The sequence below is a fragment of the Prunus dulcis genome, chromosome 4, assembly GCF_902201215.1.
Source record: "Prunus dulcis chromosome 4, ALMONDv2, whole genome shotgun sequence".
NCBI lineage: Eukaryota > Viridiplantae > Streptophyta > Magnoliopsida > Rosales > Rosaceae > Prunus > Prunus dulcis.
Window position 1 is genome coordinate 5,726,769 of NC_047653.1, and position 118,473 is coordinate 5,845,241.

The following is a 118,473-nucleotide window of genomic DNA, read 5'->3' on the forward strand; positions in this document are numbered from 1 at the left end:
CTTACATGCTTTGCTTTATACTGTCCTTGACTGCAACACTTAAGGTTTTTTTTTATTTTTTTATTTTTTTATTTTATCCCTTCTTGTCTTCTATCTATGCCTTACACCAAATGGACTGAAGTTATTCCATAGCAATTAAAAAATTGAACGAACTGTGTACTATATATTTTGGTTTTGGTGCAGAACATTGAATTAAAATATGATTTTGTCTGATTTTATGATTCCAAAACAGGTGTGTGTGTTTTAGCATTGTTTTGACCCTTGTTTACTGTGCAGATAACCATGAAAACTGTAGTTTAGAACTTCACCATGTGGGTGTGTTGGAAAGTGGGGAGTATAAAAATGAAAAAGTTTGTTACTTGGATAATGTTGTAGAGGATTTTCTGTCATTGGTGGACTTAAGAAAGGTAGGGAAAGGGCTTGGTTACAATGTAGACATTTCCAACCCCAAACCAAATCTAGAAATATGGTATAGGAAGGGTGGAACCCATGGTGTAGGTGGGCTTGAACTTATCAGCTCTGATGCTAAACTGGTTGACGTGCTGGGCCAAATGCCATGTAATAGGATTGTTGTGTTGTACTATACTGAAGTGGGCAACTCTAATATAGGTTGGAGTCAATCATCTTTTGGGTGCCAAGGTTTGGATGGTGCAGACAATTATGCAGAGGTGCAACACAATGTTTAGGTGGAAGATGAAATTGAGATGCAAGACAAAAGTCAGGTGGAATATGAAACTGGGGTGCAAGATAAAAGTCATGTGGAAGATGAAACTAGGGTGGAAGATAATGTTGATGTTGAAGATAAAGATGAAGCTGAGGTTGTAGACAGTGAAGAAGATGATGGAGAATTTGTTGATAGTGATTACGAGTTCAATGAAGAAGAATTTGGGTTTAAGACAGTTGAAGTGCCTGTTCATGAAGGGGCAGAGGACACTATGAATGATAGCAATGAGGGGCCTGCTTTTGAAGCTCCTGGAGAGGTGTCATCAGATGGTGAGCACACCTCAAATTTTGATACTGAAAGTGAGGGTGATGAGGATGATATGGAAGGAGATAATGAAGGGACAAGTAAGGTGAGAAGGAAAAAAAAAACCCTCGGTTTAAGCAGTATAGAAGGAGGTGGACTTAAAGAATCCTGAGTTTCGGCTTGGGATGCAATTTGAAAACAGACAGGTTCTTAAAGAGGCACTCAGGTAATATTCTATTATTCATGGAAGGAAATTGTTCTTTGAAAAAAATGACAAGCAATATTTGGCAAAAAAAATGATTCAATTGAAGGAGGTTTTTGAAAAAAATGATTAAAATGTTCATTTGTGATTAAAATGTTCATTTTTGTGCTTTATGCTTTCACGATAAACCAAGATGTGCAAACATTTGCAATTAAGAATTTGAGCTTAGAACACACATGTTTGGGGGGGGGGGGGGGGGGGAGGGGGGGGTGGAGAAACTAAAGTTTGCTAATCCCAAATGGATTTGTGAGAGATTTTCTAGCAAAATTAAGAGAAACACAGATTGGAATCTAAAAGCTTTTCAAGGAGAAGTTTTGGAGTCCTATCATGTGAGGGTGTTCAAAACTCCAGTGTATAGGGCAAAGAGATTAGCTAAAACACAAATTGAAGGAAACTACATACAACAATATGCATGGTTGTGGGACTATGCAGAGCAGTTGAAGAATACCAACCAAGGTAGTACAGTGAAAATTAAGTGTGATCTGGTTGGGGGTGAAGCAATATTTCAAAGGATTTATGTGTGTCTGGCTGCTTGTAAAAAAATGTTTTTAGCAAGGTGCATGCCTATTATTAGTGTTGATGCTTGCCATTTGAAATGTCCTTATTCTGGGCAAATATTGACAGTTGTAGGAGTTGATGGTAATAATAATCTTTTCCCAATTGCATATGCTGTAGCTGAGATTGAAAACAAGGACTCATGGATTTGGTTTCTGTCTTTGTTGATTGAAGATTTAGGTATTACAAATGGTTTATCCTAAGCTTTCATAAGTGATAAGCAAAAGAGGCTTATACCTGCCATTGCACATATACTACCAACTGCAGAGTATAGGATGTGCGTCCGGCACTTGTACAATAATTTCAGAGCAACACATCTTGGTCTCACTCTTAAACACATGTTGTGGGCAGCTGCTAGAGCCACTACTATTACTTGGTGGGAAGCAGAAATAGAGAAGATGAAGGAAGATGACTTGGAAGCTTGGAAATGGTTGGTGCATAGACCACCTAATAATTGGACTAGATCGCATTTTCATCCAAGGTATAAGTGTGATCTTCTATTGAACAACCTTTATAAGAGCTTTAATACAGCTATAATTGATGCCAAAGATAATTCCATTTTGACATGTTTGGAAAGTATTCGAATGTATGTGATGTTTAGGATGGCTAATCCAAGGGCTACTTGAGGTAAATGGAAACACCCTGTTGGCCCAAGGATATTCAAAATAATTGAGAAGAACAAGATGGGAGCTTCTCAATGCATTCCTAGATTGGCTGGGGAGAAAATGTATCAAGTCAGTCACATGTATAATGAGGAGTTTGTTGTAGATCTTGCAGCAATGTCTTGTAGTTGAAGGAGATGGGATTTATGTGGCATACCCTGTGCACATGCTATTTCAGCTATATTCCACAAAGATGAAAACCTTGTTGAATATGTACATGAATGTTATAAGCCAGAGACATACATGAGGTCATATAAACACTAGTTCACCCCATCCTTTCTATGGATCAGTGGGTTAAGGGTGGCTTGCCTCTAATAAGACCTCCATTTCTTAAGCGTCAACCAGGAAGACCCAAGAGATTGAGGACAAAGGAGGCTGCTGAGGTTCAAGTACCAGCCCCAAAGCCACCAAACCCTTTGCCTCCAGGTTACACTGCTCTAGTAGAAAACTTAGAAGACTCTTCATTAAAATTAGATGTGGGGCATGTGGAAAAGAAGGCCACAATCGAAGAGGATGTGGAAGATAGGTTGTTTAATTATTTGGGTTTTCTTATGAATTTTAATTATTTGGGTTGTGGTCAGCTGTGGTTGTGATTTTTTATAGCTGTGCTTGTATGTTGTGCAGGCTAAGGCAGCCCCAAATGGGAATGTTGGCCAAACTGAAGTTCAAGCAGCTGATAATGGAATGCATGCCAAAATGATATTGCCCCAGCCAAAACTAATGCTGCCTCGGCCCAAACTGACACTGCCCTAGTCCAAAAAAAAAGCTGCCCTAACTCAAACTTACACTGCCCCAACCCAAAATCAAGTTAATAGGGGCAGAGGAAGAGGCTTATGAAATCCAGCTGCAAGGATATCATCTTCACAACCAATTAGTTGCCTATTATTCTTTTCAAACTCAGATTTTATATGTTTGCCTATTTAGTAATATATGTTGTTTGTGATTTTTATCTTAGGTGGTAAAAATTTATTATGAAATGATGTTTTAAATGTTCTTTTAAGCTTTATTATTAGTAGTACTAGTATAGGCCGACATGGTCACATCGAACAATTTCTTCATATATCGGATCTTTTTATTTTGTGTGTGTGTTGGTTTGGATTGGGGAATTTCGTCAAAAAAGAAAAAGAAAAAAAGATTGGGGGACTGGGCTGCGTATTCTAGTTTGCTGGCCCAATCTCAATTAAACCTAGTTTGTTGGCCCTCTTATATTCCTTTAGCTTTTGGGTTTCGTTCAGTGCTTTCGATTTAAAAAATGAAAACTAAATCTGGACTAACTTGAATTGAACAAAAGAACCCGAATTAGGTCGGTTCGGAGAACCAAGGAATTTACGCTCCAGTCGATATAAATTCCACAAACTTTAAAAGAACCATAAGAGTTACAGAAGAGGGGGCAAGAAGAGAAAGGCCTCTGTGGGTACGCAATGTCACCTGCGGATGGTGATGTCTCAGAAAGCCTCTCTGATATTGACGATGCAGAGGTACGCAGATAATTATATATATATATATATATTGCTCTTGCTTTTCTTGAGTTTGAATCGTGGTTGCCCATTTTTCTCAAGTTGATGAATAGAAGGTAGATGCTCAAATTCCTCAATGATGATTTGAATTTAATCTACATATCAATGCTCTTGGAATTTCCTTTCATGGTTATTGTGAAAAGTTTTGTTCTTGGTTCTTGACAATCAACCACATTTTCTATGTTTTAAAATAAAGGGTAAAAATTAATGAAAGACAAAAGCAGTGATCCTGAAAAGGAAAGTTACCCCCTGCCCATGATCCGTCAGCTTTCTTCAAGATCACTTCCATCATAGCCACTTGGTATATAGTGCTTGGTCTAGACTTATCTGTAAAGTATTGTCTTTTATTTGGATTTGTATATGATTGTTGCTTCAATTTTGTATTTTTGGAATTTTGACATGGAAGGCATGATGCTTATGGTTTGTAGGTTGTTGGCTACCTTAACAGCAAGCAGGCGGCACTGTTTAAAAGAATGATTTGGGAAGCAATGAACAAGGACTATGATAAGGTAATGCCTTTGAAATCCATAAATTTTATCATATGTGTGTTCACAAGGATTCGGTGCAAGGCTAGGGGCTTTCTTAGTTTCTGTTTGTTCCATGGTTTCTTTTATTTGTTGTCTATATTTTTGGCTTTTGAGTCTTTAGATTGAAGGTTATGTAGTTAATCATGATTATCAGCCCCTGCATTATTTGCCTCTTCATTCTCCTTAGCTCTGTGATTGTAAGGGAATTCTTCACTTTTAAAACTGACCTCTTTTCTCGTATTTGAGTTTATGTTTGCTGCATGTCATATGTGCTTTGTGATCTGAAGCATAGGCTTGGAAGTCTCATCTAGCTTAGAGTTCTTGCCTAGTTCTGAGCTGTTATTGGAGTCACACACTGCATAACTGTGTTGAAAGTTTTCACTTCAATCTTATTTGCATTTGACTTATCTTTTGTTCTTTCGACTATCTGTGTATGTTTTACTGCTAGCATTGAGTCTTATGTATTGATCTCTATATGCAACAATAAAATTGGCAGGAAAAGAGTAGAAAACGAGCTAGAATGGCCAAGAAAGCTACTCGTGCTAAAAAGCCAGAAAAGGCTGTCAAAGTTTCTACTGTGATGGATACTAAGAATGTAAGTTAATAAACTGGTTTATGGAATTTTTGGTGCTTAAATTTTCCTGCCATGTTGGTTGTCCTACTTATAATTTATTTAACAGATACTAATGTGACATTTTGTTCTTGCAGAGGCTGAGTTCAAAAATCAACTATGATGCTTTGGATAAATTAAATGAAGAGCTTGTAAGCATCTTATATATGTCTTGTTTTAAAATCAATTTTGCTTCTTTTTTTTTTTTTTTTTGCAAATCTCATATTATGTTCTGTCAACATCCAAGGTCTCATTAACTGATGCACAGACTACAAGCGACTAAAAGCCAATCAAATCTAATGGCACATTTAATTTCGATTGTCAAATGATGTTACTTGTTCAATATAGTTTTTGTTTTCTCAATGTCTGGTTAGTGGGCAGATGCCAAATTCCAGTTTAATGGAATAAAGGTATATACAGGTGTCACAAACCATGGCAAGATAGAACTTAATACGTAAAAGAATGATCCATTGTGCAGGTTGTTTACTTATTGGCAATTAATGGGAGACTTTAAAAAATAGGAAAATCTTTCATCTTTTTATATGGTTAATAGTTTTTTTTGCCATGCAATGTAGTTCCTACCTAGTTAGAAATCCTGGTAGGTTTTAGAGAATAGAGGTGTCTTTCTGCCAGTAATTGCCAGAACCTTTTCTAATTTTTTTTCCCCATGTGTAAAATCAGGGTTATGCACCTGCATTTCAAGAAGGCACAAAGTCTAATTGTGGCAATCCAGGTGATATGCAACTGTTAAATGAGAAGAACAATTTTGAAGGCAGTCATGATGATGATTTTGAGCATGAAAGTAATGAATACAGTGAAGAGGTTGAAGCCAGACAAGGCCATGATGATGATACATATGTTGCAAATGACCAATATAATGGATGCAACTATGATGACGAATACAATTATGATGAGGAATGCGATTTTGACGAATTATGACTCAAATAAAAAATGATTCAGTTGTATCATGTCGCGGTCAAAAGGTTAAGCAATTAAATCTTCTTGTTTTTGATAACTTTTTTGATTGGTATCAGTCTGAGGAGAGATGCAATTGAGCGTTGCTTGCATGTCAAACTATGTGAACTATAACCATGAGCACAAATTTGTAAATTGAAACATTGAATGGTTGGTTCCAAGCTGTTCACACTTTATTTAGTGTAGAGAGAAGCACCAGTTTGACAACAATATTTCCCCAACATTGACAACACCAAAAGACTTCTGATGAAAATTTGATAATTGATTTGTATCTCAAACGGTGAATTTATATAATTCAATTAAATTTATTCACTGTTGAAAAATCTTTACATAGGAACACAAACTGAATTGTCTCGGTTCCAACTTCCAAGCTATTCAGATTTTGTTAGCGAGAGCAAAGCTATTCAGATTTTGGTAGCGAGAGCAAGGTACTTGGTATGACGACCCTGAGCCATAATTTTACATGTCTTCTTCTTCCTTAACTCAACAGTGGCAACACCAACTGCCTTCCAAACTCGTAAAGCCTTGGCCTCAATCTCAACTTCCTTACTAGGGTAAGCATAGGCTGCACCATGCATGAAATTGCCTCCTGTTCAAGGAGATCAACTTTAATGCCTTTCATGATAAAGGACTCAAAGAACTTGTCTGGCAGCCCATCCATTGTCATTGCCATTTCACCTTCATTCTCCAAGAACTTCTTCACTGACTCTATACTTGTTTCCTCATTTCTCCAGTCAGAGAAACAACAGATAAAGAGTCACATTCAACATCAAGGGTCCTAATACCCTTAGCCCATGCCATTTGCAAACCTCTAAGGTGACTCCATAACTTAACCTCTGAAGGAAACATGCATTTAAATTTAAACTCATGGATTTTAAGCTACAACATACATGAATCTAACATTCAAAGAGGCAGAAAGGAATTTTGGATCTTATTAAGCCTAATGCTACCAAATTTCAAGTATGTTTCCAGGTCTAATCTCACTTATGCACAAAAGAAATGGGAGGAAAGGATGAGACTTTCTTATCCTTGAAGCTCTCTTAGATGGTCTCACATTTGGAATGACCTTCTTCCTTGTTGCTTGCTTCATAGAGTCTTCACAAGGTACCAAAGTAGATACCCTCTAGTTTATACACACAAATGTAGTGTAAGAGATGAAGAAGATAACCAAAAGGCGGTGAGGTGCTAGCCCTCTCCTCTTGGTGGCCGGTTCTAGCATGGTAGAGTGGAGATTTCTCTCCTCTCAAACCCACTCCAAAGTTGGATTCTTCAAACCCTAGATAGAAAATGGTCTAAATGTGGCTTATATAAGCCAATACAAAAGATGAAGCAAAACCCCATCCTTTGTGTTAGAACAAGTACTTCAGGAACCATTGGCAATTCAAATTTTGTGCCGTCGAGGAGCCAGCGCTTGTGTACAACAACATGATCGATTCCAGGAGGATGTTGAAGCAACCATGGCATCTTTCAGTGTCCGTTGCCTTCTTTTCCAGCCTGTGCTTCTGGTTTCAGGTGTCCATGGCTCAAAATGCCACTACCGATCCATCTGAAGGTAAACTAGCCATGCTTTCCAAAGTTGTACATATTTCTAAGCATCTTTTAAATACAAAGTACATATATGTTGTTTTTTTCTTCCTCCTTGTGATTTCTGGACAGTCTATTAACATAAGTACGTTATGTGATGTGTACACAACGATTGAATTGAGAGTGCAGTGAAAGAGTCTTATGTATTGATCTCTATATGCAACTATAAAATTGGCAGGGAAAGAATAGAAAACGAGCCAGAATGGCCAAGAAAGCTGCTCCTGCTAAAAAGCCAGAAAAGGCTGTCAAAGTTTCTACTGTGATGGATACTAAAAATGTAAGTTAATATTAAACTGGTTTATGGGATTTTGGTGCTTAAATTTTCCTGCAATGTTGATTGTCCTACTTATAATTTATTTAACAGATACTAATGTGACATTTTGTTCTTGCAGAGGCTGAGTTCAAAAATCAACTATGAAGCTTTGGATAAATTAAATGAAGAGCTTGTAAGCATCTTATTTTATGTCTTATTTTAGAATCAATTTTGCTTTATTCATGCTTTGCAAATTCCATATTATGTTCTGTCAACGCCCAAGGTCTCGTTAACTGATGCACAGACTACAAGCGACTAAAAGCCAATAAAATCTAATGGGACGTTTAATTTCGATTGTTCAATATATTTTTTGTTCTTAATGGCTGGTTAGTGGGCAGACACCAAATTCCAGTTTAATGGAATAAAGGTATATATACAGGTGTCACAAACCATGGCAAGATAGAACTTAATACGTAAAAGAATGATCAATTGTGCAGGTTGTTTACTTATTGGGCAATTAATTGGAGACTTAAAAAAAAGGAAAATCTTTCATCTTTTTACATGGTTAATAGTTTTTTTTTTTGCCATGCAATGCAGTTCCTAGTTAGAAATCCTGGTAATGTTTTAGAGAATGATGTCTTTCTGCGAGTAATTGCTAGAACCTTTTCTAATTTTTTTTTTCCCCATGTGTAAAATCAGGGTTAAGCACCTGCATTCGAAGAAGGCACAAAGTCTAAGTGTGGCAGTCATGGTGATATGCAACTGTCAAATGAGAAGAACAGTTTTGAAGGCAGCCATGATGATGATTTTGAGCATGAAAAATATTTTAATATTTTAAAAGTATAGCCGATTGGCTATACGCTTTAGATAGATTCCAGACGAACAAGAAGCTTGCACTCGCAGTCAAGCCATTTCGCTTCTCTATCAACTCAAGCTTCGATTTGTTTTCTTCGGTTTCGCCTGCCTTGTCCTCCGGGTTTGGCAACGAAAAAAGACCCAACCTGCCTAGCGACCGCCTAGCATCCTCGCGCCCGTCTAGTGACCACCTAGCCGCCTCACGCCCGCCTAGCGAACCGCCTAGCAGCATTGCGCCTTCCTAGCGACAGCCTAGCCTCCTCGAGCCCGCCTAGCAACCGCCTAGCCACCTAGCCACACGCATAGGCCGATTTTTCGAACACTGTGATTGACTGAAAGTCTGAAACAACAAAGGCCTCTTTCAGCGTCCTTTGGCTTCTTTTGTAGTCTATGCTTTCTCAGCTGCTTCTGGAGTTTGAATCGTGGTTGCAGATATTGACGATGCAGAGGTAGGCGGATAATAATATATATACTTGCTTTTCTTGAGTTTGAATCGTGGTTGCCCATTTTTCTCAAGTTGATGAATATAAGGTAGATGTCATATTCCTCAATGATGATTTGAATTTAATCTACATATCCAATGCTCTTGGAATATCCTTTCATGGTTATTGTGAAAATTTTGTTCTTGGTTCATGACAATCAACCACATTTTCTATGTTTGAAAATAAAGGGTAAAAATTAATGAAAGACAATAGCAGTGATCCTGAAACTGAAAGCTACCCCCTGCCCATGATCCATCAGCTTTCTTCAAGATCACTTCCAACATAGCCACTTGGTATATAGTGCTTGGTCTAGACTTATCTGTAAACTGCTGTTTTTTTATTTGGATTTGTATATGGTTTGTTGCTTCAATTTTTTATTTTTGGAATTTTGACATGGAAGGCATGATGCTTGTGGTTTGTAGGTTGTTGGGTACCTAAACAGCAAGAAGGCGGCCCATCCATTGTCATTGCCATTTCACCTTCTTTCTCCAAGAACTTCTTTACCGACTCCATACTTGTTTCCTCATTTCTCTAGAAGCCTTAGCCATCAGAGAAACAACAGATAAAAGAGTCACATTCAACATCAAGGGTCCTAATACCCTTAGCCCAAGCAATTTGGAAACCTCTAAGGCGACTCCATAACTCAGCCTCTGAAGGAAACATGCATTTAAATTTAAACTCACGGATTTTAAGCTACAATATACATGAATCAAACATTCAAAGAGGCGGAAGCGAATTTTAGATCTTATTAAGCCTAATGCTACCAAATTCCAAGTATCTTTCTAGGTCTAATCTCACTTATGCACAAAAGAAAAGGGAGGATGAGACTTTCTTATCCTTGAAACTCTCTTGGATGATCTCCGAGTTTTCACCTTTGGAAAGACCTTCTTCCTTGTTGCTTGCTTTATAGAGTCTTCACAAGGTACCAAAGTAGATACCCTGTAGTTCATACACATAAACGTAGTAGTGTAAGAGATGAAGAAGATGACCAAGAGGAGGTAAGGTGCTTGCCATCTCCTCTTGGTGGCTGGTCCTAGCATGGTAGAGTGGAGATTTCTCTCCTCTCAAACCCACTCCAAAGTTGGATTCTTCAAACCCTAGAAAGAAAACGGTCTATGGCTTATATAAGCCAATACAAAAGATGAAGCAAAACCCCGTCCTTGTATTTTTAGCCATAGTGTTTCTTAAGCTCATTTAACTTATGTTGTTATACAACACATGTTCTCTTGGGCTCATTTAATTCTAATTTTTTTAGATCTTGAAAATAGTATAGAGTTCAATACCAAACAAGTTTATGATCTTAAAATCTCTCTTTAAAAACTCATGTTTTTAACAAGAATCATAGTTTTAAGATCACTCTTTGAAAACTCGTGTTTTTAACAAGAATCGTAGTTTTTGAATTTACTTTTTTAAGTAGGATACCAAACAGAGCTTAAAGCTCCAAAAATATTAAGGCTTATTTTATGATATGCCCCCTGAAAGTGTATTTGAGTCACGCTATGCACTAAGTCTGTACATGGATTCGTCCTTGTTCAAGGGGCAGAGTGAGACTCAAATACATTTTCAAGGGTTGTGTAAAAAAATAAGCTAAATATTAATACAGAGAGAGAAAATGGAATGGGGAAGTCAATAAAAAATTAATCGCAATATATTATTATATAAAAAAATATAAAAAATTAGTTTGTTTAATCTTAGCCATTCATTCTACTCTAATCTAATGATTGAAAACTTAAAAGAAGAATAATTATCTGGAAGAAGGATAATTATCTAGTAAAAGAATAATTTTGTTAAAAAAATCGATTCTATGATGACGTTAGTAAGAGCACTTCCTCCTATTTGCTATGGCAAATAGCAAGGGCAAGATAAGGGTTGTTTCTATTCATGTGAATAGTGGCAGCCCTTTCAAAAGACTTGTGGTATTTCCACCCATTGCCATGGCAACCTAAAGACAACCACTATTCACATGAAATATGAGGAGATGAATTTTTATAGAGTTTTGGTGTGGAAAGTGAAGAATATGACTAAGTATTTATTTTTTAAAAATTCTGAAATTCTTAGTATATTTTTATATATTTTTTAAAAATTTCGCTGCTAACGTTATCACTGACGTCTGCAAACCTAGACAACAGCCCAAGCTATTTTTACCTTTGAGCTTGCCCCGGGTTGTGGAGTCCACCAGCTGCTAGAGCTGCATTTGCCCGCTGGAAACTACTTCTTGGGCTAGGCCCCACCTTGCCTGGGCTGGGGAATCCTCTGGAATTGTTGTAATTGTAGGGCTCATTCCACATCATCAAACTGTCGGCAATTCATCACCTTTGACAATTTGACATTTTGTCGTCCAAAGTGTTAAATAAGGCCTTGTTTCTTTATTGCCAATTCAATGACAGTCGGATTAAAATACATAAAGTCAAGGACGTGTAGACTTCGTCTCGTAGAAAAGTGGTCGAAGAAATGAATGGTCTTGTGTTATTCGGATCTCACATTGTTATCTCTCTTTCAGAAAAATTAATTTTCTAATTCAATGGAGAGCGCATCCGTCCTTCACTTTAATAAATTCGTGAACAAGAAAAAGTATTAAATTGGAAAAGTCATGAGATGAGTATCTAATATTTCAAGCTCTAAATTAAATGGCTCAACGATAATAATAATAATATTCAATGTGGATGTCACTTGTCAAAGAATTAGTCCACTGCAAGTGGGAACTTGGAAACGTGGCAACCATCTGATCACATGCCACTTGGAAAGGAAAAAAAATCTATGCAAGACTTCTGGGGTCAACGTAGTCCTGATGCTGGAGGTGTCAAACGGGACGGGCCAGCCCAGTAAGGTACAAGTTCAACTCGTTTAAATGAGGCACGGCTCGGTACGAGCACGAATATTAATGGGCAGTGCTCGGCACGACACGAAAACTTGAGCTGAATCGGGATCAAAAAATGAGGTCCAATAGACCGAGCTGGCCCATGGCCCCACATGGGCCAGACTTGGCCGGAGCACGCTTCAAGCCGGGCACGAGCCCAAGCACGAGCCTAAGCACGGCCCAAGCATGGCCTACTTAATATTTTTTTCTTTCTCAAAAGTCAAAATGAAATAATTTGACATCTAATGTCATTGTTTATATATATATATTTTTTTAATCATAAATATATATTTGAAGTCTTTTATTTCAGGGAAATTACTTGGGTTCTAAATTAATTAAACATATTAAATACAAATTAATTAAACAACATTGGACTTGATATCTAATCAGTAAATATGACATATACGTTTCTCTTATAATCAAAGCAATACATTTTTTCGCATATAAAATAATAAGTTGTTTAAAGATGAAAAGTTGAAGTGGACTTTGTGGAGTTGGACACTTTTTGCCCTCCGCCATTTAATATTGTTTGGATATTTGATTGATTAATGTTTTCAAATACTTCATCATTTCTTGCCTCTAATTATATTTTTAATGTTTATAATTTGAATTATCTAGTGGGAAAAAAAAAATCAAGTGAAAAATTCAAATTAAATGGATTGGTTCTTGGGCCCGAGTATGGCACGAGCACGAGCCTGGCCCGGCCCGTTTCAATATGGACATGGGCTTTGGGCCGGGCCGGAATCAATGATTTTATTGAATGGGCTGGCACGGCACGTCTTGATAAATTAAATGGGCTTGCCTGGCCCGACACGAAAACGTTAAAAGCATGAGTTTAAATGGGATAGACCGGCCCGGCACGGCCCGTTTGACACCTCTATGCTGGAGTTGTCAACGTTGTCTTTCTCAGTGACCCAAAAACAATTTTCAACAGATATATGTATGAATAGAAAGTGATCAATAGTTCATGTTTGAAAATCGTTTTTCTCTACTCTTTGCGTTAGAATAAGTAGTTTGGGAACCATTTACAATAACATTATCAATTTGAGGAGGATGTTGAAGCAACCATGGTCTCTTTCAGCGTCCTTTTGCAGTCTATGCTTTCTCAGCTGCTTCTGGTTTCAAGTATCCATGGCTCAAAATGCTACTACCGATGCATCTGAAGGTACAGAATATATATTTTTTGTTTTTTTGTTTCCTTTTGCAACTTAAGTACGTTATGTGATGTGTACACAACGATTGAATTGAGACTGCAGTGACGGCGTTGCTCTCAATATTCCAGCAATGGGAAATGCAAGCCCTGCCTATCCGTGGAGGAGAGCCATGCATTGGATTTGCCATCAATGGAAGCGAGTTTGAAAAGCCAGAGAATAATCCAGCCGTCAGTTGTGACTGTACTTATGACAAAAATACTACCTGCCACATTACCAAACTGTATGTTACCCTCCTCTCTCTCTCTCTCTCTCTCTCTCTCCATATTCTTTAGTCTTGTGTTGTTGACTGTAGCAAATCAATTAATTATCTAGTTTAGAAAACTAAGCAGAACATGCCTGATATATCAATTGTAATATTAAGTGCCTAACTGCTCAATCTTTTTTCTTTCCAGTCGAGTTCATGCTCTGAACAAACGAGGGATGTTTCCAAAAGAATTTGAAGCTTTAAGATATCTGGCCGTTTTGTATGAAGTTTTTCCAACCCCCTTCTCTGTTGTTTGGTTTATCGCAGTTAACATTTTCATATAAAAGACACAGGTTTCTTACCGTTCAAAATTGTCAGGAATATTTTTTATACTCAGAGATTAATCGCTGGTCATTGCATTTTGTTTCAATTCTTGTAGGAAACTTGATCATAACTATTTCACCGGTCCCCTACCAGCATTCATCGGCAATATGTCTGCGTTGGGTATTGTAAGTAGTGAAACGCCATTTGTTTTAGTATAAATTTTTCATCTGTCAAATACTTTGATGAGTCTCATTTCCCATGTACAATTTCAATAATTGACTTACTAGTTATAGTGCTAATATCTTGAATTAGTTTATACATAAAGTTATTCTGTTTTTATCCTGAATTATAAACCGGTGCTAATATCTTTAATTGATATTTCCATTCAGGTCAGTTTCCCACAATTCGTTCTCTGGGCCCATCCCCAAGGAGCTTGGAAACCTTAAGGAGCTATTTATGCTGTAAGCAATGAAACATAAGAAAACACAATTAAATTTTGTGTTTTAGACATGTTAAATATAGAACCCCCTATCATTTAAATCTATACCTCTTCAACATGACTTGTTGTAGGTCCTTTGGATCAAATAATTTCTCCGGAACACTCCCTCCAGAACTTGGTAACTTAGTCAATCTCAGGCTATTGTGAGTGCTTCATTTAACTCATCGAATTTGAATCACATGTTGCAATGTGTAATTATTTTCTCTTAAAGGAGCGGTTTATTTGTTAATTCATTATCGATGAGCAAGGAATGCGTTTATCGTATGAAATTGGTAGCAATCAAGTGTATTATTTTCACAGTTACATGGACAGCTGTGGACTCGGTGGAGAAATTCCTTCAACATTTGCTAAGCTCATCAACATGAAAGAACTGTAAGTTTTTTTGTTTATTCAGTACTTTGAGATTTCTATTCTGGGATGAGCTTACTATGAGTCAACTTTTTGAATTTTAGCTATGCATCAGACAATCCTGTCTCAGGAAAGATACCTTCTTTCATTGGGAATTGGAGAAATCTAACTTCTTTGTAAGTGTGGCAAACTTTTAACCTTCTGCAGTTTATGAAAGCACATCTGCATGGCTGAGATGGGTCTTTTATTCACAAGCATCTCAAATGTTTTTGTAGGAGATTTCAAGGGAACTCTTTTGAAGGTCCAATACCAACCAGTTTTTCTCAACTGACTTCATTGGAATCCATGTAAGGGCAAATGCTTAATACATTTTAAACTCTCTCTCTCTCTCTCTCTCTCTCTCTCTCCCTCTCCTCCTTTTACTGGGCATCATTTATGTTTGTGTATGATAATGAAGGCGAATCAGTGATATATATTATGTGAGCTCGTCTCTTGATTTCATAAGAAATTTGAAGAACTTAACTGATTTGTAAGTTAACACCTCTTTCATTCACGCACTGTGATCAAACTTCGTTTTCCTTTTCAAATTGAAAATCTTACTCCATTTACTTGTCCACTAATTTTTTTTGGTGGTGTAACAGAGTTCTACGGAATACATTAATCAATGGTAGCATCCCTACTGATTTTGGAGAATATCAACGTTTAAAGATACTGTACGTTCCAGCAGATATATAAGCTTGAATCCCAAAGATACCAATTAATTTTCTTATCATTCTAATTGTTCCTCTAACCTATCACTAATGTTGCAGGGATCTGGGTTTCAACAATTTAACAGGCCAACTCCCAAGTTCTTTGTTCAACATGAGTTCTCTTACATATTTGTAATAAGGCCTGCCTTCATTATTCCCCTTTTTTGTACTTATGCCCTTGAATTTCCTGCTCAGAAACTTAGTCGTTCATATGACCTTTTTCTTGTTTCTTTGTTTCTTTGTTTCTTCTTTTTTTATTTTTTATTTTTTTTCCTTGGGTGCCTCCTATAATTGATATGGCCAGATTTCTTGGAAACAATAGTCTGTCTGGACCTCTTCCAAGCCAAAAGAGCAATCAACTTCAGACTATGTAAGTCCTAATGTCATAAAAGTATGCTATATGTACTGGCAATGAAACCATTACTCTGTGTGTGTGTGTCTGCGCGCATTCTGGCAGCCTTTTTCTTACTTAAATTCCTTTGAATTTTCATGCATTTATGTGCCTTCTCATTCTGTATTGTTATGTGCAGAGATTTGTCTTACAACTATTTCTCAGGAAGCTTTCCCCCATGGGTAACCACAATATCGCAACTGTATGTCTCCTTTTTATCTTTCACCTTCATTTTTATGGTCCAAATCACCTTCATTGTGCATATATAATACCATATGAATGAAATTCAATAAATTAGAAGGGATGGATTTGAAGAACTGATATGTGTTGAGATTGTGAACACGAAATTTTCATCTTCATATGTGGATTGATTAATGATTTTATGCAGGAATTTAGTGGTCAACAACTTCACATTTGACAGTTCAAACATAACGTGAGTTGAATCGAAATACCCTTTTTAAAGACGGATCGTTCAAACATAATAAAGTGATTGCTATTACACTTTCGCAGTTTATTGGATTCTTCCACTACAGTTTAATTATTATAAATAATAATTGTTCTCTGTGTTTACAGTCTTCCTGGATTGAATTGCCTCCAGAGGAATTTTCCATGCAATCGAAATACCCCACGATGTAATCTTCTTCTATATTTCACTAGCATTTATTTCTTTAATGCAAGATCATGTTACAGCAATAGGCATTGCTTATCTCATTATGTATACATGTTGTAGGAATGTCTTGATAAATCTAGTAAGCATATCTTGTGCTATTACATCAGTTTGAAGTTTTTTCACTAATCAAAGCTTGTGCTATTAAATTGAATTGTACAGATACAAACTTCTCAATCAAGTGTGGAGGACCTCAAATGAGAGGAAATGACGGCATATTGTATGAGGCTGAAGACTCAGCTCTTGGCCCAGCAACATTTAATGTAAACAGTACACAGAACTGGGCTGTTAGCAATGCGGGTTTTTCTGATAATTTGACTCAATCATTTGTGGAAACCACCCTTAAGCAAGTCTCCGGGGCAGATTTGACACCAGAGCTTTTCGAGACTTCAAGAGTGTCCCTAGGTTCACTGAGATACTATGGCCTGGGTCTTCAGAATGGACCTTATACTGTAACATTGCAATTTGCAGAAACGGTTTTTGTTAGCCGCACTACACAAACTTGGCAAAGTCTAGGAAGGCGTGTATTTGATATCTATATTCAAGTAAGGCTGCTAATAAACTATTTGAAGGCAACCTCATTAGACAGAATTATTTAACTATCTCTTCATTTGCTTCCTAGGGGAACCTCACAAGGAAGGACTTCGACATATCGAAGGAGGCAGGTGGGGTTAACAGAGCAGTTGCGAGACCCTTCAAGGTTAATGTGACAGAGAATTACCTAGATATTCATCTGTTCTGGGCTGGTAAGGGAACATGTTGCATACCTGAACAAGGTGATTATGGCCCGCTAATATCGGCTGTCCATGCTACATCAGGTATATTAAATAATGTCAAGTTATGAAGATTTCCTATGAATGGTTTAAATGTATTTATGTGCTGTCAATTGATTGACACACTGAACAATTATTATGTTTCATTGCTCAGATCTTACACCAACTACTCCAGGAAAGAAGAGCAGGACTGGGTTGATAGTTGGTATTGCAGTCCCTGTCGGAGTAGTGATCTTGCTATTCTTATTTGTAGTTTTATATATGCCGAGAAAAACATCAGAAAAAGATGACGATGAAGGTAAAAGAGCAATGAGCATATTATTAAGGGTTAATTCTGCATGCGGGTATAGTTTCTTTCTAGTGTTGATAAGCATATTTGAGAGAAAATACTTCTGATGTGTTGTTTCGAAATTAAAACCTATGTCATGCTCTCTTTCGAATATGCAGATCTTCTAGGATTAGGTCCCCGACCAAATACTTTCAGTTATGCTGAGTTGAGAGCTGCAACAGAAGATTTTAATGTTGTGCGGAAGCGTCAACCAACTGAGAGTGAAAAATAAATAACAACAGGCAGGAGAAAAATTGAACAAAGTAATCAACAAGAACAACACCAAGATTTATACTGGTTCGGCAATTGCCTACATCCAGTTTGGAGACGACGGAGTATTCCACTATAATCAATGAGATATACAATAGTGTTTACCACTCAATTTCCCAAAGACCCAAATACACCCAACCTCACACACTCACAAAGGAAGAGAAAACAATGATACAAAGCAAAGAACAACTAGAGAGAATTTGATTCTCTCTTTGGCAAAATGCCTTTGTTTCTCTCTTTGGCAAAATGCCTTTCTTGCTATTTTTCTCTTCTACTCAACACTTGGTTAGATCCTTGGTTGGATGCTTCAAATGAAACCATTTGCTTCCAATTTATAGCCAAAGATGCAAGAGTGTGAATGCAAACTCAAACTATTCATATGTTGGCTACCAACCATGGATGGCTACCAAACAATCCACCCTTTTTGACAAAGATAGCAAGCCAACATTGATTCACATGGGCAACTAACATTGACACACATGGGCAACTCCAAAATTCTTCTACATTTGAGCCAATTTTCAACAATCTCCACCTTGGCTCAAAACCTCGAAGCAACACTCTCAATGGTCGTCTCCCAATCCCCCATCTCAATCAACCACTTTTTGCTTTTACATGCTATAAGCATATCATCAACATATAAAAGCAGATAGATGAAGGTTCCATCTTGTAGTTTGCGAAAGTATACACAATGGTCATAATGACTTCTTGTGTACTTCTGCCCGATCATAAACCGATCAAATCGCTTATACCATTGTCTTGGAGGCTGCTTCAAGCCGTACAATGATTTTTGCAATTTGCAAACCCAATTTTCTTTTCCAGCAACCTTAAAACCTTCTGGCTGAGACATATAAATTTCTTCCTCCAAATCACCATGTAAGAATGCAGTCTTGACATCAAGTTGAGCCAACTCAAGGTCAAACTGTGCAACCAAAGCCAACAAAATACGAATAGAGGAATGTTTTACTACAGGAGAAAATACCTCATTGTAGTCAATGCCTTCCTTCTGAGCATATCCTTTAGCTACTAATCTGGCTTTGAATCTCACATTGTCCTTTCCCAAAGATTCCATCTTCTTGGCATAAACCCATTTGCAACCAATTGCTTTCTTCCCCTTTGGTAACTGAACCAGCTCCCAAGTCTCATTTTTATGAAGAGACTTCATCTCCTCATCCATAGATTTCTTCCACTCCACGCTCTCTGAACTTCTGACAGCTTCTTTGTAGGCGGATGGAATATCATCTTCAATAACGGGAAGTGCATATGCCACAATATCAGTAAATCGAACAGGCTTTTGAATCTCCCTTCTCGATCTTCTGATTGCAATAGAATCTTGTTGCTGTGGAGGCTCTTGGGTAGGTGCCTCCTCTTCATCATCCTCGTCCTCTTCATCAGAATCAACTGTAGGACTAGTGTCTGTAGTATCAGACCTTACTGGAACAACTGGAGTTTTCAGTAACTCCACCTGCTTTGAACTACTCATGGTCTTAGTTGCTTCAATTTCACCTTCATGCTTGTTCTGATTTACCATAGCAGCCTCATCAAAAGTCACATCTCTGCTTACAACAATTTTCTTCTCATCTGGACACCAAAGTCGGTATCCCTTCACGCCATTGCTAAATCCCATAAATAGAGCCTTCTTTGCTCTTGGATCTAACTTGCTTTCCCTGACATGATAGTAAGCAGGACAACCAAATATGTGTAAATACTTGTAATCAGTACAAGGTTTACCAGACCATACCTCCATGGGCGTTTTGCCCTCATTCGCAGCAGCAGGCAACCGATTAATGAGATGGCTTGCATAAGTAATCGCCTCAGCCCAAAACGCCTTGCCTAAACCAGCATTAGACAACATACACCGAACTTTCTCAAGCAAAGTACGGTTCATGCGCTCCGCCACCCCATTCTGTTGCGGTGTCTCCCTAACCGTGAAGTGCCTCACAATACCCTCATCTTGACAAACTTTCAAGAAAGGATCAGACTTATATTCACCACCATTGTCTGATCTGAGAGTCTTGATCTTTCGACCGCTTTGCGTTTCAATCATCTTTTTCCACTTCAGGAATATCTTCAAGACTTCATCTTTACGCTTCATGGTGTACACCCATATTCTTCTAGAGAAGTCATCAACAAAGGAGACAAAATAATGGCTACCTCCCCAAGATGCATTCTTGGAAGGTCCCCAAACATCAGTGTGAACATAATCTAGAATGCCTTTAGTGTGGTGAATAGCAGTGCCAAATTTCACTCTAGTTTGCTTACCCAGCACACAGTGTTCACATAATTCCAATTTGCATGCCTTTGCACCTTTCAATAAGCCTTGCTTCACCAATCCTTGCAACGCTTTTTCACCAGCATGCCCAAGGCGCATATGCCATAACCTTGTGGTGTCTGTGCTATCTGCGTCAGCAGCTTCGGTGATAGCTGCTCCACCAATAACTGTACTACCCTGCAAGAAATACAAGTTATTTCGTCTTGTACCTTTCATCACCACCAGTGCCCCATGCACAGCTTTAAGAACTCCACCCTCCATGGTGATCTTGAGACCCTTGGATTCCAAAGCGCCCAATGAGATGAGATTCTTCTTCATATCCGGAACATACCGAACATCACTCAATTCTCTGACTGTTCCATCATGCATCTTTAAACAGATTTTGCCTATCCCTTGTGTTTTGCAGGCATTATTGTTGCCCATCAAAACAACTCCACCATCCAGCTCCTCGAAGCTAGAAAACCATTCCCGAATAGGACACATATGATAGGTGCAACCTGAATCCAAAATCCACTCAGTTGAGTGACCATCAGCAGATGAACTAGCCAAAGCAAACTCGAAATCTTCATCTCCAGATTTTGCAACATTTGCTTCAGAACCCGCTTTCTCCTTCTCCTTGTTCTTCAATTTGGGGCAGTCTTTCTTCCAATGACCCTTTTGGCGACAAAAGGCACATTCATCTTTAGCAGGAAACTTCCCTCGTGACTTTGAACGAGATTTTCCCCGCTTCCCAGATTTTCTTTCCTCTGTTCGACCCCTTGCAACGAGTGCCTCGGTTTGTGAATTTTGAGTCTTCTGTTCCTTTTTACGACACTCATGATTCACCAATGCCGCAGACACCTCATCCAATTTCACCTCGGATTTTCCATACAACAAAGTAGTTGTCAAATGATCATAATCATCAGGCAATGAATTTAACAAACATAGTGCCTTATCCTCGTCAGGAATTATCACATCAAGGTTTGCTAAATCAGCAAGTATTTTATTATAATCATTGAGGTGTTCATGCATAGAAATACCTGAACGATATTGAAATCGGAAGAGTCGTTTCTTCAAGAAGAGCCGATTTTCTGCGCTCTTGGTCATATACTTCTCCTCCAATTTCATCCATAACTTCTTAGCAGAAGTTTCCTTCATATACGGGTATTTCAACTCCTTATCAAGGAACGATCGAATAGTGGCACAAGCATGGAGATTAATTCGAGTCCATTGCTTGTCATCAATATCTTCTGGTTTATCCTCCAGAACCATATCCAACTCTTGTTGATACAACACATCCATAACTTCACATTGCCACATACCAAAATTATTAGAGCCATTGAATTTATCAACCTCTAACCTTGTAGTGGCAATTGGATGTCTATTGGATGTAGATGCCGACGAAGACGATGTCGATTCCTTCTCCTTCAAAATTTCAACTTTTTCTCCAGCCATCAAATCTGCCCGGCACTATTCACTGCTACTGTAGCACAGCACTATTCACGGAGCACTGTAGCACCGACACTATTCACGTGCACTATTCACCCGTCACTGTAGCACCGACAGATTTTTCACTCCCACGAAACCCCAGTCGAAAAACTGGAGCTCTGATACCACTTGTTGTGCGGAAGCGTCAACCAACTGCGAGTGAAAAATAAATAACAACAGGCAGGAGAAAAATTGAACAAAATAATCAACAAGAACAACACCAAGATTTATACTGGTTCGGCAATTGCCTACATCCAGTTTGGAGACGACGGAGTATTCCACTATAATCAATGAGATATACAATAGTGTTTACCACTCAATTTCCCAAAGACCCAAATACACCCAACCTCACACACTCACAAAGGAAGAGAAAACAATGATACAAAGCAAAGAACAACTAGAGAGAATTTGTTTCTCTCTTTGGCAAAATGCCTTTCTTGCTATTTTTCTCTTCTACTCAACACTTGGTTAGATCCTTGGTTGGATGCTTCAAATGAAACCATTTCTTCCAATTTATAGCCAAAGATGCAAGAGTGTGAATGCAAACTCAAACTATTCATATGTTGGCTACCAACCATGGATGGCTACCAAACAATCCACCCATTTTGACCAAGATAGCAAGCCAACATTGATTCACATGGGCAACTAACATTGACACACATGGGCAACTCCAAAATTCTTCTACATTTGAGCCAATTTTCAACATTTAATCCATCAAATAAGCTAGGAGAGGGAGGATATGGACCTGTTTATAAGGTGAAATCTATTTTGCATCAATATCTGCTACTTTAAAGTAATGACTTCGACTTCTTACAAAAAGAAATTGGGAGAGAAGCAAAATAGATTCTTTTTACTTCCCTTTCATGTCACTGAAAGGTATTTCTGTTTATAGGGTACACTTTCTGATGGGAGGGTAGTGGCTGTGAAGCAACTTTCAGTAGCATCTCACCAAGGGAAGAGTCAATTTGTAACCGAGATTGCTACGATATCTACAGTCCAACATCGCAATCTAGTGAAATTGTATGGATGCTGCATTGAAGGAAGCCACCGTATTTTGGTTTATGAGTATCTTGAAAACAAGAGCCTTGATCAGGCACTTTTTGGTAGGTTTTATAGAAACAGAATACTCTGCAGTTTCAAGTACTCTAAACGTTCATCCAAGTTTTTTATGCAACCATTTGTTATAATTTTTCTCTACTGAGGAGTGAAGTTTAAAGAAACCAAAAGAGTAATTATCTGAATCAGAATATTCTGCAGTTTGAAGTACTCTGAAGTTACATCCAAGTTTTTTCCTTGAGAATAAATCTTCTTTCACTGCCTTGGTTTTCTGCTGGAAAATAAAGAAAGAAGAAAACTACTGCTAGTTATATTTTATTAGTTTTTGCTCTGTACAAGGGATTATTCAATTAAGTATCCTGAACAATTAAAATATGTTAAACCAGCCCAATTCTCATATCAAAACATATTTTCATTAATTTTATTTTTCCTTTTTCTCTTATATGTGCATTGGTTGTTTTTCCATGTAATGTTTCAGGAAGAAATGACTTGCACCTTGACTGGCCTACCCGCTTCAATATATTATTAGGAACAGCAAGAGGACTTGCTTACCTTCATGAGGAGTCAAAGCCCAGGATTGTACATCGAGACGTCAAAGCCAGTAATATTTTGCTAGATGCAGAACTCTCCCCAAAAATATCAGATTTTGGATGGGCAAAGCTTTATGATGACAAGAAAACACACATGAGCACCCGGGTTGCAGGCACAATGTAAGCCCTCGTTTATGTTATACATTGTTAATCATGACTAGGGAGGGTGTAATCCAAGCAACGTTTTTAGTAAGCATTTGATAATCTTGTAGAGGCTATTTGGCGCCGGAGTATGCAATGCGCGGACATCTGACAGAAAAGGCTGATGTTTTTGGTTTCGGGGTTGTTGCTTTGGAGATCCTCAGCGGGAGACCAAATTCTGACGACAACTTGGATCCTGAGAAGATTTATCTTCTTGAATGGGTAGGAAAACTTTGCCTAGCTACTTTTACTTTAGCATTGCTGTGAAAACTTCTTTATTTTTTTCCTTTTTGACCATGCCATGATGTTTGTTTTCAGGCATGGACTCTACATGAAAACGACCAGAGTCTGGGGCTGGTGGATCCAAGATTGATAGAGTTTGATGAAAATGACGCAACTAGATTGATAAAAGCAGCTCTCCTCTGTACTCAGGCTTCACCAATGATGAGGCCATCGATGTCACGTGTGGTGGCAATACTTTCTGGAGATATTGAAGCAAGCACTGTTATGTCAAAGCCAAGTTATTTGGCGGGTTGGGATTTCAAAGATGTAACCACAAGTAGCTTTTTGGTGGATGATGGTACCTCATCAACTGAGAGCAACGTTCTCCTCAACCATCAGACTGAAGGGAGCACAACTGGTGCTAGCTCCAGGATTGACCCTGCCCCGTCTCCGGTAAATGTGACTGGATCAATGCTCACTGGCATTATAGGAGAAGGAATGTGATCTTAAGGAAAAAGAGAGGAAAAAGAGAGGAGAAACACTTGCTTCTTGCCAACAATGGTTTTAAAGCAGACTTGTCCAACTTCGCCAAGCCGAATATCATCTGCCACAACCCTATCAACCATGTCATCTTCATGTTAAGTTAATTAGTATTAATTACTACATTAAGCATTCACAGCCTGTCGGGATGTATGAATTCCTTTATATTTTTAATTTCCATCATTTACTTTATTACTACTTAGGACTTAGCACATGTCCACATGGTGTTACAAAAATCACAAAAATCATAACATGTGCCATTTTATCCCATGAACTACAGGGACCAAAATGACTTTTAATCAAAAGAAAATGAAGTCTGCTGCCCACCTCGAGAAAATATGCAGAGAAATCAAGTTCCCCATTTGGTACCTCTATATGTTCCAAAATACTCCGACTATTTGTGATTTGTGATTATTTTGTATATCAAAACCAGTTATGCTTGGTTGATGTGAAAACGGAAGAAAACTTATCCCGAATTAAACAAAACTTTGTTTGATTTATGTTTGTTTTTGCTTTATGACAAATGGAAAACTTCCATCTCAGTAATACCAAATTCTAATAATGTTCGGAACTACAACTTTCTCAGCAGCCAAATAGATCCTTAACTTTATTTTGGATAGAATAGCTATGTAAGTTTTGAATTTTCTTTTTATTTGGGAAATGGATTGAATTTCCTCCATCTGTTTTACAGTTTGAGCGGTTCAGCCTCAATTCGGCACTTGCAGATTCGCATTTTCTTCTTCTTTCTTTACTGTAATAAATGGGTTAAGAGGGAAAGCAAGATGGGGATTAGGAGAGAAATAGTACAGCCGATATAAATTAGTTCGATGCTAATTGTGAAAAGTTTTGTTCTTGGTTTATGGCAATTTCATCCAAATTGCCTCAAATCTAACGAGTATAGCCGCAAGATAGATAGATATATATATATATCACCCAGTAAAGTTGTGACTATATTATTTTTATACAAAAAAATCTAATTTTTTCAGAAATATTAATAAAACCGAGTATAGCCGGTCGGCTGTACTATTTTTTAAACAAAATAAAAAACCGGGTATAGCCACCCGGCTATACTATTTATATATATTAAAAAAAGGACGCGCTTAGCTCTAGGCGCCACCTGTCAAAATAGTACAGCTGCGCGGCTATACTATTTATAAAAAACAAAATCCGTATAGCCGGGGGGCTGTACTATTTTTGAAAAATAATAAAAAACCGGGTATCGCTGCCTGGCTATACCATTTATATATATATTTAAAAAAAAGGACCTACTTAGCTCTAGGCGCCACGTGTTAAGACAGTAAAGCAGACCGGCTATACTATTTTAAAAAAAAATTAGTGAAGAACATAGTATAGCCGTTCGGTAAGGGGAAAGCATAGTATAGCCGCGCGGCTGTACTGTTTTTAAAAATAATAAACCAAGGTATATTGCTCTTGCTTTTCTTGAGTTTGAATCGTGGTTGCCCATTTTTGTCAAGTTGATGAATAGACGGTAGATGCTCAAATTCCTCAATGATGATTTGAATTTAATCTATATATCAATGCTCTTGGAATATCCTTTCATGGTTATTGTGAAAAGTTTTGTTCTTGGTTCATGACAATCAACCACATTTTCTATGTTTGAAAATAAAGAGTAAAAATTAATGAAAGACAATAGCAGTGATCCTGAAACTGAAAGCTACCCCCTGCCCATGATCCATCAGCTTTCTTCAAGATCACTTCCATTACAGCCACTTGGTATATAGTGTTTGGTCTAGACTTATCTGTAAACTGCTGTCTTTTGATTTGGATTTGTATATGATTGTTGCTTCAATTTTGTATTTTTGGAATTTTGACATGGAAGGCATGATGCTTGTATGTTGTTGGGTACCTTAACAGCAAGCAGGCGGCACTGTTTAAAAGAATGATTTGGAAAGCAATGAACAAGGACCCTATAAAATCCACAAGGGTTGCTGTGGCTCCACCATGCATAAAATTGCCTCCATTCAGCAGAGGAGGGAGGGGTGGTGTTACTTTGAAGGAGCAAACAATACGATCGGGTTCAAGGAGATCGACTTGAATGCCTTTCATGATAAGGGGCTCAAATAACTTCTCTGGCAGCCCATCCTTGTTTCCTCATTTCCTTCTTTCTTCATTTCAATCATTACAATCAATTGAATATTAATCTACAAAAGGACTTTGTCTGTCTCAGTCTCAACATAATATAACAATTCTTGATAATAAAAAAATATTATGCAACTCAGAGGAAGAAAAAAATAGTTAGTGGGCAAAAAAAAAAAATCAAGTTAAAAAAATTCAAATTAAATGGGTTAGTTCTTGGGTCCGATTATGGCACGAACATGGGCATGGCACAAGTCCGGCCCGGCCCGTTTCAATATGGACATGGGTTTTGGGCCGAGTCAGGATCAATGATTTTACTAAATGGACTAACACGGCACGACACAATAAATTAAATGGGCCGACACGACACGACACGAAAATGTTAAAAGCACGAATTTAAATTGTACGGGCCAACACGGCACAGCCCGTTTGACACCTCTAGTTTATATGGCAATTGAATCCATCTCTTTTTTTCTTTTTCTTTTTTAAATATACTTGAAAATCAATCATTACATTAGGGACTATGATGGACACTACAAACTAACCAACCATGAAATTTTTTTTTAAACAAATAATATTCTAAATTATCTTAATCTACAATAAGAGGAATCAAGTTTTAAGAGATAAGCACAGTACATTAGTTTATAGGCCTAACTCAGGTGAACACCAATATGGAATTATTGAATCAACATCATAGAGAGAAAAAAAACCTCATCACAAGAAAAATGTGAATTTCCAAGTCTTTGAAGTTACTTGAAAATGTTTTGGTGATTTCAATTCCACCACCAAACTCCTTGAACAAAGGAGCGTGTTGAAGAAAATATCTAATAAACTTTTTTATTGGAGAAATACTTAATTCTAATTTCTCTAAACTCTCAATACTTTCACATTTCAACTCATTCTCAATTCGAATTCTTCCCAAAATTGCAAATGGTAGCAAATTGGAGAATCATATAAAACAACTATGCCAATCATATTGCTCATTAACTATATACAATTGATCTCAAAAAAATAAAGACCCACTTGAGTGGCTCAATTAGCCCACTAGTGGTCTAGTGGTCTAGTGGTCTAGTGGTTAGGTTCAATTCCTTTAATAATAAATAATATATATATATATTTTTTTAAGAAAAAAGAAAAGGAAAAAGCTGTGAGGCTAGTTGTTGAATAAACAAATATTGATTTGAAGAATTTGACAGATTGACATGGACTCTATCCTCTCTGTCTCTCTCTCTCTCTCGTACCATTAAGTGAGTGGGAGAATCATCTCTTTCACTCTCATATTGTTAGGAGAGAGAGATGATGAGTTTCAGAATCAGTGGGAGAAGCTAGCCGCCATCTCCTCATACCAATTTGCTGCTTCTTGCTTCAGCTGCTGTCTCTCTGCTTCAATATCTCATCACCTCAGAAATCTACTGCCAACCCTTTCTAAGGTACCTCTCTTCTCTCTCTCTCTCTCTCTCTCTGAGTTGGCTTGAATGATCATAAACTGCTAGTTTTCTTCTTCTCTGAAAATGTTAATAAATTAAGGTTGTTTTATTGTAATTCAAAGATGCATTCAAAAGCAATGTTTCCCTGTTTGAATAGTAAAAACACTCTGGTTAAAAAATTTATATTTCTTTATGAGTGTATATATAGGGAAAACAGTTGTCTTAAATTATTGAATTTTATGGAAACCCTATGAACCAACCCATAAGCCTCAACTTGATCACATTGCATGTGCAATCCACGTGTCCTATATACAAATTGTCACTTGGCAGTATGTACCAAAGTTATATATAATAAAACCAAAGTTATTATCTTGATATGATTTATATCCATTCCAATATGACGTCAGTAAAACTCAGGTGAGTTTGCACATCATCAAAATGCTCAGCCATTCATCACCTTTGACTGATTCAACTTGCAGATAGGCCTTCATCATCCAGAGTGGTTGTTAGCCACAATTTTTGAAAATTCCACCATAGTTTTTTTTTGTTTCTTCTTTCGAAAAATCCAGGTGTACTTTTCTGAAATTTATTGTCTCTCCACGAAAAAGATAGTACAGAAAAATCAAAGAGATGTAAACCTCCCCTCATACAGAAATTGTCAAGAAATAAATTTCCAACTATGTTATCTTCCCTTGCATCCGAGCTTCTTAGGTTCGATTTTCCTCTGCCCCAACATCGCTGATATAAAAAATAAAAAATAAAAAATTTTAGAATATTATAATAAGTTTAGTTATAACTTTATTGTTAGTCCACTCCGTCCCTTTGATATTGTGAACAAGAAAAAGTATTTAAATTGGAAAAGCCATGAGATGAGTATCTAGAATTGTAGATAAATATTTCAAACTCTAGCTCAATATAATAATAACGATACTCAATGTGGATGTCACTTGTCAAAGCATGTAGACCACTGCAGGTGGGAAATTAGAAAAGTGGCAGCCATTTGATCATGCAACTTGGAAAGGAAAATAATAATAATAAATGCAAAACCCCTGAAGTCAACGTAATCTTAAGCTGAGATTGTCAATGTGTGACTAAAATCTAACTGGAAATATTCCACATAGTGAGCATACATCAACATCCTTAACATCCATGCTAATTAATGGAATCTACCCCAACAACATTTGTCGACAGATAAATATATTTCTCATCAGATTAGACGCATGAATAGAACTTTATATTAAATATGTTGTCAATAATTCATCGATGCACATGCTTCTGATTGTTGAAAATGGATTGTTCTCTACTCTGTGTGTTAGAACAAGTACTTTAGGAACAATTGGGAATTCAAATTTTGTGCCGTCGAGGAGCCAGCGCTTGTGTACAACAACATGATCGATTCCAGGAGGATGTTGAAGCAACCATGGCATCTTTCAGTGTCCGTTGCCTTCTTTTCCAGCCTGTGCTTCTGGTTTCAGGTGTCCATGGCTCAAAATGCCACTACCGATCCATCTGAAGGTAAACTAGCCATGCTTTCCAAAGTTGTACATATTTCTAAGCATCTTTTAAATACGAGGATATATGTTGTTTTTTTCTTCCTCCTTGTGATTTCTGGACAGTCTATTAACATAAGTACGTTATGTGATGTGTACACAACGATTGAATTGAGAGTGCAGTGAGGGCGTTGAACTCAATATTCGAGCAATGGGACACGCAAGCCGTGCCGGGGCTGTGGAATATCAGTGGAGATCCATGCAGTGGATCTGCCGTTAATGGAACCGACTTTGAGGATCCAGCTAATAATCCAGCCATCATTTGTGATTGTACTTATGAAAAAAGTACTACCTGCCACATCACCCAACTGTATGTTACCCTCCTCTCTCTCTCTCTCTCTCTCTCTCTCTCTCTCTCTCTCCGTACTCTTTAGTCTTGTGTTGTTGACTGTAGCAACTCCATTAATTATGTGTTAGAAAACTAAGCAGATCATGCCTGATATATCAATTGTAATATTAAATGCCTAACTAATCAATCTTTTTTCTTTCCAGGAGAGTTTATGCTCTGAACAAACGAGGGGTGTTTCCACAAGAATTTGTGGCTTTAAGATATCTGACCGTTTTGTATGAAGTTTTTCCAACCCCATTCTCTGTTGTTGTGTTTACCAAAATTAACATTTGCATATAAAAGAGAAAGACACATGTTTCTTAGTCTTACTGTTCAAAATTGGCATGAATATTTTTTTATACTCAGAGATTAATCGTTGGTCATTGCACTTTGTTTTAATTCTTGTAGGAAAATTGATCAGAATTATTTCACCGGTCCCCTACCAGCGTTCATCGGCAATATGTCCGCATTGACGTCATTGTAAGTAGTGAGAGAACATTTGTTTAAGTTGTAATACAAATTTTTATCTGTCTAATACTTTGATGAGACTCATTCCCTTGTACAATCTCTATAATTTACTTAGAACCCATTTGATAACCATTTCAGTTTTCGGTTTTCGGTTTTTAGTTTTCAATTTTCAATTTTAAGTTTCCATTTTTCATTTTTCAAAAACTGAAAACTTGTTTGGTAATTAATTTCAATTTTCACAAAAGTGAAAACTGAAAACTGAACACAAGATATTTGGTAACTGAATTAAATTTTCAGTTTTCAGTTTTATGTGAAACTTGGAAACGGAAGTTTTTGGGGTCCAATTGTGAATTTATGATCATAGAATGAAAGTGCATGTTACAAAAAGTTCGTTGTATTTTCCGGTGAATTTTTTTGGAATTATGATGAATTTTGGAGATGGAGTTCCTGAGGCTTGGATTGGGTCCGTGGCCAAGTGCAAGAATCAAGCAACTGGGTCCAAGTCGGGAGGTCCCAAATACCAAATTTTTATAATTGGAGTGCATTCCATGTGCAGTGATGTAAAATTAATGAATGAAATAGGAGCGCAAAACAAATGAAAACAAAAACTGAAATCACTTTCAAGTTCTTTTCAATAATAAGGGTTATTTTGAAAACTAGATTTCACTTTGAGGTGATTGGCTTTCCTTTTTGTTTTTGGTCCTGTATTATAAGTTGGAACTGTATTTCTTACAAATCAATCAATTTTGTTGGTTTGTTTCTTCTTTAAGGACATGAAATATAGACCTCCCAAGTGAGTTATACCATATGGTAAAAGCAGCACGTAGTGCATAATTTTTTTTTTGTTTTATCCTAAATTATAAACTCGTGCTAATTTCTTTAATTGATATTTCCATTCAGGTCAATTGCCATCAATTCATTCTCTGGGCCCATCCCCAAGGAGCTTGGAAACCTTACGGAGCTAACTACGCTGTAAGCAATGAAACATAAGGAAGCACAATTAAATTTTGTGTTCTAGACAAATGAGAAATGCTCTATTGAGACAAGTTCGATATAGAACCCCCTATCATTTAATTCTATACCTCTTCATCATGACTTGTTGCAGGTCCTTTGGATCAAATAATTTCTCCGGAACACTCCCTCCAGAACTTGGTAACTTAGTCAAGCTCGAGCAATGGTAAGTGCTTCATTTAACTCATCGAATTTGAATCGCATGTTGCAATGTGTTTTTACCGGTTTATTTGTTAATTCATTATCGATGAGAAAGGAGTGCGTTTATCATATGAAATTGGTACTAACCAGTTTATGATTTTCACAGGTACATGGACAGCTGTGGACTTAGTGGGGAAATTCCTTCAACATTTGCTAAGCTCATCAACATGCAAATCCTGTAAGAATGGCCCTTAAGTGGTGTTATAAGTTTTTTTTTTTTTTGTTTATTCAGCACTTTGAGATTGCTATTCTGGGATGAGCTTACTATGAGTCAACTTTTTGAATTTTAGCTGGGCATCAGACATTGCTTTCTCAGGAAAGATACCTGCTTTCATTGGGAATTGGACAAAACTGACTGTTTTGTAAGTATGGAAAACTTTTAACCTGCTGCAGTTTATGAAAGCAGACCTGCATGGCTGAGAGATGGGTCTTTTATTCACAAGCATCTCAAATGTTTTTGTAGGAGATTTCAAGGGAACTCTTTTGAAGGTCCAATACCAACCAGTTTTTCTCAACTGACTTCATTGAACACTCTGTAAGGGCAAATGCTTCATAAGTTTTACTCTCTCTCTCTCACTCTCACTACACTAGCATCACTTATGTTTGTGTATGATAATGCAGGCGAATCAGTGATATATCTAATGTGAGCTCCTCTCTTGATTTTATAAGAAATTTGAAGAACTTGACCGATTTGTAAGTTAACATTCTCATCCCTTCAAATATTGTGATATAACTTCTTTTTTCCTTTTAAAATTTGCAATCTTACTCATTTACCTGTGCACTAAATTTTTTGGTGGTGGAACAGAGTTCTACGGAATGCGTTAATCAATGGTAGCATTCCTTCTGATATTGGAGAATATGAAGGTTTACAGATACTGTACGTTCCAGCAGATATATAAGTCCAAATCCCAAAAATCCCAATTAATTTTCTTTCATTCTAATTGCTTTCTAACCTTATCATTCATGTTGCAGGAATCTGGGTTTCAACAATTTAACAGGCCAACTCCCAAGTTCTTTGTTCAACATGAGTTCTCTTACATACTTGTAATAAGCCCTGCCTTCTTTATTACATTTTTCTGTACTCATGCCATTGGATTTCCTTCTCAGAAACTTAGTCATTCATCTGACCTTTTTCTTGTTTCTTTCTTCATTTTTCCTTCTTTTTCTGGGTGCCTTATATTATAATTGAAATGGCCAGGTTTCTTGGAAACAATAGCCTGTCTGGACCTCTTCCAAGCCAAAAGAGCAATCGACTTCAGACTATGTAAGTCCTCATGTCATAAAAGTATGTTATATAGAATGTACTGGCAATGAAACAATGAAACAAATACTCTGTGTGTGTCTGTGTGCATATGGGTGTATCTGTGTACGTGAGATAAAATCTCAATCAGGGCCTCATCCATTGATGAAAACATTCTAATCATTTTTCTTGTTCAAATTATTTTGAACTTTCATACACTTTGTGCCCTCTCATTCTGTATTGTTATGTGCAGTGATTTGTCTTACAACTATTTATCAGGAAGCTTTCCCCAATGGGTAACCACAATATCACAACTGTATGTCTCCTTTTTATCTTTCACCTTCATGTTTACAATTTAAATTACCAGAATTGGTTTGGGCAAAACATATCACCAGGATTTATTCTTACAGTGCTTCTTTCCTCGAATATTCTGCATATATAATACCCATATGAAGGCTTATTATCACAAAACGTCCCTAAGGTTTACGAAACTATCAGATTGCATCCTTAATGTTTTTTTGTGTCACTTATGGTCCTCAAGGTTAGTATGTGCAATCACAAATGGTCCCTGCCGTTAGGTTCTGTCAGAAACTCTGTTAGTTTGCTGACTTAGCATACATATATATCACAAAACATCCCTGAGGTTTACACACTTATCACAAATGGTCCCTATGAATTTTTTTTTATTTTTTTATTTAAAATTCGTAAAACTTTGGTTTTCTTTTTAAAATTATTTATAAATGAAAAAAATCATTTATAGAAGGATTTTAATCTTGAGGACCATTTATGAACCCTAAACCTTTAGTTTTTTTTCATTTTAAAATTTTATGAATTTTAAATTATTTTTTAAAAACTTCATTAGTTTGTTGATGTGGCATATATATGGAGCCAACATCTACAATAATATAGTGTCACATGTATTTAAAATTTAATATATATTTTAAAATAATTATAATTCATAAAATTTTAAAAAGAAAACAAAAATGTTATGAATTTTAAATTTAAAAAATTAAAAAAATTTCATAAGGACCATTTGTGATAGGTCTGTGAACCTCAAGGATGTTTTGTGATATACATATATGCCACGTCAGCAAACTAACAGAGTTTTTGACAAAACCTAACGGTAGGGACCATTTGTGATCATGCATACTAACCTTGAGGACCACGAATGACAAAAAAAAACATTAAGGATGCAATCTGATAGTTTCATAAACCTTAGGGACGTTTTGTGATAATAAGCCCCCATATGAATGAAATTCAATAAGGCTTAATATCACAAAATGTCCTTAAGGTTTAAGAAACTATCAGATTGCATCCTTAATGTTTTTTTTTGTGTCATTTGTGGTCCTCACAAATAATGTGTGTGACAGTTTGAAGTGATGGATTTGAAGTACTACTATGTTTAGATATTGAACATGAAATCTTTATTTAATAAACATGTATAGCTTCATATGTTGATTGATTAATGATTTTATGTAGGAACTTAGTGGTCAACAACTTCACATTTGGGAGTTCAAACATAACGTGAGTTGAAGTTTCTCTTACCCTTAGTTAGACAGACAATACTATCACTACTAGCTATTACACTCCTTCAGTTTAATGGATTCTTCCACTACATTTTTCCATCTGGATAAATAATAATTGTTCTCTTTGTTTGCAGTCTTCCTGGATTGAATTGCCTCCAGAGGAATTTTCCATGCAATCGAGATACCCCTCGATGTAATCTTCTTTTGTTTCACTAGCCATTTATTAATGCATTATCATGTTACAGGAATAGGCATTGCTTCTCTAACTATGTATACATATTGCAAGAGTGTTTTGATACATTTAGTAAGCATGTCTGGTTATAAATATGTGATTCAGAAACATCAGTATGAGTCTTGTCTTGAGTTTGAAGTTTTTATCACTAATCATAGCTTGTGCTACTATATTCAATTTTACAGATGCAAACTTCTCAATCAAGTGCGGAGGACCACAAATGAGAGGAAGTGATGGCATATTGTATGAAGCTGAAGACTCAGCTCTTGGCCCAGCAACATTTAATGTAACCAGTACACAGAAATGGGCTGTTAGCAATGTGGGTTTGTTTTCTGACAGAAAGAATCCATCATTTGTGGAAACCACCCTTACGCAAGTCACCGGTACAGATGTGACCCCAGAGCTTTTCCAGACTTCAAGACTGTCCCCAGGTTCACTTAGATACTATGGCCTGGGACTTCAGAATGGACCTTATACCGTAACGTTGCAATTTGCAGAAACGGTTTATGCTAGCCGTGCTACACAAACTTGGCAAAGTTTAGGAAGGCGTGTATTTGATATCTATATTCAAGTAAGGCTGCTAATGAACTATTTGAAGTAAGGGCAACCTCATTAGACGAAATTATTTAACTATGTCTTCATTTGCTTCCTAGGGGAACCTCAGATGGAAGGACTTCGACATATCGAAGGAGGCAGGTGGGGTTAACAGAGCAGTTGGGAAACCCTTCAAGGTTAATGTGTCAGAGAATTACCTAGATATTCATCTGTTCTGGGCTGGTAAGGGAACATGTTGCATACCTGAACAAGGTGATTACGGCCCGCTAATATCGACTGTCCATGCTGCTTCAGGTATATAATGTAATGTCACATTATGAAGATTTCCTATGAATGGTTTAAATGTATCTTTCTGCTGCTAATTGATTGACACTGAACAATTATCAATTATTCTATTTCATTGCTCAGATTTTACACCGACTGTTTCTGGGCTTCCACCAACTACTCCAGGAAAGAAGAGTAGGATTGGGTTGATAGTTGGTATTGCAGTCCCTGTTGGGGCTGTGAGCTTGCTATTATTATTTGGAGTTCTATATATAAGGAGAAAAAAATCAGAAAAAGATGACGATGAAGGTAAAAGAGCATATTATTAGTGGCTAATTCTGCATGCGGTTTTAGATTCTTTCTCGTGTTGATAAGCATGAAGCCTTTGAAAGAAATTACTTCTTATGTGTTGTGACGTTAACACAAATTTTATAGTAGCATGTATTGTTTCGAAATTTAAACGTATATCATACTTTCTTTTGAATATGCAGATCTTCTAGGATTAGGCCCCCGACCAAATACTTTCAGTTATGCTGAGTTGAGAGCTGCAACAGAAGATTTTAATCCTTCAAATAAGCTAGGAGAGGGAGGATATGGACCTGTTTATAAGGTGAAATCTATTTTACATCAATATCTGCTACTTTAAAGTAATGACTTTGACTTCTTACAAAAAGAAATTGAGAGAGAAGCAAAATAGATTCTTTTTACTTCACTTTCATGTTACTGAATTGTATTTCTGTTTATAGGGTACAGTATCTGATGGGAGGGTAGTGGCTGTGAAGCAACTTTCAGTAGCATCTCACCAAGGGAAGAGTCAATTTGTAACCGAGATTGCTACAATATCTGCAGTCCAACATCGCAATCTAGTGAAATTGTATGGATGCTGCATCGAAGGAACCCAGCGCATTTTGGTTTATGAGTATCTTGAAAACAAGAGCCTTGATCAGGCACTTTTTGGTAGGTTTTATAGAAACAGAATACTCTGCAGTTTCAAGGACTCTAAAAGTTCATCCAAGTTTTTTACACAACCACTTTGTTATAATATTTCTCTGCTGAGGAGTGAAGTTTAAAGAAACCAAAAGAGTAATATTCGAATCATATGAAATTAAAAACCTGCACATTCTTTTGCTACTTTGCCTTTTATTTTGCAAAAAAACAGAATACTCTGCAGTTTAAAGTACTCTAAGGTTACATCCAATTTTTTTTTTCTTTTTCTCTTCTACTTGTTATTAGTTGTTAACATGCATTGTTTCTTCTCCATGCAATGTTTCAGGAAGAAATGAATTGCACCTTGACTGGCCTACCCGCTTCAATATATTGTTGGGAACAGCAAGAGGACTTGCTTACCTTCATGAGGAGTCAAGGCCCAGGATTGTACATCGAGATGTCAAAGCCAGTAATATTTTGCTCGATGCAGAACTCTCCCCAAAAATATCAGATTTTGGATTGGCAAAGCTTTATGATGACGAAAAAACCCACATTAGCACCCGGGTTGCAGGGACAATGTAAGCCTCCGTTTAAGTTATACATTGTTAATCGTGACAAGGGTGTAATCCAAGCAACATTTTTAGTAACCATTTCATGATCTTGTAGAGGTTATTTGGCGCCAGAGTATGCAATGCGTGGACATCTGACAGAAAAGGCTGATGTTTTTGGTTTCGGGGTTGTTGCTTTGGAGATCCTCAGCGGGAGGCCAAACTCAGACAACAACTTGGATCGTGAAAAGATTTATCTTCTTGAATGGGTAGGAAAACAATATGCCTAGCTACTTTTATTTTAGCATTGTTGTGAAAACTTCTTTACTTTTTTCCTTTTTAACCATGCCATGCCCATGATGTTTGTTTTCAGGCATGGACTCTACATGAAAACGACCAGAGTTTGGGGCTGTTGGATCCGAGATTGACAGAGTTTGATGAAAAGGAAGCAACTAGATTGATAAAAGCAGCTCTCCTCTGCACTCAGGCATCACCAATGATGAGGCCATCGATGTCACGCGTAGTGGCAATGCTCTCTGGAGATATTGAAGCAAGCACTGTTATTTCAAAGCCAAGTTATTTGACAGATTGGGATTTCAAAGATGTAACCACAAGTAGCTTTTTGTTGGATAATGATACCCCATCAACTGAGAGCAATGTTCATCCCAACCATCAGCCTGAAGGGACCACAACTAGTGCTAGCCCCGGGATTGACCTTTCGCCGTCTCCGGTAAATGTCACTGAATCAATGCTCACTGGCATTATAGGAGAAGGCAGGTGAGAACTAAGAAGTTGCCATTGTCTTGCCCTTGCTGTCAATATGCGACTTTTACTGCTAAAACTTTCCTACATGTTGTACTTTTCTTTGGGTCTTTCTCTGCGTCTAGTTTTTAGCAATGGTGATGCATATAATAATACATGTTCAAAAAGAAATGGTGATAGCACAGTATATTTTAAATAAAGAAACAACTTTACATAAGCGCTTATAAGCAAAAGTCTCGCAAATTTAGAGACTTTAGTAGCTAAATAGTAAATTTCAGCATATATGAACGACTGTGAACCTGTTTGATTAATAAAATGTCACAACGAACTCAAATTGATCCACAAGCAACTCAGCACCAAAGCAAATCTCAGCAACAGAAAAATATGGAAAAACGGTTTTCTAAAGAAAGAAACGTCAATGATTCACCATGTAGGCTTTAGCGGACTAAACATGTGACGATTCATATGTTGCAAATGACAAATATAATGGATACAATTACGATGATGAATGCAATTATGATGAGGAATGCGATTTTGAAGAATTGACTTAAATAATCAACTTTTTTCTCTTGATTTAGATTATATTTTTATGAACCAGTTGTATCATGTTACGATCTAAAGGTTAAGCAATTGAATCTTCTGGTTTTTAATAACTTTTTCATATTGGAATCAGTCTGAGGAGCGATGCTATTGAGCATTGTTTGCATGTGAAACTCTTTGAACTATAACCATGAGCAAAATTTGTAAATTTGTTTGCATGTGAAACTCTTTGAACTATAACCATGAGCAAAATTTGTAAATTGGAACACTGAATTGTTGGTTTAAAGTTGTTCATAGTTTATTGAGTGTAGGGAGAAGCACCAGTTTGACAACAATGTTTCCCCTGTTTTCTTCTTCCTAAATTCAACACTGACAACACCAATAGGCTTCTCAATATTCTATACAAGTCTGAGGAAAATTTCAATTGATCATTGATTTGCATCTCAAACTGTGAATTTATATAATTCAGTCAAAAGAAAACTTATTCAATGTTGAAAAATCTTTACATAGAACACAGACCGAATTGTGTCTTGGGTCTTGGTTCCAGCTTCCAAGCTGTTCAGAGTTTGCTAGCGAGAGCAAGATACTTGGTATGACGGCCCTGAGCTATAATTTTGCCTGTCTTCTTCTTCCTTAACTCAACACTGGCAACACCAACAGCCTTCCCAACTCGTAAAGCCTTGGCCTCAACCTCAACTTCCTCACCAGGGTAAGCAGAATCCAAGTATGAAACATTGATCTCCACTGAAACTCCAACGCTGGGAGTTCCGACGGTGAGGATTGCAGCTGACCCTATCAAATCCACAAGGGTTGCTGTGGCTCCACCATGCATAAAATTGCCTCCATTCAGCAAACGAGGGGGTACTTTGAAGGAGCAAACAATACGACCGGGTTCAAGGAGATCAACTTGAATGCCTTTCATGATAAAGGGCTCAAAGAACTTATCTGGCAGCCCATCCATGGAGATTGCCATTTCACCTTCTTTCTCCAAGAACTTCTTCACTGACTCCATACTTGTTTCCTCATTTCCTTCTTTCTTCATTTCAATTATTGCAATCAATTGAATATTAATCTACAAAAGGACTTTGTCTGTCTCAGTCTCAACATAAGATAACAATTCTTGATAATAAAAAATATTATGCAACTCAGGGGAACAAAAAAAGAATCATACAAGGGCCAAGTTAAAAACTTTAACCTATGTTTTCATTTAGACACATACACACACTAAGGTTCTAATCTAGATAGAGCAGTCAAACCAAACCAGCTTCTTAGTCAATATTTGCAAGGTGGTTTCATATCATTTTCATTTTCCTCCTAAATTTCTCCACAATCAACCAGAGCTCTGAGCTCTGAGCACTGAGAACCCTAACATTACATCCATAGAGAAAAAAGAGAACTTCGTTTGCACACAAGCAGATCAAGTCAGATTCAAAACACATTCAAGATCAGGAAAAAGGCCAAGCTAACCCAGAATCCAAAATCTAGTTACAAATATGACAAATTTCCCAAATATTTTCTGAGAAACACCTAAATTGCGAGTTTATACAAAACCCCAAATCTAATCTCAAATTCCTCTCTAAAAACAAAACCCAGATCATCAATTCCATTAAATTTCAGAAACGGAAACATAAACCAGGGGGAGAGAGCTGAATCATACAAATAGAGAGAAAGAGCTCTGAATGATTAACAAATAGCTAAGAGAAAGATCAGAACCTCAGGGCAGTGTGTTATGTCCTTCTCTGACTCAGTGTTGCCTTAGAAATGCGAGAAGATAATAAGAGATAGGTTTCTTTCAATTTTGTTGGGTAAAAAGAAGGTTTCTTTCGAAAGTATATTTTTGTTACTTATAATTTTGACTCAATTTCGTTTTAATCCTTGTAGTTTCAAATATAGCAAAAGCAATCTTATTCCTATGGTTTATATGGCAATTGAATCCATCTCTTTTTTTTTTTTCTTTTTTTTAATTATTATTTATAAACTTGAAAATCAATCATTATATTAGCGACCATGATGGATACTACAAACTAACCAACCATGATTTTTTTTTTTTTTAAACAAATAATATTCTAAATTATTATAATGTACAATAATCGAATTTAAAGAGATAAGCACACTATATATAGACCTAACTTAGGTGCACACCAACACGGAATTATTGAATCAAACATCATAAAGAAAAAAAACCCTCATCACAAGTAAAAGGTGAATTTCCAAGTTTTGATGTTACTTAACAATGTTTTGGTGATTTCAATTCCACCACCAAACTCCTTGAACAGAGGAGAGTGTTAAGAAAATTTAGTAAACACTTTTATAGGAGGAATGCTTGGTTCTAATTTCTCTAAACTCATTTGAGTGGCTCAATTAGCCCACTAGTGGTCTAGTGGTCTAGTGGTCTAGTGGTTAGGTTCAATTCCTTTAATAATAAATAATAAAGAAAAATTAGGTTTTTTTAATACCTAAAAAAAATTTACTAATTTGGGTTAGCCCAAAGAGAGCCCAGATTCGTTGGCCCATTTGTAAACCTATACAGTAACTGACGCTTTTGCCCCTTTGTGTTTAAACAAGGCGCGTCTTCTCTGTTTCGTTTTCGTTCTCGTTCGTTTGGCAGCAGCTTCGTGTTCTTCTCTGTTTCGTCTTCGAGCTCAGTTGTGTGGCAGCAGATTTCGTCGTTTGGCAGGCAAATTTCGTTCGACGACGAGCAGCAACGACGAGCAGCAACGACGAAGAGCAGCAACGACGACGAGCAGAAACCACCACCAACAACGACAACCACTGACGACTATCGAAGCGATTTTCACTCTCTTGGGAAAAAAACAGTAAGAAAATGACCCTCTAACATAGATTTGTCTTCGATTTTAGGGATTACACATTTTTGCATGTTGTTCTTTATGCAATGCAGTTTTTGGAAAAATGGATGAATCGTTGGATTCAAAACTACTCTTCGTTTAGGTTTTGCTTCGCTTATAGGGATTAACCATTCAAAATCGTTGGATTCAAAATTTCTGGTTGTTTGTAGCAGATTTTGAACCAGAAACAGTTTCTGGTTCCATAATTCACTTTCAGAGTGCTTTTTGCTAGGGTTTATGGGAATGTTATAACTGATCATGAAGTCAAACGTGTTTTGATATTCAGTATTGTCTTTGCATTTTGATTTCTGGTTGTTTGTAGCAGATTTTGAACCAGAAACTGCAATGCAGTTTCTGGTTCCATAATTCATTTTCAGAGTGCTTTTTGCTAGGGCTTATGGGAATGTTATAACTGCTCATGAAGTCAAACGTGTTTTGATATTCAGTACTGTATTTGCATTTTGATTTCTGGTTGTTTGTAGCAAATTTTGTTGCAGAAACTGCAATGCAGTTTCTGGTTCCATAATTCAATTTCAAAGTGCTTTTTGCTAAGGTTTATGGGAATGTTATAACTGCTCATGAAGTCAAACATGTTTTGATATTCTGTTTTTGTTTGTTGTTTTGTTTGCATTTTCAAGGCTAATGGAGGTGTGTGTCATTGCCAAGTGCACATATAAGTCGGAAACCATCATGTTTTCAGTTTCATCAGAGTCATCCATGGTTGATATTTTGAAGACTTTGTGTCTGAGGTTTAGGGGTTTGCAGTTGGGTTGTTTCACATTACGGTATTCGGTGCCCAGTTATCCGAGTTGTTTTCTAGAAACGGATAGCGATTTGGACTTGATGAGGACATTTTTGTTGATATCAAATGAGAAGACTGTTGATATTTTAGTGAAGGATTTATGCGGGATCAGCGAATATAGTGGTGATTTTTGTGTAAATAAGGAGTTGATAGCATGTGAAAAGGGCGAGTCGTCGTGTTCTAGTACTGTCGAAGACAGAAACGAGTTTTTGGGCAGGTCGAAGAGAGCAAGTGCTAAGCCTTTGTTGTCAAATGAGTGGGAGACATACATACATCATGTGGGGCAGAAGTTTGACGGGGGTGCAGAGGAGTTCCGGTTGAAATTGTGCAAGTACGCTCTTGAAGTAGGATTTAATTTTTTATATGCCGGCAATGACAAGAAGCGGGTGGTTGTTGTTTGTTCGAATAAGAAATTGGAGGGTTGCAGCTGGCGTGTTTATGCTTCTCGTTGTGAAGCTACTGGCAGTTTTGTAATTCGGATGTTAAATAATGTTCATACATGTGCGGGTCGGATACGGGAATCAAAGAGTAAGATGATGAGGTCTCGTGTGGTGTCCTCCCTCATTGTGGACAGAATTCGTGCAAAACCAGAGCTGAAGCCAATTGAGATTATACACGAGTTCAAAGATTATTATGGTATAGACATTTCATACTACCACGCATGGTTTGGCAAAGAGTTAGCTAAATTGGACGTTCACGGTGATGAGTCGAAGTCCTTCAACGAGTTAGTGTGGTATACGGACGCGGTAAAGGAAACTAACACTGGTTCTCTCTGCACTCTTGATTGTGAAGCTGGAATTAATCGCTTTCGACGGTTTTTTGTGTCTTTTGGCGGTTGCATTGTTGGATTTCAATATTGCATACCCTTGTTGTTCATTGATGCTACGTTTTTGAAGAGCAAGTACAAGGGGCAGCTTCTCTGTGCTTTGGGAAAGAATGGAAATCAAGGTATGGTTACCGTAATGTATTGCAGATTTTCATTTGTTGCAATTGTTATCAGAAACTGCATTGCAGTTTCTTGTTTCATAATTCGATTTTATTAATATTTTTTGCATGTCTGTGGGAATGTTGGAACTGCTCATGAACTTAAATGTGTTTTAAACTTAGTTTTAGTACTTGGATCATGGATTTGGCTTTTGGTTTCCTTTCAAATTTGAGCAGATTTGTTTTCATAAACTGCACTGCAGTTTCCCTTTTTTGCTTATACTTGTGCTTTTGGTTTTGTTTTGCGGGGTTTTATCCTCTAGCTTTTGGAGTTGTTGATTCTGAGACAGAGGAGAATTGGACTTGGTTTCTTCAACATTTGGCTTCTATATTGCTACCGATGGGGAGAGTGGTGACCTTTTTCTCGGACCGCAATCAAGGTTTGTTAAATGCAATGGGGTTTGTGTTTCCCGGATGGCCTCATTCTTACTGTTATTATCACCTCAAACAGAATTTGATATCAAAGTACCCAAAGTCAGGTTATGGGAAACTGCTCCAAGACCGTGTTATCAATTTATTTAGTAGATGCGCATATACTGTTACGGAGGAAGAGTTTAAGGTAGCAATGGAGGAGTTGGTGATTGTTGGGAGTTCGAAAGTGAAGGCATTTATATCTGATTTGTCTAGAGATCACTATGCCAACGCATTTTTCAAAGGAATGCGTTATGGGGAGATGGCAAACAGTTTAGAGGAGTCCTTTAATAATTGGGTTGGTGTGTTTCGAGATTTGCCGGTGCTACCTTTGATAGAAGGGATTCGACAGAAATTGATGGTATTGAATTCTCAACGACGATTTGAAGCGGAGAAGTGGACAACCGTTTTGTGTCCGGAGATGGAAACTAGACTCTGTGAAAATGCGGAGGCCGGTAGGACTTGGGCAGTTCGTCGTTCTAATTCCACTGTTTTTGAAGTATTTGCTGATTATTCTGTGATGGTTGATCTCGAGCAAAGGACTTGTTCTTTCCGTCTTTGGCAAATTGACGGTTTTCCTTGCACACATGCGGTGGCTGCAATCCTAGCAAAGAGAGATTCAGTTTATGATTACGTGGAGTGTTACTACAAAACCGACTTCTTTCAAAAAGCCTATGAGAGTCCTATTTTTCCTATTCCAGATATTGGGAAAGGATTGGGCAGCAATGGTTCTGCAGTTGGAGTTGTGCTTCCGCCAATTACAAAGAGGCCAGCCGGAAGACCACCAACAAAGAGGATCAAAGTTTTTGGTGAATTTAAAAGGCCATTGAAATGCAGTCGGTGAAGTGTTGTTGGGCACAATAGGAAGACTTGCAAGGCTATTATATGAACACTCCTTCTCATTTGACAATTTTTTATTTTAGATATGGTTTAGCGAATGTATAGTCAGTTTCTGCGATGCACTTTTTGCAAAAACTGTATTGAAGTTTTAGTTGCTTGTAATTGGCTACCCAGCTTCTAATTGGATATTGTGATTCTTTTTTGAAGTTAATGAAAATTATACAATTGTTTAATGAGTGGATATTCATTTTCGACTGCCATTCAATGCTTGTTTTCAGATTTTGTTGCAGAAACTGCATTGCAGTTTTTGTTTATTTCAGATTTTGTTTCAGAAACTGCACTGCAGTTTCTGTTTATTTGTTGCAGATTATGAGCAGAAACTACATTTCAATGCTGACCTACTTAAATGTGTTTTGAACAAAGTTTTAGTACTTTGATTATGGCTTTGGCTTTTGGGTTCTTGTCGCATTTTTTGAGCTGATTTTTTATTTTTATTTGTTGCACTGCAGTTTTAATTTGTTGCAGTATTTTTGACCAGAAAATTCAGTGCAATTTGTTTGTTTCCTTTTCGTTTTGTTGCATCCTGTTCCAAGATTATATTACAGTTTATATGTATAGGAAATATGTTCTCATATACCATAACTAGAAATATTTACAAACATCCACAAGAATTAAGATACATATTGCCTTGAGTTAACGAAAGGCAAATCACTAGAGACGATTAATTACACAGTTTTTGTGGTGTAGGAGTTTTGTGACATATTGTGCTCGATATTCATTCATGAATTTCTTGTCCACGCTTTTTGGAATGGGCTGTCCTTGTGCTATTTTATCCATATAGAACATGACGAACATGCCGCAATCCAATCTGCAAATGAAATACGAGATTAGTTTTTTTTTGCTTTTGAATGATTTCAAACTGTAATGAATAGTTGAGTAGACACAATTCTTACGAAGATACAGTTTGTTGAGCACATTCCATGTCATCCTCAAATGGAAACTGCAATGGATTTTGCATAATCCAATTGAGAGTGAGTTCTTCAGTTGGAGTCAAATCTTTTTGTACAAGTGTCGGGGGCCCTTCCTTTTGCTTCACAATTGTTGGTTTTTTTTTAGTTTCTATGAACACTCGTGCTTGAGGTCTTATATATTCTAGCCACCCTTCAACAATATTAACCTGTTTAAAGAAGAAGAAAAAAATAGAAAAAGAAATGGTAATCAGTGCATTGCATATTATAGTTTTGGTCTGAAATTAGGCAGTATGTATAATACAGAAACTACAATGCAGTTTCTGTTTGTGTTTGTGCTGAGAAATTAAGACAGTTTCATTCCACTTACAAAGTTTCGAGCAATGTCAATGCACCTTTCTTCTTTTCTATGTCCCAACGATCTAAGTGGATTGTAGTGTCTCCACTTTCGTTCATTTTTGTGAAATGTGAGAAGTGTGAAGTGGAACTCTTCTTTTGAAATAATCGGGAAGAAAAGAACACTGCATTTCCCGAGTTTTTCAAGTAAGTGTTCATACAGGGCCCTGTGCCAAAATGGCTCTTGGAAGCTTTGCATGTAAGCCTGATATCATAGAATGGCAATTTGTTAGTATATATTTTTCGAAAACTGCAGTGCATTGTCTTTTTAAACAATTTTGAATTTTCAAAATAATACTTACCCAAGTCCATGTGGACATGTACTGTGGACTCCCTGTCTGCATGGGGTCTATTTTATCCTCCTCTATTTGGATATAGGCCTCAATAACCTGTTTCACATTGATTGGAGAAAAATGGAATTATAAATGGGTAATATAGGTAGCACAAATAAAAAAATACAGTGCAGTGTGTGTTATAGAATTGGTAAATACTTACGTTTTGTGACAGTTCCAGGTCCCATACAATATCTTTGAGATCATGGTTTGTCACTTTCTCACTATTGAGTCCTGCCCAAAAGATATCACTGCGGATTTGAATACATGAAATTCACAAGATTAGTTTTAGTTTAATTGTAATTAAAAGATGAAAGAATTGTTATTTTGGAATAGAGATATTACCGAGGTTGAGTACTTAAGTAGTGTTTTTCAATTCTTTCCCTATCCGCCTTTGGAATTTTCTGCCACACCTTCCTCTGACCCCATCCAAGTTTTTTCTTTGTTGGCTTTTTTTGTCCTTCATCTTCATCACTTGATTGTTCCAGACCTATAGGAATTGAATCATGAAGGCTCGTTCCTTTTGGGGGATCGGGAATTGGATTTGTGGCATCGGGCTGAGATGCCTCTTGTGTTAACTGCAGATTGAAAGGAAACTAATTAGAAACTTCATTCGATAAAACAGAAACTGCAATGCAGTTTCCATTTCTACAAAGCAGATAACACACTGCATTGCAGGAACTGGAAACTGCATTGCAGTTTCTGTTTCTGTAAAGCAGATAACACACTGCATTGCAGTTTCTATTTCTGCAATGCAGAAAATAGAAAAAAGCAGCAGCTTGAACTGCAGTAATTGCATACCTCCTCGGACGAGATAAGCTTGAATTGTGGTAGTTCTTCATCATCCTTTTTTGCCTCTTTTTTGTTTTCTTATTTTTTTCGTACACATAGCAAGAAGCTTGAAGCCTCTTTCTTTCTCTGTTCTTCAACCTTTGTACTCTTGAAGGAACAGCAGGTGTTGGAGCATCTTGCTTCTTCTCTTCTTCTCTCTCTTCTTGTTGCTTCTCTTGTTCTTTATTTTCTTCTTCTCTCTCATTTTCTTCTTCTCTCTCTTCTTGTTGCTTCTCTTCTTCTTTCTTTTCTTCTTCTTTCTCTTCAACTGGTTGTGTTGGTTGTTTTGTAGGCAGATCCATCTCCATTTCAAAGATTGTTGGGTCTGACAACAAGCTTTCAATTTCTGCCTTGTACTTTCCTTGAATCTCCTTTTTCTTGGCAATCTTCTCCATGTCAATACGAGTTTCCTTGCCTTCCAATTCTGCAATCCTCCTTTTCAGATTTTGTATTTCATTAAGCTGAATTGTAGATTCCACTGTCATGGTGGCAGTCACACATTCTTCATTATCTAATTTCTCTATGTATGTTGCCAACTCCACTTCCAGCTCCTTTGATCTCTTTTCTGCTTGGATAAATATATCCCACAAGTCCTTCATTTTCTTCTCACTGTCTTCATTTTTTTCATCCTTCCACAGTTGTAATCTTCCGGGCAAACGAAGCTGGGATCTTCTTGTTGGCGGTAGTTGATTTGGTCTGTCATGGACTTCACCAAGAGGTCTTGAATTGCAAGAGGTTCTTTTCCAGCTTCCTCTGCTTCTCCTTTTTGTCCCTCATCATCTTCTTTTTCTTTTTTCTGCATATTGAACAGAAACTAATTAAAAACTGCATTGCATTGGAGGAAACAAAAACCGAAATGCATAATTCACTGTTTAGAGATTCTTATACCTTGTCAAGAGGGTCTCCCTCTTCTCCGGTAGTTTTTCTTTTTTTATATGTTTTCAAAATACCCTGTACAATGAAATTGAATGATTCAGAAACTGCATTGGATAATCTGCTACAAACAACCAGAAATCAAAATGCACTCTGAAATTGAATTATGGAACCAGAAACTGCATTGCAGTTTCTGGTTGCTTTTTGAAATTGAATTATGGAACCAGAAACTGCAATGCAGTTTCTGGTTCAAAATCTGCTACAAACAACCAGAAATCAAAATGCAAATACAGTACTGAATATCAAAACACGTTTGACTTCATGAGCAGTTATAACATTCCCATAAACCCTAGCAAAAAGCACTCTGAAAGTGAATTATGGAACCAGAAACTGCATTGCAGTTTCTGGTTCAAAATCTGCTACAAACAACCAGAAATTTTGAATCCAACGATTTTGAATGGTTAATCCCTATAAACCAGACTGCAATGCACAGCAAAAATGCAAACTGCAATGTAGAAAACACAAACTGCAACGAAGCAAAACCTAAACGAAGAGTAGTTTTGAATGGTTACCTTCTCAACATTATCTTCCTCTTCCCTGGTAGTTTTTTGCTTTTTAGGAGTTTTAAAAATACCCTGTACAATGACAATGATTTAGCATGGATTCACATTCAAGATACATTAAAAAAGAACATGCGATAAATTGCATACCTCGATGTCATTCAAGTCCTTTATTTGGTTGAATCTTGTGTGGAGTTCCACAAGACTCCATTTAAGAATGGCAGGAGTTTCTTTCTCCTTGCCAAGGATTGGTTGTATGATGTTTGTCCTCTCACACAGTAGAAACTGCACAGTTCAAAAACAAGATATATCAGAAATTAGGTTGGAAACTGCATAGGATAAAACAGAAACTGCTTTGCAGTTTCCGTTTCTGCATTGCAGTAAATGGAAACTGCATTGCACTAAATGGAAACTGCATTGCCTAAAACTCAAAATGCATTGCATAAGCCACTGTTTACTTACCAATATTAGGATAGTGCAACCCGAAACAGCTCCTATAGAGGCTTCTCCTCCCTTCTTTGCTTTTGCTTTTGCTTTTGCTTTTGCGGTCAAGGATTCATTCATGTAGGCTGAAACAGCTCTTGCCCACGAATAGCTTGAAAGTGTGTCTAGATTCACACAGTGCTCAAATAATTTCCAATGCAAAGTCGATGAAGAGTTGGCAAAAAGGAATGTCATGCACAGCAGAATCAATATTAGGCTGACCACCTCCTTGTCGTAATCGACTTCTTCTTCTTCTTCTTCTTCAGCTTCTTTCTTTTCTTTTCCTTTGTTCGTTTTTTTCTTTTGCTCTGTCTTTGCCTTTTCTTTCTTCGGTTGGTTTGCCAAGGCAATTGTCTTTTGTAATTCTGCTTCTACCTGGTTTTTTGATGGTTTTCCCTTTTCTCCAAAGTGCCTTGTTCTGAAGGTAGCAGTGTACCTATCATTGACAAGTTTGACAGATTTGCCTTCATTTGGCAGTCCTAGAATCTGTGTCACTGCATTGCCTGTGATTTGGAATGATTTGGTTCCAAATTTGAAGGACTTTGTATCCGGATCAAATGTCTTGAGCAGCTGTACTAAGTCAAGGTCCGACTTATTCATGTTATTCATGTCGATTCTTTGGTGGTAAAACAGCTTGATCAAGTTCCAGAAAGGGGTTTTCTTGAGAAGCTTCTTCTGCCTTTCATTGAGCTTGTCCTTTATGTCTCTAATGATGTTGTTGAAAGCATAGGCATTGCACCGAAATTGGACATAGTCCGGGTGCTTTGCTTTCCGATCATAGTTTGGCTTTGGCTTTGGTTTACTCTTTTGAGCCATCGTTTTGATTCTGCGCTTTGGTTGGTTTTCAGCTTCATTCTTTTGTGGTGACATTTCTTGTTCCATTTTGTGATACGCACTGCAGTTTGTGGTCAAAATCTGCAACAAACAACCAGAAACTGCTGCTCAAAATTTGATGTGAAAAGAAACCAAAATGCAAAAACAGTACTGAAACTAATATCAAAACACATTTAACTTCATGAGCAGTTATAACATTCCCATAAACCCTAGCAAAAAGCACTCTGACATTGAATTATGAAACCAAAAACTGCATTGCAGTTTCTGGTCAAAATCAGAAATCAAAATGCAAAGACAGTACTGAATATCAAAACACGTTTAACTTCATGAGCAGTTATAACATTCCCATAAACCTAGCAAAAAGCACTCTGAAATTGAATTATGGAACCAGAAACTGCATTGCAGTTTCTGGTCAAAATCTGCTACAAACAACCAGAAATTTGCTACAAACAGCCAGAAATCAAAAGCAAAAACAGTACTGAAACTAATATCAAAACACATTTAACTTCATGAGCAGTTATAACATTCCCATAAACCCTAGCAAAAAGCACTCTGAAATTGAATTATGCAGTTTCTGGTTCAAAATCTGCTACAAACAACCAGAAATCAAAATGCAAAGACAGTACTGAATATCAAAACACGTTTGACTTCATGAGCAGTTATAATATTCCCATAAACCCTAGCAAAAAGCACTCTGAAATTGAATTATGGAACCAGAAACTGCATTGCAGTTTCTGGTTCAAAATCTGCTACAAACAACCAGAAATCAAAATGCAAATACAGTACTGAATATCAAAACACGTTTGACTTCACGAGCAGTTATAATATTCCCATAAACCCTAGCAAAAAGCTCTCTAAAATTGAATTATGGAAGCAGAAACTGCAATGCAGTTTCTGGTTCAAAATCTGCTACAAACAACCAGAAATCAAAATGCAAAGACAGTACTGAATATCAAAACAAGTTTGACTTCACGAGCAGTTATAATATTCCCATAAACCCTAGCAAAAAGCTCTCTGAAATTGAATTATGGAACCAGAAACTGCATTGCAGTTTCTGGTTCAAAATCTGCTACAAACAACCAGAAATCAAAATGCAAAGAAAGTACTGAATATCAAAACACGTTTGACTTCACGAGCAGTTATAATATTCCCATAAACCCTAGCAAAATGCTCTCTGAAATTGAATTATGGAACCAGAAACTGCATTGCAGGTTCTGGTTCAAAATTTGCTACAAACAACCAGAAATCAAAATGCAAATACAGTACTGAATATCAACACACGTTTGACTTCACGAGCAGTTATAATATTCCCATAAACCCTAGCAAAAAGCTCTCTGAAATTGAATTATGGAACCAGAAACTGCAATGCAGTTTCTGGTTCAAAATTTGCTACAAACAACCAGAAATCAAAATGCAAAGAAAGTACTGAATATCAAAACACGTTTGACTTCATTATCAGTTATAACATTCCCATAAACCCTAGCAAAAAGCACTCTGAAAGTGAATTATGGAACCAGAAACTGCATTGCAGTTTCTGGTTCAAAATCTGCTACAAACAACCAGAAATTTTGAATCCAACGATTTTGAATGGTTAATCCCTATAAGCGAAGCAAAACCTAAACGAAGAGTAGTTTTGAATCCAACGATTCATCCATTTTTCCAAAAACTGCATTGCATAAAGAACAACATGCAAAAATGTGTAATCCCTAAAATCGAAGACAAATCTGTGTTAGAGGGTCATTTTCTTACTCTTTTTTTCCCAAGAGAGTGAAAATCGCTTCGATAGTCGTCAGTGGTTGTCGTTGTTGGTGGTGGTTTCTGCTCGTCGTCGTTGCTCGTCGTCGTTGCTGCTCGTCGTCGTTGCTGCTCGTCGTTGCTGCTGCTCGTCGTCGCTGCTGCTCGTCGTTGCTCGTCGTCGTCGTTGGTGGTGGTCAGTGAGGAACTATCGGCTGAAGCACTCTGAAGTTGAAGATGAAAGGTCGCGCGAAAGGGATTTTGGAACTGATTCAATTTGAGTAGTGTCGTTTTTTGTTCTGTTTTGAGTCTTGTTATGTCGTTTTGACTCTATATTTGACAATAAATCACAATGGCACATGTTGTAATTGTAGTGCTCTTCAATGTTATTTTAGTAAAAGTAGGTGTTACTTTATTGTCTTTGGTTTTATATTAATTAAGTAAAATTGTATATCTATCTTTTAAATTAGTAAAGTATTTTATGTGTGAAAACTAAAGCTCCCTAATAATAATATATATTTTTTGTTTAAGAAACAGAGAGGAAAAAGCTGTGAGGCTAGTTGTTGAATAAACAAATATTGATGGTTTGAAGAATTTGACAGAGACAAGGACTCTATCCTCTCTGTCCCTCTCGTACCATTAAGTGAGTGGGAGAATCGTCTCTTTCACTCTCATATTGTTAGGGGAGAGAGAGAGAGAGGAGAGATGATGAGTTTCAGAATCAGTGGAAGAAGCTAGCCGCCATCTCCTCATACCAATTTGCTGCTTCTTGCTTCAGCTGCTGTCTCTCTGCTTCAATATCTCATCACCTCAGAAATCTACTGCCAGTGCCAACCCTTTCTAAGGTACCTCTCTTCTCTCTCTCTCTCTCTCTCTCTCTCTCTCTCTCTCTCTCTCTCTCTCTGTGTGAGTTGGCTTGAATGATCATAAACTGCTAGTTTTCTTCTTTGAAAATGTTTAAGGTTGTTTTATTGGAATTCAAAGAGGCATCAAAAGCAATGTTTCCCTGTTTGCACAGTAAAAACACTGTGGTTAAAAATTATTTATTTCTTTATGAGTGTATATATAGGGAGAACAGTTGTCTTAAATGATTGAATTTTATGGAAACCCTATGAACCAACCCATAAGCCTCGAGTGCAATCCACGTGTGACGTGTCCTATATACAAAATGAACCCAACTTCAAACCAAAGTTATTATCTTGATATGATTTATTTCCATTCCAATATGACGAGGTCAGTTTGCACGTCATCAAAATGCTCAGCCATTAATTTATTGTCTCCCCACGAGAAAAATAGTACGGTCGTCGAATTCTCATACAAAAAAATCAAAGAGATGTAGGCCTCCTCTCGTACAGAAATTGTAAGGAATAAATTTTCAACTGTGTTATCTTCCCTTGCAACGGAAGTTTTTAGGTTCGATTCTTCTCTATTTCAACATCGCTTGTATAAAAATAAAACAAAAAGTTTTTAGAATATTATAATAAGTTTAGTTAAATTTCTATAGCTTTATTGTTAGTCCACTCCATCCCTTTGATATTGTGAACAAGAAAGAGTATTTAAATTGGAAAAGCCATGAGATGAGTATCTAGGATAGTAGATAAATATTTCAAACTCTAGCTCAATACAATAATAACGATATTCAATGTGGATGTCACTTGTCAAAGCATTTAGCCCACTGCACTTGGGAAATTAGAAAAGTGGCAGCCATCTGATTATGCAACTTGGAAAGGAAAAAAGAAGTAATAATATATACAAAACCTCTGAAGTCAGTCAACGTAGTCTTAATGCTGAGATTGTCAATGTGTGACTAAAATCTAACTGGAAATATTCCACATACATCAACATCCTTAACATCCATGCTAATTAATGGAATCTACCCCAAAAACATTTGTCGGCAGATTAATATATTTCTCATCAGATTAGACGCATGAATAGAACTTTATATTAAATATGTTGTCAATAATTCTGATTGTTGAAAATGGATTGTTCTCTACTCTTTGTGTTAGAACAAGTACTTTAGGAACCATTGGCAATTCAAATTTTGTGCCGTCGAGGAGCCAGCGCTTGTGTACAATAACATGATCGATTCGAGGAGGATGTTGAAGCAACCATGGCATCTTTCAGTGTCCGTTGCCTTCTTTTCCAGCCTATGCTTCTGGTTTCAGGTGTCCATGGCGCAAAATGCCACTACCGATCCATCTGAAGGTACACTAGCCATGCTTTCAAAAGTGTATATATTTCTAAGCATCTTTTAAATACAGAGTGTATATATGTTGTTTTTTCCTTCCTTTTTGCGATTTCTGGACAGTCTAGTAACGTAAGTACGTTATGTGATGTGTATACAACGATTGAATTGAGAGTGCAGTGAGGGCGTTGAACTCAATATTTGAGCAATGGGACACGCAAGCGGGGGGGCTGTGGAATATCAGTGGAGAGCCATGCAGTGGATCTGCCATTAATGGAACCGAGTTTGAGGATCCAGCTAATAATCCAGCCATCATTTGTGATTGTACTTATGAAAAAAGTACTACCTGCCACATCACCCAACTGTATGTTACCCTCCTCTCTCTCTCTCTCTCTCTCTCTCCCCACATACTCTTTAGTCTTGTGTTGTTGACTGTAGCAACTCCATTAATTATGTGTTAGAAAACTAAGCAGATCATGCCTGATATATCAATTCTAATATTAAGTGCCTAACGGCTCAATCTTTTTTCTTTCCAGGAGAGTTTATGCTCTGAACAAACGAGGGGTGTTTCCACAAGAATTTGTGGCTTTAAGATATCTGACCTATTTGTATGAAGTTTTTCCAACCCCTTCTCTGTTGTTTGGTTTATCACAGTTTACATTTTCATATAAAAGACACAAGTTTCTTACCGTTCAAAATTGTCACGAATATTTTTTATACTCGGAGATTAATCACTGGTCATTGCATTAGGAAAATTGATCAGAATTATTTCACCGGTCCCCTACCAGCATTCATCGGCAATATGTCTGCGTTGACATTATTGTAAGTAGTGAAAGAACATTTGTTTTAGTACAATTTTTTCCTCTGTCAAATACTTCGATGAGTCTCATTCCATGTACAATTTCTACAATTGACTTAGTTTCTATTTTCCTTTTTCTCCATTTTTTAAACTTTAAGGAACTACTTACTAGTTATAATCTTTGAGGTAAGCCTAGTTGCTTTGTGATTGGCTTTGTTTTTCGTTTTTGGTCCTGATATATATAAGTTGGAATTGCATTTCTTACAAATCAATTAATTTTGTTGGTTTATTTATTCTTGGAGGACATGAAACATAGACTCCCAAGTGAGTAATACCATATGGTAAAAGAAGCACGTAGTACTATTATACATAAAATTATTTTGTTTTTATCCTGAATTATAAATGGGTGCTAATATCTTTAATTGATATTTCCATTCAGGTCAATTGCCCACAATTCATTCTCTGGCCCCATCCCCAAGGAGCTTGGAAACCTTAAGGAGCTAAAATTGCTGTAAGCAATGAAACATAAGAAAACACAATTAAATTTTGTGTTTTAGACATATGAGAAATGCTCAATTGGGACATGTTAAATATAGAACCCCCTATCATTTAATTATATACCTCTTCAACATGACTTGTTGCAGGTCCATTGGATCAAATAATTTCTCCGGAACACTCCCTCCAGAACTTGGTAACTTAGTCAAGCTCGAGGAATTGTGAGTGCATCATTTAACTCATTGAATTTGAATCACATGTTGCAATGTATAATTATTTTCTCTTTAAGGAGTGGTTTATTTGTTAATTCATTATCGATGAGCAAGAAATGCATTTATCATATGAATTTGGTACTAATCAGTTTATGATTTTCACAGGTACATAAACAGTGGTGGATTCAGTGGTGAAATTCCTTCAACATTTGCTAAGCTCATCAACATGCAAATCCTGTAAGAATGGTCCTTAAGTGGTGTTTTAAGTTTTTTGTTCATTCGGTACTTTGAGATTGCTATTCTGGGATGAGCTTACCAACTATGAGTCAACCTTTTGAATTTTAGTGGGGCATCAGACAGTCCTTTATCAGGAAAGATACCTGCTTTCATTGGGAATTGGACAAAACTAACTTCTTTGTAAGTATGGAAAACTTTTAACCTTCTGCAGTTTATGAAAGCAGACCTGCATGGCTGAGATGGGTCTTTTATTCACAAGCATCTCTAATGTTTTTGTAGGAGATTTCAAGGGAACTCTTTTGAAGGCCCAATACCAACCAGTTTTTCTCAATTGACCTCATTGAATTCTCTGTAAGGGCAAATGCTTCATACGTTTTACTCTCTCCCCCCCCCAATATACTAGCATCACTTATGTTTGTGTATGATTATGCAGGCGAATCAGTGATATATATAATGTGAGCTCCTCTCTTGATTTTATAAGTACTTTGAAGAACTTGACTGATTTGTAAGTTAACATTCTCGTCCCTTCAAATATCGTGATCTAACTTCTTTTTCCTTCTAAAAATTTGCAATCTTACTCATTTACTTGTGCACTAAATGTTTTGCTGGTGTAACAGAGCTCTACGGAATGCATTAATCAATGGCAGCATCCCTACTGATATTGGAGAATATCAAGGTTTACAGATACTGTACGTTCCAGCAGATATATAATCTTAATTCCCAAAAATACCAATTAATTTTCTTTCATTCTAATTGCTCTCTAACCTTATCATTCATGTTGCAGGGATCTGGGTTTCAACAATTTAACAGGCCAACTCCCAAGTTCTTTGTTCAACATGAGTTCTCTTACATATTTGTAATAAGCCCTGCCTTCATTATTCCCTTTTTCTGTACTTATGCCATTGAATTTCCTGCTCAGAAACTTAGTCGTTCATCTGACCTTTGTCTTGTTTCTTTGTTTGTTTCTTTTTTTTTTCTTTTTCTTTTTTTTCTTTTTTTTTCTCTGGGTGCCTCCTATTATTGGTATGGCCAGATTTCTTGGAAACAATAGTCTGTCTGGACCTCTTCCAAGCCAAAAGAGCAATCTACTACATACTATGTAAGTCCTCCTGTCATAGAAGTATGCTATATGTACTGGCAATGAAACCAGTACTCTTGTGTGTGTGTGTGTGTACGCGCATTCTGGCAGCCTTTTTCCTACTTAAATTACTTTGAACTTTCATGCATTTTTGTGCCTTCTCATTCTGTATTGTTATGTGCAGAGATTTGTCTTACAACTATTTCTCGGGAAGCTTTCCCCCATGGGTAACCACAATATCGCAACTGTATGTCACCTTTTTATATTTCACCTTCATTTTTATGGTCCAAATCACCTTCATTGTGCATATATAATACCACATGAAATGAAATTCAATAAATTAGGAGGGATGGATTTTAAATACTGATATGTTGAGATCTTGAACACGAAATTTTCATCTTCATATGTGGATTGATTAATGATTTTATGCAGGAACTTAGTGGTCAACAACTTCACATTTGGCAGTTCAAACATAACGTGAGTTGAAGTTTCTCTTACCCTTAGTTAGACAGACAATACTATCACTACTTGCTATTACACTTCTTCAGTTTAATGGATTCTTCCACTACCATTTTCCATCTGGATAAATAATAATTGTTCTCTGTTTTTTCAGTCTTCCAGGATTGAATTGCCTCCAGAGGAATTTTCCATGCAATCGAAATACTCCTCGATGTAATCTTCTTTTATTTCACTAGCCATTAATTAATGCACTATCATGTTACAGGAATAGGCATTGCTTCTCTAGTAAGCATATCTGGTTATAAATATGTGATTCAGAAACATTAGTATGATTCTTGAGTTTGAAGTTTTTATCACTAATCAATTTTATAGATGCAAACTTCTCAATCAATTGTGGAGGATCACAAATGAGAGGAAGTGATGGCATATCGTATGAAGCTGATGACTCAGATCTTGGCCCAGCAACATTTAATGTAACCAGTACACAGAAATGGGCTGTTAGCAATGTGGGTTTGTTTGCTGAAAAAAAGAATCCATCATTTGTGCAAAACACCCTTACGCAAGTCACCGGTACAGATGTGACCCCAGAGCTTTTCCAGAATTCAAGGTTGTCCCCAGGTTCACTGCGATACTATGGCCTGGGTCTTCAGAATGGACCTTATACTGTAACATTGCAATTTGCAGAAACGGTTTTTGACAGCCGCGCTAAACAAACTTGGGAAAGTCTAGGAAGGCGTGTATTTGATATCTATATTCAAGTAAGGCTGCTAATAAACTATTTGAACTAAAGGCAACCTCGTTAGACAGAATTATTTAACTATCTCTTCATTTGCTTCCTAGGGGAACCTCATAAGGAAGGACTTCGACATATCGAAGGAGGCAGGTGGGGTTAACAGAGCAGTTAAGAGACCCTTCAAGGTTAATGTGACAGAGAATTACCTAGATATTCATCTGTTCTGGGCTGGTAAGGGAACATGTTGCATACCTCAACAGGGTGATTACGGCCCGCTAATATCGACTGTCCATGCTGCTTCAGGTATATAATATAATGTTAAATTGTGAAGATTTCCTATGAATGGTTTAAATGTATCTTTCTGCTGCTAAATTATTGGCACTGAACAATTATTCTATTTCATTGGTCAGATTTTACACCAACTGTTTCTGGGCTTCCACCAACTACTCCAGGAAAGAAGAGCAGGAATGGGTTGATAGTTGGTATTGCAGTCCCTGTTGGGGTTGTGAGCTTGCTATTATTATTTGCAGTTCTATATATGAGGAGAAAAAAATCAGAAAAAGATGACGATGAAGGTAAAAGAGCATATTATTAGTGGTTAATTCTGCATGAGGTTTTAGGTTCTTTCTAGTGTCGATAAGCATGAAGCCTTTGAAAGAAATTACTTCTTATGTGTTGTGACATTAACACAAATTTTATAGTAGCATGTATTGTTTCGAAATATAAACATATGTCATACTTTCTTTTGAATATGCAGTTCTTCTAGGATTAGGCCCCCGACCAAATACTTTCAGTTATGCTGAGTTGAGAGCTGCAACAGAAGATTTTAATCCTTCAAATAAGCTAGGAGAGGGAGGATATGGACCTGTTTATAAGGTGAAATCTATTTTACATCAATATCTGCTACTTTAAAGTAATGACTTTGATTTCTTACAAAAAGAAATTGAGAGAGAAGCAAAATAGATTCTTTTTACTTCACTTTCATGTTACTGAATTGTATTTCTGTTTATAGGGTACAGTATCTGATGGGAGGGTAGTGGCTGTGAAGCAACTTTCAGTAGCATCTCACCAAGGGAAGAGTCAATTTGTAACCGAGATTGCTACAATATCTGCAGTCCAACATCGCAATCTAGTGAAATTGTATGGATGCTGCATCGAAGGAACCCAGCGCATTTTGGTTTATGAGTATCTTGAAAACAAGAGCCTTGATCAGGCACTTTTTGGTAGGTTTTATAGAAACAGAATACTCTGCAGTTTCAAGGACTCTAAAAGTTCATCCAAGTTTTTTACACAACCACTTTGTTATAATATTTCTCTGCTGAGGAGTGAAGTTTAAAGAAACCAAAAGAGTAATATTCGAATCATATGAAATTAAAAACCTGCACATTCTTTTGCTACTTTGCCTTTTATTTTGCAAAAAAACAGAATACTCTGCAGTTTAAAGTACTCTAAGGTTACATCCAATTTTTTTTTTCTTTTTCTCTTCTACTTGTTATTAGTTGTTAACATGCATTGTTTCTTCTCCATGCAATGTTTCAGGAAGAAATGAATTGCACCTTGACTGGCCTACCCGCTTCAATATATTGTTGGGAACAGCAAGAGGACTTGCTTACCTTCATGAGGAGTCAAGGCCCAGGATTGTACATCGAGATGTCAAAGCCAGTAATATTTTGCTCGATGCAGAACTCTCCCCAAAAATATCAGATTTTGGATTGGCAAAGCTTTATGATGACGAAAAAACCCACATTAGCACCCGGGTTGCAGGGACAATGTAAGCCCTCGTTTAAGTTATACATTGTTAATCGTGACTAGGGTGTAATCCAAGCAACCATTTCATGATCTTGTAGAGGTTATTTGGCGCCGGAGTATGCAATGCGCGGACATCTGACAGAAAAGGCTGATGTATTTGGTTTCGGGGTTGTTGCTTTGGAGATCCTCAGCGGGAGGCCAAACTCAGACAACAACTTGGATCGTGAAAAGATTTATCTTCTTGAATGGGTAGGAAAACAATATGCCTAGCTACTTTTATTTTAGAATTGTTGTGAAAACTTATTTACTTATTTCCTTTTTAACACTGCCATGCACATGATGTTTGTATTCAGGCATGGACTCTACATGAAAACGACCAGAGTTTGGGGCTGGTGGATCCGAGATTGACAGAGTTTGACGAAAATGAAGCAACTAGATTGATAAAAACAGCTCTCCTCTGCACTCAGGCATCACCAATGATGAGGCCATCGATGTCACGCGTAGTGGCAATGCTCTCTGGAGATATTGAAGCAAGCACTGTTATTTCAAAGCCAAGTTATTTGACAGATTGGGATTTCAGAGATGTAACAAGTAGCTTTTTGATGGATAATGATACCCCATCAACTGGGAGCAATGTTCTTCTCAACCGTCAGCCTGAAGGGAGCACAACTGGTGCTAGCCCAGAGATTGACCTTTCGCCGTCTCCGGTAAATGTCACTGAACCAATGCTCACTGGCATTATAGGAGAAGGCAGGTGAGAACGAAGAAGTTGCCATTGTCTTGCCCTTGCTGTCAGTCTGTGACTTTTACTGCTAAAACTTTCCTAAATGTTGTACTTGTCTTTGGGTCCTTCTCTTTTTTTTTTTGGTCAAAGCTTTGGGTCTTTCTCTGCCTCTAGTTTTTAGCAATGGCGATGCATATATAAAATAAGATACAATTCTATAGATATCTGGTTGCCTTCATCCTCCTCATTGAATAATAATACATGTTCTATAGATTTTCTTTTAATTAAGAAAAAGAAATGGATGTTCCTTTTTCTTTTTGATAGTACAGTAAATTTTAAATAAAGAAACAACTTTACATAAGCGCTTATAAGCAAAAGTCTCGCAAATTTAGAGATGTTAATAGCTAAATGGTAAATTTCAGCATATGTGAACGACTGTGAAAATGTTTGATTAATAAAATGTCACAACGAACTCAAATTGATCCACAAGCAACTCAGCACCAAAACAAATCTTAGCAACAGAAAAATATGGCAAAACGGTTTCTCAACTTTCCAATGTGGGACTCTTTACATTTACATTCTCATACGCATCTGCACGTGTGGCGAATTTTCAAACCTAACACGTGAACAACACATTTTGGGTGATGTGGAGTACGTGTGACCCGCTCTGATACCATGAAGTAAGTTGAGGTTCCACCCCAAAACCAATTGGCAATAGGAGGAGTAGCCCAACTCCTTATAAGCCCTTGTTAGGTTTTACAACTTTTCAATGTGGGACTTTTTACCTTCACATTCTCACAAATGATTCACCATGTAGGCTTTAGCGGACTAAACATGTGACATAGAATGGTAGGTGGGTTTCCAAAAAAAAAACATACGAAGTCTTTCTTTTCTTTTCCTTGGAAGCATATTCCTCGGTGTACCCGCCAGATCACATGAGGCAGTCCAGGCCCACATTTTCTTCGTTTCTATTGGCCCCACCAAAAGTAGCCGTTAGAAATTTGAACGTTAAGCCTGCCCTTTTCCAGAACTTTAAATGCTGGAACTTGCTTTGCTCTTGTGGACAGAATCCGATACTTCCAGATTGGCACCAGACCATATAATATATATACACACACACTCACCCAGTCGGTCTTATCCGAACTCAAAGAAAGAAGAAAGCTTTGAGAAGTGAAAGTAGTTACAGAGAGCTAGTAAGAAGAGAGAAGAAAAGAAACTAAAGATGGGTATGGTTGTGGTGATCTCTCTGCCTTTTATTTTGTTCACCATACTGCTTGGTTTTGGGTGCTACTTCTTTGGAAGAGCCAGAGGGCGAAAAGACGCAATTGCCTCAGCTCAGGTTTATGGGGTGCCTACTCCACCACAAGGAGCTAATAATTCTCTACCTTCATCTCCTCCACCACATCCTTTCAAGCACGACAACTCTGCCAATGTTTAAGCCTCTTCCTCCTTAGCTTCTTCATATGTTTTCTGTTCTTGTTCAGATCAGAGAGCAAAAGAGTGTGTGGTTTTTTTTTTTCCAATTTTTTTTTTTTTATGTGTTTTGTGTGAATTTTGAACTGTGTTGGGGAGAAAAGCCCAATTGGGCATGTGGGTTGGTGTATATTTGTTGTAACCTGAATCAATAACTGATGAAATACAAATTTTATTTATTTATTGAGATTGTTTTTCTGAACTCTTGATTTTCTTATCTAAATTGAAAATTGGCAGACTTAATGCAATAAACAAAAAACAGGGGAGAGGGGAAACAGAGCAGAGGATTTTTTTCCCAATATTGACAAGTGATTCAGCATTGTAGTTGATAACAAAATAACCAAAAACAAGTTTACATATAACTAGACAAGACATCAAAATGCCTGCTTTCAATTTTATAAAGAAAACTCAATCAGACACCTTACAGTCAGTCGAAGACAGCCAAAGTTTGATAGCCTTGGCCGGAGATGTCTAATTCCATGACCTGGTCGGGGTCAAGTTGGCCGTCATTTTCCAAGAAGCACTTGAGCATAGCCTCCGAGAACCACCCAACAACGTCACCCCTGGCTCTTCAGTACGCCATGGCGCATACCCCTGGCTCTTCAGTACACCATTCACCACCTTTCTCTCTTCTCTCTTTCTCCTCAAACAAACACAACAACCCACCACCCCAACTCCGATTCACCCCACTCACTCTCTCTCTCAAGAACAACCCTTACCTTCATCTGTTTTCGAATGGTTCTGTAGGTAGTGTCCTGTGGGACACCCCAAAATCTCTATAAATAGAGCCCATTGACCCCAGGGTGCAAGGTAATAGTCATTCTGTCATATAAAGTAGGGTAAATATTCATATATGCTCACCTATATTCATATTATTTATTTATATAAGTATAAAGATGTGTTAATCTTAAATAAAATATGAAATATATCTAAATTATAATAGGAAGTAAATCTCTATTACAATAGGACTAAATAATAAATGGTAAGTAGCCAAAATTCTAATAAAATAAGGAATCAAAATCCTAACTAAATAAGGACTCGCCAACACATTCAACACTTTGCCCTTACTTTGTCAATAGTTAACTCCTCTTTTTTTGGCCTAAATTTAGCATTAGAGAGCCTTCACCCAGTGCCACACCGGTGCCTTGGGTCTCTCTCTCTGTGTAGATAGCCCTCAACCTGCCGAAGGAAAGTGCTTACCAAAGACAGATTAAAGCACACTTCATCTTTGAGTTTGAGCCCACTACTGATAATCAAGTTTTGAGCACAAACAACGGTGAACATCATTTCTTTTGGGACTAATTAATAAACCAACTGGAGCATACACAACTTTCACGGTTCCTCTCATTCTCTTTTTTTCTTCTTCTTTTCAAATATTTTAGTATTTTTTTCTTTTTTTCTTCCCTTTTTTTTTTTTTTTTTTGTAAACTTTAAATTAATTGTGAGATTTCTTGTTTTGTTATTCACTGTAGTTCTTCACCCCAAAAGCTCGGAGAAAGCACAGAGCCGGTGAGAAACTCCTATCTTTGCTACTATAAGCATAATTGCATTGCATGCGTGAATATTTGGTGTTGAAAATATATAAATAAAGAAACTATAAGCACCTGCTTGCATGCATGCAAAGCTAATCATGTCTTTTTCTTATTTTCTGGGGGGTCAGAAGCTAAGCCATGTCATGAATGATATATAGTAGTTGGTGCCTCTCTGCCTCACATGGACTCATGTGTTGGTCAAAGGTGTTTCTACAATTAAGAGAACAAATATTATGTGAGCTTACAAATTTGTGCTAATAATGTTCAGTGTTAGATCAGTTTTAAAATATAATCTGTTGCAAATTGTAATTAAAACTATACAAAAATAGATCCGATACTAATTAAAATTGATAATTATATATAAAAAAATTAGGGTTTTCATCCTTCACATTCCTTTTAGTGTAAGTACATGTGAAATGATTCCTCTCATCATCATCAGTACTGTGAAGAAAGAGGGGAAAACCAAAACAACATGTGAAATGATTCCTTCTTAATCAATATACCAAAAAAAAAAAAAAGTATAATATAGTAATAATAATATTATTATTAATTAATGTGTAAAAACAGGTTTTCCCTTATTAGTTATCTTAATGTGTCGCTAATTGGGTCATTTGTTAGTGACTTGATATGATATAAGGTCGATTCGAATATTGATGTGTTACTGAGTTGTATACAATTTTTGTTCCCCAAACAATGCACCTTACTATAGTTTCAATGTAGAAGATAACACACTTGTTTGGATTGGTTGTTTTTGTTTATAGGTTTTGACAATGATTATCAAGAGTAATTAGCAATAATACAAAATCCTCTATATATACACCATTAGATCATGTTCTGATCTTCACAAACACCCATAACACACATTCTCTCTCTCTCTCTCTCTCTCTCTTCTTCCCCCCCCCCCCCCCCCCCCCAAATGGAAACAATAAAACTATTTTCAGGTGGGCTTTTAGGAACCTACCTCCTCCTTTCCACATTGTTCTGGCCATCTCTTTCTAAGCCCCACAGGCTACCCCCAACAACTCCCAACAACACCATCCAGCAATATCTGATCCCTCACAACACTCAAAGATCAAAGCTTGGCCTCCCTCCTCTCAAATGGAGTCAAAAGCTAGAGAAATACGCCTCTTGGTGGGCACACCAAAGGCAAGGAGATTGCTCTTTGATTCACTCAAACAGCAAATTTGGTGAGAACCTTTTCTGGGGCAGTGGACAAGACTGGAAGCCAAGTGATGCAGTTGCAGCTTGGGCGCAAGAGAGAAGTTACTACAATTACAAGACTAATTCTTGTGCTCATAACAAAGATTGCTTGCATTATACACAGATGGTTTGGAGGCAGAGCTTGAAGGTTGGTTGCTCCAAAGTCAAATGTGAGTGTGGAGATACAATTTTGGCTTGTGTTTATGACCCCCCTGGTAATTTTATAGGTCAAAAACCATATTGAATATAGTTAATATATAATCATATTCATGGTGACCTTTCCAAATATTGTATCATATTGTAGCCAATGAAATGAAGCCAGCTCACGAGCTCTTTTTAATTTATTCAATTTGAGTTTAGAAATTTTCTTTAATTTGTGTTTACAATGAAATCAAATAAATTACCGATGGGCATTGGCATCGTAGCCCTCTACGCCCAAAACGACGTCGGCTCATTGTTGTAGATGCAGAAATGCAGGACTAAAAAGCTGGCTTTATACTTAAAAGTTAAAACCATCTCTTTCTCTCTCTCTCTCTCTACCAAAAAAGTTAATGCAATTCTGACTCTGAGCTGCTTTCTATTGACAAGTATGGAATATTGATATTTTTATATTTACCAAAAAAGGAAAAAGATTGGGACATTATGTGAACATAATTTCTTTTTGACTAAAATTAAACCAACTGGAGCATATGCTTAATTAACCAAGAAATTAACTATGGTTAGGTCAAAGGTATATTTTCAAAGTATATGTATGCGGCAATGTCATGGAAATTTATTGTTTATATTTGTAAAATTATTTAAAATGACAAACATTAAAAATATTAAAAGGAATTGTGTGCGGTGTGAGTGAATTACAGTATTATTGAATCAAACCAAGAGATGCAGGAAGGCCATCTAACCTCATGTGAGTAAATAAAAGAGAAAGCTGCACATCTGTCTACTCTATGAAGTCACCACGTGGCGGTAGTTTTGGGATGACATGTGTGTATGCGTAGAGTTTAGCTCATGAAATGGCCCCTCCAAGCTCTATACAAATCATTATGAGTTAGTAAATGCAGGGAAAATCAGGAACTCAGGGAAGTCAGGAATTGAAATCATTTCAATACTCATATGTTAGTAAACACAGAAAAAATAGGAATTTGAATAATTCCAATATCTATTCATGATAAGTAAACATGCCACGAACATTTTTTATTATTTAATATTTTCGTTGTCAAAGATAGGAAGGGAGATGGAGATTTATTCACACATTGATGTTTAGGATTTCGAACTTAAGGCCGTTGGTTAGGCTAAACATAATTTTTTCCATTATGGTATTATCCCATTGGCTTCATTATTTAACTTTTAACTGAAACAATTTTTTGGTGAGAGAAAGCAGACTTTAATCCCTTTTTAAGAAAAGGGATAATAATATTTCACATTTTTTATTGAATGACTCACATTATGGTAAATAATTTCTTACAAGCGAAGCAACTGAAAATTGATCAGAAAATAACAAAGGGAGATTCACTTTTAACTTCTTTTAAATTACAAAACTGCCATTAATTTCTTAAAATAAACTCAACCCCAAAATCTTATAAAAAAAACCAAAAACACTCAATAGAGTGTCAAAGTAATTTAATAATCAAAATTAAATTCAATAAGTTCAGCTGTCATTTTTTAGGTTTGTTTATAGAAATTAAATTAAATTATATAGGGTTTATTTATAATTTTAATACTTAGAATATGTATATGACTAAATATTTCAATAAGAAATTCAGAAAAAAAGAAAAGGAGAAAGAAAACCAAAAATCAAATCTTTCTATTTTTGCTAATGCGTCTCCTGATTCCCTTTGACTAACTCCTCTCTCTCTCTCTCTCTCTCTCTCTCTCTCTCTAAAAAGTACACACCTTTCTCTATAAACATCTACTGCTTAACCAGAACATAACTCTCTCTATTTTTCTCTCTTCGTCTCTCTCTCTCTCTCTCTCTCTCTCTCTCTCTCTCTCTCTCTCTGTTGTTAAAAATTCTTATTAATTACAACAATGGCCGCTACGTGGCGGAAGCTGAAGAAGTCTCTGAGTCACAAGCTCTCATTAAACTCGTCCGATTCATCCAACTCGTCGTCTCGGCCGCCTCGTCCTCCTCCCCCCGAAATCTCGGCAACCGTCGGGCCCTCTCCCTCTTCTCGCTCCTCCTCCTCCTCCTCCTCCTCCGCCATCTCCAAGCTCTCTCGCAGCTTCAGCTCTCGCCTCTCCAAGGTCAGTAATTGTAAATCACCATCATATTTTTCAATTTAATTCGCTTAGTCTTTAATTTAAATAATTTAATTTCTGTACGTTGCCATTGTGTGCCTGTTTGGTTCCCTGGAAAATCTGTTCCTTAATCTCGCGATCTCAGTCCCGGTTTTTTCATAATTTCGCGTCTCGTTTTGTTGCCGGCGAGATTTTAACCGCGAACTTTCCGGCGTGTGAGTGAGTGTTAATTTGCCGCGAAAACTCGGTGGAGACTGCCAGTTGTTCTTTCCCAAAGAAACAGGCCGTCGTTTTCTGACTAATTGAAACAGAATCAAGTTAGTTCGCCAATATGACCAATTTGCCCCTATTGGCTTCCTATATTTACGGTCCCAGTGTGTCTTGGTTTGGCTGTTTCTTCGGTGGCAGTTTGGAAATGTGGCAGTTGGGCATTTGATCACGTTTCTTTCAATTTAGGTGTGTTGTCAAGTCACTGGCCATTAAGGCTCAATTCTGCGGGTTTTTAATTAATTAATTAGTAATATTATTTTAAAGGTCGTCCAAGTTTCCCTAATTATTCCCAATATAATTTGAAGCATCTTGTAGATATGTTAGGCAGATCTTCAGTGATTCCGTTTAGTGAAAAAGTCAATGACATAGAGGCTAGGAAATCGAATAAGTCAAAAGCTACATGCTTATATTGCACGCCCAAACAATTATGTCATATCATATCCAATTTAGAAAATTTTTGTTGGACATTTGGAATTTCCTTTTTGTTTTTTTAATTATTTGCATTTTAAAAGACTATTGTTTTACGTATGTCTTAATTTGTCTTGCTAATACAAAAAGATGACAACATGTTGCACATTTGATCTGTAATTATCTGTAATACAAAAAGATAATTTGCTACAGTTTTAGGTTATGAAATTCTGGTTTTCCCTGTTCGAATAAGTCACAGTTTCCTCACCCCTTTTCCATGTTGCAAATATATGCTGGTGCTGTATTTATTATGACTTTTGGCTGGATTGCATTGTTCAGCTTGTGCCATACTGACAGTCTTCTATTTTCCCATAGAATAATGCTGATACGGATTCTTATTAGCACCGAATTTGCTATTTTGATAGCTTGTGTTTGCTTAACATTGTAAACATTACCCCAGGCTGAAATACCGATGTATAAAAGTCTATTTATGTGGCAAAGTTCTTTTCATTCAATTTTGTTGATCAAAGCCTTCTCATTTTGTGTTAATCTTGAACAGTTGTTGAAAGATAACTGCATTGGTATGGCCATCTCATGATGTCTGACTTTTGTTTAAATTGTTTTGTGTAAAGAAAAATTGCGCCATTTGCCTGAGTAATGTGAGAGCAGGGCAAGGCCAAGCCATCTTCACTGCTGAGTGCTCCCACTCTTTCCACTTCGTTTGTATTGCCAACAACGTCAAACATGGAAACCTTTGCTGCCCAATCTGCCGATCCAAGTGGAATGCTGTACCTTTCCAAGCTCCCACCAATGCTGCAGATCCTCAACAAAATAACTTGGGTCAGATCCATACCAATGTCTACCATCGTCACCAGTCTCACCTCCCATTGCAGCCCCGGGTCCATCCCGAGCCGCTTAGCTTCTCAGATGATGAACCTCTCCCATCCACCTCACCTACTCGACTCTCTGGCCCCCAAACTGTAGCAATCAAGAGTTATTCAGAGTACTCTGCTATCTCTGTTGCAGAATCTCGCCCTACATTTCCTGTTCTTGTCAGCATCCGAGCACCACCTCTTCAAGATGCTAATGGCCATGGCCGTACCCCCATTGACCTTGTGACAGTTCTGGACGTAAGTGGCAGCATGTTTGGCACAAAGCTTGCCCTTCTCAAGAGTGCTGTCAAATTTGTCATACAAAATTTGGGGCCTTATGACCGACTTTCCATAGTTTCGTTCTCAACTACTCCTAAAAGGGTTTTTCCTCTGCGAAGAATGACTGTTGATGGGCGTGAAAGCGCCATTTTAGCAGTCGAGTCTCTTAGAGCAAATGGTGGAACTGACATTGTGGGAGGACTCAAGAAAGGAGTTCAGGTCCTTGAAGAACGCCGTGAAAGGAATCCGGTTTCTAGCATCATCCTCTTATCCGATGGCAGAGACAATTGCAACTATGGCTCACAGACTACTTCAAGTGCAAACCAGGTGTCTGAGTTTTTGAACCAATTGCCAGCTTCGGTACGGTGTAGCAATATTCCAGTCCACGCATTTGGATTTGGCACTGACCATGATGCCACTACCATGCATGCTATTTCTGATTCATCTGGTGGCACCTTTTCCTTCATTGAATCAGTTGCTATGATACAAGATGCCTTTGCTATGTGCATTGGTGGTCTTCTCAGTGTTGTGGCTCAAGAACTTCGACTCACGGTTAGGTCAGCATCACAGGGAGTGCAGATTGTGTCAATACCATCAGGGAGACATATGAGTGAGATTTCTGATGAGTCTCAACAAGGTGTTGTTGACGTTGGAAATATGTACGCAGAAGAGGAGAAACAATTTCTGGTGTACCTTTTGGTTCCAATATCCACAGGAACTAGAAATAGGGAAGGCATGAAAAAGACACCGTTGTTGGATCTATCATGCTTGTACAAAGATCTAGGCTCAAATGAGTTAATCCAGGTGGTAGGTGAGAGGGTAGAGATACTGAGACCTGAAGCTTGGTCCCCTGCAGACGAGGCAGTGTGTTTGGAGGTTGATCGGCAGAGGAATAGAATTTTGGTAGCTGAAGGTATCACAGAAGCACAAGTGATGGCTGAAATGGGAAATCTAGAAGGTGCACAGGCCATTTTGGCACAACGTAGATCAACTCTCTTAACAACAGCAGCAGCACAAGCTGGGGATGGTCTCTGTAATTGGCTTGAAGCTGAGCTTAGAGAAATCAGGGATAGAATGGCAAGTATGGAATCATATACACAGACCGGGCGCGCTTATGTTCTTTCTGGGTTGAGCTCACATTCATGGCAGAGAGCCACAACTAGGGGTGACATGACAACCCAGATTCTCACGATGAGCGAAGGTGGAACCTCACGCACAAGCGTTGGCACAACCGTCGGCTATGAAACACCGACGATGGTTACCATGGTAAGGATGTCACAGAATCTTGGGGTTAATCCTGCAGCCTAACTTCAATGAGCAAACAAGCCTTGTAGCTTGGGTAAGGTGTGAATAGGGATACAGCATTCATCCGCGGATTAATTCATAGTAGACTAATAGTTAGTAATTGCCAATTGGAACTCTCAATTAACCTTTTACAAATTCTGACAGTAGTTGCCTTCATATTATTTGGGCTGCTTGTTTGTTTAATGGGGTTTACACTTCATTTTCTTTTCCATGATGGATTGGATTGATTGAGATTCTTACTAGAAGTTAATATTCCATACTTTGTGTTCATTTCTTGCGCTAAGGATCATATTTTCATCTTCTGGTCTGGCGCTTGTGTTGAGATTGTTTGACAGAGAGAAACAAGCATGGATTATTATTCTCTTAGTCTGGTCGATTCATGGGTGGTAGAGATAAATAGCTCATCTTGGCAAATCTTCTCACTTTCCGGAAGAAAAAGTACCATAAGGGGAGAATGGTAAATTAGTAACTTTTCAATATGACCGTCACATCATCACGTGATGTTACGGATTCACTTACGTGGTGGTGTGACCGTAACACTGAAAGTTTCAAAGAAATAAATACTTTCCAGCCATGGACTTAGGTTGATATAAAAGATTGAGTAGTGAAAATAAGGCAAGCAGTCAAGAGTGAAATGTAATCACAAAATGTTTTGATTAAAAGAAGGGGGAGCCTCAAGTATGCAAAGAGGTACATAATCTAAAGACATATTAGCACAAAACAAAATTGAAATTTTGATTATAGATAATTAAAGTCAAATTACATTTTTTTTTTTCCTGTAAGATGGTAATTTCAAAATTTTAACTGATTTCTGCACAGTTTATAAGCTATTGCAGTTGAGTTCAAAATCATGATTTTGGACTCTATTGCTATCATTTATAAGGGTATGATTGCTGAAATTGAAACCACATAAATCCGAAAATGAAATAAGAACCGAATTAAAAAGAAAGCGAATTGACTTGGCAGTAATATAATTTCCACCTAATTTTAATCGGAAACAAATTACAAGAAATTTGGCCAAAAATTAACATCACCGCACCACCACCACTTCCAAAGTTGCAACGGAAAGCTCATATTCGAATTAAAAGAGAAAAAAGAAAAAGAAGGCGGTGGAGGAAATATAGCCTATAGGAATTAACGTTAGAAAAATAAAATATAAGAGAGAGAGAGAGAGCCTTTGACGTTTTTGGTGATGCTACTGGTAGGTGTGAAAGTCTCAAGCTCGTAAAACAGTTTGGTATTTCCCACCATAGAAGCTTCTGCGAGTTTCGCCTTTCTCTGTCGACTTCCTGCGATCTACGAATACCTTCCCAAGTATGAATATTCTGTCAAAAGATTTCATATTTTTTTGCCCTTTTTGTTAGAAATTCAATTCGATCTGCAAAATGATTAATTAGTGTGTGAAATGAAAAAGATAGCACTTTTTTTTTCATGGGTTTAGGTATTTTACATTGTAGGGAATTGGGGGGGTATTATTTCAAGGCACGAGGGATTGAATTTGCACAAGAATATTTCTTTTTCTTTGTGTCTGAGATAATGTTGGGCAAGGAAAAAAAGATTGAGCAATGCGGATTGTTATTTATCTGTGCAATTCAGTCTAGTTTCAACCTGGGATTGCTCTAATGATTCGAGTTATAGTTTACTACCTTTTTATTTTATTTTATGGTATACAGCTCTAAGAAATATAGTGCTCAGCCTTTGTGATTAGTGTTTAGTTACTTGCAATTTCAGGGTGTCTTGTATCTTATGGTGCTCACCTTCAAGCACTAGTCTTTTGATCCATGGCCAAGCCCGAACTTAGTGCTCGGACTGTTCTAGAACCACTGTCATTCTTCAACCTCTCTGACCACTCTCGTGCACAAGTTACATCCCTCGCTATCTACACGGTCTCTGACTCCCAGTGTCTAATTTACATTGGGACTCAGTTTGGAGCCCTATTTTTATTCTCTGTAAACCCTGGCAATCCCAATGATGAAACCCGGTCTGATCGTTCCAACAGCCCTTCAGTCCTGCAGAACATTTCTCTTTTGCGAAAAGTTGTGGTCGGAAATTCCTCAGTGGAGTCTATACAAGTATTTGGTGACATTGGGAAGCTTTTGGTGCTTTTGGGTGGGTTTTTGTTTACGGTTGATTCACTTCTGTTGCAGCCTGTGAAGAGATTGAGTTTCTTGAGAGGAATTTCTGTCATCACGAGGAGGTTGCGAAGCAGTGAATCAGAGTGTTCGAATTTGTCAGCTCTTAGCAATTCGTCAGAGTATACGAGCACAAGTCAGCGATTTTTGCAAAAGTTGGGAAGTGGGATCAGAGCAAATGGCTTGAAAATGAAAGAAACAGTGCAGCAGCGTGTAGACAATCATGTTTTCTCGGTCGTGATTGGAAAAAGATTGGTATTGATAGAGCTTGTTTTGATTAATAGAGTAGGTAAAAGTGACCAAGACATTGATGATGGTTCTTTTGTAATTCTGAAAGAAATTCAGTGTATTGATGGGGTTATGGCAATGGTATGGCTCAATGATTCGATAATTGTCAGTACGGTTAATGGATATAGTTTGTTTTCATGCGTTACGGGACAAAGTGGTGTAATATTTTCGTTACCTGATGGTTCTAGTCTGCCACGACTTAAATTGTTGTGTAAAGAATGGAATTTGCTTTTGTTGGTGGACAATGTTGGCATCATAGCTAATGCATATGGGCAGCCAGTTGGTGGTAGCCTGGTGTTCCATAGTAAGCCAGATTCTATTGGGGAGATATCTTCGTATGTGGTTGTTGCAAGGGATGGAAAGCTGGAATTGTACCATAAGAAAACTGGTACTTGTATTCAGATGGTCACTTTTGGTGGCGAAGGGGTAGGAGGGCCATGCGTTGTTGCAGATGAGGAAGATAGAACTGGAAATCTTGTCGTTGTTGCAACACCCACCAAGGTATGGAAAAGTATTTGATCCAATGATTCATTTATACTTTTTGCAGCTTCATTACAGACATCTACAACATTTTCCCTTTTTTTCTTTCTATGTTTCTGTTTTTAGTTTGTATACTCTTTTCTTTTACACCAGTGCTGTATTTATCATTTGGAATGAACGATAAATTGCATTTATGAGTAATAAGAGGAAGTGGAAGTATAAATTCGCATGTTAAATAATTTCTTAATTTATATGGTTAACTTTACAGTTAATTTTTCATTTAAGCTAAGATCAGTTTGATGATTGTACTCGGTGTGCAAGGGTTTTCATGTGAGGAGATTATAAACAAATTTTTCGGAACTGGGTACAAAAAAAGGAATTGTGTTGTTGAGTGATTCCTTGAAGTTCCCTTCATTAAAGTGCTTTCTATCTAGTATGTTGTATGGAAATACACTCGTGAGGAATGGGTTATGGGAAGTATGAGTTTCCTTATGATCAATTATTGCCAGTTATTTTACTGTTGTGTATGACATATGACTGGGGGGAACATGATTGCATGTTTTAGCTTTTGTTAATATATATATATATATATATATATATATTAACAAAAGCTATAGACTAAGATAGCAAAAAACCTGCAAGTTTCAATTGTCTAGTCTGTTGCTGAGAAATTTTGCTCCTGAATTTGATTAAAGCCAAATAGACTCATTAAAGTTATAGTATCTGTATATTTGGTCAGACTTGAGTGATTTGCGTGTTTATAATCATAAACATGTTTTTGCAAAATACTTTAAGAACGTTTTACCTGAAAATGTTTATATAGGTCTAGAGCTCATAAACTTTAAGCTTTCCACGTGAACACAGTTGTCACTGCAGCTTGTGCTGGTTTGTTTGAGAATTGATCGATCAAGTATTAACCTTTAAGAGTTGACAGTGATGCATATGCTTTCTATGGTTGCTTGATTGGTTTTCATAGTTTTCTTATATGTCCTTTCCATGTTGCAAATTTCTAGGTTGTTTGCTTTCGGAAATTACCTTCTGAAGAACAGATTAAAGATCTATTGAGAAAAAAGAACTTCAAGGAAGCCATCTCCTTGGTGGAGGAGCTTGAGTGTGAGGGCGAATTATCAAAGGATATGCTCTCGTTTGTTCATGCTCAAGTGGGCTTTCTCTTGCTTTTCGACTTGCATTTTGAGGAAGCAGTGAATCACTTTTTGCAGTCTGAGGCCATGCAGCCTTCTGAAGTATTTCCATTCATAATGAGAGATCCAAATCGATGGTCACTACTGGTATGGTCTTTTGTGCTCATAATTAGGGTATTCAGCTCATGTATACTGCCTTCCAATATTCACCTATATTGTCTCTACCTTAATAGAAAAGGAGAGGAGAGTCTGGCATGCTCTAAAGCTCAGTGATTGCATCATAAACTTGCTTCCTTTGGAAGATAACTGCCCAAAAAAATGTGTTGTAAGCAATTAAGGACGTGGACTGTGATACTCCTTAGAATATCAAGGTTAAAATTCTCGTTGCATTTTGTTGGGAATGTTAAATTACCAGAAAAAGCCAATGTGTGGTTCGAAGGAAAAATGGATAATGATACTTGATTTATCATTTATATGTTTTATGTAACAATGAATACTACAGTGTGAATGCGAACAACTATGAAAGAACTATTTTGTGCTTTTGTAGTAGTCAGTGAAAATACTCTCTCAAATAATTTGAATGTTGGTGCAGACTATTGTGTTAGTAAGCCTTCTGAATGTTGTAACCATAGCATAGAACTTGTGTTTTTAGGTTCCTAGAAACCGCTATTGGGGTTTGCATCCTCCCCCTGCGCCTCTGGAAGATGTTGTAGATGACGGGTTGTTGGCAATCCAAAGGGCAATATTTCTCAGGAAAGCAGGTGTAGAAACTGTGGTAGATGATGCATTTCTCCTGAATCCCCCAAGTAGAGATAATTTGTTGGAGTCTGCCATCAAATCAATTACTAGGTGACTGCATACCACTGGTTATTCGCCAAATGTTTTTCCTCTTAATTTCTGTTGCATTTTTTATCCAGAATTTAATTTTTTGGCAACTAGCATTTGGATCATAATATCTTCTTGTATACACATTCTTGCTACAGGTATTTGGAGGTTTCTCGTGAGAAAGAGTTGACTCCATCAGTGAAGGAGGGAGTTGACACTCTATTAATGTACCTCTATAGAGCTTTAAATAATGTCTATGACATGGAGAAGCTGGCATCATCAGCAAATTCTTGCGTTGTGGTATGTGTTCTTATTTGTGTTTTTTTTCTCACCGTTGCTATTTCCTCTGATATGTTCGTTTAGCATGCCCAAGGATTTGTACTTTTACAACTTTCCTAATCGGGGAGTTCCTGTTTCCTCCTCCAGTACTTCTAGTCCTCTTCCTAGAAGGAACCTGTGAATATGAATGGTTCATGTTGTACACTACTACTTAGAATTTAGAAAAAGTAAAAAACAAAAAAGAAGATGATATATGATCTAGTGCCAAAGATTTGGTTTTGGTTTAGTACCAAAGGAAATGGATGGAAAAAGGTTATCAGATGGTGTTTTGAGAACTATTGAGTATATTAACTGTTATTTGAATCATAAGAAAAACTAATGTTGTCATTGTAGACCCTTCATCCACTTCAGGATGTCTGCTTTTTTTATTTATACCAGAGTGTAAATCAGAGAAAATGAAGTAGTGATTCTTAGGATAAGAAAAGGAGATTGATGGTTACTGTAGTTGAAAGAAAAGCTAAGATGAAATCAACATAAATTTTCCCTCAAATTGGACTATAGAAAAGCTTCATTTTCATATTGTAGGGGGCTGGGTTGAGATTCCGCCTGTACTTAATTTCTAAGACACGGTTTTGGGATTTTAACCAGCTAGAAAGGGCACCAAATGATGGTAGCAATTGTAAGAACCATGCACATGTCCTGGATTTGGAGACATTAAATTTATGTTTAGTTTTGGAATCAAAAGCAACAAACTTTATAGGCCTCAAGACAATGGACTGTGAAGATGTTGGTAAACAATCTTAGCATTCCAATGCATTGCAAAACAGAGGCCATTGTCTGGAGCCTGCTTGAAGGATGACTGTAGAACTTGCATGGGCGGTGCAGGAGGAGTTGGAAACTTTGCTAGATGACTCTGGGCATTTACGTACACTTGCCTTCCTATATGCAAGTAAAGGAATGAGCTCGAAGGCTCTTGGTATCTGGCGCGTCTTGGCAAGACATTATTCATCTGGCCTTTGGAAAGACCCTGTCATGGAGAGTGGCTCACAGGATGGTGGTACAAATATTGTCTCTGGTAAGGAGACTGCTGCAGCTGAGGCATCAAAGCTTCTTGAGGAGTCTTCTGATCCAGGGCTTGTTCTACAACATCTTGGATGGGTATGTGTTAAATTATCTGCAGTGTTGTTTCTACTTTATCTTGGATGGTTTGTCTTGTTTTAGTTTCACAATTTTGACTATTTTAGAGAAAGCTAAAGGTGTTGTGCTTCGCAAGTCCAATGTTTAATAAGGAGCTGGTTGGTCTTGTTAGGTTGCAGACATCAATCAGGTTTTTGCAGTTCAGGTTTTAACATCAGAGAAAAGAGTGAATCAACTTCCACCAGGTGGGATTTGTTCATACCCTGATGAATATGGTTTTGACTTCATAGTTAAGCATACCTGAAATTGCTACTTGTGTAAATTTTCTTATGAATAGTTCCTACAGAGTACTTGTATCCACGTTTCATCTTATTCTTAATAAACTCTTCTTTTTTTTCTGATATAAAAAAAATGAACTATTTCAGTTTCCATCAAGTTCAATTCAGAATTTTAGTATTCATTTGCATTTTGGTTTGACAATTCATTGTCAGTTATAATTATGTTTGCAACTTTTATTGAATGCCACCAAGGAAAAGTATCTTAGTAATAACGTATTTTGAATATAAAAAAATGGAAATTTGAAATTGACCTAAAAGGCACCAAAGCACAAGGAAATTATCCAGTTGTTAAGGGAGTGATTTATAAGAGGTTTACACCTTTATGTCTCTCCACCTGTCAATTGAGCCAGAATGCGCTCATCTAGGCATTCATTTTGAGCATCTCTATGAAGCAAGGCACCAGAAAATTTCTCTACTTCTTTTAAATTGTTGTTATATGAGCTTTTTGAAATTTGTTTTTATAAGAAAACATCTTAGACTTTTGTGTTAACATGTTGTTTTGTTGTCTGTATGGCATCAATGGTTATTGATCATGCATAAACCTGTTTTTATGTATTTGAAAAAAATTGTTTCTGTGGTTGATCCTTCAATATTGTTCGCTCTTTTTATTCCAGATGAAGTTATTGCAGCTATTGATCCAAAGAAGGTAGAAATTTTCCAAAGGTATGTCAATAACCGGGACTGCACTACATCTTCCCCATGTAACTGAGAGAGTTTAGATGATGGTGTCATATAGTGTCAACATGTATGCAGTTGGGGATTTGAGGTCGTTGTACTGTTCATTTAACCTCCTGTACCAAAGATTTTTTCACTCTAACCATTTGGAAGTAAATGAAATTGTGTCCATCTGAAGTCAGAAAATCTCTTTTGTTTGGCTTACATTTTCTGAGAATTACTTCTTTGGCCAGGGAATGAAACTGATTCCCTGGTTGTCCAGTTTTGCATTATATTTGAGCTCTTCCAGCAAAAAGAGCTGTAAATAACTGGCATTTCCTACTTTGCCATAGTTTTTTTTTTTTTGGAATAATCTTTAAAATTGTGTGGCATTATTGAGTTTGGTTTCATGGTGTCAGCCACATTTTGTAAGAGCACAAAGTGGAATCATATAGTTACCATTATAACTTACAATGCAAGGTAACCATGATAAACTACCTGTGCAATATTTTCGTCAAAGTGCTATTCTTTTATCTCACTTTTCCGGCAGTGTCATTTATTTTATCAAATGCATTTGTCATATTCTTTATTTGCTTTTTCTTACTTGCACTTGTTACTTTCAAAAAGAAAAGAAAAGTTCTTCCTTATGTGAATTGATCCTCACTGCACAGATTTGATTTTAACCTCTTTATCTGCACAGGTACCTTCAGTGGTTAATTGAAGACCAAGAATCGTATGACAGTCAGTTCCACACATTATATGCTCTCTCACTGGCCAAGTCAGCAATTGAAGCTTTTCAAGCAGAAATTGCTTCTCAAAACCTTGATCCTGGAAGAATAGAAGAGACAAACATTTCTAATCATAGGACAAGTTTGATCTTTCAAAGTCCTGTTCGGGAAAGACTGCAGATATTTTTAGAGGCTTCCGACTTGTATGACCCAGAGGAGGTTCTTGACTTGATTGAGGGATCAGAATTGTGGTCAGAGAAGGTTTGTCGTTACTTATTTTGGACCTTGTCTTGAATTCTGCTTCTCAACCATGGCTAGCTGAATATAATGATTATGTACTCTGAGGCCTTGGACAAGTTAATTATTAAGCTTGCTTTTTTAGCTGTTGGTCACTCATGGATGGCATTGATAATTTGTAGTGCCAAAATGATCGTCTTCTTGTTTGATACTGCTACTGCTAGTCTCTGATTCTGGATTATTCAACAGGCTATTCTTTATAAAAAACTAGGGCAAGAGGCATTGGTGCTCCAAATTTTGGCCTTGTAAGTTTCATCTTCCTTTCTAAAATATTCGCAACAATATATCCTATGCCACCTCATGTGGTTATCATTTCACATTAATTTGGCACAAGTTGAGGCTTGTTGTTTATGTGAATGTCCACCATCCCTGTTTTTTTTTCAAGAAAGAGAAAACAATGATAAATTTCATTGTTACCTTGACAATGGTGTTTCTTTTGTGCATTTCATAAATTTCTATATCATCTTTTCTGAAGTATGAAAAGTTATGCGTTTAGCAATTTCTTGAATCACATGAGGTTTATGACTAGTAATAATGGTAAGAGCTTATATTATAGCACATAAAATTGTATTGAGAAATATTAAGATATTTTTTCAGATTTTGGCTCTCTCTCTCTCTCTCTCTCCCCATTATATTGTCTACCACCTTCTGCGGTGTCCAATATGCTTCAGTTATGGGGTTTAATAGTAAGTTGGCAAGTGCTGATCTATGTTCTCGCTTAGAGGTTTCTGTTCTTTTTGCTAGGTTTATGGTTTAAATTAGGTTAGATAATAGAATGGTTTATTACACTTCAAGGCATATTGGAACGTAGTAGTAACTGTAGTTTAATCCCAAATACATGGGATTCAGTGGCATGAGCTGAAATTTGAAGAAATAATTGTTTTATAGATGAAAACCGAATTGGTGCAAAGTTCTGCGAACTAATAGACAATGGCTTTTTAGGAAGCTGGAAAACAGTGAAGCTGCTGAGCAATATTGTGCTGAGATTGGGAGGCCAGATGTCTATATGCAGTTGGTTCTCTCTCTCTCTCTCTCTCTCTCTCTCTCTCTCTCCCCCCCACATGTGCACGAACAAGCACACAAAAACACATAAACACATGCAAGCACACACATGTGAATTATGCCTCTGATGTATCTAAAATTGCTTCCGGATTTTCCTTGTTTGTGCTTGTGAAACTCAGGTTACTTGATATGTATCTGGATCCACAAGATGGTAAAGAGCCTATGTTTAAAGCAGCTGTACGACTACTTCACAATCATGGTGAATCATTGGATCCTTTGCAAGTTTTAGAGGTATAAAGACTCTCTCTCTCTCTCTCTCTCTCTCTCTCTCTCTCTCTCTCTCTCTCTCAGGTTTTTGGGAATTTGGAGGTGAGAAGAGAAAATGGAAGGTCTCACAGATGCACATACACTTCTTTAGTTGCTTTTGTTAATAGCCGAATTCTGTTGTTGAGGACTCTGCCAAATATTTGATGTTTGAAACATCATGTTTCTCATGTTCTGTACAAAATTTCTGGTTAATGTTGCAGAGATTGTCCCCTGATATGCCCCTTCAACTTGCGTCTGAAACTATATTAAGAATGTTGAGAGCTCGGCTTCATCATTACCGTCAAGGACGTGTAAGTTTTTTGCTTGTGTTTCAGGTTCTTGGCATTAAGCTATAAGGTCACAAAAAAAAAAATTCATTCATTTGCTTTGCAGTTTTCATTTATTTTCCTCCATAATATGAATAATTGAATTAGTCATTCTAATTTTTTATTGTGATTGCTGGGCAAGCTATCTTTAGATATCTGTTTTACTCAAATCAGTCTCTTGCATGAAGCCTCTTCCATGTTTTCGTGCTTTTCATCCCCTATTGAGCTGATACATGATTGCTTTTTCAGATTGTGCATAATCTGTCCCGTGCTCTAGATACTGATGCAAGTTTAGCAATATTGGAGGAAAAGTCGAGGCATGTGCAGATCAATGATGAAAGCCTTTGTGATTCTTGCCATGCACGGCTTGGAACTAAACTTTTTGCTATGTACCCAGATGACACCGTAGTCTGTTACAAGGTTGGTGATTCTGACTTTTTAATCATGTAATGAGGATGATTTTATTGAATCTCAATAGTCCCCCTTTACTAAGCTTTGCAGAATAAAACTGGTATTATACTGTTATAGCGTTACTAAGATGTCTCATGTGGTTCACTGTTGAGACACTGGGAAGCACAGCACTTTTGGGAGTAGGGACTGTTGTTTTGATCAATCACATTATTCAAAATACCCCGGCCTCAGAGAATACTCTTTAAGTTATGAGAATTGTTTTGCACGTTTTCATACAATATTGAGCAAGGGAAATTAAGGCAAACCAGTTCGATGACCTGCTACATGCAATAAGATCTTTGGAAGTGTTATGCAGCCTTCCAGTATTCAAACATTCTGCTTTAGTACATAAGTCTTGAGCACATCTAGTTCTTATAGTTATCCATATTACTTGTTCATGGCTAAACACAGAATTTTCAAAATTTACTTCCTTCCTTGTGCAGTGTTTCCGTCGTCAGGGTGAGTCTACTTCAGTCACTGGTCGCAACTTTAAGCAAGATGTCCTAGTAAAACCAGGTTGGCTTGTGACCCGATAATCCAAAAGAGTTTGTGTGATAAATGAAATTGAAGATTTGGGGCTGGGCTGCCTTTGAGTGTATGCTCTATGAATTTTCCTTGAGGCTCAGATTTCAGGTTTTTGACAAATCCAAAGGTTATCTTGAAGTGTATTGCTGAAGTTCTGGGAGTCGAGATTTTTCTATCTTTATGTTGGACTCGGGTCCCAAGTTTGTAATCATTCGACAAAAGAAGCTCCATGTGGCAAGCTTTATGATCTTTACACGGAATACAAGCGTTTCTTGTGCAGTTTTTTTATCATTAGCAAGCCCACCTTTGTCATGGGAAAGAAACTTCAAGCACCATATCTTGGTTACCAATTCGTTTGTGACCCGATGAAGCTCTAGAGAAACATGCAGGCGTAGAAGTTTGAGATGCGACTAGCGATTTCCTGCTCTATGGCACCTTACAGCGAGGGCCAGTAATAATACTGAGTTTTCAAGAGTCCCAAGTTAAAATCGACAAATGTTTCTTAGATACTGTATAATTTGAGTTGAGGTGTTGGGATGCTGCATTGCAGTCATGTATGTAGGCTGAACATAAACTTCCTGGCTACCCAATAACTGTCATAAAAAATTTGTCAAATTTTTTTAACATGTTCCAACGTACAGTGTACAAATAACTCAACACATAATTTCCAAGACCCCATCATAATAATGGTAGAGTTTAATACGTAGGCTTTGTTTCCAAATTTTAAGTTGTTTTATAATGTTTGGCCTCATCGAATTGGTAATAAATATTGAAGAAAGAAAGAAAGCTTGTTTATATTGACACAAAATATATAATAAAGTTTTACCAAAAAAAAAAAAAAAAAAAATATATATATAATAAAAAATGTTTTTGTTGAACATAAATTAGCAATGCTAAAGATAATAGTAATACTTTCTTTTCTTGGGATAATAGGGAATGCACATGTTCTTGAATTTGAAGATTAGGAAGGACCAAAGGTGTAAAAAATTTCAATTTTTTTTTAAAGTTAATGGGAAGCACACGATACCCACAAGTCACGGTAGACTTTCTCATTATCTGCAGATGGCTTTTCTGGTAGGATAGATTGAGAGAAAATCTTAATCAACCCACAACTAAACAACCCCCAACCAATAACAATCATCCAACTCAGCCTCCTTACTCCCTCCACCTTATCCACTCTCCCTCTTCTCTCCTACACCACCAATCTCTCCTCCGAGAATCTAAAAACCTGCCCTCCACACTCTCCCCTCCAGATCTTCTCCTTCCTCTCTGTTCCTCATCACAATCCCATAACCCAAAGAAAAATAGAGAGGAAAAAAAAAAGAAAAAAAAAAAAAATGTCTCTCACAATTCCCACAAACCTCTCAAAACCCATGTTGAAGCCAAAATTCAGCTCCCCATTGGCCACAAAACTGCCAAGGACCGTGGTCTTCTGCTCAGCCTCTCAAACTCCAAACCCTACCCCAGAGAAAATATCCACTGCATCACCAATGCAGGCTTTCTCTGCTGCACTTGCCCTGTCCTCCATCCTCCTGGGCTCAGCTCCCATGCCTGCAGTTGCAGACATCGCAGGCCTCACCCCATGCAAAGACTCCAAGCAGTTTGCCAAACGTGAGAAGCAGCAGATCAAGAAGCTTGAGTCTTCACTGAAGCTCTATGCACCTGACAGTGCACCAGCCCTGGCCATCAACGCCACCATAGAGAAGACTCAGAGGAGGTTTGCCAACTATGGCAAGCAGGGTTTGCTCTGTGGCTCTGATGGGCTTCCCCATTTGATTGTCAGCGGTGACCAGAGGCACTGGGGTGAGTTTATCACCCCCGGCATTCTGTTCCTGTACATTGCTGGGTGGATTGGGTGGGTTGGCAGGAGCTACTTGATTGCCATCAGGGATGACAAGAAGCCAACGCAGAAGGAGATCATCATTGATGTGCCTTTGGCCACTGGCTTGGTTTTCAGAGGCTTCATCTGGCCTGTGGCTGCTTACAGAGAGCTCGTGAACGGTGAACTTATTGCCAAGGACGTTTAAGCTTTTGGGTTGGCTTTTATTTGTTCTGAATTTCTTGTATAATTTGTAAAATTTTACTTGGAATTATTATATGTACCAAATGCTTGTGTTTCAAACTGATCCGCTTAACAGTCCTAGTTGTGGTACCTAACACTTTACAGTCATATGGTGTTCATGTCATGTGTAGCTTTTTTTTTTTATTTTATACAAGCAATATTAGGAGAGAGGAGAATCAAACCTAGGAGTTAGGATGCATGCATTCATGTGTCACCTTAAATTTATGGTTTAAAGTGGCTTCCAAATTCCAATCACCATGAAGAAATCGAGTTTATACAATCAAGAAGTTTTCTATTTTTGGGGTCTAAAATTCCATTGATGATCCAAAAAATGGTACAATATAAAATGGACAGAGAAGTTAAAAGCAAAGAATTTTGTTAGTCCCAGTTGTAAGCAAATTGCCAACCTCAAAGCCACAACAATTGGGCAATGAAATCGGAACAATATATGACCCAACAAGAACCCAACTTGTAGAAGCCCAAAAAGTGCTATAAACACATTCAAGAGAACCAAAAAAAAAAAAAATTATAATAGTGTTTTCTTCTTTTGACGGAAAAACAAAACGTGGTCGGCAGGATTCGAACCTGCGCGGGCAAAGCCCACATGATTTCTAGTCATGCCCGATAACCACTCCGGCACGACCACCCTATGAACATTAACGTACATGTTTTATTATGTGCTATTAACACATTCAAGAGAAACAATAAAAAAAAAGAATTTATAATAGTGTTTTCTTCTCTTGACCCATAAAAAAACGTGGTCGGCAGGATTCGAACCTGCGCGGGCAGAGCCCACATGATTTCTAGTCATGCCCGATAACCACTCCGGCACGACCACCCGATGAACATTGATGTTCATGTTTTATCATCTATTGGGAAACTTCTCATAATTAAGTGTTACAAATTCATCCCTATTTTGCTAACTCACAGTTATCTAGACACTAAAAGGACCCGTGCATTAAAATGCCCCATATTTATATATTTTCATATGTGCACATATAAATTGTACGTTTCAAAGGATGCGAAGTGGCCTAGTAGTTTGTCCTTTCTCTTATCACCCAATTGGTCTGGGTTCGAAATTTTCCTCCTCCTCTTAGAATAGAATATCGTTGTAACTCAAAAAACAAATAAATTTTACATTCCAATCCTCTAAAAATCACTACTCTTAGTATATAATTTTTTTCAAAAAAAATCTGTTCATATACGAATGTAACTAATATTCACCATAATGTTCATGAGCCTCATACGAGACCATTGGTGTGTATGTAATTACATAAAGCATTTGTGTGCAAAGACTTGCTAATATGATTAATTAGCAAAGAAAAACTGGATAATATGTTTTACACGTAGACATCTTCTTTCGGCGTAGGCATGCAAATGCTGGTTAAATGTGGTCCATTGGATTATTTTGTTCACTTGTCGAAAGGGAATTCTTAGACAAGACCTCAACAAATCAATCCCATCAAGCAAGCCATTGGAAAAAAGCAAGCCCCTCTCATTGGACCCCAAATAAAGCATGTATGCAATTCAGAAACTGACCAAAGTTTTCTTCCGAATTAGGAAATTAACGATTTGATAAAATATGGAAAATATGTAAAGGGTAATTGCATTTTCCAAACTAATCACGATTCGACATGTGTTTAAAAACTTTATTTTTAATAAATTATTTTTTAAATGTATCGTACCCTAATTTGTTTGTAAAAAGAAATGACTCCTTACGTATAAAAAACGAAACAATATATTTAGACAAAAATAGCTCACCAAACATCTTCATGCCAATAGATATAGCCATCCTTACATTTAGTATGATCCACAATCTTCAAACTAATACAATCTTCTTTCAAATTTTTGTGCCCAACTCTATTCCCCAAACTATAAATAGGTTTGGTGGATAGCCAAAGTCATCAACTCACTTTGATCCAATTCAAAAAGAAAAAGTCCCACAAGCAAATATATGATTACCCAATAGATGAAAGTTAAATTAATATTTACAATCTAGTTATTAATTAGAAAAAAAAAAAAAAAAAAAAAAAAAAAAAAAAACCCCTCTCATACCCAAGCGGGCGAATCGCGCCGGTCACCATTTCCGTTGCCCGCCACCGCTTTGCTGTCATTACCGTCACTTGCATTTACCTCAGTGTATTAGTAAGGATTACATAAGTATCAAAGCAAAATTAAACATGATTACCAAAATTAATTACTCTAGATGTAGTAGACATTAGAAAATAATTAAGCTTAGCATGACCACATGGACTCTCCCAGTCCCAAGCTGGTATGGTCCACCATCATATCCATGTCGAAAATGGGCCGGGTTTGAGAGCCCATGAACTTCGAAGACGGCGAGCCGCTGTTAGTTGGGCTAGCCGGGCTCAGCCCATGGTTGGAGAAAGATGCAGTCTGCCTAACCCTAAGGTGCACCACCTCCGCCTGAGCCAGAGCCAGTTGGGTCTGGAGCACATCAATTTGTTGCTGTAAAGACGAAATTGCCCCTACACACCCATAAACTGGGTCTCGCACCCTGGCATTTGCTTCATACACCATGCTGCTGACTGCATCTCCACGCTGGTGCTCTGGCAGCTCCTGCAAGTGTCACAGAGTTTAGCTTGGTCTTAGCCATGGCTCCAAAATTTTGTAATATTGGTCTGAACCCAAGTGCCAAATTAAAGGCCCTAGGTCCTACAAAGTTGGCTCGATGTAATGATCACATCACTCTATGTTCTTTTCTGGACCTTAATCATGCGTCAACAGCCATGCTTTTTCATTTTGGTTTAACAAAATTTTATGGTCTCAAATTAAGGTCTGTTACTTTATTTGTTGAGGCGTCATGTCCTGCTAATAAAAAAAATCTATGAGGCATCACGTCTTACTCGAAACGAAGAATCGAAAAACTCTTAAATAGCACTATTATTGTAGCAATGTTCTCAAATAACACTAGTACTGAAGTAAATTGACAATATGTAGACTATTTGGTATCAATGTAATGTCACAATCGACAACATATATATATATATACAAGGACAATTTGCTACAGTAATAGTTTTGTTTCAAAAACACACTACTAAGTAATAGTGCTATTTGAGGAGAAAGACTTTTATGAAACGGGAATAGCATTATTTTGCTATCTCTGATCAATAACGCTATGGCATGCGTGATAACACTTCCACGTGACGTAGCATTATTGACTAGAGATAGCAAAATAGTGCTATTCCCGTTATAACTAAGTTTTTCTCCTATTTCAGAATATTTTTTAAAAAAGAAAAAAGAATGGAACCTAAAAAAAAAAAAAAAAAACCAAAGAAGAAAAAGGAAGAAGAAGCTTTCTTTTGTTTATCTTGGATTTTCGTATCTTTTCTTTATCACATTTTATGGACCCAATAAATGAGAAAAGTAGTGCCCAAATAAAATATTTTTGGTTTTTTTTTTAATTTTACATAGAATAAAATAATAAGACGCAAGAAACAACTTCACGTGATGAAGAAAACAGCCTTAGAAGTTTGTAGAAAAATACAAAATAGATTTTTCTTTCTTCCCAATGGAAAGTGAAAAAGGTGACTTGGTGAGAACTAATGTTGTATATATCGTATCTATAAATTGACTTTATTACCCCGTTATCAGATTCAAAGTCTTGTTAACCGTTTAGCAATTTTGGCTCATCTTGGACCCAAATAGCAAGCACCTGTGTTGTCAAAACAACTAGATAATACTTATCAGTACTTCTTTTTCCATATGAACACTTAGAATTGACAAATATGAACGCTCCCACAAGACTCAAAGGGTTTTTGGAATCAAATTAGGCTATTTTGTTTCCTTGTTACACCTATACTTGCGTTGTCGGTTAATTCTTGCTGAATGTGTGAATCAGATTCACAATCTCGTAACATAAGGTGTATAGTTTCTTCAAATATGCATTTCTTCTTGTCATTTATAAGTTATAAAATTGCTTCCAAAACTACCCTTTTCATGTATTTGAGAAAGAAGTGAGAGGAATTACCTGTAACATCTTGTTGACATTGCTCGCACCAAACACTTTGTGAACATTGGCAAACTTCTGGGGTTCATCAGCAGGGAAATAGGGAGCAAACACACAATCCTGCGCACACCTCCTCCTAAGAAGCTTGCATGCTGCACAGGGTGAGGGGGCGCCCTGTTTCCTGCTGCCATTCTCCTTCATGCTGCCACGTGTCCCTTCAATTGTATGCTGCAAAAACGCAAACCCCAACTGTAGGGCAATTGATGATAGTCCTAGTTTTGTAGGGTACAATTGCTTGCTTTGCCCTTTGAATAAAAGAGACAAAGGCCCCTATCTAAGCTGATGAGAGACAAAAACAAAGAGCAAGCTAGTATTTGGTTGAAGAAGAAAAAGCACAGAGAGAGAAAGAGAGAGAGAAAGAGAGCTGAGAGTGAAAGGCTGAAAGACCGAAATAGAAAAAGGATGAGGAGGTGTGAAGTGGGGAGGTGGTGGGCAATATATAACAAGAAGAGGCCTAGGCAGCATTACATCTGGGGTGGGTCCTCTACTTGAAGCTCCTTTAGATTTTGCTCGACAAAAGACTTCTATCCTGACATGACTAATAATTTGGCGCCATTTTTAACTTTTTTTTCTTTTCTTCTCATATAGATAACATAGATTATAACATGCTTAATTAATTTTATAATGTACTAATCCTATTAGACTATTAGCCTAGTTGGGATTTACCTATATAGGAAATACTTCTGCTCGTAAACACTTTAATTAGAAATGCTTTCATTCATTAGTACATCAATAAAACACTTTAACTGTTAGAAAACACAGTTAAAAACAATCCCAAACGTACCCTTAGTAAACTTGAAAAATGAAAATAATAAATATATATATAGTAATGAATAGAAAAATGAAAAATGAAAAATGAAATTATTAAGTATGCTTTTTGGTGTGTGTGATGAGTGATGGTTGGTTTCGTACCGTTGAGGTCTACACATATGTCAACCATCACCACTAATGTGAATGTGAAGCGTGCCATTGGCTCAACAAAATATGTTTATTCACCAACTGTTGCTCTAAATCTTAATCATAAGAAGAAGAAAAATATTTTATGCTCATATAATATAGTTGAGGATCCAATGTATGTAGAGTACCATATGCCTTGTATTTCCCACTTTTCGACGTATATCTTTATGTGCAGCATGGTGGAGAGCAGCAAAACCAAAAACCAGATGCTGGTGTGAACCTATGGACTTTGTGGTGGGACACTTGGAAATTTTGGAATATACTAAAGTTGTTGTCTTCTAAAAGAGAAATACATTACAAAGTACATCCTCTACGAATCTTATAACCATACATATCAAAATTAATTCTAAAAGCAATTTCCGTCGGGAAATTACCCAACCAAATACGTACAACTGATTGACATGATTAATCGTGACTTCATGAAATTTATATAGCAGTTCTTGGATAAGAACATACGAGGGCTATATCAGAGGATTAGGAGTTTGGACGGTGGATTAATCCAGATTTGCATGCATAAGCAAAATCAAAATCCAATGTTCCAAAGTCTTTTTCTTTTGAGATGGAGAATGGAGATGATGTTTTAAAGTTAGAAGGGAAATTTCTAGGCACTCCGCTCTAAAAAGTTGGAGAGTGACACTTTGGTCCCCAACTTCCACAAACCATATTTTAGCAAAATGGTAATTGCTATATTTTCTAATCAATTAGTGGGCTCTAATTACAACAAAGTATAACTGATTTCGACGCATGCACTTCTTACTTATGAGATAAATTAATTTCTTTACTTATTTGTAAAATGTTTATGGGGTAGCATAGATTGCAAATGTACTGCTTTTTGAAGATACAATTCGGCCCCATGGATCAGTCCTTGTCTTTAAGAAAAGGGAAAAGAAAAAGTATATTCGGACGTAATAATTAAGTCCAAATCAAAGAATTTTGGGAGTCTCTAACAGTTTTTTGTGGTTTTTTTTTATTTAAGAGAAAGAAGTGACAAACAAATAATGAGTTCAAATTACAAACTACTTAAAATAGTTTAGTCATTATCTTTATAACTTCATTCTATATGTTCTATCTCTGAGTACAATAATAAATCATATACCGTTACTCTAGACCTACTATTTTCTCTTGACCCTCCTTTTCCCTTCTTCTTCATCTATCCCTTTGGCTAAAAAACGGGGCGTCTTTCTCTCCGATTATGTTGTAGAGAGCGTTTCGCCTAATCTTATGCTGAATTTTGTTTCTCCCCAGTTTTGTGTTGGGTTTGTTTCTCCCTAGTCTTTCTGCACTGACTTTTAAGGTTCCTTTGTATTGTGGAAGTGGAGTTGTTAGATATGGGTGGATCTTTCATTACTGGGTGTGGGATCACGTGGGATATGTTGGAGGTACTGTGACTTTCTCTGCCCAAGTAGATGCTGAGCGGTGAAGCCCTTTCACTTTTGGTTTCTCGTTAGTGCATAATATGTTGTTCTATCAACACTGAACGAGCTGGGCTTGATCTTGTACGGTTATTACTCACTATCTTCATGGATTTAATTTTTCCAGATTTATTGTATGCAAGAACTTCCAATTGAGGTGTGTTCTTCTTGTATTTACCCATGGATTAATGAAATCCTGCTTGTTGTAAAAAATGAATAATAAATAATAAAAAATTCATATACCGAATAATTGAGATGCTGAATGTTTTTATTTTAACCTAGTGAATTTTTGAGTAAAAAGTAATTGCCGTTGACTTAAGGCAAGAGGATCAAAGTGCTCCCACTCCTCATTCCAATGGGACGCAATATGATTACAAACTAGAAAACCTTGGCATGGTCACATTAACTTAAATCATTGCATTAATCGTACCACAGAAGTTAAATCGTAAATCATATTGAATCATGAGGAGCAATAACCCCAGACAATTTTCTCCCCTCTAGATTGAAACCAGACAATGTTCATGACAAACAAAGTGTATGTGATGAATTATCCGAACAAATAAAGACATTGCACACATTAGTCAATTACGTTATTATGCCTAGTATTATCCTGTTTTTTTTTTTCTTTTTTTTTTTTGGTTAGGTTTTGGTTAGGTGCATTCAAAATTTGACAAATATATATATTCAAAGTCCAAGTTTGGTCCATGACGAGGTCTAGCATGTTGTTTATTAATCTTCTCATTTCTTTTGTCAGGTTTGTGGTTAGCTGGTCCCTATTGAAATTGGAAAAATTTCCACGTGTTCAAATTGGGTCCATGAGATAGCAAGTCTAGTGTAAAAGCAAAAAATATTAACGGCTGTTAAATCATTAGAAAATTCTCTAACGGGTTCTAAAGATGATGGCGATCTTTACCCAAATCATGACAGCATGCAAATTTCTTGTTCATTGTAAGACATCATTCATGGTTTTGTTTGACAAGTTAATGGCTCGATCGGGACACCAAAGGGAGGCATGCATGCATATCTAATTTACTGCGGCGGGTGGCGGCTGAGCATGTGTGGTGTCTGGGTTGTGTTGTGTGCACATGTTAACACGAGCATGTTGTAACTAACAACCAACTTCCAACACTGCATGACACAACTCAAGTCAACCTCTAATGAGGTGCACCGAGAATTTTTTTACTTTTTCTTTTATTAGCGGTAATAATATATCGATAACATGTTGGTACGTTTCATTATCATCTTATTTATAATGTTATTGATGCTTTAGTAAAAGTAAAGGACAAACCTCTTAGAAAAAAAAGAATATATATATATATATATACATAATTATAGACATGTACCATTGGAAACTGTCGTGTCGGTACATCCTCCACCTCTCTTTTCTTTTGTTTTATTTCTTTTGTCCCATTACATTAAGAATTTAATTTAGAAAATATTCAGGAATTCACCAAAAAAATTATAGCCACTCAGTAAGCATATGCTCACTAAAACCACATGAGAGTTTCCACGTGATAAGTTTTTTTTTTGGGGTATCATTTATTACTTTTCTGACTCTTTCAAAAGCATATCCAGCTTAGTCGATTCGCATCCATCTTAAATTCCATATCTTTCCCAAAAAATCAAACACGCTTGCTAAGAATTTTAGAGCATTTGAGACAAAAAAAAGTACACATTTTAGTTGATAAAATTGAACTCACGAAAATCACCTTTTTTTTCTTCTTCTTCTTCTTTCTGACGTTGTAGTCATAATAAACTAAAATCAATCACAAGAAGAAAAAAAAAAAAGCACGCTCGCTCGCGTTAAAGTTTGACGCTGTTAAGGTCAAGGTTTACTTTAATTTTGAAAATAAAAAAAACATGATTTAAAAGTTTGATGACATGTTGTGTGTTAAGTCATTAGATTGATTGAGCGGCTTAGATTTACCGAAATGCGGGTAAATGGAAAGAACCTAATTGCAGAGGCTCAAAATTCTTGCTTGTATATTCACAATAAGAAAAACTAAATATTAAAAAAAAAAAAAAGATAAGAAAGCAAGCTTCTAATTTCAAGTCTAATTGTTTTTTTTTTAAAGGTACACCTAAAATTAAAGCCACATATATCATATATATTCTATAGTAATAACTGTGTTAAAAAGATTAATCTTTGCAGGAACTTTTTTTTAGGTACACCTAAATCAATATTTTTATTTACAAAAAAAGTTTGCAAGGCAATGGAGGATATGCGTACAGATGGTCCCAGAAACAAACTAACTCATAATGAGGTGTTCAATGGGAAGATCTTTTAGTTTATGGCTTCAATAATTATTTAACAGTCAACTAGGGGGTCTACTGGCAGTTGGTCAATGATTATGTTTCAAGAACACTGATTAGAGCTCCACTATGTAAACCCTAATATGATTGGAAAAGGTTAAAGAAAAAAACTACGTCAAATGGTCGTTGAAATTTGTGGGGAGATGGATCTCCACTACCCTAATCCGAACCCGTATTGCAACCCGAATTTTGAATCGTTTAATAACGGGATTAGAAAATGTTAAATTCTCTTATGTTAGCGACTGTTGAGTTAATGATAGCACACCTGAATAATGCAAATCATTCTCTATCCAAAAATTAATTAAACTAGTGCAAATCATCACTAATTCTTAATAATAAGTTGTTTTTGGATTCCTAAACCTTAAAAAAATTTATGACTTCGAAAACCCGAGTTCTTGATGTCTCATCCATATTATTACGACAAATCATGGCTGGCCCAAGAAAAGTATTGAACTGATTGTGGTTGTTCTGTTGTAAATTTTCAAAATATAATTATGTAAATGCTACTAATTAATCATGTGGTTGCTTTGACAATGTTCTGCTGCTCCAATTTGAGAATGAAATTCGTACGGCTGTAATTTTGTCCATCCTATTTGGCTTTTGACTTCGAATCAATATTTGAGGTTAAAAATTAATCATCTTGAATTTACTACTTATTCTTTTTTTACGAATAAAGCCGGTTGTTGAATTATTATGTTATAATTTTAACAACATAGAAGAATTCAACATGAAATATTATGTGAAAGAGCGCTTATACATTATTTTGCAAGATATGATTACCTAATATTTGGTATACATACATAACGTGCCGTATGAGTATTAAGTATCTTATCCGTAGATAGGCCACGAGAGAGGAAACATGTATTCCATTGGCAGGTGAGTTTGGTTGTCTCAATCATTTGGCTCGTGGAGAAATCAACAACCAATTACCTGCCGTCTATGAGGACCACGCAATTAGGTGTTATTTGGTCAAAACGGTGAAAATATTTCCAGACAATGTACAGTGATCACATGACAGCCATTGGATGGTCAACCTCCATCCATTTGGACTTGGACATCTCGTTGGGGATCTTTGGATGGGAAAAAAAGACACCATTTGGGTTGGTATAGATAGAGAAAAGGAGGGAATTAGCAACAAGAATTTCAAATTTAGAAACCCAAAAGGCATGTGTTTTCAAAGCAAAGGGGTCCCAAACTGGTAGAAATGATCCCACTTTCTGTCCCCAAAAGCACCTTCCACTATATGGATTTCATGCTTTCCATTATCACATTTAAAACCTAAAGGACCAGTGCCTCTCCAACGACGAGGGAGGGAGCACATGTGCATAGCCTAAGATGTTTAATTTGCCCACCTAATTTATAAGGCAGTCTAGCTAATTCTGCAGAAGTCCTCATCGGCTAAGGTTCATGCACAAAATGAGTGTTTGACTTTCTCACATGTCTATCTAGACTATCTTCAATGGCATGGCTAAAGTGATTCGCAATATATATATAACAGAAAGGTGAATTTATATAAGGCATCCTAGGTATAGAAATTCTAACATGCAGCACGGGACAAGGCATATAGTTAATATATACACGCGCTTTACATACCAAATTATGTTTGAGATTCTTTATGGACTGACCTTCTCAGAAAGCATTTAACGTGTTTTTACTAAAGCACTTATGAGTAGAAGTACTTCAAACGTTCATATCTTGTGTTGGAAAATACATATAAGATCATCCAATTCTCAGAAAGCATTCGACGTGTTTTTACTAAAGCACTTATGAATAGAAGTGCTTCAAACGTTCATGTCTTGTGTGGGAAAATACGCATAAAATCATCCAATTGTATATCGACTAGGCTACACTAACAGAAAAATAGTTTAAACACTCACACATGCACTACGGTTGAATCACATGCTTTTCCAAAGTATACAAACAAGCAGTGTAATTAAGTAATCAGATTTATTATCAACTAAATCTTTTCATCACCAATAAAAGGGGTAGAGTATGGTAGTGATGTTATATAATTGCCTTTTAAAAATAAATTAAAAAAAACTTTAAGAATACTTAACAATTATAATTAATTACAGTGAAGTAATGTCACCAAGATTTTCTCTTGATTACAGTTGGAAGATCCTGCCTGGAGCTTGACATGAACAAATCAAAGGATTGTCACGGTGACACTGACCCTTTCATCGAATTTTTTTTTCTTCAAGTAATTATATTTCTTTTTCTTTGGCCATTATGACATTGACCTTGAAATGTCTTCATCTTAGTCATTCATCCAAAGTCATATATAAAAACACGTATGATATTTAATAATCATGAAAAATAATTAGCAGAAATTGAAACTCTCCCATTGCTTGAAAGAACCTTTTTTAGTCCAGACATCCCATGTTTAGTGATCACATGGTGGGGAGATTTTTTATTGGAAGATATAATATCATTGAGAGCGAGTCCCTTGATGCTTAAGCAAATCTTTTGCGTCTAATAATGCCCCATTATCCACTAATTCAAAGTGATTAGGGGACCATTAGGTAATCAAACCGACACCATAATATATACAAATAATAATCTTCAGTGTTAAGATGCGATAAGATTCCCATGCATGTCTCTTCTTGTTGACATGTACTTTTGTGGCATCTCTCCTTGACAGACATTCTCCTCCATATAAAACCAAATTGATATGACAAACATTCAAAGATGGAGTGATTGTAAAATTTTTGGAGATTAAGTTTACTGTCTGGGAAATATGATGACGTGTTATAACGATCTTATATAGTATATTTTTTTCAATCTTAAACAGTGAGAAGCTAATTAACTAGTTAGTGGGATATAGCTTGTTGATTGTATGCACGTGCAATGGATACGATAAATTAAAATGTCATAGCTAGAGCATGTAAAGAAGAAAAATAAAAAATAAAAAAAATTTGGTGGTGAAGGGGACAAGTAGGAATATCTGTAATCATGAATTTGGCCTTAATCACACTTTATGAACTACAACTTTAATATTATGCTCTTTCTTTGGAGGTTACAAAACAAAGCATGGGAGATATCTTGGTAAATGGCATGATGAGTTTGACTTTGGAGAAATTTGCATTGCTCAGTGGACCTATATACTGCTTCCAAAAAGAAATTCCACAATTGAGGCTCTGTATCTTTGATCCAGTATATAAAGAAAAGTATATTTATGTATAATTATAGATTAATTAATTATATGGTGTGTTTTGAAGCATGTTGAAGACCCAAATGGAGTGGGAAGGCAAATGGGGTTGAAGAAGATTGGACATGCGAGAAAGAATTTTGTTGAACACGAGGGCCCCAAAGGACCTTTAATGCCATGCGGTGCCTAGCAAACAAACAAAAGCATGAGGCAACAAGCAAATCATGCTCTTGTCACCAGAGCACAAGATAGTGTGGAGAAATGACTTAACACATCTTGAAAAAGCCGTTTTATTTAAGTTTTTGGCTTCAAACATCACCTCCTTTCTTTTGTCCCCTTGGAAACCCATGAGCCAAGCTCCATCATGTGGTTTCACTTCATTAAGCCATGCAGCACAAAAGGTTCATTGGCCTCAACTATCATGGACTGTCTCGCAAAAGGAGGGAGAAGAGCCAAGGACCTCATTCTCCTATGACTTAGTAATAAGCCTGAAGCATTGGGCAAGTGGTTACGAGCATTTACCCATACACCCGAGGTCCTAGGTTCGATTCCCAACTCTCCCAATATCGCTTGTATAAAGAAAATAATAGTAAGCCTGAAGGCCATGAACCTTAAGGCAGTGATCTGCAACCGCAGGCCTGAGCTTTCAGTATCGGCGGTAGAGGCAAAGCACGGCTTATAAGTGGCTTCTTCGATCATCAGGCCCATCAGTTTCCTCCTTTGTCCCCTAGGAATCCCATGAACCCCATCATGGGGTCTCAGTTCATTATGCCATGTAGCACAAAAGGCTTCTCATAGACGCACCCCCACACACCAAACATGCTCAGAAAAGTGAGAGGGATAAGATCCCAGGACCCCATTAGACTTCAATTGAAAAAAAAGAATCTATCTTGAGTTTAATATTTATTCAATAGCCATTCATCTAAGAAAATAATGGGAAGCAGCTACAAGACTAAAGTTGTAAATTGTAATGTAACCTTGCATTCATATTTGTAAAATTACATGAGATGAATATCAAAATTCCAAGGAATTTAGACCTTGGACTTCACATGTAATCTAACTAAGAAAAAAAATGATGAATTTCAAATATGTGAATGATATTCTCAAGTACAGCTGTACATTTTGCAACCTATTTTCTAGAGGCAGGGTTTAGTAGCTCTCTGGAAACTCAATGCTTTGTTTCAAATATGTGACTAATCCTCTTTACCTGTGCACCGCTTGCTTTCATGATTTGCTGGTTTCACTTTTCTGTTTCTTCGGATTTATAGTTGTTTCTTTGTGTGGTCTTCTGGTACAGAAAAAAGGTGACCACAGTTAATCCACTGATGGCAAGGAGCTAAAAGTAATACCTGATGCATTGCATATGTGCAACACATTTTTGACCTTTGAAAACCTTTGCATGTCTTTTTGGCAGGAAAGAACACTTCTGGAAAAGTAAAGAAACATCATGTTTATGCCAACCATGGGAAGGATTAGTGTTCCAAGAATGATGGGTGCTGGGAGAGAGAGCAGCATTGTAATGTGAACAAGTTAGCCAAGGGGAAGGAAATTGGTGTCATTTTCGACCACTTAATAGCAAGCCAAAAAGAATATAAATTCGCTTTAAAAACAGTATTAAATTTTGCAACCACCATATGCATTGTAAATTTCATAAGATACTGAAGAAAATTTCATACAATGAACCCTCAAAACTTTACTTATAGATCAACAACAAGAACCCATCTCCAGAAAATCTGGAAATTTTACTTTACAAGAATATCCCTGGTTCCTAAGACTTAAGAAAGTATAAATCCATATCAACAGCATAAAACCAAGAAGCATTAGTTGTTTCTGCAAGCCTATTGTTGTCTGCATTTTTAGACATACATTCATGCCAAATGCATGAAAACCAGGACCACGAGTGAATGGAACAGTCTAGGAACAGAAAAGACAATTAGCCACCCTGATGCACAAATACATATACACATGCTATACATAGAAAAGATAAACTCACACAGACATATAAACAAGTACAACTCACAAACATCATTTTGTGACCCAAAATGAAGCAATATTGAGCCTTGTTGCCTCCACTAACCTTTTTATTGGACCCTTTCTCGAATTGATCCCAATACATGCCCTTATCTCTTCAAGACTCATAATATCACCAAGGTTGTATTTTAATAGATTGCAACTTTCCATAAATGCAGCAGATTCGGCCAGTGTCAAATCCTTCACCTTATCTCTGATACATTCCATAAGAACAAATGCTGCACAAATCCTCAGAGAGGAAATACAAGTCAGAAAATTCTAAGCTGCCAAACATAGAAACTCAAATAAAAAAGTCCAAACATTGACTAGCTATTACTAACTTCAAATGTGATAAATGCCCTGCAGGAGTAACATTAAAGATCATACAAATCAGGTAGGAGGGAGGAATTCCAACACCTTGTTGGGATAGTGAGGCCATCCCAAATCCAGAACTGGAAAACATCCCCCTCACCCCCTCACCCACCCACCAAACCCCGTCCCAATTTGACTAGGATTTGAGGTATACAACCAAACCTTCCCAATTGAAACAAACAAAGTCACATCTAATAAACAAGAATGTTTTCTTTTCCTCTACTAATTTCAGCATTGTAAAAGCATAAAAATATTAAATATCATTAAGAGGACCATTGAAAAAGAAGGAAGGGCAATCCAAGCTGCAAATCTCAAAGCCACAACTCCAAGAAAGTAGGGCAAGCAGACAAAACCTTGAACAAAGACAGATGCAAATGAGATCAATGTCTTGAGGTTGAGATGGAAATTTCTGTATAAGTGTTCAAAAGATGTTCATATTCAAGTGAGAGAGGAAAAGCCCTATTTTGGTGTAGTAAAAGAAATAAAAGTATACTTTGGTAAATAAACTAAACGGGTCAGGTTCAGATATTCAGTTTTCTAGTCTGAAAAAAACATACCTTAAACCTGAACGCTCATTCGTTTATCTGTTTCAATCCCAAACCATCCCACTTTGAAATCAAACTATACAAGTATGCTTACAACCCTATAAATGTAGATGCAGCAATGGATGATAAGAGGATCTCATAACAATAACTATCAATACATGGGGTGTGCATGTGCGCTTTAATGGAATTAGGCTTCAATAGTGGCAAGGGACTACGCTAGGAAGACATATTTTATATGCATTTGCAGCCTAATGACAGACCTCGAATCTCAAGCATATTCTGAACTGCATCAAAGTCCAATCCCCTTGTTGTGCATCAAAGTCCAGAATGTAATACACACAGAGGTATGCGTATATACAGCTTAGATATAAAGCCAAATTAAAAGTTAGATAGCTAAGATTCTCGAAAACCTTTAAAGTTTGGTACTACACCAAACCATAAATCCTCAACACATAAAAGAACACAGATAAACCTATCATTCTATCAACAATGGCAGAAAATAAGAGAACGAGAGACGCTCATACATACCAAGAGCTCGAAGCATCTTGAGATCAAAATTGTTGGCTAGTTCCTCATGCCCAATCATTCTTGCACGTTGAAGAACAATGCTTTTTAAGCTAATCAACATGTCCTGCGGTAATATGTGTGTTTACTTCCAATTTCCGACATCAATAAGCATAAACCGCTGATCTTTTACGTAAAAAATTCAACCTTTATGCAGAATTTGATATGACCCATCACACACAACAAACTAAATCAACAAATTAAGTTGCTTCAATGGTGAAAGAAAACTTACAAGCTCGGACTCGGAGAGGGAGCAAAGCCAACTCACATCTTCAAGCCTGTTCTGCCCTAAAATCCCTTCCATCTTCAGAAAAAAATTGATTTTACTTTCTGGGTACTGCCGTGGCTTCTCAGACGCAGCCGCAGGCGTCGCCGCCGCCGCCGTCGAACCGCTTAAGCTGAGCTAGCCAGAACAGTCTGAGCTTCTCGCAGTCGAGCCGCTTCAGAAACGCTTCTGGGTCTGACACTTGTTGGTGGTTGTAGAGATTCCGAGGATGAATGAGGCCCGGGTGGGCCGAGTGATTCCGGGGGTCGGGGTAGGAGAGGAGTTGTGGCTGGGGGCTGGGGGCTGGGGGCTGGGAGGGAAAGGGAGGGCCCTATTTTTTTTATTTTTTATTTTTGGTCATGTTATTTTATTATTTTATGTTATAAAATAATTTATAACCTACATTCAAGTTTCGACAGCCCAAAACCACAATCCACAGTATACAATCTAGCCCACAAACCACAATCCAATTTTAAAAACTTGGCTCCTGTAATTTGTAACTTTTGTTGTTTTTTTAATATATAATTTGTTTTAGTATTTGATATATGATTTGTTTTAGTATTTGATATATGATTTGTTTAAGTATTTGACAGTCATTGAACCACACTTAGCAAAGTTTGGATTTATGGACTAAAATGAGAATTTATCTAATAAATAATTATACATAAAATAAAAAAAACACCCTTAGCTTAATAACCATGATCTTGGCAAAGCCAAATCCATTGTGTTCTTGCAATTCTTATGTACTTTTCATGGCAAACAAAAAGAAATATTTGATATTTGATCACAGTCAATCAAGGTAAGAAGCCAACTTCACTTTTATATAACTGAGAATTCTAGACAGACAATGCTTACAAGTTTAATGAATTAAAGAATAAAGAACTATACTTTTTAGCCCTTCAAGAGGATGAAGAAAGCAAATGTAGTTATTGTTGTCACTAGGCTGGGCTGCTTGTCAGTGACTTAAATATTGGACTGCTTGTCACTGATCTATATATCAACTGTTTCTTCTGGTGCAAGTGTTCTTTTAGAAAACGGATTCTTGCATCAACCCTAGCAGAAAATCCAATCTGAGTCATCTTAATGGAGTTGCTTCTTTCCCTTTCCCACATTTGATTGTCTGCAACATCTTTCCTGAAATACTTCATCTCTTGGATCACATGATCATCAAGTGGATAGAACGACCGTTGGATGATGATGTGGATGAAGTAGGGAAGAAGAGAAATAACTACAACAAACAATGTGACTGTCCAGTACAATGGTGCAGGGCCAAGAGCTTCGATTAGAACTTGAAATCCTCGTTGTGAGTAGGCAGGAGGGAGTGCACCGTATATCAACAAGAACACATACCAGATCAAGATGCTGCCCCATATGAAAAGATGTTGGATCCAAGTGAAGTGGTTGATGATGAGAGCAATCTGGCAATTGACGGTCCAGATTATGCAGGTGTATGTCATGGCACCAAGGTGTGTGATGTCTGCAACAGCACCATTCTTCTGAAATGCTTTTGGGGAGAGAGTGTATATGTTTGCAAGGAATATGACTAGAGAAGCAACCACGCCATTTAATATCCAACCAAGAATGCGCTTCCAAGTGAAATATATGTTCTTCTGTCCTTGTTGATAAAGAGCTGGAAACTGTAGAGAAAAATAAAATCAATCAAGAATCTTACCCAGAATTTATGTAGAGTGAATCTGTCAGCTCCAATATGGTACTAATCAGTAAAAAAAGAGTTGATATATGTTATGATTGTTATGTATACAGCAGTTGTATACAAGAATCTTATGTGTTTTCTTATTTATGTGTGTGGTTTTAGTCTAATTTGTTTACCTGGAGGCACACTTCTGATGAAACATCTTGCTCAAGCACTCCCAATGATATAACAGGCAAAGATGTCAAAATCACATTGAATAGGGCCATATACCAGTCATCATATAAGACCTCCCCTGCAAACCTTGTGTATAATTCGTAGTAGAACAGTGTGAGCCCGAAAGCAATGTTCTTGTACACGAAGTACAGAATCTGGACAGAGAAAAGGGTTTAGTCTAACATCATAGATCCAGATTACAATATAAAAATATATTGTCTATTGATTTAAGTATGATGGAAGAGTTTACCATTTTTGAGATCCTCTTGTAACACCAGTGTCCATGAACTATAAGTAATCTCCCCAAGAACCGGAATTGAGGCAATGAGATGTCACTGGCCATCACTGCCTGCAGGTGGTGTTCCAGGAAAATGTTTAGCTATGACTGGAAGTGCAATCTGTGCATCTTTTATTTAATTCTATATCGTTTTAGCAGAACATGTGTACGATAGTCTATAGATTTGATACTTGACAGTTGGATACAGTCAATGTAGTACGAAATTGTGATGGCTAATGCTGAATTTAGAAAGTAGACATAGTTTGGATGCCACGGCAAGAAACGTTTTTTTCAGTAACCAGCTGAAGAGTATACAAGTCTATTGGAATATATCAGAAACAAGGACTTGACAAAAATAAGCATCTGAAACCAAGCCTAAAGCAAAGTCAAGATGAACAAAGAAAGGTTCCCCAGAAATACGCCAAAAGTCATCTGTGATGCTGACCTGCATTCCTTCCATGCCACTGATTCCTACTCCAATATCAGCTTCTTGAATCATGCCAACATCATTTGCCCCATCTCCAATGGCCAAGGTTGTTCTGCCTGTGTGTTCCTTTACCAATCGTGTAATCTGAATCCCCACATTTGTGTGATTAACTCGCATTTGACAAAATGAAAAGAATGAATATGCATAGCCATTGGACTCAATATGAATAGGATGCAGGAAATGACCTACCAAAGCCTTCTGTTTTGGAGAGACCCGGCAGCATATAACAGAAGCACAATTAACAGCCAACTGTAAGAACTGGTCCTTCACATCACTTCTCAGAGCAATTTCAAGAGCTTTTCCATCTACTACCAAAGCCAAGGGTGCATCTTTATTACCTTCTTCAGACTTCACTTTGTGAAAACTTTCAAGTTGGTTTAAAATGTCTTCTTTCATCGCCTGGAAACTAGAAAAAAGAAAATATGTGAAATTGTGAATACCAACTCAACTTCTATAAAAGATGATGTTTAAAAACTGTGGACAACTTTCGAACTGCAATAGTCTGTTTCAAACTCAAATTCAATTTATCCCCATAAAACATCTAAACTAAAATGTTAGTTTCTTGAGAAACAAGTTTAAAATGCCACTGCAAAGTAGATCTGACTTGTGTGCCATTGTTGGGATGCATTTGATAAGAAACTAGAATCTGGCATTCATACAAGTCCCCTGGGGTATGGATGAGGGTATGGATGATAATTGGGAGTTTCCGAAATTTAGTATTTTTTTCCATTGTTTCCTCGGTATTAGATGACCAAATTCAAATTCAAGCTTTCTAATATTACTGCTCTCTGAAGTGAATTTCCACCTTCAGTTGGTTAGTAGTTGCAGTTTCTCTTCCCAAACTTAGATGAAATTGTTTCATATCCCGCCGAAGTAAGCTGCAAGCAAACCTGCCAATTGGAAGTAGGAAAAGGAAAACAAAAGAAAATCTGTTTAGCTTCTCTTTTGGAAGATTTATGACTTGCAAATAGACCAAGTAAATGATTGTCAAAAGCTTTACCCAATATTTATTGCAGTTTCTTTCTTGTCACCAGTGAGCAGCCATATTTTTATCCCTGCTTGGGCAAGTTTATCTATGCATTCTGGAACCTGACATAAACAAGAAAGTATCAACTATGAGAAAGATCACGTTGACATTCAAATGCCACGCAAGTCCACCTTATATATGCAGCCCATCCAGTATTTCAGTAAAAGAGACAGATAACTAACCCCTTTTTGTAACTTGTCTTCAACAGCAGCAACCCCCAGTAAAATTAGATCCTTTTCAATCATTTCAGATGCTTTCTCTAGTATTTCTTCCCTTTCAGGACCTATTGTGGTCTTGGCCACCTTAAATATTGAGTTCCATTGTTCATACTCAGTAACCTCAAGTTTCCGGTAGGCAAAGGCCAGAGTTCGGAATCCATCTTCTGCATAATTTGAAAGGTGTAGAGTTGTTGCCTGTTGGTATGTCCTTCCATTTTCTGCAAGCCTGTCAAAGATAATGCTGACAACAACAAGTAATAAAAATAAGTTAGTTGGTGGAATAGTATTGATATTTTCCAACTTAGAACAAAAAGACTGATACTTAGGAATGTAAGACACAATTATCAAAAAAGGGGAAAAAGAAAAAGAAGGTGCAGGCATCAGTAGATGAATTGTTAAAGAAGAAAACATACTTATCTGCACCTTTGCAGAGTAGAAAGATTTGACCCTCTTCGTTGCTTACTATAACAGACATCCTCTTCCGAGAGCTACAGAACTCTAAAAGGTTCAAAAGTTTGTACTTCCTGAAAATAACCATCACATCATGCTTGGCCCTGGTATCATAAAGAACTTATAAGGAAGTATAGTCTTAACCAGAAAAAAATCTATTATAGGACTTACCGCTCAACCTCATTTCCAGTGGAAGGATCAAACTCCCTAAGAAACATAACAGACTGACTTCTTCGAAAAAACTGAAATCCAAATTCTTGTGCAGCAATTAAAAAAGATACTTCTTCTGGTGACTCTGCCTCATACTTAAGCTTATGAGTTTGATCATCCTCCTCAACAGGTATGCCTGTGTGACATAGAGCCATGACTCTAAAGAACATTGTCACATCAGATAAGTTGGACCTATAAATCCACTTTTTGTTCCGAAGTCTATCATCCCTAAAGGTGAAACCCTTGATGACAGCTTCTTCCTCCACATAAGAGATTCTTGAATTTTCTGCACTCGAATTCTGCATATGTCTTAGTCCTCCTTGAACAGCTCTTTCAGTGCTAATGTTCCCCACTGAGAACTCAAACATTTCACAGCTTTGACTTGCTGTTTCAAATTCATCAGTACTGAAACGATAAGACTCAACATCAACATTCATTCGCTTAGATGCTGCCCAGTCGATTTCATTTATATCACCCCCATATGAAATTCCAGCAATAGAGCATTTCCTAAATTCCATCTGGTTGCATGTCAAAGTTCCTGTTTTATCTGACAGAATCATCCCTACCTGACCGAGTTCCTCATTTAAATTTGATGTCCGGGTTTGAACTGACTTACGTGTAACTTCATCATACAATTCTATATCCTTATTAATGAGCATGGCTTGTAAAACTTTGACAACCTCAATAGAGACATAGAGAGAAATGGGGATCAAGTAGCCATACAAAATAAGGGCCCTTATGAATTGTAGGAAACCAGATACCTCTGGCTTTGACGGATTAAAGAATGGATCATCTTCGAGAGAAAGATACCACCACTTAACCATCTCAGACTTCAGAAACCGCGCAAAACCGGATGCAGTGACCAGTGAAATTAAGAGAAGCATTGTAAAGAGAAGGTAAATAACAAGATCCATCTTTCTTTCAATCCGACTACGCTTAGATGGTGATCTTGTTGAATTCCTTACTGCTTTTGTGTCAGGTCCACTGAAGATCACAACTCCATAAATATAATCAGTGTTCCGAAGTTTTGAATCTCTTAGAAGAAGTGTGGCAGGGCACAAGGGAAATGATACATTTTTCAACTCTAAATTCCCCACAAAGGTGTAAAGATGAGGATTTGGGTCCTCACAGCGGACAGTAGCGCTGAATAAACCAAATGCTTGATCATTGATCAAGCCAAGTGTGGCTTCTGAGCATCTTTTAACTTTCAGGTTAGTTTCTCCATCAAGGTTCATGGTCTCTACATAACATATGCCATCCTCATAGCTGGAAGATAGTAAGAGGAGATCACTGGGAAAATATTCATTCTTGTTAACCTTAACAACATCTCCTACAGAAAGCTGTTTCCATGATCTGTCAATAAATTTGCCATCTCCAACATGAGCCTTTACAGTTCTTGAGTTCACATTCAAATCCTTGAAGACAAAATAAATTGTTTCATCAATATTATATAAAGCAGAGACACATATTTGGAATTTCAGTGTCACAAGTAAACAATATAGCCCTTGCAATTTTGAAAAATGGAAAAATGATAGGTTCCTAGCAAAACAGAACAGGAAAGCTAAAGGGGTTCTTGATCATACTAAATTTTAAAGCAGACAGGAGATTATGAAGTAGGGAGTTGATTTTGAAACGAAAAATTTAGGGCCCGTTTGATAACCATTTCAATTTTAGTTTTTAGTTTTCATTTTTTGTGTTAGAGTATAGAGAAAAAAGAGGGAGAATGGAAGTGAGAATGAAAGTGGAGATGGGATTGAGAGGGAAGATGAGAAAGGAGAATGGGAGGGAGGAGTAACAAAAGTGAAAACCAAAACTAAAAACTGAAATCTATTTGAAATTGTTTTCACTTTTGTTTCTCCTCCCTCTCATCCTCCCCACTCATCCATCCTCACTCCATTCTCACTCTCATTTTCCTCTATACTCTAGCACAAAAAATGAAAACAAAAAACTAAAATTGAAATGGTTATCAAACGGCCCTTAGTTGACATCTTTACAATTTTGCAATCATAACTAGTCTCCTTCTGCAATGGGAAAATGGGAGCTAAAATTTTCAAGAAACATGAATACAAGATAACATATGGGAAGAAAAGAAAACTAAAAATTTGTTTGTTTTACCTGCAAGAATCTGTGCCAATCCTCCACTGCCTCTTTAATCATACTAACCCCCACCACAAAGACCAAAGGGGCAATCAAACTTACTGGAGTAAAAGGAGCCAAAGAAGTGATGGATAACGCAGCTGCTAACAGAAAATAAAGATTGGCAACCCTCCGAAACTGCTCGAAAAGTGCTTTTGGAAGAAAAGTCACAATATTGTACTTAGTTGTGGAAACATAGTTCTTGGGATACTTGTAAGGCTTAGCCTTGTGTTGCAGAGGCTCATTGCAGAAAACCACCCGTGAAAATCCCGGCTGACCAAGAAGCTGCTGGCTAGAATCATGCTCAGCAGTAACAGGCCTCAAGCATGCAAAAGAATACAGTTTGCTCCATCTGATCTTCCTCTTTGTTTTTCCAGATGACATTTTCTGACCAATAAATGAATTTGAGAGCTTCACTCTTTTACATTTGCAGACCAACTTCTCTTCAACTATAAGAAAATGTGAGTGAAGCTGGAGCTTCTGTCCCTTCCACTCATCAAACAGACTTTCATAACAGAACCAGCACTGTTGGTTATAACATTGGACTTCATCATAGGAAACATCAAAATCCAAATAAACAATGGTACAAGAGAATTGTCCTTTTCTCTTTCGCTTTCTCTAGCTTTTAAAAGGTGGTCTTCCAATGCTGAGATTTGCAGTTTCTTGGATCAACCAAGTAGATAGAAGCAGGCCTTCCATTAGCCGTACCATACACTAATAACAATTCCCTTTCCTGCACCTAATTAAGAAGTATCACCCTTTGTTTCCACCTTTGAGATATCCGAAAATACATAAAACATAATATATAATTTCCATTGCCGAATTGCCTCTAGATTTGGGAATTGAATCAAATTATATATAATTTCCATTCAAAGTTGAAGTAAACTAGACTTGAAATATAAGCTGAACATGTCCATATTCCTCTCATCATTTAAGTAATCTCTGATTACAATAACATTATGTGCGTGGTATGTGCAAAGATTAAACTAAGCAATCAATTTGTTTTCACTCAATCGTGTAAAAAATGCCTCTAGATACGTGAGAAAAGGACTAACAATACAAGTCAAACAACCCATTAAGTTTCTTGAATGAATATCATTATTTAAAAAAAACAACTAATTCCTCATTTTATATGACCTTCTTCTCTGTGTATTATAATAATAATGTTAGTATTGCTTTGGATTCAATTAAAGTATAAGGCACCGTCTGAAGCTAATTGCTCTCTCTTATGGAATTTCATAATCAGTTCTTCAGTCCCCCTCCCTCCTGCATCAGATTGGAAATTTGGAGGGACATGGTGTATTTTTCATTTAGTAGACAAATAAACCCTCCTTGTTAATGTAACACACCTTTTAGAACTTTGCACATTAGGGACGGGGAATGGATCGAGCTCGGGTGTACGGGGATGGACACATTGACCAACTAGTCTAATTCACATCTTATCTGTTTTTCTTTCAAGCATAGGGCTTTATTTGCATTTGCATTGTGCTTGCAAAATACCAAAATACCACACAGCATAAATGACCTCGAATGCAACAGGTACATACATATTTAAATGGATATCCAATTACCCAGATGCCTCTGGTTCTGATGTTTACATCAATTTAATTACAACTGAAATTATACCACTTAACTGAAATCTTTTGAGGATAATCCAACTATAATTATAATTAGCTCAAGGGAGCTGAACGCTCTAGCAAGAAATGTCACAACATTATTTTATCCATTATCATGTGATTGTGAATCAATCAGTTCGTGAAGAATTATAGAAAAAGCAATTGACCACCAAGCAGTGGTCTATACAGCTAAGCTTTTCAATTATATGTTTAAAGAGAAAGCTTTGGATGATTGGAACCCATCGTCATCAATGACTATTAATTTCACTGGCTAACGTGCCCAGTCCAGTAGAAAATGATCTTGCCTTACAATTGCCGAGACTCTTATTGGCCTTTGGCATTGATATACCGTAATTGAATTGAAGAATTATAATATATACTTGATAGGAACAAAAAGTTCATAAATCACGTCGAGCCAACCTAGAATATATGAGCATCAATTATATAAATTTTATAAGATTCGGTGCTGTGTTCGAAAACAAAATTTGCATTCAAACAAACCCTAAGGGTCCCAAACAGATCAAACCAAACCTCGGGAAGAAAGACAAAGGGTGCAACAGAGTATTGAGCCATGAACTACCTAAGAGCTAAAAAGGTTGGTCATGTTTAATGATGCTTTTTTCTCTTATGATTTCAGAAACATAGTTGAGTTTGTTGTGTGTTCTTAGTCTCTCTAGGAGAGTCATGTAGGTTTGGGGAAATTACAGCGGTTGAGAGGGGTTATAGAAAAGTTATTTTCGATAGTGATTCTCTCTAGATATCGTTCTGGCTCAGGTCACTGAGGAAGTTTTACTCATGTCCGCCATATTGTTATTGGGATGGCTCACTTTACAATTTGTGTCATTTGTACTGTCATTCCTATTTATCTAATAAAATTTGATCGCCTTTTTATCTAAAAATAATAATATCTTGTAGGTGTTAACTTCAATCCAGGGTAAACATCACAATATGACTCATCCTCCTTAGAGCACTTCCACTCATTTGCCATGGCAAAGGGCAAGGGCTGTTACTATTCATGTGAATAGTGACAGCCCTTGCAAAAGGCTTGTGGTGTTTCCACCCATTGCCATGGCAACCTAAGGGCAACCACTATTCACATGAGATATGAGGAGATGAATTTGTATAGAGTTTTGATGTGGGAAGTAAAAAATATGAATAAGTATTTATTAAAAAAAAATTCTAAAATTTTTTAGTATTTTTTTAGATTTTAAAAATATTTTTTTTAAAAAAATTTCGTTGTTGATATCAGCAAACCCAGGCAATAGCCTAGGCTATTCTTGCCTTTGGGCTAGCCCAGGCTTGTGGAGTCCACCAACTACCCTGGCTGAATTTGCCCGCTAGAAACACTTTTTAGGCCTAGACCCCCCTTGCCCGGGCAAGGGGTTGCCCGCTAAAACTGCTCTTAGGGTAGATTGGTAGCAATAGCGTTTCCTTCCCGGCAGATGACCATACTCACGAAGATCTCGACAATTTGTGTGAAGTGTTGAGACCTTCGTGAGTATGGTCATCTGCGGGGAAGGAAATGCTATTGCTACCAATAAAAATGGAAGGATGCTCGACACATCATGCACTTGCGACAATTTGGTGTCATATATATTCGCCTTTTGTTTTGTAGCCCAAAAAAATGGATTTTTTTTATTTTATTGCATCATTGGTTAGGTAATAAAAGAAAATATGTATGTTCTTTCACCATCTTGATTGTTAAAATTGATAAAGACACGTTTCATTTTTTTTCTTTTTCATTAAGACTGCATTATTCAGGATTAAATGGAGTCATTTTGGAACATGAGAAAACCCTAATAAAAAAGTCTTACCCGCTACCCTATTTGGGGGTTGGCGGCCTCCTAACCTACTTCCTCCCCTTTCCTTTTATCCTTTTTTTTTTTTCTCATTCCCTCCATTTTTCCTCAAGATTGTTAGTTTATTTTGTGATGTGGAAGCAGCCGCGGTGAAAAGATGTTGTTGTCATGACATAGTCACCGTATTTTGGCCCACAAGGAGTTGACTCCCTTCAACATAGTTTGGAGCTCTAAAGAAGGGAAGATGTATGGTTGCATTGGGAACTTTTATCTTCATTTTTCTTAAAATATGTATGAAATATTGGAATGTAATTTTACTCGCGGTGCGTAGAAGGATTACTAACCTACATTTGTAAGAAGAAATATGAACAGGAAATAAAGAACAAGTGCAGGTGTGCCTAGGGTCTACTTCGCATTGTATTTTATTAATTCAAACCGTCTATTTTGTAGATATTCACTCAAAAATCATCTTACAAAAAATCACTTGAATTCGATATCATTTGACCACTCAATTAAATTATTAAAATTTTAGTACTTTCTTGAAGCACCGTGTTCATTAATTTTGTAGGACACAATTAGATGTCTAAACGGTTTTCAAGTTGTCTAATTTTTTGTAAGGACAATCTATAAATGAAGACTTAAAAAATAGATGGTTTGGATCGTTGAAAAAAAAAATCGTACAGTACCATAAATGGTGTTCCTCATATAAAATTATTTAAGGGATTCCTCAATGGAAGGGGACTATATATTGGTTGGAAGGAAAAGTAGCTAAAGATTTAAAACAATTAATGTGAATAAACTTTCAAAACTAGTTTTGAATCTGTTCAGGGTATGTTTTCTATTGATAGGCCCGAATCCCTCATAAGTTGTAAGGCTGTAAAATTTGACCTAAATACATGATAGGACCAAATGCTTCCCAATCCCAAATCATGTTGAGCCAACTAGTCTCACTATATAATGTAACATTTTCATGAGATTTCGTACCATGGCCCCTGCACTCGACCAAGAGTCATACCTCTTATTTAGGAGTAACTTTTATGTGTGTGATGCAATATTGTCATGTGGTGTTATCACAAAATTTTTATTGGGTGAATCCAGTTTGGTATTTAAGAAGTTTTACCAAATTTAATATTTTGAACCTCTTCATTTATTTTCAATTAATAATTTCGAGTTAGATGCTATAACATATCAACAAAAAGATCACTAATTCATGAACACACCAAGAATTAATATACAAGAAGGTTTGCCCTCTTTCGGGGCATACAAGTCCCATGAAACGTTGTGCTCAAACGCCTGCATCTTTGAGGTTTGGTGGCCCATTTCAACCAACCATATGGTCCATAAGTGTATTAAACATGAAAAATATATTTGTCATGTTCCTTGGATTATTTACAAGCGGTATTCAAGCTCTTATTTTTGCAACCTTAGCTGCGGCTTATATAGGCGAATCCATGGAAGGTCATCATTGACTAGTTACATAGTATTTTTTTTAGCTTAGGCTGAGGCAATGTATGCGCGACTCAAGGTAATCCACTTAGGGAAGATAAATATGCAAATAAGGTAAGCACATACATATATTTTATGTTTGCTTTATATATATATGAAAAAAAAACTCGTATTTTACCAAGTCATTAAGACATGTATGGAAAATGGAAGTATTATTGAAAAATACATACGTACTTGTATTATCCGAATATTACAAGGAAAATAAAAGTATTATTGAGAAATAAGTATGTACATGTATAATATGAGTATTAAATGAAAAATACTAAATTATTTATACGATTAATAACCTTGGAAATACTATTAATATGAATAAATATTAAAAAAAGGAATTATAGCCGGACTGCTATATTATTAGTTTGAAAAAAAAATTTTAAAAACACGGAGTAGAGCCCTGCGGCTATACTATCAATATGAATAAATATTAAAAAAGGAGTATAAAAAACACGGAGTATAGCCATTTGAATAAATATTAAAGAATGGAGTATAGCCGGGCGGTGATACTACTAATTTGAAAAAAAATAAAAAAGTACGGCGGATAGCCCTGCATCTATCCTATTAATTTGAATTTAAAAAAAAAAAAAACAGAGGCGGCTATACTGGTAATTTAAAAAACACAGGGTATAGCCGGGCGGCTACATAGAAAATGAATAATACGAGTATAATATGAGTATTAAATGAAAACTACTAAATTCTTTATATGAATAATAACCCTGGAAATAATATTATTCATAATACGGAGTATAGCCGGACGGCTTTATTATTAGTTTGATAAAAAAAAAAAAGGGGACTATAGCCCAGTGGCTATACTATCAATTGGAATAAAAATTAAAAAAACACGGGGTAACGCCGTTCGGCTATACTATTAACTTGAATAAAAATTCAAAAACAAAGGGTATAGCTATACTATTAACCTGAATAAAAATTAAAAATACACGGGGTATAGCCTGCAGGCTATAAGCTTTTCATATACTATATGTCAACTGTATAGCCGTACGGCTATACAATTAATTTGAAAAAAATTTAAAAAAACGAAGTATAGCCGACCGGCTATACTATTAATTTGAATAAATATAAAAAAGGAGTATAGCCGCACGGCTATACTATTACCTTGAAAGTAAATTTAGGTTTTAACCACAAAAAAACTTTCACTTTTGGAAAAAGCCAAACCTTTTTCAAAAAAGACAGAAAAACCTCTTAACTTTCAAATCAAAGACATGCAAATGTAAAAGATGCCTTAGGAAATCCAAAAATAAATAAGGGCAATTTTGTCCATTTTGGCTTCTTTTAAAAAATTTATCTTCTCCTTTGAGTTTTTCTAAAGTCTCTCTGAATAAAAATTTTAAAAAAACACTGCGTATAGCCGCTTGGCTATACGATTAACAAAAATAAAAAAATAAAAAGAAATTTTTTTTTTCCCAATAAATAAAATAAATAATTTAATTTTGGGGGCAAAAAGCCGCAAAACCGAAAACCTCACCACCATCACCACAGCTCGAGTACCTTAAACCCTGCCCTATCAATAGAGTCGATTTTCAGAATCAGACACAAAACGGCACCATCGTCCGTTCCAATTCGGTTGAAGAATCTGAGACCTGTAATTGAAGCTTCCTAACAAAATGTGAGTTTCAATTTATTCTCCAACGTTCTGTTTGGTTTCCAGGAAAATTTACAGGTACTTACATGAAAAAAGGTTTACAATTTCAGGTCAAGGATTTGCGTGAAGAATTTGCCCAAGCATGTGAACGAGAGCCGACTCCGAGAGTTCTTCTCGGAGAAAGGAGAGATTACAGACGCGAAGCTGATGCGGACAAAGGAAGGCAAGAGCAGGCAGTTCGCTTTCATTGGGTTCCGTACAGAGAGCGAAGCTGAGGAGGCCATGAAATACTACAACAGGTCATTTCTCGATACTTGTAGGATTACTTGTGAGATTGCTCGTAAGGTTGGGGATCCAGAGATTCCTCGGCCATGGAGTCGTCATTCTCAGAAGAAGGAGACGAAAGGGGGTGAAGATGGGAAGAAGAATAAGAAAGAGAAGGAAGGTGTCGTCGCTAAAAGTCGGAGTCTTGAGCCGTCGGTAAAAGATGAGAGTGGTGATCTTCAGCTTCATGAGTTTTTGGAGGTGATGCAGCCAAGGGCTAAGTCGAAATTGTGGGCAAACGACACGTTGGTAACTCCTGTAGCTGAGAAAGTTGGCAAAGCCAAGAAGGAAAGTGAAGAGAAATCAGTTCCAGTGTTTATGGAGGTAGACAAAGGTGTTAAGAAGAATGATTTGCACAATTTTGCTAAAGACGATGCCGTTTCGGATATGGATTATTTCAAGAGCAGAGTGAAGACTGAATGGTCGGATTCAGAAAGCAGTGGCAGTGATGATGATGATGAGGAGGAGGAGGAGGAGGAGGAGAAGGAGAAGGGTTCTCAAAAAGTAGATACAAAGGAACAAAGTAAAGTTTATGAAGAAGAGGCTGGAGAGGAAGGTCCTTCAGAAGATGCTAATGGCCAAGCACTGGACGAGAACAATGAGTTATCCACTTCGAAAGAGGAGGAGAAAGAAGAGGTGCTTGAGAGTGGTCGTCTATTTGTTCGTAATCTGCCATTTACAGCAACAGAGGATGAGTTGGAAGAGGTCTTTAGTAAATTTGGCGATGCACAGGTCCATCTTGTTATTGATAAAGAGACTAATCGTTCCAAGGGATTCGCTTATGTTCTTTACACGCTTCCGGAATCTGCAGAAAGGTACTCTTTTTTGCTTCAAAGCTTACATGCTTTTTCTTGTTTTCATTGGAGGTATTGTGGCAATAACTTAATGATTTCATCCATGAAAAAGTTCAACCTTCGTGAAAACTGCAAGTTTTCAAGTTTCATGTCATGCCTTGAGTCCTGATAAATCAACAAGATGTAGAATTTTATGAAATAACTGTTTCAATTTCCGGTTTATCCAGGTTATTTTTCAAAAAGAAAAATTTAGGATTTACAGTTCTTTCTTCCTTGAACTTTTCTTGTTTTTTATCGCTGCATTCAAGTGTCCTAATATTTGTTATGGTGCTTGAGCCTGTGCATGATGATTTTGTTTGCTAGTTCATACATGTTTAAAATTGTATGTATATAGGTTCGTACATGATTTTGTTTGTTGATTTGTCTTTCCTCTATTTTTGGTGAAGGGCACTGGAAGAATTAGATGGTTCAATTTTCCAAGGAAGACTGTTGCATGTGATGCCAGCAAAACAAAAAAATCCAACTGAGAAGCTAGGGTAAGTGGTTATCTTCAATTGGCCTCTTTTCCCAACTTCATTTGCTAGGGAATTTTTATTGTGATTTCTCTTATACTGGGATTGATCCTGACTTTCTACTTGCACTCTATGGTTGAATTTGGCTTTGCTCACTGTATAGGGCTGATAATTCCGCAAGCCAAGGTTCAAAAACTCTTAAGCAACGAAGGGAGGATGAGAGGAAAGCATCTGAAGCTAGTGGAGATACAAGAGCATGGAACAGTTTGTATATGAGATCTGATACGGTATGTTAAACTCAGTTGCAGTATACGCACAGTTTCCAGAAAGACATGACATCTGAACATGTTGATTTATTTATTTTGGTCTTTGAGATTGTTCTACCATCCTCCTCCATACTTATCATTTTTGAATACTTTTCTCTAGTACATGGAAAACCTTCATTGTTTTTTTATATATCTTGATTCCCTGATTCTAGTAGGAATAGCATCATTATGTTCGCTGCCCCCTGCTTTATTGAGTTACTTTTGGTTTTTGTTTGATGATGCTCCATTTCTGATTTTCATGTCGTATTTAATAGGTTATTGAGAACATAGCTCGGAAGTATGGGGTGAGTAAGAGTGATTTGCTTGACCGGGAAGCTGATGATCTCGCCGTACGTATTGCATTGGGAGAAACTCAAGTGATTGCAGAGACAAAAAAGGCTCTTACAAATGCTGGAGTAAATGTAGAATCTTTAGAGAATTTTGCTGCTGGGAAAACTGATGGTAGTAAAAGAAGCAACCATGTTTTACTGGTTAAGAACTTGCCATATGGTTCTACAGATGGTGAACTGGCAAAGATGTTCGGGAAATTTGGGGGTTTGGAAAAAATCGTTCTCCCTCCGACAAAGACGTTGGCCTTGGTATGCATTCATGCGTTCTTCCATCAATGACTATTTGTTAGTTTTGATTTATTTTATAGAGGATGTGGATTTGCTAAGTTTAGGAGAGTGGAGGTTTTTGCCTTGTAGTCTGATAGTTTCTGGTAGTTTGCCTGGGTGTGCAACACAGCTTGACTGTGATAATTCAGACTACAGAGATGGATGGGTGGATGTAACAAGGTATATGAGTCATTAAGATTTAAGATCTATTATGACTGGCCAGACTTGGCTTGCGACCATCCTGGATTAGAAGAGAGTAGTTTTGTGGTGTTTTATGAAATTGGACACTTTGCTTTTGGTTTTGTTTAATTAGTTGGAGGTTTTCTTCTCCTCTTTGACACTTGGACGATCAGATGTCTTATGTACTTTTATTATCTCAAGCTTTTGATACTGCAGAGGGGAAGAAATATCCTAATGATCAATGATATTAGTTTCCTATGATGTTGTGTTGATAATATGTGGTTCTTTGCTAATTTTTTTCTTGAATTATTATCCTTCAGGTTGTTTTTCTTGAACCTGCTGCCGCACGAGCTGCTTTTAAAGGTTTAGCATACAAGCGTTACAAGTAAGTGTTGCAAAATCTTGTAAGTTGTATGCAGCTTGGGTTCCTTTGTTTTATGTTTGTGTTCTCTTAAGCTTGTTATCCAGTTTAAAACAAGGTAGTCTACAGTATTAGTTAAAGAAAGTTTCTCAATGATTTGAAAGTTTTCAAAAGGACAATTGTCTGGTCTTGAAGTCAAGATGAAAGTCTTACCAACAACCACAAGGAACATGTAAATGAGTCCCAATGGCCATAAGGCCCAGAACTATACGTCATGTCCACAAAAATAAAATTTTAAAAGTACCCCTGATTCGAAAACTAATATGAAGAAACCAAATGAATCAGCAGTTACTAAATTTGAAGTTGAGTTGTTAACAACTAGACAAGTCTATTGAAGCACCTTAGCTGGTCCCATCATTCAGTAACCCCACTCCTCATGCCACTTATTATGTTCATGGATAAATATTTGGGTTTCTTACGTAGGTTATCTGTTGTATAAAAGCAGGTGCTTATGTAGAACACTATGTAAAACTTATGTGATCTTCGTTGAAACAGTTGTTTGATCATCAATTGATGGGCTTGTTCACTCTTTTTGTTTTTGTTTTCTACCAATAGCTGGAATACTTTCTTATTTTTACACTGTTATGTCACATATTAAACATTTTCCCACCATTTTAAATGATACAGGGATGGTCCTTTATATTTGGAATGGGCGCCTGGCAATGTTCTTAGTCAAAGTTCAAAAACTGAGAGCATTGAAAACAACAGTGCCGTTGTTGGTGAGCATGATGTCAAAAAGGTTATGTTAGAGCAATATGTGGAAGGAATATCTGATGTGGATGCTGATCCTGATAGAGTGGAGGTTAGTTTTTATATGCTTTTCTTTTTTCCCATTAGCTTTATCTCCTCTTCCTTTTTGTCTACACATCTGACCATATCACAAACAAACTGGGTATGCTACATCTTACTTTCTAAATGCAGTTCAAGAAACTGTACTCACAATCCTTTGCACACAACTCTTTGTTGTTTGTCATGATGAGACACAACTAGTATTGTTGGGAGACTAGCATCTTTGGCTGGCTTCTAAGTGACCAAACTTGTTTTAATTTGGTTTTTATAACAGTAACTGGACCAAATTCATGATACGATATCATTTTTAAAATGGTGTAGTTTGGCAACTATTTTGCAATAGGAAGCTCATATTTTGATTTTATTTGGTTTTAATCTTCTAAGGGAAATCCATGCAAACATCATTCAGGCTACTTCTAGAAGACAAAATTCTAGCTTGTTGACGATAAGAACAGAATGTGTGCAATTGTACATTAGGTATAACAAGCGATAATGTGAGCAGAACTTAAGTGTTAGCACAGCGTGTGCCACGTGACAAAACTTGATTCTTCTGTTAAAAACTTAACGCTGGTGGTGTATGGTTTTTTCCTGATTTATGCTGCTTTTTCTTGTTTTGTGATTGTTGACACCTGTGGGTTCTTTTTCCCCATTTTTCGTTGTTCTGTTGCATTTGCCTATTTTTCTGTCTACCCAATTTAATAATTTTTCTGTCTTTGTTGTGTAACATCCTCCAGTCACGATCTCTATATGTCAAGAACCTGAGCTTTAAGACTTCCGACGAGAGTTTGAAAAAGCATTTTAGTGAACAAGTGAAGGAGGGAAAAATATTTAGTGTCAAGGTGATTATTCAGCTGGCCAGAATCATTACTTTTATTTACTTGATATATTTTTTCTTCTCTATATCCCCTCTATCTCTATGTGCAGGTAAAGAAACACTTGAAAAACGGGAAGAATGTTTCAATGGGTTTTGGTTTTATAGAGTTTGATTCTCTGGAGACAGCAACAAATGTTTGCAGGGATTTACAGGTAAAGCCAGAATCTAGTCAAAATTATCTGCATAAAATGTGCAATTTCGGAAATTCACTGCAACTAAATATTTACCATTTTCCAGGGAACTGTTTTGGATGGGCACTCTCTTATTTTGCAACTTTGTCATGCCAAGAAAGATGAAGTGCCAAAAAAAGTTGACAAGGATAAAAGTTCAACAAAATTACTTGTGAAAAATGTAGCCTTTGAGGCTACAGAGAAAGACCTCAGACAGCTATTTAGCCCATTTGGTCAGGTGAATTAGCAAACTTTGACAAGTTAACTACTAGATTTCGGATCCTCTATGTTTTCCGTGCTGATATTGTATTTTGGACATAAACTATGTCATTTCAAACCTCGTTTTACTTATTTATCAACTATAATTCCTACACAGTTAATTTTAAACCATAAATATGTTACCCCTTGAGCTCTAAGATGACGTTTTAGCCATCGCAAGCATGCCCTTGTTCTCCCAAAAGGGGCAACCTGTGTTATTGCCTCACAGTTTAATTCTGTTGAGCCTGTGAGTATGAGGATAAATTTCCACATAGTACACCAATATATTGTGATTCTATAATTGACTTTATTTCTTTTTATGTTCCAGATTAAAAGCTTACGCTTGCCGATGAAGTTCGGACAGCATAGAGGCTTTGCTTTTGTGGAGTTCATCACAAAGCAAGAGGCAGAAAATGCCCTTAAAGCACTTTCAAGCACGCATTTGTACGGTCGCCATCTGGTAAGGCATTGACAGTATTTGAGACAAGTGAGTTCTCCTTTTTAAAGTAGAAATCAGCCTCTGTAACTGTTTCCTGTTAACTCCAGGTTCTTGAGAGAGCAAAGGAAGGTGAGAGCTTGGAAGAACTACGGGCTCGAACAGCTGCTCAGTTCACAGATGAGCAAACTGGGTTTTCCAGGAAGAGGAAGCACACGACCACCGTGGACGATGGCAAGATCAAATTTCAGAGGACTGCTGATTAGGGTTTTCAGATGCTTGATGTGTGTCATGTGTTAGATCGGAGTTGTAATTTTCTTTTTTGTTTAGGTTATATTTCATTTTATTTTGTTAAGCTAGCCCCAGTTTTGGGTAGTTTGGGAGCTGGTAATTATAATTTTGTTATTAGACACTCCTTTATATAATCTATATATATAAAGCAAAATGTAGAAAATGGTAAAACATTCAAAATATCATAAAATGTCTTTGGTTAATGCAAACATTTAGAATTGAAATTATTAATTAAATGAGAATAATATGGTAAATTCACACTTTTTTATATTTAAAAAAATTAAAATTAAAAGAAATATTAGATAATGAATCTTATTTTTATGAGATATAACTATCCATTATTATTTTTAATTCTAAAATAAATTTAAATTTTAAAAAAAGAAAGCCTCTCGCAGATGCAGAAGCTCATGCGGAGGGGTTAATACATGTTTTACGTAAATTCAACAAATGCTACTTTATATTGCATAAATCTTCAACTTTGATTGGCTATAATTAAAAATCCATTAATCAGGATAAAATAAAAAATGTTATATACCCTCAACAACTTTTACCTTCATAAAACTAGTTAATCATATAAATATAACACTTTTTCTTTTCAATTTATATTCATAACAGGTCATGTCATGCAAAGTGTGATGACCACAAAAGACCTATAATTTATGCTTAACCCTTATTATGTCTAAGATCAATAAGGTTTCCTTATTTTTAGGTCATGATCCGTTTCCTAAGCAATAATACCGGGTCCAAGGACAACCCAACTCTGAATTGATCACATAAATCTCTCAGCTATTTGTTTTCATGTCAAATTCAATAGAAAACCAAAACTCAAGAACAAAATTTGACACTAGAATCACAATTCAAACATAATGGCTGATGAAAGTGCTAAGGCTGAATGTAAGCGTGTGTTTAAGCGCTTTGATGTCAATGGTGATGGCAAGATTTCATTGACTGAGCTCGCGGATGCACTCACGGCACTTGGCTCTTTTTCGCCGGACGAAGTCCGTAAAAGAATGGAGGAGATCGACATGGATCACGATGGATTCATTTCACTCGACGAGCTATTTGCTTTCCAACGTGCCAACCCTGATTTGATGAAGGAAGTTGTCAAGCGACTGTCATGAGTAAATTATATATAAGTATTATATTTATTGATCACATCTCTGGCAGGAATAAAACCTATATGTACAAATCAGTCTCATAAACATAGTCAGAGAACGTGGTGAGTACATGTGACATCTAGCGTTACACAAACTTTAATTTTATATATATATATATATATATATATATATATATATTCTTCTTACTCACAATGGTGAGAGTTGGACTCTAATCATTCTACTGGTTCATTTAGAATAAATTTTAATGTATCTGCCGGCATTTGTGTGTGGTATCTTCTTCTTCTTCTTCTTCTCTCTCTCTTTCCATCTTATCTTATTTTATAAAACAGACTTTGAGACAAACATTTCACGGTTTTCTAGCTATTGATTGAGTAATAGAGGGAGGAAAATAGCCCCATGTAACTTTTCACCACCAAACATCCATTGAAATTTTATCTTAGCTTGAACGAATTTAGTCAAACTAAAGAGAGCGACTGATTTATACGCAACAAAATCAAAACGAATAGTCAAAAGAATAAATAATAACTTCTCCCATTCTAAAGGGGTGCAACTGAAACTGCTGCTCCCAAGCTACATGCCAAATGATCATAAAAGTTAAAAGCCAATAATACAGGACCAAGAACAGGAAGGAAAAAAAAAGGCCGCCAACCTTTGCCA

At 36.9% G+C, this 118,473-nt stretch overlaps 16 protein-coding genes and 2 non-coding genes across 32 annotated transcripts; 10 read left to right on the forward strand and 8 right to left on the reverse strand.

The window, feature by feature from the left end:
- The first annotated feature begins 3,798 nt into the window (after positions 1–3,798).
- On the forward strand, positions 3,799–6,236 carry LOC117624271. Its single transcript, XM_034355424.1, has 5 exons — positions 3,799–3,924; positions 4,392–4,472; positions 4,987–5,085; positions 5,199–5,252; positions 5,782–6,236. Exons 1-5 carry the CDS (start codon positions 3,868–3,870, stop codon positions 6,037–6,039), a joined length of 549 nt encoding a protein of 182 aa, XP_034211315.1. The 5' UTR covers positions 3,799–3,867; the 3' UTR covers positions 6,040–6,236.
- Positions 6,237–13,237: 7,001 nt separating this feature from the next.
- On the forward strand, positions 13,238–24,102 carry LOC117625171 (probable LRR receptor-like serine/threonine-protein kinase At1g56130). Its single transcript, XM_034356777.1, has 25 exons — positions 13,238–13,271; positions 13,363–13,540; positions 13,713–13,784; positions 13,944–14,020; positions 14,223–14,289; positions 14,399–14,470; positions 14,628–14,699; positions 14,780–14,851; positions 14,951–15,022; positions 15,133–15,204; positions 15,317–15,388; positions 15,485–15,556; positions 15,729–15,794; positions 15,955–16,017; positions 16,204–16,248; positions 16,389–16,447; positions 16,645–17,027; positions 17,105–17,300; positions 17,410–17,553; positions 17,703–17,768; positions 22,293–22,345; positions 22,482–22,692; positions 23,124–23,355; positions 23,448–23,598; positions 23,695–24,102. Exons 1-25 carry the CDS (start codon positions 13,238–13,240, stop codon positions 24,100–24,102), a joined length of 3,009 nt encoding a protein of 1,002 aa, XP_034212668.1.
- Positions 24,103–27,557: 3,455 nt separating this feature from the next.
- On the forward strand, positions 27,558–37,413 carry LOC117624269 (probable LRR receptor-like serine/threonine-protein kinase At1g56130). The gene is made up of 25 exons (XM_034355420.1): positions 27,558–27,665; positions 28,979–29,177; positions 29,336–29,522; positions 29,705–29,776; positions 29,949–30,020; positions 30,909–30,980; positions 31,114–31,185; positions 31,327–31,398; positions 31,511–31,582; positions 31,684–31,755; positions 31,842–31,913; positions 32,026–32,097; positions 32,193–32,264; positions 32,419–32,484; positions 32,714–32,776; positions 33,940–33,984; positions 34,121–34,179; positions 34,404–34,789; positions 34,872–35,067; positions 35,182–35,346; positions 35,529–35,647; positions 35,784–35,994; positions 36,311–36,542; positions 36,631–36,781; positions 36,886–37,413. Exons 2-25 carry the CDS (start codon positions 29,051–29,053, stop codon positions 37,291–37,293), a joined length of 3,135 nt encoding a protein of 1,044 aa, XP_034211311.1. The 5' UTR covers positions 27,558–27,665; positions 28,979–29,050; the 3' UTR covers positions 37,294–37,413.
- LOC117624270 (probable LRR receptor-like serine/threonine-protein kinase At1g56140) lies at positions 27,580–59,663 on the forward strand. Of its 2 annotated transcripts, none has more exons than XM_034355421.1 (25): positions 27,580–27,665; positions 52,715–52,913; positions 53,074–53,257; positions 53,430–53,501; positions 53,644–53,715; positions 54,132–54,203; positions 54,337–54,408; positions 54,565–54,636; positions 54,745–54,816; positions 54,916–54,987; positions 55,070–55,141; positions 55,254–55,325; positions 55,421–55,492; positions 55,670–55,735; positions 55,899–55,961; positions 56,147–56,191; positions 56,328–56,386; positions 56,546–56,931; positions 57,014–57,209; positions 57,317–57,481; positions 57,664–57,782; positions 57,919–58,129; positions 58,446–58,677; positions 58,754–58,904; positions 59,009–59,663. In XM_034355421.1, exons 2-25 carry the CDS (start codon positions 52,787–52,789, stop codon positions 59,411–59,413), a joined length of 3,129 nt encoding a protein of 1,042 aa, XP_034211312.1. In that variant the 5' UTR covers positions 27,580–27,665; positions 52,715–52,786; the 3' UTR covers positions 59,414–59,663. The 2 variants fall into 2 exon arrangements, with proteins under 2 accessions (XP_034211312.1, XP_034211314.1); XM_034355423.1 differs by lacking the exon at positions 27,580–27,665 and adding an exon at positions 51,265–51,553.
- Positions 38,139–39,649, reverse strand: LOC117624272 (acyl-coenzyme A thioesterase 13). Its single transcript, XM_034355425.1, has 2 exons — positions 39,528–39,649; positions 38,139–38,886 (listed from the first exon to the last, which is right to left on the reverse strand). Exon 2 carries the CDS (start codon positions 38,854–38,856, stop codon positions 38,374–38,376), a length of 483 nt encoding a protein of 160 aa, XP_034211316.1. The 5' UTR covers positions 38,857–38,886; positions 39,528–39,649; the 3' UTR covers positions 38,139–38,373.
- On the forward strand, positions 41,303–43,701 carry LOC117625172. The gene is made up of 2 exons (XM_034356778.1): positions 41,303–42,410; positions 42,710–43,701. Exons 1-2 carry the CDS (start codon positions 41,303–41,305, stop codon positions 43,699–43,701), a joined length of 2,100 nt encoding a protein of 699 aa, XP_034212669.1.
- LOC117625173 lies at positions 44,316–46,823 on the reverse strand. The gene is made up of 7 exons (XM_034356779.1): positions 46,494–46,823; positions 45,739–45,971; positions 45,557–45,644; positions 45,364–45,450; positions 45,036–45,266; positions 44,651–44,874; positions 44,316–44,565 (listed from the first exon to the last, which is right to left on the reverse strand). The coding sequence occupies exons 1-7, from the start codon at positions 46,821–46,823 to the stop codon at positions 44,409–44,411; spliced, it is 1,350 nt and encodes a 449-aa protein (XP_034212670.1). The 3' UTR covers positions 44,316–44,408.
- Positions 47,566–48,956, reverse strand: LOC117625174. Its single transcript, XM_034356780.1, has 4 exons — positions 48,120–48,956; positions 47,808–47,942; positions 47,670–47,732; positions 47,566–47,577 (listed from the first exon to the last, which is right to left on the reverse strand). Exons 1-4 carry the CDS (start codon positions 48,954–48,956, stop codon positions 47,566–47,568), a joined length of 1,047 nt encoding a protein of 348 aa, XP_034212671.1.
- A 776-nt stretch (positions 59,664–60,439) lies between the features above and the next one.
- LOC117625903 lies at positions 60,440–61,037 on the forward strand. The gene has a single exon (XM_034357491.1). It carries the CDS (start codon positions 60,602–60,604, stop codon positions 60,815–60,817), a length of 216 nt encoding a protein of 71 aa, XP_034213382.1. The 5' UTR covers positions 60,440–60,601; the 3' UTR covers positions 60,818–61,037.
- Positions 61,038–65,552: 4,515 nt separating this feature from the next.
- Positions 65,553–69,319, forward strand: LOC117626745 (E3 ubiquitin-protein ligase WAV3-like). Its single transcript, XM_034358570.1, has 2 exons — positions 65,553–65,825; positions 67,130–69,319. The coding sequence occupies exons 1-2, from the start codon at positions 65,610–65,612 to the stop codon at positions 68,954–68,956; spliced, it is 2,043 nt and encodes a 680-aa protein (XP_034214461.1). The 5' UTR covers positions 65,553–65,609; the 3' UTR covers positions 68,957–69,319.
- A 711-nt stretch (positions 69,320–70,030) lies between these two features.
- On the forward strand, positions 70,031–80,564 carry LOC117624442 (vacuolar sorting protein 3). Of its 10 annotated transcripts, none has more exons than XM_034355680.1 (15): positions 70,036–70,267; positions 70,669–71,874; positions 72,867–73,142; positions 73,648–73,844; positions 73,979–74,120; positions 74,985–75,257; positions 75,409–75,481; positions 76,189–76,237; positions 76,929–77,217; positions 77,443–77,498; positions 78,196–78,264; positions 78,435–78,546; positions 78,783–78,872; positions 79,137–79,307; positions 79,781–80,564. In XM_034355680.1, exons 2-15 carry the CDS (start codon positions 70,735–70,737, stop codon positions 79,871–79,873), a joined length of 3,030 nt encoding a protein of 1,009 aa, XP_034211571.1. In that variant the 5' UTR covers positions 70,036–70,267; positions 70,669–70,734; the 3' UTR covers positions 79,874–80,564. The 10 variants fall into 10 exon arrangements, 6 of the variants coding, with proteins under 6 accessions (XP_034211575.1, XP_034211573.1, XP_034211572.1 ...); XM_034355679.1 differs by having other exon boundaries at positions 70,685–71,874; XM_034355683.1 differs by having other exon boundaries at positions 70,037–70,267; positions 71,101–71,874.
- Positions 80,565–80,907: 343 nt separating this feature from the next.
- LOC117624408 (photosystem I reaction center subunit III, chloroplastic) lies at positions 80,908–82,032 on the forward strand. The gene has a single exon (XM_034355624.1). The coding sequence runs from the start codon at positions 81,200–81,202 to the stop codon at positions 81,887–81,889; it is 690 nt and encodes a 229-aa protein (XP_034211515.1). The 5' UTR covers positions 80,908–81,199; the 3' UTR covers positions 81,890–82,032.
- Positions 82,033–82,488: 456 nt separating this feature from the next.
- TRNAS-AGA lies at positions 82,489–82,570 on the reverse strand. Its single transcript has one exon. It is a non-coding gene; the product is annotated as a tRNA-Ser (tRNA).
- A 110-nt stretch (positions 82,571–82,680) lies between these two features.
- On the reverse strand, positions 82,681–82,762 carry TRNAS-AGA. The gene has a single exon. It is a non-coding gene; the product is annotated as a tRNA-Ser (tRNA).
- A 903-nt stretch (positions 82,763–83,665) lies between these two features.
- Positions 83,666–86,356, reverse strand: LOC117626036 (LOB domain-containing protein 4). Its single transcript, XM_034357665.1, has 2 exons — positions 85,916–86,356; positions 83,666–84,504 (listed from the first exon to the last, which is right to left on the reverse strand). Exons 1-2 carry the CDS (start codon positions 86,093–86,095, stop codon positions 84,160–84,162), a joined length of 525 nt encoding a protein of 174 aa, XP_034213556.1. The 5' UTR covers positions 86,096–86,356; the 3' UTR covers positions 83,666–84,159.
- An 8,381-nt stretch (positions 86,357–94,737) lies between these two features.
- On the reverse strand, positions 94,738–97,858 carry LOC117623819. Of its 5 annotated transcripts, none has more exons than XR_004585232.1 (4): positions 97,508–97,858; positions 97,240–97,342; positions 96,972–97,071; positions 94,738–96,033 (listed from the first exon to the last, which is right to left on the reverse strand). XR_004585232.1 is itself a non-coding variant. In XM_034354816.1 (4 exons), the coding sequence occupies exons 1-4, from the start codon at positions 97,577–97,579 to the stop codon at positions 95,009–95,011; spliced, it is 408 nt and encodes a 135-aa protein (XP_034210707.1). In that variant the 5' UTR covers positions 97,580–97,858; the 3' UTR covers positions 94,738–95,008. The 5 variants fall into 5 exon arrangements, 4 of the variants coding, with proteins under 4 accessions (XP_034210707.1, XP_034210706.1, XP_034210705.1 ...); XM_034354816.1 differs by lacking the exon at positions 96,972–97,071 and having other exon boundaries at positions 94,738–95,069; positions 95,862–96,033; XM_034354815.1 differs by lacking the exon at positions 96,972–97,071 and having other exon boundaries at positions 94,738–95,072; positions 95,862–96,033.
- A 620-nt stretch (positions 97,859–98,478) lies between these two features.
- Positions 98,479–104,596, reverse strand: LOC117625175 (probable phospholipid-transporting ATPase 5). The gene is made up of 11 exons (XM_034356781.1): positions 104,192–104,596; positions 102,038–103,491; positions 101,830–101,940; positions 101,381–101,657; positions 101,172–101,260; positions 100,977–101,061; positions 100,361–100,570; positions 100,190–100,255; positions 99,658–99,756; positions 99,371–99,562; positions 98,479–99,177 (listed from the first exon to the last, which is right to left on the reverse strand). Exons 1-11 carry the CDS (start codon positions 104,594–104,596, stop codon positions 98,479–98,481), a joined length of 3,687 nt encoding a protein of 1,228 aa, XP_034212672.1.
- A 6,001-nt stretch (positions 104,597–110,597) lies between these two features.
- On the forward strand, positions 110,598–116,883 carry LOC117626529 (multiple RNA-binding domain-containing protein 1-like). Its single transcript, XM_034358258.1, has 12 exons — positions 110,598–110,751; positions 110,838–111,866; positions 112,292–112,381; positions 112,521–112,644; positions 112,938–113,261; positions 113,780–113,844; positions 114,508–114,682; positions 115,404–115,508; positions 115,594–115,695; positions 115,781–115,951; positions 116,300–116,431; positions 116,518–116,883. Coding segments are annotated over exons 1-12 (2,475 nt in total). The 5' UTR covers positions 110,598–110,749; the 3' UTR covers positions 116,674–116,883.
- The last annotated feature ends 1,590 nt before the right edge of the window (positions 116,884–118,473 follow it).

Coding starts and splice junctions, on each gene's coding strand:
- LOC117625173 (XM_034356779.1), bottom strand. CDS start 46,823: ATGAAGGACTTGTGGGATATATTTATCCAAGCAGAAAAGAGATCAAAG. Junction 45,972..46,493: donor CAAAACAACCAACACAACCA/GTTGAAGAGAAA, acceptor TTCAATCTGCAG/TTAACACAAGAGGCATCTCA. Junction 45,645..45,738: donor TACTTAAGTACTCAACCTCG/GTAATATCTCTA, acceptor TCAAATCCGCAG/TGATATCTTTTGGGCAGGAC.
- LOC117624270 (XM_034355421.1), top strand. CDS start 52,787: ATGATCGATTCGAGGAGGATGTTGAAGCAACCATGGCATCTTTCAGTG. Junction 55,326..55,420: donor TATCAAGGTTTACAGATACT/GTACGTTCCAGC, acceptor TTCATGTTGCAG/GGATCTGGGTTTCAACAATT. Junction 57,783..57,918: donor GATATGGACCTGTTTATAAG/GTGAAATCTATT, acceptor TTCTGTTTATAG/GGTACAGTATCTGATGGGAG.
- LOC117623819 (XM_034354813.1), bottom strand. CDS start 97,579: ATGGAAGGGATTTTAGGGCAGAACAGGCTTGAAGATGTGAGTTGGCTT. Junction 97,343..97,507: donor CCCTCTCCGAGTCCGAGCTT/GTAAGTTTTCTT, acceptor ATATTACCGCAG/GACATGTTGATTAGCTTAAA. Junction 96,034..97,239: donor CAAGATGCTTCGAGCTCTTG/GTATGTATGAGC, acceptor GGATTTGTGCAG/CATTTGTTCTTATGGAATGT.
- LOC117625175 (XM_034356781.1), bottom strand. CDS start 104,596: ATGTCATCTGGAAAAACAAAGAGGAAGATCAGATGGAGCAAACTGTAT. Junction 99,563..99,657: donor ACAAGAGGATCTCAAAAATG/GTAAACTCTTCC, acceptor TTCTCTGTCCAG/ATTCTGTACTTCGTGTACAA. Junction 99,178..99,370: donor CATCAGAAGTGTGCCTCCAG/GTAAACAAATTA, acceptor TTTTCTCTACAG/TTTCCAGCTCTTTATCAACA.
- LOC117625903 (XM_034357491.1), top strand. CDS start 60,602: ATGGGTATGGTTGTGGTGATCTCTCTGCCTTTTATTTTGTTCACCATA.
- LOC117625174 (XM_034356780.1), bottom strand. CDS start 48,956: ATGGCTCAAAAGAGTAAACCAAAGCCAAAGCCAAACTATGATCGGAAA. Junction 47,943..48,119: donor GTTGCACTATCCTAATATTG/GTAAGTAAACAG, acceptor TGAACTGTGCAG/TTTCTACTGTGTGAGAGGAC. Junction 47,733..47,807: donor AGGACTTGAATGACATCGAG/GTATGCAATTTA, acceptor GTCATTGTACAG/GGTATTTTTAAAACTCCTAA.
- LOC117625171 (XM_034356777.1), top strand. CDS start 13,238: ATGGCTCAAAATGCTACTACCGATGCATCTGAAG. Junction 14,852..14,950: donor TGGAGAAATCTAACTTCTTT/GTAAGTGTGGCA, acceptor ATGTTTTTGTAG/GAGATTTCAAGGGAACTCTT. Junction 17,769..22,292: donor GTTGAGAGCTGCAACAGAAG/ATTTTAATGTTG, acceptor GCCAATTTTCAA/CATTTAATCCATCAAATAAG.
- LOC117624272 (XM_034355425.1), bottom strand. CDS start 38,856: ATGAAGAAAGAAGGAAATGAGGAAACAAGTATGGAGTCAGTGAAGAAG.
- LOC117625172 (XM_034356778.1), top strand. CDS start 41,303: ATGGAGGTGTGTGTCATTGCCAAGTGCACATATAAGTCGGAAACCATC. Junction 42,411..42,709: donor GGGAAAGAATGGAAATCAAG/GTATGGTTACCG, acceptor TTTATCCTCTAG/CTTTTGGAGTTGTTGATTCT.
- LOC117626745 (XM_034358570.1), top strand. CDS start 65,610: ATGGCCGCTACGTGGCGGAAGCTGAAGAAGTCTCTGAGTCACAAGCTC. Junction 65,826..67,129: donor TCAGCTCTCGCCTCTCCAAG/GTCAGTAATTGT, acceptor TTTTGTGTAAAG/AAAAATTGCGCCATTTGCCT.
- LOC117624271 (XM_034355424.1), top strand. CDS start 3,868: ATGTCACCTGCGGATGGTGATGTCTCAGAAAGCCTCTCTGATATTGAC. Junction 3,925..4,391: donor CTGATATTGACGATGCAGAG/GTACGCAGATAA, acceptor TATGGTTTGTAG/GTTGTTGGCTACCTTAACAG. Junction 5,086..5,198: donor CTGTGATGGATACTAAGAAT/GTAAGTTAATAA, acceptor TTGTTCTTGCAG/AGGCTGAGTTCAAAAATCAA.
- LOC117626529 (XM_034358258.1), top strand. Junction 111,867..112,291: donor CTTCCGGAATCTGCAGAAAG/GTACTCTTTTTT, acceptor TTTTTGGTGAAG/GGCACTGGAAGAATTAGATG. Junction 113,262..113,779: donor CGACAAAGACGTTGGCCTTG/GTATGCATTCAT, acceptor ATTATCCTTCAG/GTTGTTTTTCTTGAACCTGC.
- LOC117624269 (XM_034355420.1), top strand. CDS start 29,051: ATGATCGATTCCAGGAGGATGTTGAAGCAACCATGGCATCTTTCAGTG. Junction 31,756..31,841: donor CTGACTTCATTGAACACTCT/GTAAGGGCAAAT, acceptor ATGATAATGCAG/GCGAATCAGTGATATATCTA. Junction 35,648..35,783: donor GATATGGACCTGTTTATAAG/GTGAAATCTATT, acceptor TTCTGTTTATAG/GGTACAGTATCTGATGGGAG.
- LOC117624442 (XM_034355680.1), top strand. CDS start 70,735: ATGGCCAAGCCCGAACTTAGTGCTCGGACTGTTCTAGAACCACTGTCA. Junction 77,499..78,195: donor GTGCTCCAAATTTTGGCCTT/GTAAGTTTCATC, acceptor ATGGCTTTTTAG/GAAGCTGGAAAACAGTGAAG. Junction 78,873..79,136: donor ATCATTACCGTCAAGGACGT/GTAAGTTTTTTG, acceptor TTGCTTTTTCAG/ATTGTGCATAATCTGTCCCG.
- LOC117626036 (XM_034357665.1), bottom strand. CDS start 86,095: ATGAAGGAGAATGGCAGCAGGAAACAGGGCGCCCCCTCACCCTGTGCA. Junction 84,505..85,915: donor ATGTCAACAAGATGTTACAG/GTAATTCCTCTC, acceptor TGACACTTGCAG/GAGCTGCCAGAGCACCAGCG.
- LOC117624408 (XM_034355624.1), top strand. CDS start 81,200: ATGTCTCTCACAATTCCCACAAACCTCTCAAAACCCATGTTGAAGCCA.